Source organism: Myotis myotis, unplaced genomic scaffold (genome assembly GCF_014108235.1).
Source record: "Myotis myotis isolate mMyoMyo1 unplaced genomic scaffold, mMyoMyo1.p scaffold_m19_p_2, whole genome shotgun sequence".
In the NCBI taxonomy this organism is placed as follows: domain Eukaryota; kingdom Metazoa; phylum Chordata; class Mammalia; order Chiroptera; family Vespertilionidae; genus Myotis; species Myotis myotis.
This window is the reverse complement of record NW_023416324.1, coordinates 23,955,660-24,097,160: the sequence shown is the minus strand read 5'-3', so window position 1 is coordinate 24,097,160 and position 141,501 is coordinate 23,955,660. Positions and strand designations below refer to the sequence as shown.

The following is a 141,501-nucleotide window of genomic DNA, read 5'->3' as shown; positions in this document are numbered from 1 at the left end:
AGACATTGTTACTCTTGGTCCCTGTTCACGAAGGTTGGTCATTAGAGGGAGAAAGATGGCTGGGTGGGAAGTTACAGAAGGGAATGTCCTTCTGTTGAGTCAGTTTCCAGGTTATCATAGTCAGGAAAGGCATAGTTAGAAGATTCTAGAAAACGATCCTCCTCCTTTTAATTCCCACCTTCCCCCATGGAGGACTTGCCTGCTTCTGTGATGCTAAAACCAAGCTCCTCTTTTCTCTTTTAGCCTCTAGACCAGTGGTTCTCAACCTTCCTAATGCCGCGTCCCTTTAATACAGTTCCTCATGTTGTGGTGACCCCCAATTTCATTGTTACAAATTGAACATGATTAAAGCATAGTGATTAATCACAACAACAATATGTAAATATATATGTGTTTTCCGATGGTCTTAGGCGACCCCTGTGAAAGGGTCGTTCGACCCCCAAGGGGGTCGCGACCCACAGGTTGAGAACCGCTGCTCTAGGGGCACAAATCTATCCTCCCCAACAGGCCAGAGAGGGGAATTCTGACACCCAGAGTCTCCAAAGCCCAAAAAGGAGCTAGTGGAGACCACACCTTTCCATTCTGCCACATGCGGTGTAAACCACAGCCCGGTGGGCACCACAGGACTCATCAGCCTTCAAGGCGGAGTGACAAGCATCTCCCACCACTTGCCTGGCTAAGACAGGGTAACAGGGATGAGGGCTGATAGCTCTTCAGCTTGGTTGCTCTCAGGACAAAGCCAGGTGGGAATGGGAGAATGGGAATAAGCCTGGCTGGGATCACCCCCCTCCCCATGGCTCACTTCATGATCAAGGCCCACCTGTCAGCTCAACTCGAAGCCAGGCTGCCCCCAGGCAAGATGAGTTTGACCCTCAGCCCCTTTCTGAGTGTTGTCAGTAAGCATAAGGGTGGGACAGAGTTAGAATTCTTGTCCAGGGCCTCTATTTTCTCATAATGAGGTACAGTGAGGGAGGAGGACTGAGGTCTTAAGGAGACATCCTTGCTTCCTCTTTCTCTCACCCCTCACATCCGATCCATTTGCAAGCCTGATGGCTCTCCTCCAAAACAAATCTTGACTCCACCACATCTCTTCCCATCCTAGCCACACGGCTGCAATGGCCTCCTAACCATGCCCCTGCCTTCACCCTTGACCCCATGCGACCCATTGTCAACAGAGCAACCAGAGTGGGCTTTCTAGCTTGTAAATCAGGTCTCATTTGCTTAAAACTCTCCCAAAGGCTTCTCACCACCCTTAGAATAAAAATCTATTCTCTACCATGGCCTATAAGGCCCAGTATGCTGTGACCTTCACCTACCTCTTGAAATGCATGTCCTACTGGTCTTCCCCAAACTCACCACACTCCCGCTGGCCATGGGCTTGTTTGTCTGTGGGGTGTTTTTGTTTGTTTGTTTGTTTGTTTGTTTTGGTTCCTTGAACCCAGCCAAGCTTATTCCCACCCTAGGGTCTCCCCCTGCTTGGAACACTCACACATCTTTGTTGGCTGCTCTTTCTTTCATCCAGGTCTTCGCTCAAATATCACCTCCTCAGAGAGTCCTTCCTGATCCTCAGTCTAAAGGAGTTCACCTCTGGTGACTTTCATTTACATCACCCAATTTTGTTTTTGTTTTTTTTGTTTTTTCATAAGACTAACATTACCTGAAATTATTTTATTTAAGCATGTGCTTTCTTGTTTACCGAGGATTTCCCCCTACGAAGAATCTGAGTCCATGAGAGCGCCAGTGTCTGTCTTGTGTGATACTGCTTCCCCCAGCAGCACATAGTAATATGCAATAAATAGTTGCTGAATTCATTAACCAATTAATTATCCAGTGTTCACTGAGAGTGAAATAGAGAGAATATATGTGAGGTATTTAAGAACCAGAATCAACAGGGCCAGTTCTAAATAAGACATGAGACAGCAAAAGCCTCAGGCTCTAACAGCTTGGTGGGTGGCGAGGTAACTCATCAATATTGGTAATTTATGGGAGGAGTAGGTTTGGAGGGAACAACAATGAACTCAGCATTGGGAAGTTGATTTTGAAGCACCTGCGGGACATCTGGGTGATGTCCAGTTGTGCATATATTTTGGAGATTTAGGCAGCTGGTTGAGATTTGGGGGAATCCTGGGAGGTAGATGATAGGTAGTCAGAGCTGTGGCCTGAGCCTGAGTGCAATAAGAGGACCAAGGGTGCAGCTCCAGGCAACTTAAAATTTAACAGGGCAGACAAAGCAGAGGCAGAATAGAAGCCTGAGAAAGAACATCTGGAGAGGTAAGAGAAGAGCCAGGAAATGTTGCTAGGGAGAAACATTTCAAGGAGAAGGGAGTGGTCAACAATTTTAAAGGCAAGAGAGATACTGAAGACACAGGCTGGAAAGTACTGTCCTTGCAATTTGGGCATCCTTAGGAGCCTTCTTGGAACAGTTTCAGTGACAGGCTCTGGATGGGCGCCAGGACAGAATGGGTTGAGGGTAAATGAGTGGGAAGTACATGGAGACAATGATGGAGTAGAAACTCCTTCAATCAATCTGGCTTTGAATGGCAGCTCAAGGATATGCTAATAGCCAGGGAGGACAAGGGATCGAAGAATGATTTTTAATTGGAAAAGACTGGCATATATGCAGCCCAAACCTTTGATTGTATATGTGTCTGTAATGTGGTTTAAGTTCTTTCCCAATGGGCTGCTAATGACCATGGGAATCACTGACTGCAGTGTGTTCTAGGTACTCAGCAATGGCTGTGGCAGGAAAGAATAATGAAATTGTCTAAGAAAAGAAGCCCGTGAGCCAGGTACCAAGTTCTTCCACCAACATGGGAGAGTAAAAGGAAGAGATGACTATGGGAAAGAAGTAATAAGTGATGCAGTGGACAATATAACCTTCCAAGACTTGGGGGGGCGGGGGGGGTGATGAAGCTAAGCAGAACAATGTAATAAGAACAACAAAAAGACATGTCCCTGAAACATGTATCTGGATTCTACTTCCAGCTTTATCACCAACAACATGACCCCTCCTCAGTCCTGTTTCCCATCTGTACTTAAGGGACATTGACCTAGAGCTTCTCTGAGAACCCATCACCTCTGACACTATCCCTGGAGCCAAAATACCTGGATTGAAATCCCAGCTCTACTGTACTCTACCTGTGTGACCTTAGGTGAGTCACTTAACTTTTCTGTGTCCTGTTTTCCTCATTTTTAAAGCAAGGTTAATCATCCTACTTCCTCAAGTCATTGTGAGGATGAAATGAATATCTCTCTCTCACAGCCTTAGGATAGTGTCAGGGACCTAGAAGGGCACTATAGAGGCATTAGCTAGTATTATTATGGTAGCCACTCAGTTCAGGAGAGACCCCTAAGTGAGTGCATAAAGCATTCTGGTCTCATTGAGAAGGGTAGGAGAGAGAAGACTCTAGAACAGGATGGGAAAACTTCTGTAAAGAACTAGATAGCCCTAGCCAGTTTGGCTCAGTGGATAGAGCATTGGCCTGCGGACTGAAGGGTCCCAGGTTCGATTCCAGTCAAGGGCACATTCCTCGGGTTGCAGGCTTGATCCCCAGTAGGGAGCATGCAGGAGGTAGCCGATGAATGATTCTCTCTCATCATTGATGTTTCTATCTCTCTTTCCCTCTCCCTTTCTCTCTGAAATCAATAAAAATTTATTTCTTTTAAAAAAAGAAATAGATAATAGCCCTAACCAGTTTTGCTCAGTGGATAGAGCATCAGCCTGCGGACTCAAGGATCCCAGGTTTGATTTCGGTCAAGGGCATGTACCTTGGTTGAGGGCACATCCCCAGTAGGGGGTATGCAAGAGGCAGCTGATCGATGTTTCTCTCTCATAGATGTTTCTAACTCTCTATCCCTCTCCCTTCCTCTCTGTAAAAAATCAATAAAATATATTTTTTTAAATAAATAAAAATTAAAAAAGAAATAGATAATAAATATTTTAGGCTTTGTGGGCTTTCTGGCCTCTGTCACAACAACTCAACTCTGTCATTGTAGTAGAAAATAGCTGCAGATAGCATATAAACAAATGAGTGTGACAGTTTTCCAATAAAATTTTATTTACGAAAAAGGGAAGATTTTCAGACCCCTGTTCTCAAACCAGGAACCCTGGAAAGAGAGATGGTGGATAGAACTAAGAATTTTCATGCATTCAGACCTAGGCCAGAGGTCTGACCACTCCTGGCTGTAGACTCACCAAGAAAGTAAAGCTCCCAACTCACAGAACAAGCAAATAATAAACGAGTTTTGAAAATAATTAAAATTGAAAATTGATTGTCTGGGCCAGAGCAGATTTATGCAAAGGGGCCCTGCTCCACAGGGAGTGGAAGAAGGGTTTCTAAGCTCTGTGTTGAACAAGCTAAGCATTTTTTCAGATTATTCCCAGCATAATATGCCAAAGGGAATAGGCTCCATTTATTATTTCCTTAAAAAAATCAATGAGCTGAAACATTCCCTCTAGACCTATAATATTTATTTCAATGTTCTGTCAATAAATATAACAAGGTTAGCTTTCTATCAGTTTAGTTGGAAGAATCATTTGAGGGAAGTTCTATTTGTTAAGCTCGATTACAGAAAGCAATCAATAGGGGAAAATTCCCTGGTCACTATAGGCAAGAAATATAGAGCTCAGAGGAGCCATCCCAGGAAGGAGATTGATGCCACTACCCCATAATCCCTCCCTCCTCCTCCCAGAAGTAGGAGATGTGGGTGCAACTTTGAGTTATGGAGTGTCAGGCTGCCCTAGTCCCCATCTGGTGCTGATAGGCAAACTGAGGCCCAGAGAGAGAAAATGAATTATTCAGAATCATGGGTCACAGAATCTAAACTAAAATCTAGATAGTGTGATCTCAGATTTCTCCCAGGTCCTGCATTATTTGGTTGACTCAGGTTGGACAGTGGGATACAGAGACTCAGGGAGAAAATTATTTTCTCTTTCATTTGAATTCAGTTCCATTGCATAGAGCTTTCCAAATGATGAATAAGGTTAGGTAGATATATCAGCAATCCATTGTATTGTGGAAATGGTACCTTTGAGTCAGATCTGAACTGTAAGTATACTCACAGGTGGCTTAGCCTCCCATGTCACCTGCCTTTGTAGAACAAACAGCTTCTTCTCATTGATGAGACATGGCTTTGGGAAATGTCCACAAAGCACTCGACTCACTGAAGTCAAGGTTATGAAGACCTGGAGGTGGGAGGTGAAGACCCACACACACCTTAGGACTCGGCCTTTCCGAATGAGGTGGTGATTGGGGAATGAGATGAGGTGAAGAAGGCAACTTCCTCCTGGATCAGGACCTACTGTAATTTTGATTGTAGGGTGACAAGTACAGATTTTTGAGTTGAATAACTTGAGTTCAAATGTTCACTCCACCATTTCCTGGCTTTGTGACCTTGGGCAAGTTACTTAACCTCCAAGGTTGAGCAATGACCTATGAACAGGAGGTCACATGCCCTGGTCAGGGCACATGCTCGGGTGGTGGGCTCGGGCTCGATCCCCAGTAGGGGGCATGCAGGAGGCAGCCGATCCATGATTTTCTCTTATAATGGATGTTTCTATCTCTCTCTCCCTCCCCCTTCCTCTCTGAAATTAATAAAAATATATTAAAAAGAAGGAGTAGAGGTAAGAGGACTATTTGTAAAGCATGCAACTGTGCCAACTCTATCCCACAAATTACCACACTGGAGACTTCAGAAGGCATCTCCTGTTTGGTCAGAGTCAAGGCCAAGAAATAGTATCATGTCTGAGAAAGAGCTTCATATCTGAAGTCTAGAGGATGGACTCTGGGCCTGACTCAGCCACTCACTGGCCCTTAGTCTTGTCAGCTCTCTGTATCTTGATTTTTGCATCTGAATGTAATTCCTATTTCCCAAGCCATATAAGCCAGAGGTCAGAACTAGAGCAAATAATAGCCCAAAAGACACAGAAATGGATGCACCATCACTGATGGCAATGCCACCACCACTAGAATTGTCACTAAGCCACTATTGGCACCATTCAGTCATTCATGTAGCCCAGATATCTTACATGTGCTGGGAACACAAGCACAGCAAGGACATCATGGCCCCCGCTCTTCTAGAACTTACATTCTACTGGAAGAAACAAACTTTCATCTGATAATCAAATAAATTAGTGTATAGTTACAAACTGACATAAATATTCTGAAGGGAGGCAAACCATATTATGAGAACAAATAAAGAATAAGTTGGCTTAAATGCTTCTCCGAGGACGTAACACTTGCACTGACATCTGAAGCATGAGTAGGAGTTAACCAGGCAAAAAAAGAGAGGGTGGAGGAAGAACATTCCAAACAGATGGTATAACAGGTGCCAAGGCTCTGTGATGGGGGAGAGGGACGTGAAAGTGTTGGTGGAATAAAAGGCAGGCATGGAGGGATCACAGAGGCCAAGAGGAGACTGCCATGAAATGAGGCTGGGGAGGCAGGCAGGGGCCAGGCCCTGTGGGCCTTCAGTCACCATTAAAGATTTTGGTCTTCCTGGTAAGACCAATAGGCGGCCAGTGAAGAGGGAAATAACATGACCAGATGGGTGTTTGGAAAAGGTTGGCTGTGATGGAGACAATGGATTGGAAGCAGCAAGAGTAGAAGGAAAAAGACAAATGAGGAGCCCTTCACAGTAATCCATGCAAGAGAAATGAAGGCTTAAGACCATGGGTATAAAATCAACAGGACTTGGGTGATGGGCGGATATGCCACTTGCATATTATGGCTTGGTTGGGGCTCTGCTCCATGTCTTCTCACTAAATGGATGGAGCAGACACAATTCCAACATTGCCAGTGACCAAGGCAGAGAGAAAGAGAACTCCAGAGAGGGCTTCACACAGCAATTCAATGCCCAGACATGGCACAAGTCACTTCCACTCACAACTCATTGGCCAGAACCAATCACCAGGTTTCACCCAACCACAACAGGGCCAAGAAGTACAATCCTTCCATGTGTTCAGCAGGTGCATAGCCAGAAATATTTGACAAACAACACTAATGACTTCCACATGCTCTAAATGTAGAATGACGAGAGAGGGGAGAGAGGAACTTTAATTATTAAGTCCGTGTTTGGATCCCAGGCCCTATACAAGCATGTGGCTGAATAAAATGTGCCCCACTCATGCCCTAGGGGGCAGAGTCTATGCCCAGAAATAGCTTCCCAGACAGTATTTGGATCAGCTATCTTGGAAATTAAAGAGGCAGCTGACAGCCTGAGGCTTGGCTCTACTACCTCTCTACCCCCGTCCCTAGGTTCTAGGGGGACCAAACACAGCATGAGGATTATTGGAGTTGGAACCCACTCTCACAAAAAAATCTTTGACAACTCTTGGAAATACCTGGGTTAGGGGCAATGGATATACCACTGAATTCTTATCCTCAATGAACTCCTGGCATAATGACTGTTATATGCTGTAGTAGACATTTTCCAAATATGGTCATCAACCACTCTCTCTCATCCCTAGACACAAACAATGCTCTTCCCATCAACAGGTGGAGTCTAGTTGCCCTCCCCTTGAATCTGGCAAGCCTTGTGACTTGCTTTAACCCATAGAATGCAACAGAAGTGAGGTTCTAAACTTTCTAAGTCCAAGTCCTAAAAGAAATGGCCATTTGTAGTTCTTTCCCCTTGAAGCCCAGCCACTATACTGTCAGGAAGTCAAAACTAGACTATTGAATGATTAGAGGCCACACAGAGGGAGGCCCTGGCAGCCACGCAAGTGAGCTAAGCTATACCAGACGGAGCAGAACTGCCCAACTGAGTGAGGCCAGTCAACCCATAAAATCATGCAAGAAAACGCCATAATTATCTGAAGCCACTAAGCTGGGGGCGGTGATGGGGGGATTGTTACACAGCAAAACGTAAGTGAAAAACACACAATATCAGGTAGATATGCACAGTTCTGAGGGAGCCCAGAGAAAGAGGATTTAAGAACACTTTAAGAGGTGTTTTCAGTTGGGTTCTCTGGAAGCAGACTTTGAAACAGTTGCATGAGGTTTATTGGGAGTGTTGAGAGGAGGTGCGTGGAGAGCTATACCTATGAAGAAGTGAGAAGGCTAGGATTGGACCAGCAATGTGGCTGCAACTGAGGCCTCAGCCCATCAAGCAGCTCTGGAGGGAGAAGGAAATTAAGAGTTATCTCAGACTGAGGCAAGGGATCTGGACCTTTCTCCCCTCTTCAACTAGCATCATAGGTGGGCTGGCCCCAGAGTGGGCATCACCTTAGGCAAGGTGGCTCTCTGCAGCTGAGGACAGTCGCCATGGAGGAGTGCAGCTGTGAGCCCTCGGAGCCAATATTCTCAGTAGCTGAGGATAGAGATGCCGGCCCTGAAGAGGCAGCTGGGAGAACACAGTGTCCTCCACCAAAGGTGATTGGTGGCGCCTGAATGAGGACAGGGAAGAGCCTGGTAAAGGGAGGAAGGCGAGGGAGTTTTTGAGCAAAAGAAACAGCAAAAGCAAGCTCAGATGTGGGGAAATGCATGGCAGATACAAAAAGAATGCATAGCAAAGGGGGTAAGGGAGAGGGCCACGCCAAGCACAAAAATATGGACTTTATCCAGCGGCACTAAGGAGCAACTCAGCAGGCAGGGACGTAAGGAGATAATTTCAGAAAGATTCCCTTAAGGGCAACATGGAAGGTGAGGCAGCAGAGTAGAGATTAGAAGCAGAGAGACCATCAGTGATGCAGGAGAAAGATAGAGTTAAGCTCCTGGCTCCTGCTTGTGTACACTGACTAAGTTCTGAAGCAACTTAACAGGCAGGTTATGGTGAGTTGCGACAAGGGGAGGGGGAGTAGATCCTGGAGTCAGGGGGTGGGCGCATCACATGATGCTTGGCACCTTGCAAGTTAGAAGCCTCTGCATCGTCTTCAAGCACGAGGAAGGCCAAGGACACTGTGCCCAGTGTGACCTGGGATTTCAGACATTCAAGTGCATCAACCCAGAAGTCCCTGTCCCAAATGTTAGGCCTCCACTCCTTCCCAATCAAGGCCCTGAATGATCGAGCATACCCAACTTGTTCTGCTGAGAATTCCATTTTCTCTGGAAATCTGCTACCCTTATAATTAATTTCTGGGCCAAACTTCAGTTTTTTCCTGCCCTCCGGCTTCAGAAGAAAGTCTCTTTATCTGATGTCAAGGAGGTCCTCTGACTTTCACACTTAACCTTAAGTTGGTGATTAATCACCCTCTTAGCCTTTTGTTGTCTTTTTCCAACTTGACTGCTTCCCCTGAGCCTCTCAATGTCTGTTCCCTTCCATCAGTGTCCCATCCCAAGCTGACCGCTGGTAAAAGTTTAATTCACCGCTAGAACATGTCGAGGGCTATTAGTACTTCTACCCACCACCAGTGATGGGGGTCTTATTACCAACTGGCCAGTAGGTGATGCAACTCCAAAATCCCATTTGAGAGCCTGTTTCCTAGGAACCGCTCCTAGCACCAACTGTAGTAGTTGGTCAGGTTTCCCAGAAACAGATTACAAATGGAGATTTGCATGCAGAGGACTTATTGGAGATTGATCTCAGTAATACCACCTGTGAAAGATGGGGGGCAACAGGACAGGGCAAAGGGTGAAATTGAACTCTGAAGCATGTGCAATAGAGGACTCAGCTGGTCCAATCTCTAGAGCAGGTATGGCCCTTTAGAGTTGTCCCTAAATGAGGCTAGAATAATCAGTCAGTCATTGAATTAGAACTGCCTCCAGGGAGGGCCATAACCTTGGGAGAGGCCTTTCCCTTCTCCCCAAGAGAATTCTCTTGGGGAGAGACTAAGCTGAATGCTGTTGGCTACCCATGCTCCCATTGGCTGGGAGAATGAGTACCTCAGTCCTGAGGGAGGTGCCTGGGGCCCATATCACAGCATCCTCTATACCCAGAGAATGATCTTAGCCAACACAAGATGGAGAGTGGTGATCAGTATCAGTCGTTGCTGAGGTCAAGTAGGCATCCACTGGATTTGACCACAAGGAGCTCACTGGAGATGGTAAAGCAAGTTCATTCAGGGGAGCAATGAGGGAGAATTCCATGCACGAAGGAAAAATTAAACAAAAGATAAAGAAGAGATGACTCTTTTGACCCCTCCAGAGCCCACTAATGGCTGATGTGGATGAAAAAAAGGGGGTTTATGGAAAGTAACCTTACAGGGTGAACTGATCATAAATTCTTAACAGGACAGGCCATGGTGGGTAGTCATGCCAGGTCTATCTTTGCCTTAAGCAAGCCCTGCCCATTGTTTCATCTAGGTTAACACACCTTTGAAATAAGCCATAACCACCCTCAGTAGAGCAAATAATCTTAACTATCCTGTACTTCAACCCCTGCCTTGCTTTCTCCCATCTCCATCTAATCTTCCTTACTTTCCTACCTTAATTTCAAATGCATAAAAGAAGATGCAAGACTGTTATTCTGCAGAGCATTTGAGATCTTGCATATGTCATCAGTTTGGCTCAAAGAAACTCTTATAAAAACTCTCTACAGCACCCTGGCCGGTGTGGTTGGGTTGGTTGGAGCGTCAGCCAGTGCTGTGAAAGATCTCGGGTTCAATTCCCGGTCAGGGTGCATACCCAGGTGTGGGTTCAATCCCCAGTTGGGGCTGGTACAAGAACCAACCAATCAATGTCTCTCTCTCTCTCTCTCTCTCTCTCTCTCTCTCTCTCTCTTTCTCTCTCTCTCTCTCTCTCTCTCTCTCTCTCTCTCTCTCTCTCTCTCTCTCTCTCTCTCTCTTCCTCCCCCTCCTTCCTCTCTAGAATCAATGAAAAATATATCCTCAGGTGAGGATTAAAAAAAATTCTCTGCAGGTTTGGATGTTTATTATGCTGACCCTGGCTTCCTATGTGGGGCCTAATACTTAAAAACAAGTTATCCTTTAGGACTATGTACAGCTTTGAGTACCGTTTGCATTATCTCCATACAAACATACACAGACACACATACACCTTCGGGTATTAGTTGAGATTTCCATAGCTTGTGATCAGATCTCTATCATCAACCAAAACCAGAGCCCTGCAAATCAGCCTTGTAGGAACAGAGCCCTCCTCCATCTATAGACCTGTAGTTACCCCAATTTGGTCTGGCTTTGTCTTTAAGACTGATCAGAATTCTGGCATCAACTCAAAACAAGGAGGGCCCAAGACATTAACAACATCATTAACAGCAGATAACACTTATTGATTACCAGTGTTAGGGAGGAAAATTTTTTTGCCTCTACCCTTCTAAGTTCTTCTGGCTGGTCTAAGAATTAAATTGACATGAGACAGATTTATAGAAGAAAATCAAATTTAAGTATGTATGTATGTATGGGGAATTCACATAATCATGAGAGAATCCAGAAACAGTCGGGCAAAGTGAGGCTTGCATGCCATTTTGTGCTAAGGAGAAGGGGGTGTCAAAGGGAAGGAAAACAATTCACGGGAAGGTGAAAAGAACAAATGTTGGCTGGGCCATGCAGAAACAATGGGGCATGGAGAAGAGTTTGAGCAAATAGACTGCTGGGTTCCTCCCTGTCTACCACACCTAGTACATATTACTAGGAAGTTATCTATGGTGACAGCTCCCTTCCTGCAGAAGGTCCCCTGTCTGTAGTCTGTTAGGCAAATAGGGGGAAGGTCAAGTCCTTCCTGATTCTTTTGTTTCTTAAAAATAATCAGCCTAAAATAATCCTCATGCCTTCTCTCCCATCATGATGTTTCTCTCTCTCCCTCTCCCTTCCTCTCTGAAATCAATAAAAATATATTTTAAAATAATAAGAAGAATCCTCACGCCAAAGAAACACATCTTGGGGTGGCAAATGTTGCTCCCCTACACCAGCTTTGTTCCAGGCACCTGTTAAGACTTTACAAGAATTAACTCATTTCATCCTCTCCAAACGCCATGAGGAAGGTACTTCTATTATTCCATTTTACAGGTGAAGAAGCAAAGCTCCAAGAAGGAGCTTTTGCCCACTGGGATTCTGGTTCTAATAAGGCTGATGACATAGACAAACAGGACATTGATCATGGGCGGACTCATTTACTCACTCAGCAAATATTTACGAGTCAAAACTGTTCTAGGCACTAAGGAAACACCAGGGGGCTCATTTTCTAGCAGGAAAAATAGACATAATAACTATAATACAGTTACATTAATTCATGTATGTATGTATGTTAAAAGGTGTAGAGGATGCTGTGGTATGGCGCCCAGATTCCCCAGTTCTGAACTGGGAGTGCTGTGGCCCATGGCATTCGCTTAGTCACTCTCCTCCAGTACTGCCCTCAGAGAAGACACCTGTTTCACCAAGGTTACGCCCCTCCGTTAGGGCACCCCATCACCAATATCTGGTAAAGAAGGGGTTATAAAGGCCCTAGTTCTCTAGCCTCCTCTGGGTTTCTGGCAGAGTTCCTGAAACTGGTAGAATTTCCTCCTAAGTGGTGAGAACAATAAAGATGTCTTTTGTTATGTCAATGAGATGACTTTTGGAAAGCCCCTAGGTAACCTAAGGATGGGGGCTGGTTGCCAGGGAAACCAACCACGTGATTAGAGGGTTAGAACTTTCAGCCCAACCCCCATCTCCATGGAGGGAAGAGGGGCTAGAGATTGAGTTCAATCACCAATGGCCAGTGGTTGAACCAGTTGATGCCTATAATGAAGCCTCCATAAAAACCCAGAAAGGATGAATTCTGAGAGCTTCTGGGTTGGTGAGCACATGGAGGTGCTGGGAGTGTGCCCCTCAAAAGGCCGTGGGAGCCCGTGTGCTTTCCCCATACCTTGCCCTGTATGTCTGCTCCATCTGGCCGTTCCTGAGTTACATTCTTCTACAATAAACTGGTCATCTAGTAAGTAAACTAGTTTCCTGAGTTCTGTGAGCCACTCTCACAAATTAATTGAACCCAAGGAAGGGGTTGTGGGAACCTATGATTTATAGCTAATTGGTCAGAAACACAGGTGACAACTGGAAGTAGCAAGTGGCATCTGAACTGGGGGCAGTCTGGTGGGTTTGAGCCCTTAACCTGTGAAGTCTGATGCTATCTCCGGGTGGTGTCAGGATTGAGTTGAATTGTAAGACATCCAGCTGGTATCAGAGAATCGCTGGTGGTATAGAATTGGTATCAGAACTGGAGGTGGTTGTTGTTTTTCCTGAGCAATGCAAGGGAGGGCTTGCCAAGAGCAGAAATACTACAGATAAGGGAAATTTTCGGGGAGATCAGGAGCTCCATTTTGGACGCGTTGAGTTTGAGATTTACAGAAAAACAACCCCAGAACTGAGTAGCAGGCTGAGCTCTGACACAGTACAATCCAATTGGGTGTGACAGGTAGGGTTAAAGGGCACAGTGGAAGTGGGGGGGAGTCCGATGGCACAGGGATCTGACTCTATAATCCTGTCATCTGACATTACCAGATCTACTCCAAGCTTCTATGGCAGCCTAATTCAGTGAATGGCAGACAGACATATAGACAGAGAAAGCTCCATGTGGCAATGAATAAAAGTCCAACTGTACATGTGTAGGACTGAGTTGAGGTAAGAGCAGGGGGTCTATGCAAACAGAGTTTGTCCCTGGGTGTGAAAGTCTTGATTGTGAATATACATGAGTGCTTGTGTGTGTGTGTGCGTGCGCGCGCGTGCCTGCTTCTGTAAATGTGCACATGTGTGTATGTGTGCATGCTTCTTGGAGTGTGTGTGTGCATGCTTCTACGAGTGTGTGCATGCAAAAATGCTTCTTGGAGTGTGTGTATGCGTATGCATGCTTGTGTGAGTGTGCATTTGTGTGTGTGCGTGCCCATGCTCCTATGAGTGTATGTGGGTGTGGCAGTGCAGGTCCAGGGGCTGGGCACACTCTGAAGTGTGCAAGTGTGCATGTGAGTGTCACAGTGGTCCTAGCAGCTGGTAGTACACTAATGTGAGGAAATGATATCAACTCAGGGCCTGCCACGCTATACTTGTGAAATGTGTCAAATAAACAAATAGCTGTGTTCCGTCAGTGTCTGGAACACAGCATGTGAGTCACTGGACAGTGGGGTAGAAGCTCCCTTACCCCCCCCCCCCCCAGAGCCACCCAGGTTCCTCAAAGCCCTGCACAGGCCATTCCGGAGCATGGAGGTCCCTGCAGCTTCCCCATTCCATGCCCTTCTGCTCCCCTGCTGCCTTTGGCGGGGCTGGGAAAACTGCCGACACAGCTCAGGGGAGAGAAGGTGGTTAACTCTCCATTGCCATTAAACATAATCAGGAAGAAATCCTCCGTGTGGAGCCTGCTGCTCTGGCTGCTAAGTGATTCCCCAGAACAACAGATAAAAGCCTGGCACTAAAGTGCAGCCAGAAACGACGTGTAATTGGGATGAAAGAATTCTTAAATCTGCATGCTGCTTTTAACATGGGAGGCTTAAATTACAATTAATAGTTCCCTAGAAGAAGGCAGGAGGGGAAATAGAGAAATTCCAAGGCCTTGAGCTCAGAGCCCTGTGCCCCATCCTCAGTTCTTCAGTGATCAGGGGAGTGCTGGGGGTGGGCAGGGGATATGAAGAAGGGAGGAGAAAGCTGGGAGGAGGAGAACATTTTCAGGCTCTCAGGCTTCCTGATGGGCTGTATCCTTTAAAAGTTCCAGACCCACCAGTCCCCAGATAAGCTCATCTGAACTTCTGGACCTTGGCCCAGCCCCACTCACAACATTCCTAGGATGTAGCCAACATCAAAAATCATCGTCCCCATTCTGCAGATGGAGAAACTAAGGAGACACTAATCCACCTGCATCTCCAAAACTAGGAGGGGCCTAAGAGCTCACCCCTCCTATGATTCACTGGGGTGCAGAGGCCCCGAGATGAGAAGGTGTTCGCTCACCATCACGCAGGACAACAGCGTAGAGTTAGCACTAGAACCCAGGCCTTCTGACTCCAGTGGCCGTTCCTTCCTTAGCCACACACACCCTCCCTTCCCCTACCTACTCCGGGGAGGGGTGGGAACGGAGCCCTGACTGCTTACCTGGGGAAGGTTGGCAGTCCTCCTGGAACCTGGGCCTGGGCCTGCCCCCTCCATCTTTGCTTGGCCAGGTCTAGGCTGCCCCCCTCCAACCAGCACACACACTTGCCAACGCTCCCTCTGCCAGAGACTTCCTGCTTTCTGCTCCGGTGCCACGCCCTGGGCTTTTCCGAGGGGGTCTGGCAGACAGGTGTGCAGCTGGGCAGCAGCTCGGCACAAAGCGGAATCGTGACGCTGTCTACCTGTCCTCCAAGAATGAGGGTTTGAGCCCTCAGACAACATGAACAGATAGTCAGAGGGACCTTGAGAACTCCCCGGGCATTCCCAGGGCTGGCTTCGTGGCTGGCCTCGTGGCTGGCCCTGCCACTAGCCCCGGAGCACAGGCTCCTGTGTTGGCCAGGATTCTGAAGCTCCCTCGCATGAGCTCATGGGTGGCTGGGTGCCCAAGCCTGCATTCATGGCTTTGGAATGTGTTCTCTGGGCCGGCCGGCTGCAGTGCCCCCATCTCGCCACTGCAAGAGCGGCTGCCTGCTCTCGGCCCTTCAAAGCCAGGCAAATTCCACAGAGGGCTCTTTTTCTAAGCCTGCCAAATCGTGCAAGCTATGCATGCACATGCGTGTATGTGTGCGTGTGTGTGTGTGTGTGTGTGTGTGCAAGCCCCCTGCACACAAGCATCTGTGTGCGTGGGTTAGTCATGTGCATCAGTCTCTATGCATGAGTGAACATAACGTGCATATTTGTGTGCATATGTGTATATTCTGTGTGCGTTCTGTGCATGAGTCGTTTTAAAAGAATGCAGCAGGATCCACTGGGGGCCTGCGTGGCTGAGCCTTATTTATAGCTCTCCTCTGTCTGGTTCGTTTCCTCTAACTTCCCTGCAGAATGATATGAATGAAAATGACACTATTGACTATCTTGGTAACCATAAAAGACCTTATAGAAATAAGATTTTTATAGTTTGTGGACTGGGAGAATCAAAAGACTAAGAGTTATGGACTCAGAGAATACAAGAGAATCGAGCTGAGGCGGTAGGAGAGGTCCCCGCGGTGGATCGTCTGTGGGTTTTTTTAAAACAAACTCATATAAATAAAGTGATTGTCTTGAAAGAGTTATGAGAGCCCTGAAGCCGGTGGGCCATAGCTCCGTGGCCTCTGCAAAGGCGGGAGGGTGGGCATGCCGTCCGCCTGAGAGGAAGCCCTCGCTCCTTCCGAGTTCTGCTCCTGGCCTCCCAAGAGAGGCAAGGAGGCTGCAGCAGGACCCATGCTGCCCCTTTTCTCCCGGAGACCTACGGCATTTGGGAGAATGCCGTAGCGCTGGCCCCCCGCTAGCTCGTGTGGGTCTGTGGAGCCTGCCTAAGAACTGAGCCTGCAGATTCCAGGGCGGCAGTCCCTCCAAGCTTGAATGGAAAGACTCCCCCCGATAAAATCTGAGCATCAAACCCTGCACAGCAACTTCCCAGCCCACACCATCACCAGCAACAAACCCCTGCATAGAGGCTCCTGCAGCTCCTAAGCTGAGTCTGAGCAGATCTTTTTTAGCAAAATCCAAACCCAGTTCCACAAATCTTCCCGTGTCCACTTTGCATTTGTACCTTCATAGATAAAAGGGCTCCACCCTGCCCTCTAGGAGCTCTCCATCTGGGAGGATGCAGAGGGAAAGTGTGGGCAGGAAGGCATACCCACACAGTACACGGGTATGCAGGTGAGCGGTGTGGAACTTGGTAATGAAACTTCTGATTTTATTCACCCCAACAAAATAGGTGCTGGGCCCTGGGCACACAGAGCTAAATGAGACTGGGCCCCAGCCCTAGAGGAGAATCTCATGGCAGGGGGAAGGGAAGGGGACAGGGACAGTGATTTGGACAATCACAGTACAAATGTTAAGGGCTGAACTGTACCAGCTGCCCAGGGATCACCTCTGTCTGGGATCAGGGAAGGCTCCTTAAAAGAGGGGATATTTCTGCTGAGCCTTGGAAAGACAGGGAGGAGTTGACTGGAAAGATGAGGAAGAAAGGGCAGGCATGCCTAGCAGGTGGAATGACAAATGCAAAGGTTTGGAGGTGAGAAAAGACAAAGTGTCTTTGCGAAACTGCTCTGGTGTGCAGGATTGCTGGCTAAGGGGTTGGCTGGGGCGGGGGGGAGGGGGGGGTTGAAAGGACTATTGGTGCAGGTGGTGATTATTTGCCATGACTCATTTTCTGTGGACAACGAGGCAGCACAGAAGCACTTTAGGGAGGAGAAGTTATGGTCAGATTCAGGTTTTCGAAAGGTCGCAGTGGACATAGAGGTCATGGAGGAGGGGTGACCCAGAGTGGCAGTCACCTTAGAGAGAGTCATGTCAGAGGAAGACGTCAAGGGAAGATAGGAAAGGCTCCCCCTCAGCTTTGTATCTGAAAGACTGTTCCCTACCAGCCAATGGATCTCAGACACAGAGCAGGATGGCACACTTAATAGCAGAGCAGCCAGCAGCCCGGCTCCCCTGGTGCCTCTCCTTCCTCATTCCAGCCGCTCCCACCCCCCTACTTGTTCTCAGCCCTCCGGAGCAACGCCAGGCCTCTCCCACTGTGAAAGGGGCAATTCCAAAAACCAGACAAAAACCACTCCATCCGGTTGGGCAGGTCATTGGAAATAATCTAGCCAGGCCTGAAGGGCCATCCAGCCTCTGGTTTCCTCCCCCACCCCCACCCCACCCCCAGGGACCTGGGGACGTAGGGTGAAGGCCAAGGCGTGCAGGTGGCAGGTATCAGCGCCCTGACGCCTTGTCTGCAGGCATCGATTTCTCTCCTTCCTGACCTTTAGGGGGAGAGGCGCCCTGAATTCAAAGCCAATCATTGCAGCACTGGTGGTGGAGACTCTGAGAGACCCAGCCCCCCTCCTGCAGCCCCTCCAGGACGGATGCTTCTGGGCAGGCAGCCCGACCACCGACTCCACCGACCACCGACCACCGCTGTCAGCCAGCCTGAGCGCATCTGAATCCAGGCGAGCCAAGCAGGGCTGGATTCCTACCGACTGGCGCTTCGAGGCGAGTTTATGGTTCTTGATTACACCCAGCAGGGAGGCCTTCTTAGTGATGAGAGAGAATATTCAACAACCTGTCTTTGCAATGTGCTGCTCTCTTGGAGAGAGGGAGAGCGAGCAGGAGGGCGTGGGGGAGGGGTTGAGAGAGAGAGAGAGAGTGATTGATGATTTATGAGAGAGGAGAAGGGTTGCTTTTCATCCAGGGCTCCCCAAAACTGCCTCAGCGCCTCCTCTTTCTCATCATTTGGTTTTGCCTTGGTGTCATTTTGAGGGACAGTGACGCCGTCCCTGTGAACCTCCACCAGGCAGTGGAAAGCTGAGCAGGACGTGGGCCCGGAGCCCTCACCGAGCCCTGGCCGAAGCTGGCAGGGAGGGGACGCCAGCGCTGCCTCTTCCCAAGCCCCCTTCTCTCCGCCACAGCCCTTTTCCTGTTCTTTCTGATACTCACACTGCCTCTGCTGTGCTTGGCGTGCAGACGCGGGGTCTGGCTCCTAGTTGGTGCTAATAAATGAAAAACAGGGGCCTGGGTATGTTAACTGTTCCCCCTCCCTCGGCAGAGAGCGCGGGTGCCTCCCCCAGCCCCCGTCCAGGAACTTGAACAAAGTCAGCACTGACTATGTGTTTTGAATAGATGAGTGAGTGAATAATAGATTCCACACCCTACAGGGCTCCCTGCTCTGGCTGAGCTGCCCTTCGCTCTGCATGCCCGCCTCTGGGGCTCATGCTGGTCTTAAATGATACATCCTATGCCCGCCCCCCGCCCCCCGCCCCCCCCCCCCCCCGCCCAGAAAATGGGAGGCTGGGAAGAGAGTGGGCTTTATTTGGAGATTACATTTTTAGTTGCTTCTCAATAATTCATAGGAACTAGAGTTTTAAATCACTGGATCTGAAAGCACCTCCCAGTGGATGGCCAAGGGCGGGGGGGGGGGGGGTCCCCTCAGTCTCAGGAAGAACCCCAAGCTCTTCCTTCCCAAGGTTTCAGAAAACAGTCCGGGGCTGATCATGTCTTCCTTTCTCCTCTCCCTCAGGTCTTCTCTCCACTGCCCTCAACTCCCTGAGGGTTCTCTTAAGACCCTGCTGGTTCCCCTTCTAACCCAGTCGCCTTGCCTGAGGGATGGAGGCAACTCAGGTGGAAAAGGCACCGCTGACTTTACAGAAACAGCAAGATTTCAGCCTCCACTGTGTGTGTGTGTGTGTGTGTGTGTGTGTGTGTGTGTGTGTGTGTCTGGGAATTGGGGGGTGGGGTGGGGGTGGGGCAGGGCCCAGCTGGGGAGGGGTGGGTGAGTGACGGGCCTGCCACCACCGGCCGGAGAGGGGAGCCTCTCACCCAGGACCAGCCCCTGGAGGGAACTTTGCAAGACCCTCAAAGCCTGCAAATTCGGTGTGTGCAGGGAAGTTAGGCTTTGGGCCTCTGGCCACCCCGAGGCGGGTGGGGTCGCGCCTGCCCTGCCCTCCTTCCCGGGGACTGACCCCTGCAGCTGCAGCCAGCTCCCCTGGCCTCTGGCTCTGTAAACCGCGGTCCCCACCAAAGCGGAGGCGGGCTGCGCCGCCAGGACGATGCCCGCAGCTCTGAAACTTTACACTGAAAGTTAATCCACTGAAGCGTAGCCCAGAATAAGCGCGCTGCCTAATGTGCCGGGAAGTGCCGGTCGCAAGGCCAGACTGCGAGCGGATGTCTGTGCTTCTCCGCCCGGAGCCCGCATTTAGCGCCAGCGAGGGAGTCGGGGCTGGAGCGCTGCTTCACGCCGGCTCGAGCCGGCAGTTTATGGATCTTGATTGCACCCAGCAGGGAATCCTTTTTAGTGATGAGAGAAAAAATATTCAACAACCTGTCTTTGCATTGGGTGTGTTGGACACACTTCCCTGCTTCGGAATCAGACATATGCACGTTGTGGGAGTGAAACTGCTGTCAGCAGGCCAGAAACGCGCTCTCCTCTCCTCTCCTCTCCTCTCCTCGGCCCGTCCCCGGAGGGGGCGGGGAGCCCAGAGGGGTTGTGGACACCCCAGCTCCCCCCGGGAGGAAAGGCAGCCCCCCCACACCCCCAGGGAGGCTCCCACCTCTGCCGCCCGCCTCCTCGCAGCCCGGCCTCCGCCTCCCTCCTGGGCCCCGCGGTGCGCGCGCCTGGGCGGTCCTCGGGGAGCCGGCGCCCGCGTGGGGCCCGCTGACAGCGAGCCCAGTAGAATATTGTATTAGTTGGTTGTGAGCTGTGTTCTCGTCAGGGTATCTGAGTTTCACAGAACAGACGGGGTGAGAGTTTTTGTGCTATATCCAGATTGGCTTAAAATAATGTCGGTTTTGTAGCTTATTAAACCACAGAAACTACACCAAAGTCATCTCGGCTGCTGCCAGCAAACTCTCAGAGCTGGGGTTGGGGTTGGGGTTGGGGTTGGGGTAGGATCTGAGCTCAGCCAGGGGCTTGGGCCCCTTGGGGAGTCAGAGAACAGGGGTTGACAGGGGAGCAGAGGGAGGCAGCCATCTCCCCTTGCCTTCTTTGGGAGCCAGGCTGAGGGATCTGCAGCAACGCTGGGCCCCTGCCCTGACCCCCATACCCACTCTGGGCATCTGTGGGAGCTCAGGGAGGGGGCTTGCAGGCACAGCAGCTGCCTGAGGAGCGGAGGAGGTGGACTGAGGCTGAAGCAGGCACTGCCTACAGCAAGGAAACAGCAGGTCCTCTCCTGGGCAGGGGTGATGGGCAGCTGAGGGGCAGCCCCTGTCTGGGGTTTCAGTCTTGCTCCAGGACTGCAGGAGAAAGGCAGGGTGGGGAAATGGGCAGGGGCCTGGCAGACAAAGGGCACTGGGCAGTAAAGGCTCACGGGCACCCCTCCCTGGCGTAAAGGCTTCCCCCTTCTTGTCGGGCAGACTTCCTTGCTCCCAGTCCCCAAAGAATGGCTATGTCCCTACCTGTGGGGAGAGTAGGGACCAGGGAAAGGGCTCCTCTGAGACTTGAGCAAGGAGAAATGCCAAAACATTGTTCTATATGTCATCCTGGCAGATCTGAAAAATCTAACTAGAGCTGCTGTGTAGTCGTTTATCTAATATAACCTTCACAACAGCCTCCGAGGCATGTGCTTTAAAGGTCCCTAATTGTCAGATGAGGAAACCAAGGCTCAGAGAGGTAGGGTGATTTGCCCAAGAACACACAGCTACAGGGTTGGAATTTGAACCCCCAAATGACCACAGAGTGAGAGTTGTAACCATTGAACCTCAGGGCCCTCGGTATCGGAGACTTAAGAACGTAGCTCTATTTTCTTCCACTCCCTGTGTGAATGCTTTAGAGATGGGAGCATCTGAAGGAAATAAAAAATACAGGGAGAAATCAATGCCCCTCCCCATTTCCTGAGGTGCCAGGCCTCAGACCTCCTGCCTCCTCAGCCTCTGATGTCCATCGGGAGACAATCCAGGGCTAATCCAAACCTCTCCAGGGCCTGGCAATACCCTGCCACCCTTCCGGGCACCAGGCTGGGCCAGGGGGCCGCAGGCTCCCCTCCCTCCTGAGGGACCCCCGGCTGTGGCAGGAGCTGCTCTCCTCCCCCGGCCTCCACCCACCCAGGTGCCGGGAAGCCAGGAGTCAGTCATTCTCCACAACTGCTTCCTCCTCACACCGCACCCCAGGTCCAATCTACTGCCAAGTACTGAGGCTTCCACCTCCTACATCCCATCCCCTCATCTCCTACCCCAGCCAAGGGCTTATCACCTGCCCGCCCTCCCTGGGCAGTAAAGGCTCAGGGGTGCGTTTGCAGTATTTCATCCCTCTGCTCACCAGCCTCCCTGCCTCCAGTCTCTCTCCAGTTCACGCTGCGGCCAGATTGGGCCTTCCAGGGGGACCACGCCACTCTCCTGTGTGAGACCTTCTCGGGGAACCCACCACCCATGCTGTAGGACGGAGGTCTCCCCCACATCCCCACACTCGTCTATGCCCATATTTGTATATGAGGATGCACACACACGCGCGCACACACACACACACACACACACACGCCTACTAGCACCCTCACGCTCACACCAGCCTCCCACCCTCAAAACTCTTGTCTCCCCCTGAGGTCCTCTGCAGCCATGGAGTCCGGGCCCTGAGCTCAACCTCTTTGCCCCTTTGCCACATCAGAATCCAAGTCAGGAGCTCCCAAGAGTCCTCCTCAGGTTCCTCCCACAGCCCAGAGGACTAGGCACACCGGACTCCCCCCCTCACCGCCCCCACTGGAACCTGGCCCTCATGCTGCCGGTGCGGGGGTGCCGGTGCCCAGGGAAAAGAGGAGTGAGGCTAGTGGGGATGGTCTCTGGCAGGATGAGGTGTTTTCCCCCAAAGGATCTCAGCTCAGCAGTGATGCCTGCCTGTCCAGCTCCTGCTCCAGCAGACCCCGGCCAGCCCTCCACGCCAGACCCAGGGCAGGGGGCCCCTCCAGAAGGAGAAACGTCTGTTTCCTGGGTCTTTGTTGTGGTCTGCTCTGCAAAGTGCCGAGGGCACCTCCAGGTCTTCATTCCTGAGCGGCAGGCAGAACTTCCCACAGCCTCTCGGGGACCTCTCCTAACACCCAGCTCAGGCTGACACTTGTATATATGCATCCACACCTCTATTTGGGGTTGGGCGGCGGGTGGGGGGAGATTTGGACTGAGGGAGAACTGAGATCAAATCCATAACCTCCCTACTGTGAGATTTCCGGGACATCGCTCCGCTTCTCTGAGCCTCTTCCCTCCTGAAGACAAGAATCTGTACTTGGGCTGTTATGGAGAGTGGCAAGGAAAATGAATAAGAATGTGCTAGAAAAATCCCGAAGCATCCATGCAAGTTGTTCAGCACCTTGGGGCTGTGCTAGCCACTCTCCGTGTGCCATCCCAGACCCATTTCCTGCCTGCTCTGTGCCCCAGGAGCCCCACCATCATGAAGGGGATCACCCAGGCTCCCGCACCCGCCGGCTTCCAGTCCCACCCAGCCCCTGTGCAGCACCAGCAGGCGGTGCGGGCAGGGGAGGAGAGGACTATGTCCCCGCTTCTTTCTAACTCACTGCTTCTGACACTGCGCCCAGTGGCCCCTCTGTCCCTCCTTCTCTTGCCCTTCAGCTAAAAGTCGCCATTGCTTCCTTCTTCCCACACTGGCGTCCAGATGCTTCCCCACCCTCTGCCTGCCTCTCCCTCTCAAGTCGAATCCCCCTCCGTGAACCCTTCTTGGGGTGTCACCTTCCCAAGCTGACCCCAGTGCAGATCAGAACTGACCCTCCAGCATCTCCCAGGCTCACCGGGCTGCCCTGGGTCTTGAAGACACCTGGGTGCCCAGCTCCGCCACCCCCATCTGCTGCATCCCTGTGGCTTCAGGTCACTGAGGACTCACAGGGTGACGTTGGAGAAAACAGGGACTGGAATGATTCCACGAGGGCTGTTCCCTGGCACCTGCAGCAGGAGAAGCCTCATCTCCGCCTCGCTCCCTGCAGGCAGCACACGGGGGCGCGTGGGGAAGACCTGACCGGCCGCCGCCCAGGGCCGCCCCTGGGAGACTCAGCCAGGAGTGGCCTTTGTCCCCACACCTGGAGCTCAGCACCGCCTTTGCCTGCGCTGTGGAAGCTCCGCTTTCATTAAGGATCTAAGGAGAAAATTCTCTCTTGTTATTTTCTGAATAAATTAAGGAAGTAACTTTGATGCAATATCATTTTCATCTAATCAGGAACATTCTGAAATTACCATATTGTTTTCCATGAGAAGCCCCGTCAGCCCCCAGATCAGATAACCAGGCTGGTGGCTGCCAAGGCCCCTCTGTCCCGGGGCAGGCGCGTGCTGCGGAGAGAAAGGGATACAGAGGGACTTGCCGCTCAGACCACCCCACCATCCCTTGTTGAGTTCTTGAAAGTACTCGTGGCTCTCAGCCCTGGCTAGGGCTGGGGCGGGGTCCCCCGGCCGAGGCAAAGGGGGACCTAGGAAGACTCGCAGAGGGGGTTGGATCTGATCAGAAGCAGCCCAGGAGCTTTTGGCAGTTCTGCTGGGAAGGAGGAGAGATCAGGCTCTTTATCTTGAGCCCCCACTCCCACCCCAGGCACCCTCACAAGGAAGGGGGCTCATTGGATGCCAGCTGGCACCAGGGGTCGGGGGAGAAGCGAGGCCCGGGATCCAGCATCTGAGAAAAGGCTGAAGACCGCCCACACGAGGTGGGGCCAGAGGCTGCTGGGAATTGACGAAATTTTCCAGCAAAGCTGATTCTCTGTCTCTGACGAAGCTCCCTGAAGGCTTGAGCAGAGGCAGGGGGCCGTGGAGGGGAGACGGGAGGGTTTCTGTGCTGGACCACCCTGCACTGAGCCTCACTGCCACTGTCCAGGGCCTCCTCCTCCCCGAGGGCGCTCCCCAACCCATCTCATGGGGAGGAGAGCTGAGGCCAGTGAGAGTCCAGGGCATGAGCTGAGACCCCTTTCCTGAGGACCGTTCCAGGGCTGTGCAGTCCTGGGCTGAGAGAGACCCAAGTCCACCCTGAAGAAGAGAGGGTGGTGTGGCTGTTCTTGAAGGGCCTGTGACTGATCAGAATCTCTTTCTGTTGGTCAGTTTGTCTCAATTACTTTTCTCAGTTTCTGTACCTTAGTTTCTCTCTCTCTCTCTCTCTCTCTCTCTCTCTCTCTCTTCCCTTCCCTCCCTCCCTCTCTCATTTCCTCTATTCTCTTCCCTACCCTTCCTCTCACTTCTCCTCCCCTCTTTTTTCCTCCCCCCTCCATTCTCTCTCTCTCTCTCTCTCTCTCTCTCTCTCTCTCTCTCTCTCTCCCCCTCTCTTTCCTGTGTCTACTTCCCACCATGCTTCAGGTCTCCAAGAAGCCAACCGCCTTACCAGAACCCAGTGGGGACAACCTTCCCCCACCCCTGGGTTCCACCTGGCTCTGCATCTCCCGAGAGCCACAGCTGGACAGTGAGGGATGGGAGACGCCAGGGAGGAATCTGAGCCTCTCCACACACTCCTGGAGCCGCCCCCAAACCAAGAGGACATGGCCAGGCGATGTCAGGTGCCATCCACCTAAAGCGAGTGTGAAGGAGGAAAACAAGGGAGTGGACGAGAACAGGAGGAGGAGGGCGGCTGGCACCCGACAGATAAAAGTGTGTGAGGGCGGATGGGAGAGGGAGCAGGTGGGGAGGGGTCCAGGGAGGGTGGAATTCCAGGACAGAGTGGGAGCCAGCCTGAGGGTCTTGCTCAGCCACAGAGGTCCTTTGAAAGTAGTGCGTTATTCTCCTTGTCTCTGGGCCCCGAAGCTGAGCAGAGGGCCAGGCCCATGGAACGCCCAGGAAACGTTTGCTGACCTGAATAAAACACTCAGAGAACATGCCCTGCGATGCAGCCATGTCCTGGGTAGGCACAGGGAGGAAAGGGGGCTCTGGGGCAGCTTGGATTCACAAGGCGGGGAAAGGCAGCCACCAGGAGGCTCTCCGGAGAGCGGGTCTGTGGCCCTGTCCCTGGAGCAAATGCTGTCTGCCCGGCTGGGTTTGGTCCTCTTGAGCCCACAGACGCAGAGCATGGCCAGAAAAGGCCAGCAGCCCACAGATGGACCTGTTCATTCATTACACAAAGGTGTCCCACGTGGCTGTTTGTGCAACGCTCCTGGGTGAGGTCCCTGGCCTCCCTGTGAGTGATGCGCATGGAGGTGGTGGGCACAAGCGACAGAAGATCAGGAGCGGGTGCGGCTGTAGATCAAGTGGGACGACGAGCATGTGTGGGAAGGACTCGAACGTGTTTGCAGGCTTCAGTGGGAACCACGGAGGGACAGGGCAGAACTGGAACAGGGGGAGGGTCCAAGGGCAGCCCCCCGCCAGCAGGCTCAGGGCCAGTGGCCACTACTGCTGCTGAGCTCACTTCCTGCTCTAGCCACTCAAGGGTGGGGGGCGGGGGAAACTTTCCCCTAGAGACCTGGCCCTGGGATTTCCAGGATGCTCACAGCTCCCGGGGGGCCACCCGCTGAGCCCACAGTCAACCACTGGACAGCCTCTTTCTTACCGCAAATGGCTCCATCTGAAGTTACCAAGAGGTGTTTTGATATATTTGGTTCCGTGACTACTTCCCAGAGTCTCTTCTAGGCTTTTCTGGCTTTGATTTCCAAATCAGCTCTTGCTAACACGTGGCCTGACACACGGTAGGTGCCTCTGCTGGACCTACCTCTTCCGGATCTCCACCTCCCACCGAGCTGACAGGTGTCCACGCGCCCTTGGTCACTCGGCAGTCACAACTTTCCTTCATTTTGGACCACAATTGAGTCTAGCACTCAGTTTCTTCCTGAACCGTGCTCCCCAGCCCCAGCCCTCCCTCCCTCCCTGCTGCTCCTCCAAATACCCCAGCCCCCAAGGGCCAGAGAAGAGCTGGGATCCCCTTAAAGACCCCAGCATTCACCCCCAGGCAGCCTACAGGCTGCTCCCAGAAGAAGCACCAGGTCCTGGCTTGAGCCCTGGCTGGGACCCAGCCCAGCGCGTAGGGACGCCCCTGCCATGGCTGGCTGAAGCTTGTTGTCTGAGGCGGCCTGGGATGCCTGGGAGTGGGCAGGGAGGGTGGCCTGGCAGGGCTCAGAGAGCAGGCACACCCTGGGTGAGGTCATGCCTGCCTCACACCTCTGGTATTCCGGCTGATCTCTATCTCCTCCCCCAGCCCTCGGGTTACTCCTCAGAGATGCAGGTAAAAGAGGTGCTGATATTGCAGATCAGGCCGGAGGCAAGACAGGGCTGCGGCCGAGCCTGGCCTGCCTGTCTGAGGCTCCCGCCGCCACCTCTGCCCTACCTCCTGCCACCCACCAGGTGGACAGACAGACAGAGGAGGCTGGCTACCCCATGAGAGAGACGTCTGCTCCCCAGTATAGCACCTTCATCAGGCTGGGTGTCCTGGGAAGTTCCTCCTCCCACTCCTCCCCCAGGGAACCAGGCCAGGAGGAGGGAGCCTGGGGGGTGGGAGGGGGAGCAAGTTCCCAACGGGCTTTCCCCTTGGGAACTCACTTAGTCACCTCCCACCCCACCCTCTGGGCCTCCTCACCTCCACGGTAACCAAACCTTAGTAATTCCAGGAGTCATTATCAGTAGTGACCATACGAGTTATCACGCAAACTTTTGAGAATGAAAGGATGAGATTGTTCCGGGCAAACGAGTATACGGGTGCCCTGATTCTTGAGCCCCCGCTGCACCCCCAAGAAGGTACGTGAGCATTTTGACGAGAAAGCCTGATCCTTCCCTAGCCTGGGGTTCCCCAAAACCAGAACAGCGTTCATCCCTGGATCCTTCTTTGTAACAGAATGGGGGAGTGGGGGGGGCAGGCTCCCTAGGGACCAGAAAGGGGGGACAAATGCCAGCTGCTTTCGGGGGGGCTGACTGATGCTTCTTGGTCCCTCTACTACCCTCATCCCTAAACTGGTCTCTGAGTGAAGGAAATGGAGGCCGGAGGAGGATGGCAGGCCACACGGGTGGGGGGCTGAGACATCCTCTCCCCTCCCATCCCATCTTCATGCCCCAACGCACCCCCTGCCCTCCCCGTCTGCCCCCTTCATACACCAGAGCTAAGCCAGTGGTTCTCAACGTGTGGTCCCCGGATCAGCATCGGTATCACCTGGGAACCTGTTAGAAAAGCACATGCTTAGGCCCCACCCAGACCTACTCAGTCAGAAACTCAGATCTGGAGCAGCCAGAAGCACTGCTTTCCTCCTCTATCTTTACCAGGTGTGCGACCCCCTGGGAACCCTCTGAAAGCACAGATCACGGAAGGGGGTTAGATTATGGTTCAGGAGGTCTGGGAGGGGCCTGATCATCTGCAGTTCCTAACAGCTCCCAGGTGAGGCCGATGCTGCTGGTCCACACACTACACTGGGACCAGCAGGGCCCGGACACCCCGGTTCTCCACTCTAGCTGCACGTAGAATCACCTGGGGGCCTTTAAAAAACACCAGGGCCTGGGCCGTGCTTGCAGAGATTCTGATGTCACTGATCTGAGGTGAGACTGGGGCATGGGTGGTTTTTAATATCTCCCTGGCGAGTCTAACACACCAAGTGCTCAGCTCACAGTAGTGAGAAGTGCTTGATACACATGCACCCCATGTCCCCACTCACCCTCTGGGCTCCCCTCTCCCGTCAGTCTTCCTATTCCCTCCCACAGCTCCTTGCCCACATCTGCAGACATTTGGCACACATGAGCGCAAGCACACGGACACCCAGAGACATGCAAAGACAGAGCCTCAGACGCACACAGAGGTGGGCAGGCAGGCGTAGGCTGCAGGCATGAGTGTGCACACCCAGGCGAACCAGACGTGGACGACCCATTTGTTGCAACACCCACAGGTGTATATAGCTAGATGGACACACACACAAACACACCACACCTGCAGGAGCACACAGCAGCCACCAAGGACTCAGACTCCTCCTCCATCTGTCTCCACGTGTGACTCTTTGTCCTGTTGCTCTGGGCGAAGGGACCCAGCTCTGTCCCTGACAATACGGAAAACAGGAAGCCTGCGCTTAGGCTCCCCTCCTCTCACGCAGCACAGGCCTCCCCGGGAGCCATCATTATACCCACCAGGCCCGCTCAGCCTCGGGATCTCAGAGCGGGGATCTCGGAAGAGTCCTGCCCGCCCCAGCGCCCAGGCTGGCCATGAAGGGGCACGGCCTTCACGTGCCCCTTTTCCGGGGTCTGTGGCTGTCTTCTGCCCCTCAGCTCCTCACAGTGCTGCCGTGTTGGGGCCTCCTTTGAGTTTAAAATCCTGCGCCCCACCCTACACCCCACCCCGAGAGCTGGGCCCTCCCCAGACAGGCCTGATTGATGACTCAGGGGGACCGCGGCTGCTGCAGGCCTGTTTTATGATGTCATTAGGCGGCTTCGGCAGCGGGAAGGAATCCCTCCTGACATCATAAAGGACTTGATATTTCGCTAATGTTATCTTGGCGGCGTGTCGCCCTGACATTTTCTCTTTGCTGCGCTCCCCCCAGGACCAGGAGTTGTCTAACGACAGCCTGGAAAAAAATGCAAAATAGACACATGCACCCTCGGGGGACAGCAGGGGAAAACTAATAGACCAGCCCGGCTCCCCGCCCACGGAGGTGGTGTAGGTGGGAAGCATGATGTGTTTGTCAAAGGGGACCCCGGCTGTCTCCTCCTGCAGCCTCTCCCCGCTTGGGCCGCCTCTGCCCGACAGTGGGAAGAGGTCGGGCCCTGAGATTCCAGAACCAGCTCTGCCACCCAGAGGTTCTGTGGCTTGGGCCAAGCCCTTGCCCTCTGGGCCTCAGTTTCCCCATCCACACCACAGGGGGTTGGGCCCAGAAAATTTCAAAAACTGTCTTGGACTCTGTTGAGGGCTTGAAGTTGTGAGGTTGGGGGGGGGGGGGAACAATGGTGCCAGAGAGATAAGAGAGAGGGGACCCCATCCTAGGCTGGGACAGCTGGGGAAGCTGGGTTTACAACCCCCCACCCCCAGGAATGGTTTTGTGGGACAGACTCAGAATAGCAAGAGGTTTCCCCATCCCAAAGCCCAATGTCTTCCAAAGACCAAGACCAATTGCTGATTCTGAGGCAAATTCCTTGCACAGGCCAGGAAAGCAGAGAGCTGCAGAGCGGGACCATTCTCTCATTCCCAGGGTGGCTTGGGAGCTGGGGAAGGAGATAGATCCAACAGTCACCGGTACCTCCTACACCTCCAGAAGGACCTTGGGTTCAATCAATCCCAATCCTCTCCCCCAGCAGCAATCACCCATACCACCTCCCCCAGAATCCCGCAAAGATGGGCCTCCAGCTCATTGCCTCCAGGGATAGGGTGCTCGCCCCTCCCCCCAGGCAGCCCAGCCATCCCCTTCCCTGTGGCTCTCACACAAAGGTCCAAACTCCTCCTCCTGGGCATGGTGGGACATGGCCGCTCCCTCCACCCCAGGATCCTGCAAAGACATGCCAAACGCCTTCCCCTGACCCCGACCCTCCACATGTGCCGGAGAAGCCAGTGGTAACCTTTGATTGCCCGAGTTGGTAGACAGCCACTCCTAAGCTTTGGTATCTCCACAATGATGAGCAGTTCATTGATTCAACAAATTTTTATTGAGTGCCCATGATTTGTTAGGCACTATTCCAGATGGTGGAGACAAAGACAAAAATTCCTGCTCTCAAAGAGCTTACATTCTCTTGGGTAGTGACAAGCAACATAGAAAATAAAGAAGTAAAAATGCGATAGGGTCTACTAGAGGGTGATAGGTGCCACAGATAAAGATAAATCAGGAAGAGCAGGGAGCTCCTTGCAGAGAAGGTGACATTTGAGTAAAGACCTGAAGGGAATGCGAGAGGGAGCCATAAAGATATCTGGGAGAAGGGCCTTCCAGTAAAGGACAGAGCACGTGCAAAGGTCCTGAGGCAGAAATGCGGCTGACATGTTTGGGGGGGGAACAACAGGAGGGTAGTGTGGTTAGAGGGAGTGAGATAGGGAAGAAGAGCAGAGACAGTGAGTGACAGGTGCCGAGGTTGATCTTGTGGGGCCTGGGGCCACTGTGATGACCTTGGCTTCTACTCCAGGTGAGATGGGAACCATTGGTGGTTTTGTACAGACAAGTGATGTGATGTAACTTGAATGTCAATAGAATACTGTGGCTGCCGTGTAGAGAACAGGCCACTGGGGAGTGGAGGGCAGATGGCACACATGAGCACAAGCACATGGATACCCAGTGGAGGTGGAGGGAAGTAGTTGGGTTCTGGGTATCTTCTGAGGCTGGAATGACACACGCCAGGCATTGCCCCTGGCCCTATGCACCGTTTTCTCTCATCCTTATAACAGCCTATGAAGTAGGTCGTTTATCCCTGCTGTACAGAAAAGAAAACGGAGTTCAGGAAGGTCACGCAGCCAGGAAGTGAGAGATTCATCCCAGGCTTACCCGAGCCTGAAGCCCAAGTTCTTCGCACTCCGCCTCCGTGCCTGCCTGTCAGGGTTCCAACAGGGAAAGCATCCAGCCGCAGACCCCAAGAGAGGGGGACAAAGCCAGCACACTGACCAGCTCATTTGGAATTGTCCATAAAATGTCATCTTAGTGCGCTTTCTCTTTTTATTAAAGCTCAAATGATACATATTGGTGCTAAGTGTTTTTACTTTCATTTCTACAGTTTCCAATTTTTAATCATTCTTTTTGTTTTACATTCCATCCGAAATCATCAGTGAATGGAGAAAACAATAAGGAGAAGGAAGAATCATTGAATATATGAGCAAGAGCACCTTGTTTCTTCCCATCAGCACTCCTGTCCCAACCCTGCTGTGGGCCAGGCCCTGGCCAGGGAGGCTGGGCAGGCAGGGGGGACTCTGACCCAGCCCTGCAGGGTGGAATAGAAGAGACCTTACAACCAGCGAGCAGAACCCTATCCAGGATGGGGCTGCCTGGGAGCGACCTGGGTAACTGAGCAGAGAGGTCCGGCCAGGGAAGGCTGGCATCTGAGCACAGACAGGAGGAAGGGGAGCCCCAAGTCAAATACCAGAAAAGGTCCAGTAACAGAAGAAGAGACGTCGACAGGCAAACAGTTGAGCTGGGGCAGAGGTGCTCTGTGCCTGAGCCAGCAGGTCTTGCTGCAGGGGGTGGCTGTGCTGGGCCAGCCCTGGAGGAAGGCTTAGAGGGGACTCCTCAGAAAGGAAGGGCAGGAAGTCAGGGGTTCTGGCTCTGCACCGCTTCTGGAGCAAATAATAACACACACACACACAAAAAAAAAAAAAAAAATGCCGTTCAGCCCTAACCGGTTTGGCTCAGTGGATAGAGCATCGGCCTGTGGACTGAAAGGTCCCAGGTACAGTTCCGATTAAGGGCATGTACCTTGGTTGTGGGAACATCCCCAGTAGGAGGTGTGCAGGAGGCAGCTGATGGATGTTTCTCTCTTATCGATGTTTCTAACTCTCTATCTCTCTCCCTTCTCTGTGAAAAATCAATAAAATATATTTTTTAAAAATGCAGTTCAGTGGAGGGAAGGTGGGGGGGGGGGAGGATTCAACAAAGACCTTGTGTGCATATATGCATAGCCCACAGACAATAGGGTGGTGAAGGCATGGGGCGGGGGACAGGGGCGGCTGGAGAGGATCAATGGGGAGGGAAAGGGGGACATATGTAATACTTTCAATGATAAAGAATTACTTTTAAAAATAATAATAAAATAAAAATGCAGTTCAGGCCATAGCCAGTTTTCTCAGTGGTTAGAGTGTTGGCCTGTGGACCAAAGGATCACGGGTTTGATTCCGGCCAAGGGCACATACCTCGGTTGCAGGCTCCATCCCCCACCCTGGTCTGAGAGCATACAGAAGGCAACCAATTGATGTGTCTCTATCACATCGATGTGTTCTCTGTCTCTCCCCTCCCTTCCACTCTCTCTAACAATCAATGGGAAAAATGTCCTCCAGTGAGCATTAACAACAACAAATATAATAAAATAAAATGCAGTGTGGGATGCAACGACCTTAATTCAAAGAGCTCAGGAGTCTGTGTGTCTCTGTGGCTGAGTCCACATGGGGGGTGAGGGGTGGGCGTGGGGGACCCTCTCTAGAGGCTGAAGTGAAATTCTGAGGCTCATCTGTCACCTCCACAGCGGCCCAGGGCCAAGTCACTTCAAGCAAGCTGCGAGAAGGGGAGGAAAGAATGGAGAGAGAAAAAGGATGAAGGAAGAAAAGAAGAGGGGAAGAAGACGAGATAAGGGAAAAGAGAAGGGAGAGGTAAGTAAGTCCTAAAGGTGGGCAGGTCCTTCTCCGCAAACACATGCCCTGGTCTGGTCAGGGGCAGCAGCCTGGGAACCCAAGAGAAAGCTTCCCTCCAACATTGCAAAGGGGCAGGAGAATCCAGACGGCTGCAGCCACACAGGAAAGACAAGTGAGCACCTGGCGCTGCTGCAGCCACATGGAAGGTTCCATCCTGCTCACCTGATACAGCTGTACCTGTGTCCTGAGGTGATACCACCATCCTCACAGGTAGACGTGCACACCCAGAAAAGCACCCACATAGGGGCACAGCCGTTAACTGACGCATGTACAGGGGCAGACTTACAAATGTGTATGACACAGAGAGGCCCTGGAAGGAACACACATGCTGTACAGTGATGAGTGACACTTGTGTGGATGCCAACAGAAAGACGAGGACCCACATCCACAGGTACAGATGGTAAGACACGCACCAACATGGACAGGCCTGTGCAGACATTGAGAGGTGTGTACAAATGGACATCACAGAAACGGACAGAAATATACAGACACACATACACGATACTGACAGATGGGTGCCTGTAAGAAGTTCACTCACATGTAGATGTGCAGGCACACATACGCAGGTGCACACTGACACACCTTGACACACAGATGTGGACAACTGCATGGATGCATCTATTCTTGTACTGATATGCGATGCACATACACACATTTATCAGGACACGTGGGCCCCGATGTGTGCGCATGCACACACACAAAGGCACGCTCAGGGACACCGGCCCGCATGCTCAGGCATTGCCAGCAGCCAGGATCGTGAACACGACGGGGCTCTGTTCTGACCTCAGGCTCCAGCTCTCAGCGTCCCTGAGCCGGCTGTCCTCAAGCCAAGTCCTCTCGTGCCCCACTCCTGCCAGCTGCCTGGCTCTGGCTCTGGCTCGCTCCCGGGATCAGTCCCTCCTCCATCCCTTCATCTGCCCACTGGCCTTCGCCCAGGCCCCAGGCTCCAGGATGGCAATTGCCCCATTCTCCCAGATGCCGACTCAGCCAAATTTTACACCCAGAAGTGGAGGCAGGCCAGCAGGGCTTGTTGCAGCCCGCTTGGGACATCATGGAGGGGGCGGCGGGAGGGAGCCAGGATCCTGTAGTGGCAGAAAGGAGAGCAGCCCCAGCTGCCGTGCAGGCCTGCCTGGCAAGCTGCAGGCTTCCTCTTCTCCAAGTCATCCACCCTCTGCAGGCCTCAGGCTCCTCACCTCGGAAATGAGACAATATCCTTGCCCCAGTGACATGTCAACTCAACATATACATCACCCAGATAACAGAAGCCCACTGCCCAGCCTTCCCTTGTTTTATCTTTATAATAACTCTAATATCTATCTTATTTCCCCTGTTTTAGACTGCATGGCTCCTAAAGAGTGAATCACTTACTCAAGGGAGCAGACAAGACTGGGACCCAGGTTCCTGCTCCATCTTCCACGCATGAGCTTCCTCGGCCCAATCACTTGCCCACAGCAGACATCACTAATCGACCACAGTCTCCTTTGGGGTGAAACCAGACTTGGCCTCAGAATCCTTCTCAACGTGGCACTCCAGGCAGACATCAATAATCGGCCAGAGGCAGCACACAGGATGAAACCATGCCATCCTGTCACTACGTCTGACTCCTCCAATTCAGAGGGTGGATGTGGCAATTCCATGAAATCAAGGGCAGAAAGCACTTCAGAAGAGCACCGTGACATGCCTATCCGGGGAGTTTTTGTACAGTTTCCAAAGGCTGTTCACACCCCAGTCCTCCCCAGTCCCCACTGCGCTGGGGAGAGGATGGGGGCGAAGACGGTCACTGTCACTGCTCCACTTCTCAGGAGAAGAGACTGAGGCTTGTGCAAGTGAGTCCTGGGCCGCCCAGCTGAGAGTCGGAGGTGGGCCTGGGATGCAACATTGGCCCCTGTTTCAGTGCTCCCCCAAAGTCCACAGCTCCAGCCCCATAGGCCAGGCCAGAGTGCGGGCATGGGGTGCCAGGGCCGGGAGCAGAGCAAGAGGGCCCAGTCTCCTCCCAGCAGAGAGGAATCGACCCTAGGACTAATTGGTTCAGAGTGCTTCTTTTGACCCTAATTAGCTATTTGTCATGTCTCCATTTGCATACCAGAAAAGATGCAAATTTGCATATTTGTAAATGAGGCCGGGCCTGGATGTGGGTTCTGGAAGAGCTTGGCAGTTGCTGGCAGGCAGGGAGGCAGCTGGCTCTTGCCACTGAAGCATGGGCCGTGGAACGAGGAGATTTGGAAGACAGCTCCTTGGCTCCGGGCTCAAGGGGCTCTCAAAGAGGGTCACACGAGACGGCCTGCCTGCCCTCTCCCCTGGGGCTGAATGGTGGGCACCGAGAATGGGTGAGCCCAAGGCTGATATTTTGTTTAGATGAGACTGGGAGGGGGGAATATAAAGTAATTTCAGGACGCTCTGTGCTGGGAAGCCTTCTGTTCCCGTCCTTGGATAGAATCTGTAACACTTGCAAAGTGGGGGACGCCCCCCTCCACCTCGCAAGAGAGGAAAAGGTTTGGGAGGGAAGGAAGGTCAGGAAAGAACTGCACCCTAACTCTCTCTCTCTCTCTCTCTCTCTCTCTTACTTTCTCTCTGTCCCCCTCCCCCCAGACTCTCAGAGGCACATATACACTTTACACACATCTACAACTCACACATACACGTTCACATACACACAGACACACGCACACAGCCTGCGCCCTCACCGCGCCCCCTCCCCCCGGAGCACCCTCACATGCAGCACCCCAGACCCAGAGATGCACGTGCAACTCTCATTGGAGAGGCACATTCGCACATACAGACATTCCCAGACTTCCCGCCACATACACATTCACGCCCTTACACATACAGACACACACTCAAACACTTGAACATAGATGTAGGCATACAGACTCACTTAAGCTGTGCGTAAATATTTACATACACACACACACACACACACATACACACACAAGCCATACATGAGCACATCCTTGCTAAGACCCAATTCCCAGGCAAATTCTGGGAACTCTAAGCCCTCTGCCGAGTTCCCGACACCTCTGCGGAAAGAGACAAAGAAGGCTAGGTAGCCCTCCTTCCTGGAAAGGGGGCGGTCTGTCCCCAGGAATTGGAGCCCAGGTAGGGATCGGTGTCTTCTCTAGGAGAGCAATGTCTAGGGCACGCCCCGGTGCCTTCTGGGCTCTGATCTAGGGCTTGGAGCAGGGTCTGGGTGGGCCTTGACAAACAGGAGGGCCCGGGAGGCAGGGGCAGGGAGTGGGGCCTGGCCCGTGCATGGAGCAGGAAAGCCTCAGAATTTCCATGTTGACCCCAAGGGCTGGTGTGGAACGGGTGGCACAGGCTGCTGCACCTTCGGGCAGCGGGCACCAAGATGCCAAGCTCAAAGGGAGTCCCAGGCCCAGGAGACTTCCCAAGGATGGGGACCCAGGTGCTGACTCTAAGACCTGGACATCCAGGGTCAAGAACCAAATGCCTCCACCACGGTTCCCACTGCCAGCGCCTCCTCCCCAATGCCTGCATCTCAAAAGGCAAGCTAAATAGCTCCGTATTTGTAAATTAAATATAGCTGCACTCCAGCTTTCCAAAGAGCTGGGAAGGAGAGAAGGAGAGAGAAAAGACAGAGAGGAAGAGAAGAAAAGCTGCCGCCCTCAGGAAAGTCTGGCTGGTACAGATTGCCTGAGTCATGAATATTCATCTGGCGAATGAGGAGAGCGGGAGTTTGCATAACAGCTCCACCCACCCAACTGAAAGAAATGTCACCGCCTTTGCCAATAAAGTGCCAAAGGAAGCCGGTGGAGGCTGCCAGCCAGACGGTGCCAAACTGCTGACTTCCACTCCCAGGCGTGGAGAAAGCACATTGTTTCCGGCCCAGGGAGCCGCCACTTGGGGCCGGGGGAATGGAGCTGGCTGCTGGGAGCGAACCAGGAGGAAAAGTTCCACTCACCGCCCCCGGGAAGCCTGTGGGTAGGACGCCTGGGCCACAACCCCTCCAAAGAAAGCTCAACCCGGCGATCGAAGGCACCCACTCTGGCCGACCACCAAGGGCCTGGGTCCCAAAGGCGAGAGCTCCGTGCTTGGGCCTCCCTTACAGAAATCTCAAGAGGGTCCTCAAGGGTCCTGGGTGGTTACCAGAGACCAAGAGGCAAGGGGACAAACTAAATGTCACTTGGGGCCTCGATGTCCACCGTAACCTTGGCTCCATCTTGCAGAAGGGAGCACCCCAGCCATAGGTGACTCTTTCCTGTCTGGGTCACACTCACTTCCAAGGCCCATCCTGCTGTCTCTCATTCCAAGAAGCCTCGATGCCCTTCCCCAAGGAAGTCTGCCTCTCCGTCCTCGGCACCCCCGTCCTGAAAGTTTACCGTGATGCCAGCCTTTTCCCTGCCCGTGGCTGCTTCCTCCCCCAGGCTGGGAGCTCTGAGGTCAAGGGCTGATCAGCCGGTCTAGGTGTCCCAGCCCAGCTCGAGACTCAGGAAGGCATCTTGAGCAATGTGTTGAACGGAGCTTCCATCCACTTCCATCTCCCTGCCTATACGGTACTGGCCCTGGGTCCTTTCTGCCACCCTGAATCCTGCTTGTCAAGTCCCTGGGAGGTGCCGAATCCTGACCCGGCGGCTCAGTCTAGACCCATTGGGATCGGGACCAGTGCTCTGAGGCTGCCCGCCACCACCACACCCCCATCCTCAGGCCCCACGCCCCATGAAGAAAGCCGAGTGGCTGCAGCTCCCCGTGGCATCCCATCCTCACGGCGGCACCCACTCAGTGGTGTTACAAACCCGCCTGCCCGCCCGTCTGCCGCAGCTGGCTCCTTCCAGTAATTACCTAAATGAATGGAAGAAGCAGAGCTGGAGAGAGGAGGTTCTCTTCGTACAGAAAAGCAATTAGGGCCGTGGGCGTCTCCAGCTGCTGCTCCTGTTATGTAAAGTTTGGGATGTGTATTTGGGACTTAATGAGGATATTTATGTGTTCACATCTTACCTTCGCAGGCTGTTCATTTCAAGCATCCCAAGGATTCTTGGGCCAAGCATGCAGCCATATAAGCCAGGCGACAGGCTCCCAGGGAACAGTACCACCTCTGGGCGGCCAAAGAGCCCCTCTCCCAGGGCTCATGGAACCTCGGAAATCAAGGATGACACCCCCCTGGAGCCTGGCTCCCTTCTGCAGCAGCCCTGACGAGTCCACACTCTGCTCGGGGTCTCCAGGGATTGGAATTCCTTTCCTGTCTCTGTCGTGGTTAAAGTATCTGCAGTTATTGCAAAGTTCTTCCTTGAACTGGGCCAAAATTTGTCTCTTTGCAATATCTCCACATCAGGGTAAACACTGCCCTGGGGACCACATGGCTCATGTCCCTCCCTCTGCCTCCGGTCAGCCACTCGTCCTGCAGGAGCTAAATTGGTGTAAAAATAGAAAAAACTCCTGTGGCTGAATAAATCTGAAAAAGTTCTAGATCAAAGTTTCTTTGCTGCAGGACTCCTCCGGCCTGTCCTGTGCTCACGTGCACTGAGCTGTGGGTGCTACCTTTCATGGACGCATTTGCTCCCAGAAGCCTTTTCTGTGAACAACCGCAAGAAACGGATTCCAAAGAGCTGTTTTAGGGAACGCTGCCTCAGTGGGCTGAAAACAAGTGGCTACTAATCCTTGGCCTGAGCTGCTTCAAGCATTCCTCCTAGATGGGACGTGATACCTGGGCCTCTCCCCACCACGGTCATTTCCTGTAGGCGAGCTCAGCCCAGGGATCCGTGTTCCTCCACTGCCTCAGACAAGCTCTGGCCACCGGAGCGCAGAAGAGCCTCTGCCTCCTATACCCAGGACCCCATGCTTCCACTGGTGTTCTCGAAACACCATTGGAGACACGGCAGCTGAATCGCACTGAGTGTCTTTCCTAAAAGTCCTCCCAACGAGCCAGGACGGAACTACAACTCCTCAGTCTGCTCTCCAGCCCACGTGGGAACCTCAGGCCGACGCCCTCCAGGCCAGGTATTCCAGACAATGGGCTTCCTGCTCTGCCTTCCAAGGACAGACGGACAGTGAGCCACAGTGAGCCCCCACATGTCTGCCCACCAACTAGCAATTCACACACAATGGGGCTTTTTTCACAGCACCGCCCAAAGCATCAATTTGTCCTAGGTTCTCATCACCTCAGACTCACGGATGAACTTTCCAATCATCCTGGGCTCCAGGCCCAGAAGTCTGCCCAGACCGAGCCATCGTCCACATCTGCACGGGGAGGTCCTGATCCACCAGGCCTCCTTCCTCCTGCGCCTTTAACCGCCCCGTCCATGCCTTCCTTCTCATCATCCTGCAGGCATGTGGTCAAGCCCAGGCATGGCCAACAGGTTCATCTCCTTGGCCAAGTCCATCAGACAGCGAGCGGCTCCCTGGCCTGGCTGTTGGGAGGGAGACTTGAGGCTTCCTCTGGGCTTGGCAGAATGATTAGTGATGCCTGCCCATGTTGGGGAGCAGACAGGGTGGCTCATATGCCAGTTGTTGGCATCCCTGATCAAGACTCAGTCCCTTTCCCTGAAACCTGCTCCCCCAAAGCTGCAACCCTCCTTTCTCACATGACAAAGTGTCCCCTACTCCCCCTCCACACACACACACTCCCACCGCCACTGCTCTCTCTGAAGTCACCAACAAACTCCTATTTGTCAAGTCCGGTGCCCCCTCTTGGTCTCTGTGCCTTTGCTGCATTAGATATGGTTGACCTTTCTCTGGAAATCCGCCCCCGCCCCCACGGGATTCTGAGGCATCCATGCCCCTGGTCCCTCGCCTTCCTGACCACTCATCCTGTTCTTTCTCCCATCTCATAGCTGTGGCCGTGTTCCAGGGCCCGGTTCAGCCCTCTCCTGTGCTTGCTCATGCTCTCCCTCCCTCTGAGGTCTCTTGCCCTTGGGAGAGGAGCCCCCTCTGATTAGCCTCCTAAGCCACAGCCCTCCGGCCCGCCAGCCCCTGCCACCAGCCTGTGCTCTGAAACCCCAGCGCCTCCTCTCGCCTCCTGCTCCAGGTTTTCCAGCACGCACAAGGATCAAATCCTCAGCTTTCCTCTTGACTCCTTCTCCGTATCTATTAAACTACAGCGTGCTGATTCCTCTTAGTTAACATTTATCAAATTTCCAAAATGAAAAGAGTTTTATTGTTTGTTCTGATTGAAAAACATATCCTCATTATTTAAAAAAAAAAAAAGAAAAATTCAAACCAATACTTAAAAGTATGAAAAAGAAAGTAAAAGTCACCCAAAATCCTACCTCCCAGATAGTCCCACTCCTAGCATTTTGGTGAACAGCCTTCCAGACATATCTCCATGCATATATACACACAGGAATCTATGTATATAATTTTATAGGCGAGGGGTTGTATTATACATACTGTTCTCACTTGACACCTACTTTTCTCTCTCAACAATATGTCATAGACATTTTTCCGTGTCAATAAATAGAGCTCTACAAAATTATTTTAATCCCTTCATAGTATTTCATTGGATGCATGTATCATACTTTGTGTCTCTATTGATCGTTTAGAATGTTGTCAAGATTTTACTCTCCTAAACAATGTTGTGATAAATAGCCATGTGCATCTCTCCTTGCTCATTTTTGCAATTATCTCCTTAGAATAAAATCCTGCAAATAGATTGCTGCAATAAGGGTGCGCTGTTCCTAATCTTGTCAGCCTGCCCTTCAGAAAACTTACAATGGGCTTCCCATCAACAGTGCTCTAGCCCCTGCCTGCCCGCACCCTCGCCAACCCGGGGTTCTAACATTTGGCCAAATCGACAGAAGGCAATTGACACTCATTTTTATTGGCATTGCTTAGATTAGTGAGAGGAAATGAATATCTTTGCATGTGTTTTGGGCATTTATAATGATTTTCTTGGTGAATAGCCTCTGTTCATGTCCTTTACCCATTTTTAATGAGATAATTATCTTTTTCTGAATGAGTTATAAGAGGTCTTTGTACATTTGAGATCAGATTAAACATTTGTCTATCATATATGCTTTCTCTCTTTTTTTTTTTACTTTTGTTTTCATGGTCTTTCAGGTATTAAATTTTTAATTTTTATATATCCAAATTTAATATTCTTTTATGGTTTCTAGATATCATATTATGATTAAAAGGATCTTCCCCACCTTAAAAATGACCAAAAAACTCATTCCTGTTTATATCTCTGGGGTCTTCCTGGTTTGAAAAACCAGCTTGTGTTGTAATGGCTGGCCCATTATCCCAACATCACTTATAAAACACCTCATATATTCCCAACTCAAAAGAAACACCATTTTATCATATATAAAATCCCCTTAAATGTTTGGATCCATTTCTGGGACTCCTTTTTGTCCCAATGATCTCACATTCTTACACAGACTTTTAATGATTGTCCCTTTGTAAACATTTTAATATCTGATAGAGTAAATATTCTTTCTTTTTTTTTTTTTCCAGAACTTTCCTGGTTGCTCTCATTTTTTATTCTTCAGATTAGTTTTATAGTAATTTTGTCAAATTCAAAAAAAAAGGATCCTGTTGGTGTTTTGATTGCATTGCCTTCATTTTGTACATCCATTTAAGGAGAATTGACATCCTGATAGTATTACATCTTTCCACCCAGGAACGAGGTATGTGTCAGATTTATTCAAGTCTCTCATATCCCTCAGGAAAACTTTCTGTTTTTCTTCATGTAAACTCTAAATGTTTCTTATAAAGTTTATTTCCAGGTATTTTGTATTATTGTTCTATTCTTGCCACTGTGGATGGGGTCTTCTATTTTACCTTCTAGATAGTCATTTTATAAATTTAAAAAAGCTATTTGTTTTTGTTTATTGTTTTGTTACTAGTCATTTTACAAAACTTTTATTTTTTTAATTATTTGGGGGGGGGGGGAAACCAGCTTTTTCAGATGAATAATCATCTTATCTGAAAACTATGATTATTTGCTCTCCTCCCCCAGTATTTACACTTTTCATTTCATCTTCTTGTCTAACTGCAACATCTATCATTTTAGGGAAAGTTCTTTGAAATATTGATAACAACAGCTACTCCGGTCTAGTTTCTGACTCTAGTCTAATAAGAATACATCTAGGGTTTCACCAGCCTAATGCCTGTTGTCCATCCTTCCTACTCCTGTGACCACTATTCTAGTCTGGCCCATATTAATTTGTCATCTGTTTTATCACAAACATGAGAAATTAGAGTGCAGAGCCTCAAGTCAGATGATCTGTGTTCAAGTCCTGACTTCCATTTACTAACTACATAATCTAGTCAAGTTACTCAAGATCTTTGAAACACAGTTTTAAAAAATAAAAAGAGAGGTTGTTGTAAGAATTAAGTGAAAAAAATGCGAACATTATGTATGGTATCAGGAAATAATATTTTTTTAATTTCTGCCCCCAAATTCTCCTTCCAACCCAACCTATATCCCACTCATAGGTTGATCTTCCCAAAATACCACTGTTCACATGGCTCTATCACTCCCCCTGCTCACAATCTTTCATTATTCCCCATTACCAACAGAATCAAGTGCAAACTCTTAAACTTGTGTCATAGCCCTTTCGTCATTCAACTCCAAGCTTCCCTTTAGCCTTATTTCCCGTAGCCACCTGCTGCCCCGCCCATCACACCCCTCCCTGCCCTTCACTCCAGCCAAGACATTCTCCTCACTAGCGGCCTGCCTACGGCTCAGTAGGTCCCACTCCCAGGTTACTGTCACAGCGCCCTTCAGCGGCTCCTTTACCAGCTTTCAGTTGCAAGGAATACAAACATGAAATCCTAACTGGTTTAAAAAGTGGATACTAGTATATTAGCTCACTCGACTAAGTAGTCCAGATGCAATGGCTTCAGGCACAGTTTGAGCAGGACTGGGATGCCATTTTTTGTGATTTTCTAGCCTCTTCCCACCTCCCATGTTGACAGTAGTCTCACATGGTGTTCCTAGTCACAAAATGACTGCCAGGATTTAGGGCCTTGTGCTTCCTCATCTGAATACAGACAGAGAGATTGGATGTCTTTCCTCGGCCTCTAACAAAAGTTCTAGGCCTCTTGTCTGATCAGGCCAACTTAAACCAATCCCTATGACCAGGGGAATATGTCTACGGATTGGTTTACAACCAACCAACCAACATGCCAAGGTAGCAGCGGGTGGATTATTTTGACTGGCTCAGCCAATCAGGATTCATCTCCAGAGCCACACACACTCGCTGTTGGAGATGGATGGGGCACTGACAACAACCAATTGCACTACAATCTCTTCCGCTTCACTTTCCTGGGTGTTGGGCTTCCTTTAAGGCCCAAGTCAAACCCCAGACCTCTGATACGAGCCCCCTCTCGTTGAGCTCCAGAGGCCATACTCCCTGCTCAACACATGGCAACCACGGCCATATATAACTTACTCATATAAGAGTGTGTCTGTTCTGCCCATGAATAATCACAGAACTGATGAAAGTCTGCAAAAACCCTTTACACAAGCTGGCCCTTTTGACCTTCACAATAATCGTCTGACACTCAGAGAGGTTACGTGACTTGCCCTATGTCACACAGCCAGAGACAACATGATGACATTGCCCCAGAGGCCTCTTCAATATGTCCCCCCCCTCCACACACACACACACACACACGCACGCACGTGCGCGCCTTCCTCCTCCTCCACTCCCCAGCTCAGGCCTGACCTGAAGATACAGAAGCCCCTGGCACCACCTCCTTTTCCCGACTTCACCTCAATTTCTAGAGCTCTGAAACTTCCTCCAAAAAGTACAAAGTTTTCTTGCCAGACAGCAGTTTCTAAGATTTGTGTGACAAGGCCGGGTAAAATTCAAATGACTCTGGGTGATTTAATCTGCTTGGGGCTGGGGTGGTAAATCAGCTCAGCCCAGGCTGCCGCAGCCGCCCCAGAAAGCCACAAGCCGAGCGGGTGATAGGAGTCTATCTGCTGATCTGCAGGTGAGGGCCCTGCAAGCGTGAACTGCGGCCTGGGAGTTCCCCTCCACTGCTCTCGGAATACATTTGGAGGGTCCTATAGCCCACAGCCTCTCCCGGCCTACATGTTCCACCAGCCAGCATCTCTCCCAAGGATGCAGCCCTAATTCCTCCCTCCCCCAGCCCCCGTCGTCAGAGCTGTCTCCCCGGTCCACACAGGAGGTTGTAGGGGAGGAGGCCAGCATTGGTCAAGCTTTCACTGAAACTGAGGCCTTGGTGCCAGGTCCTTGTGCACCCACACACCCATTACCTCATTTCATCTTCACAACAACTTAATGAGGGAGGCTTGTCCATCCTCGGCTTACAGGTGACTTAATTGAGGCTCTGGGTGATTAAAAAACTTGCCCAGGGTTATTACATAGCTAGCAGGCGGCAGAGCCAAGATTCAAACCTAGATTCATGAGACTCCGAAATCCTCGTGCCTTTCCCTCCACCCCTCTGTGATGGCCGAGGGGAGACGGCAGCTTTCTCTGGAACCCCGTGGTCTGAGATAAGAGAGGGGACAGCCCCTGGTTAAAGGGGAGTTGTTATTCTGAACAAATGAAACAGTAGTTTTTCCCGCACAAGGGAAATGTCAAAGCAGAAGGTAGTCACGCTATGACGTACCCCCTGTGTGTGTGCCTACGTAGGACCAGGTGCTCAACACCCATCCACCTAACCATCACTGTGTAAGCAGTGGGATGCTGGTAAATATGTGCCAGCCAGGGATCTGGAAGAAAAGGCAAGCCCGGGTTTATAGCGTTTGCCAATTCCTGTGGTGTCAATGTTCCCACCAGGGTCCACTGCAGGCTACCAGTGCGATGTCACTGAACACAGAGTTGGGAAGGGACGCCCTCCATGAGCTCTCTAAGCCAATGGGAGAACAGCATAGGGAATAAGCCAATGATGCTGTGATAACTGTGTGTGGTGGGTACGAGGCTTACTAGTAACGGTGGAATCGCTTCATGAGTTATATAAATGTCTAGCCCCAGACCAGCGGTTCTCAACCTTCCTAATGCCGCGACCCTTTAATATAGTTCCTCAGGTTGTGGTGACCCCCAACCATAAAATTATTTTCGTTGCTACTTCATAACTGTAATTTTGCTACTGTAAAAATATGTAATTATATATGTGTTTTCCGATGGTCTTAGGCGACCCCTGTGAAAGGGTCGTTCGACCCCCAAAGGGGTCGCGACCCACAGGTTGAGAACCGCTGCCCTAGACTGTATACCTGAAATTAACATAATATTGAATATGAAAACAAAAAAGCTAGTAGGAACCAACTCTAGCACACCACTGCCTGTCAGAGAGGTTTTATTAAACCCACTTAACAAATGAGGCCGCACAGAGAGGCACTCCGGCTGAAATCCATCTCTTTACAACTGTCTGAAGTCCGCCTTCTCTCCACAGCTCCATGTTCCCTGAGCCAGAGGTGATGTGGGGAGCCACGCTCACCGGTTTCTGAAGGACGGTACCCTCCTGAGAGGTCCTGAGGGCAGAAGAAAGCCAGTGGGTAGAAATCCAGCAGACCCAGGTTCAGCTTAGGAAAACTGCCTAGATGGACAGCTCCAGGAAGGTGGTACCCAGCTATGCTTGGCACATAGTAAGTGCTCAATAAATGGCTCAATGAATGAATGAAAACAAGAAAGAAAAAGCCATTACATGCATATTCTATTGATACCTCAAACTCACCTAATCCATTACTGAGCTCATCATCTTTCCCCCAGAAAAGCCTATCCCTCCTCCTGTGTTTCCTGTCTCAGTGAATATTGCCAAGCGAGGAACTTGGGAGTCCTGACTCTCCCTCCCCCTGACCATCCCCACATCCAATCAATCGCCAAGCCCTATCTGTTCCTCTGGAGCAGAGGCTGTCCTCAACCTACCCACTCTGCTCCCTGCTCAGACGGTCACCCTCTCTCCAGAGCTTCCTCACCGGTCTTTCTGCTCTCGTCCTTGCCTGGACCCACCGCCAGCCCCTGTCTAATCCATCATCAAGGAAACTGCCAAAGCGATCTTTCAAAACTGCCCCTCGGAGTGTGTCCCACCCCTTCAATGGCCTCCCATGGCCCAGAGGACGGAACCGAAGCCTCTTGGTCCTCCAAGGTCTGGCCCCACCTCCCTCACCTGTCTGAGCGCTTGGCTCTTCCTCCACCCACGGAGTTATTTATTCAACATCATTCGTGCCTTTGCTCACACTATACCCTCCGCCGGAAATGCCCTTTCTTCTCTCTCCCACCTCCCTTCCCTCACCTGGAAAACAAATACTCACCCTTTAAGACATAAAGGAAGGTGGTTCAGACGATGATTCCTTTTCGCACTAACATTTCATGATTCTGACGCTAAGAAGGCTTTTTAGATCCTGCTGTCACCTTCTCTCTTCCTGGGACCCTACGTTGGGGATCCTTGGGTTCAACTCCATCATTTTATGGGCAGACAATCCAAGGCCCTGAGAGGAAAGGGGCTTGCCCACGATCTCACAGCAAGCCAGTGGCAGAGCCAGGGCAAGACCCAGACCCCTGCCTCCCAGCTCAGGGCTCTGCCTTTGCAACAGACTCCCCAACTGGATCCCCTCCTTGCACTTCAATACTTATATTCTCATTACAACCATCACTATCCCACCCTGACTTACCTCCTCACACCCAAGGCGGCTCTCACCTTTCCTGCCTGTGCTCACACTGCTGCAAGGCCAGGACCTGCCCCCTCCAGGAAGCCCATCCTGGTTATCCAACCAAACCCATCCACACCCCATACCCTCCCCCAGATCACCCACCCGTATTTGTCAGGACCCAGCGCCTGGGGCCTAGTTCACTCACAGTGGTCAGCATCTTGTGTTATCTCGCCAGGCAGGATGTCCGCTCCTCCATCTTCTTTCTTCTCATCCTCCTCCTCCTTGTACAGCCCCAGCTCCAAACACAACTGCTTAGGGTAACAAAGTATGGCGAAAAGAGGGTGACATCTGAGGTCAGATAGATGGAGGTTCAAATCCCAGCTCTGTAGTATCCCTGACTGGTTGCCCAAATCCATTTGAGCCTCAACTTCCTTTATCTAAAAGAATGAGCTCACCCCTACTCCACGCCCAGCACTTAGTAGGCTCTTGATAAGTGAGAGTTCCCTTCCCAGGTGAAACCCCAAGACACTTGGAGAAGACAGCTCCGAGGGCTGGGAGGTGAGCAGAGTCCTGAAATCTCACTCCCACCCTCACCGGGCTGGGAGCAGCCTGTGTGCAGAAACGTGGGGCGTAGCCAACCCCCCGTCCCCACCCCCAACAATCTGCTTTAACCTTCCTATCACAAATGCCTTGTTTATTTCAATATCATCCGTTTTACTTTTCCGTTCATGCAAAAAAAAAAAAATTTTTTTTTTTTTGTACAAAAACAGATTTAAGAGGAAAAGAAGTCTTTAATGAGTAAAACTGTCTGCAGCCCTGTTTCTTTCTCAGGAAAAAGTGGCTGTGATTCTGGCATGAGAGGGAAGCTCAACAGCTTCCCTTCGCTGCAGCTGCCAGGAGAAGTGCATTTCGGAGGAACAGAACCTCCACATTAAACAGTGCGCCTTGGAGCCAGGCGCTTCCTGTGCCGAATTCCGCTTGGCAGGTGACACCCCAGCTCAAGCGGGGATCCAGCCCCGCTGCGAGCAGAGCAGCCGCAAGGCTCTCTGTTCCTGCCCGCCTCCAGCCTGGGAGAGGCCGCCCTGCCAGGCCCTGGCCAACCACTGACCACCGTGATAAAGCCTCTGAGACAGGGAGGAGACAGCTGGGAAGGGGGTGGCTGCGCCTGGCCAGTGGCCAAGAGGACGAGGACCTCTCCCGGTGTCAGAGCATCAGGGACCAGCACTTTCTCTCCCCCAAATGAGGGCAGCGTGACATAAAGATCAGGCCCAGGACTCGCTGCTCAAATACAAGTTCAGAAAATCTGCAACTTCATTCTCTGCTTCAAAGGTGTCATTTCAGAGGGCCGCTCTGGATGGGACCTAAGGGTCAAACTCTAGAAGGGATCTGTTCCTCTAAGAACCCCCCGCCCACCTCCACCCCCCAAAAAAAGAGGAAGAACTGAAGAAAAAACAGAAAAGCACACCTGACCTTCAAATATGAACAATAGTGACTGCCCCAAGTCAGGATGGTGGTCCCCTCCCTTATCCCAAACCTCATACCTCTATTAATGTAGCTTGCTGACTCATCATGAGCCTAATGGCCCATGACTTCTAAATCTCTTTCTTATGAGCAGCTGCTCCTCTCTACAATCTTCCCTGTAGTTGAGATGGGCCCCAGCATTTATCCCTGTGACATATCCTTGTCACGAGAGCCCATTGAGATCCTTCGGGGTCCTGATTCTGCTATCTGACCTTTTCTCTGTTCTGCCACCTCCTCCTGTTAGAGGCCTGCACCCCTTATGTCTTCTTCTGGATCCTTGGCATACATTGGTCAGAACAGGGTAGAAAGCAGAGCCCCATAGACCTTTACAGACTGACCTGGTTCCACTCATATGCACATTTCGTGGCTGTTGTTCGGCCAGATGGGAAGTCCCTCTGTGCCCTCACAGCTACTATCGTGTCCTCAAAAGCCATGAGAGGCCCTGTCCTGTGTCTTAGGAGGCAGCGTGACCTGACAGAAAGGATTGAATAGATCCAGGCCTGAATCCCAGCTCCACTGGTCTTGGCCAAGTCACTTAACTTCCCGGAGAGTCCGTGGCTCACCTGCAAAACGGAGACTGTCATAGCTCGTGCACAAGGGTGTGACGATTAAGGCAATGTATTGAAGCATCTGGCACACAGTAGGTGCTCGACATATAGACTCTGCTCCATCCACTCAAGCTCATACTCTTCACCCACCAGTCACTGAGCTGTTGAGATGGAACTGAGCTGTTTTGGGTGAACCGATGAGGGCTCCAGGGGTCCCTGCCTTCGTCTCTGAGTGTCACCGATTTCACCTCCATACCAGGCCCTCACACTAATTTGGGGCCTTTATGATGTGAATTCCTGTCAAGGCAATCTTCCCTTCCTGGATCCGTTCAGTCTTTTAAATAAAATAATAACAAGAATGATAACAGCTCGATCCTTTCAATCCCACCATGAAATAAAAACTACCTCCATTTTGCCTATGAGGAAACTGGGGTTCCGAAAAGTTAAATAACCTTTCCAAGGTCACACAGCCGGCAGATGTGAAAGCTAAGCAGAGCTCTGTCTGACCCTGAACAGCAGACGCTCAACATTAGGCAATATTTCCTAAATGTTGGCCTAACGGGGGGACTTAGTCTCTGGCCCTGCTGCACTTGTCTTTTGGACCTCAGTCCGAGTTCACTTGGTTGAGTGCCTTTTGGGTCCTGATACTGTCATCATGGGGTGGCCGCCCCTCACCCCCATCTCCCGGCGGCTCTGTGCCCACCACCTCCACATAAAGCGGGCTGAGGCGCAGGCCCATTGCTCCAGGCCAGGATCAGTGGGTTGATCTCCGCATGCGCATCAACCTAAGCTCTTGACACCTGGGGCCTTGCCTCCCCCGCAGCCCAAGCACAAGGCAGCCTGGACCCTCTTCCCCTGCCCTTCATCAGGACCCAGTCACCTGCTGCAGAACCCTGAGGCCTCTGGACTGCCCGCTGCCTCCTAGACCCCGAATGGCCAGGATCCCCACCTGTCGAGGGGCACCCCAAGGCCCCTTCTCCCAATCATGTGTCCAGACTATCTAGAATCTAGATTCTAGATGCTGAGTCCAGCCACCAGCACGGCTGTCCTCCATCACTGAGCACCAGTCCTCACCCTCCCCTCAAGCCTGGGGTCCAGGTCTGCCCCTGGGGAAAGGAGGGAGTGGTCCCAGGAAGCTGCCAGGGCCGGGGCTCAGGCCCGTGGCCACCACGGAGGCAGCCAGTCAAGGAGAGGACCCTGAGGGATTCCAACGGAAGCCATCCATGGATCAGTTTGCAAACCTTAACAACATCCAGGCAGGGTGCCCAGCGCCTGAGGCCCATCAGAAAACTGCCCCTGGGGCCTCAGAGGACAGAGCTTGGGAGCAGCTCACTCTCCTCCCAAACACAGTCACCCCCACAGCTGAAACACAGCCTGGACGGTCACACCACCAGGAGCACTCGCTCCACAAGCCCATTCATAAAAAGGACACTCACAAGTCCACTCCTGCCCTCGCCCCAGAGACAGAAAGCCTCCCCCCATTCAGTCACTATGGATCAGCCCCTGCTCCGTGCCAGGCATGCTTCGAGGCACGTGGGGTACATCCGTGGCCAAAACAGACAAAGGTCCGATCCCTAGGGAGGTCTTTCACTCCAACTGGAAGGCCAACAGCACAAAGCAAACTTAAAGGACTAAGTCATTTAGTGCGCAGGCGGGTGGTGAGGACAAACGGAAAAGGAGAACTAGGAATGGGGTGCTGGGAGGGGGCGGTAGCAGCTTTAAGTAGGGTGGCTGGGGCTTCATCAGGAAAGTGACGCTCAGAGTGCTCAGCAGCCACCTGGGCATGGCCAGCGGCTCTGGGACGGGGCAGCCCGTTTTCCCATCAATGTTCATTCCCCCGTTACGTTAGATCCGCCCTGTCACAAACCCTGCTGAGGCTTAACAACAGAAGACCTGCTGAGGCTACCAAATACCGCGCGCCTGGGACCCCCCTGGCAGGAAGGCTGATCAATGTCACCACATCAGGGGAGTGATCATGGGATCCCAGCGCCTCTCCCAGCAATTACGATTTTTCCTTCTTCCTCCAAGTGCTGTCTAAACCAGTGATGGCGAGCCTTTTGAGCTCGGCGTGTCAGCATTTTGAAAAACCCTAACTTAACTCTGGTGCCGTGTCACATATAGAAATGTTTTGATATTTGCAACCATAGTCAAACAAAGATTTATATTTTTGATATTTATTTTATATATTTAAATGCCATTTAACAAAGAAAAATCCACCAAAAAAAATGAGTTCGCGTGTCACCTCTGACATGCTTGTCATAGGCTCGCCATCACTGGTAAACCTTCTGTCTTCTCTGCCTCCCTTCCTGACACCCTAAAATCTGTGCTCCCACCCTCAGGGCTCCATCAAGACGGTGCCAGGAAAGATAAGCAACACTCTGTAAAGGTACCTCTCCTCTCACCTGGCTTTTCCTGCACTTTGGTGATACCAGCTCCTCCGGGTCCACATACGGTAATTGTATGATTAACCGCATTTCCAGGGAAAAAGGAAGTGACGCTGAAGGGAACTCTTGAAGAAGGTGATTAAGTTATTTGCTCCTTCATTCAATAAATATTTATTGAACATCCCCAGTGCCACTGTGTGCCAGAGATTGTCCTTACAGTGGTGGTACAGACATGAGCAACACAGCTGAAATTCCTGCCCTCCTAGCGTTCACATTCTGGCAAGGGAAAGAGAAACCATAAACAAAATAGATACAGCAGTCCCCCCTTACCTGAGGTTTCGTTTTCCACGGTTTCAGCTATCCGTGGTCAACCATGGTCTGAAAATATTAAATGGAAAATTCCAGAAACAAGCAACTAATGGGTTTTAAATGCATGTCTCTTTGAGGCCCCCGCTCCCCTTTGTCCAGCAGAGTCACACTGTATATACTCGCTGCCGGTAGCCACAGTTATCAGACGGCTGTCCTGTCGTTGTATCACAGTGCTTGTGTGCAAGTAACCCTTATTTTACTTACTAGTGGCCCCACAGCGAGGAGTAGTGATGCTGGCAGTTCAGATGGGCCAAAGAGAAGCCATAATGTGAATGTGCACACAGGGAGACGCATAGTATATGTAGGCTGCAGTATGATCTGCAGTTTCAGGCACCCACTGGGGGCCTTGGAATGCATGCCCCCGGGTCAGGGGGTCCACTCTAAGTAAATACATGGTGTGTTCAATGGTGATCAATGTTAATGGAGATTAAAGCAGAGAAGGAGTAAGAAGGGAGGAGGGTTTTAAGCAAGGATGGCCTCCTGTCCTCGCCCCAAATTTTTCCACTGCACAAAACACACCCCAGAATATTTCCAAGACACCGTCACACACTCACACTAGACTCCACACAGACATAGGCACGTAGACCTCCTCTCTGCTATGAAAAGGGCACTCACACAAACACACACGTACACAGACACACACAACACGCCTAGGCATGCACATGCTCACGAGCATACTCCACGCACACACACACACACACACACACACACACACACACACACACACCAGCCCTCTCACTCAAACCTAACAGAAACACACCCTCCAGATCACACAAAGAGGCTAGGGCATCGGAACCAGCAGGACCCTCGCAGCCAGAAGGCACCATACACCCTCTCCCCTGTCCACAGGCCATCAACCTCAGCACCCAACAAAGGCACCCCCACTTGTGAACACCTACCGCTAAGCACACAGTCTTATGCACAGGGACTCACACGCAGACACACACATGCACACATTCCCTCATTCCCCTCTTCCAGACAACAAGGTGGGGTGAGACTTGAAGGGCCTCTTGCAATTTCGGCACCGCTTGTCCCCGTCACCCTCTTGCACCCACCCCGCAGGTTCCAGCTGTTCCAGCCACCACCACGCGCTCCCCCTGCCCCAGCCACCACCACACACTCCCCCTGCCCCAGCCTGTGGTCCGGAGCTCTCTGGATGGCATGTGTGTGCACACAAAAGGACCCTACGTGAATGGATACACATGTGATTTGCAAATGGGGTGGACACGTTTGTGTGCAAGTATTCACGCATGGGGACTTCACAATGTGTGAGCGCCTTTATGTGTGTGTGCAGGTGTGCGTCTGTGCACACGTGTGTGCATGTTCCCAGGGAGACAGAGAAATTTATCATCTAAATCTGGCTTCTCCGGGGGATGAAAGCAAAGCAAAGTTCAGGTTTAAATCACACCGGCACGGGCAGGAGGGCTCCCTGGCTTTACATGATTATCTGCGGTGTGCAGCGGAACGGGCTGGCAGGCAGGAGGCAGCCAGCAACCCGTCAGCGGGGAGTCATTTGTTGTCTCCAGGCCCCTGGGACCTGCTATGACTGCTCCAGGAGCGGGAGACCTGGGAGTGCAGCAGCGACAATCACATACCCGTCCCAGGTGCTGGGGGAGGGGCGGGCGCAGGCTGGCACCGGCTCGGGCTTCCTTGTGCTGTAGAAAAGCAGAGGGAGCAAAGGCAGGAACCCACAGGCCAGAAGGAAGCCCAGGCCTTTCTTGGCCTGGATGGAGAGAGAGGGTCCAGCCAAGAGGCAGCCCTGGCCCCAGGGCAGACGCCATCCTGCCACCCTCATCGCTGGCCAGGAAAACATCCTCTGGGCTCCAGGAGGTCAGAGCCGCGGGCACCCTGAGTTCTCCTGGCTCTTGTCTCTCCGTGACAGTCACCTCTGCCCTCCTCTCCATCTCACCCCCTTTCTTTTGTTTCTGTGTGTTTGCTCTTTGTCTCTCCCTCTCTCTCTGTCTGGGATTCTATTATGTGTATGTCGGACTGTCTGGCCTTCTCTTTCCATCTGTCCCTCTATCAACCCAAATCTCAAGACTCCCTTTGCTGACCGCTGTCACCTGTAACCTTGCTCGTAACACATCACACACCGCCCAGACATGTGATCACCTTTGAGCTTCTCGTCATTTGGGGGAGGCTAGAGAACTAGGGAGTAGAAATCCCATTTTACAGATGCGGAAATTGAGCCCCCAGAAGGCTTGCCCAAGTCCACATAGCTGGCGTGGAATTAAAAATCCAGGCATGTTTCCACTGCATGACCAGCCTCCCATAGCTCCACATCACCAGGAAGCAGGGGCAGTTCTCCCCAGGACCCCAAACCTTAAAAGGAAGAGAAGTTAAGAACCCAGTGCCACAAAGCAGCTCACCCAACCCAACCACTAAAACTGCCTTCCACTCACAACAGGTCCTAGGAAACGTAAAGGCTGAGATAGGAGGAATGACCACTCTGTGTCCCCCAAGGATGCCCCATCCCAGCCCCGCTCTCCCCGAATCTGAAGTGTCTCTAGGTTCCACATTCCCCAGGCCCACCGGGGATGAATGAGCTTCCTGCTTCCTGAATAGGTGCCTCTTGAGGCCTCAGTCTCCCCATCTGTACAATGGGGATGAGGAGGTTGTAATGCTCACACTGCTGAGCTAGGCCCCTGCTCCAACAAATACAGCAGTTCCTCTCCCTGAAAGGACCCTGATCCCTGAAAGACCTCTGGCTTCAGCCACCAAGAGCCCGTGGACACCTCTAGTAATCGTTGTGATTTCGTGGGCCCAAACCGCCTTTGCCCACCGGGGCAGCTTGGGCAGCAAACATGAAGCCGCGGGCCCAGAGACAGAGCCCCATCCTCAGCAAAGTCCAACAGCCTCCTAAAGCCTCTACCGCTGCCTCCGGCCCCCACCCGAGAGGCGTCAGCACCAACGACCCGCCAGGGCCTGCCCATTTTCCTTTCTTTTCATTGCCGGCTCCGGGCGCAGTTATAGAACCAGGTCTCCACAGAGTAATTTACTGGCAGAATCTCTCCCAGAATCCAGCTTGAAACCAAGCTGTAAAAACAGCTTCGAGTGTAAATAATTCATGCAGACAATATGACTTTTTTATGTAAATTCGGTGCATTAACCCTCTATTATAATGATGGACGACAGATAGGGGCGACGTTGCCTTGGTAAGAGCTAATGGATGGCCGCCATAAATTCACTGCACATTTTATTGTGTTGCTGGAAATTGTGCCTTCAGGCAATGCTGTTTACTTTTATGTAAAACTCTAGGTTCCCTAAATATTACAAATATTTTACATCCAGCTCCTCAGCATTTGGGCTCGGCCCACAAATCAAGCTTTCTCCATGTGAGTTGTAATTAAAGGTTTGTTGTTTTTTATTTTTTTTCCTGGGACAATTATCTCCTACTATAAAGAGAAATATTTTTCCCCTTTAGATGTTCCGTCATTGACTTATTAACAAATCCTTTGAAGGAGGAGGCTGCAAGCGACTCGCTGTGCACTTGGCACGAGTGGGTCGCAGGGACGGAGCGCTGTGGGTACAAGAGCTCGGTGGCTGGCTTTTATGTCTGGCCGCCGCTCCAGTGTATTTACACATATGATCTTCTGGGTCTTCCTCCCCCCTCGCCCTTTCTATAATTCATGACCACTTTAGCAGGGTAATTCCTCCAGCCACCTTTGCAAGAGACTGGCCCCTTGCAAGCCCCCTGCCCGGGCTCCTCATGGGACGTCGAGGCTGGGCCTGATGCCCAGGAGGGTCAGCAGTGGAGTCTTCACAGCTGGCTGCCCATACGCAGCCCCGCACCGCTCCCCGGGCCCCTCGCACGGGGATTTCCCGCATTGATTCTCCTACAGTCCAAAGTGCTGGAGGTGCCCTTGGCTCTGCCCCTGCCCAAGCAGAGCGCATGAGGATGGCACTGAGTCTTGCACCAGGTCCGGGGAGAGGAAGGCAGAGAACCTCGGAAGCTTCTTCAAGAAGGGAGGCAACAGCTGGAGCAGCAGCCCTCTCTCAAAATAACCCTCGCACTTGTTTATTATTGTCATTAATATTAATGGCCATGCTGTTAATATTCAGATAGCTGCATTACTATCATCCAGGAGCACCTGGGATCTCTAAGCGCCCCTAATGGCACGTGGGTTCTGCCTCCGGGGCCTCTGCAGGTCACTCCCCACGGGCATGGCACCCATCCTACCCAGGTTTCAAAACACCCTCCTCTCTGATTGGCACCTGCCACGGGGAACCCAGAGCCACACGGAACGTGGAGCTGCCTCGAAGTTCCAGGGCCTCTGCTGGGACAAAGGGACTACAGGCCAAGGACCTGGACATGTCCAAGGGGCACAGGAAGGTGTCTGACAAAGGTGACTTAAGAAAGAAAGATAGTTCATTTCCCCTCAACAGCTCAATTTCCTGCAAAGTCAAAAAGAGACACGTTGGTTAAAAACAAAAATGAGATATTACTTTTCTTGACTAGATTGGCGAAGATAATTGTAATAATAATGGCAAACACAGCGGCCAGCTCGCTTCCTGTGCGCAAGTGTTATGCTGAACCCTAATCTCCATGGCATCCCCTCATGTACCCTTGACAGGATCGTAAATTCGTAAAACCTTCGTGAAGAGCAACTTACAAAGTGAGACTACATGCAAACTCTGCTCACCCCATGACCCAACCATTTCATTTTCAGGAATTTCCTGTATGTTAATTATTGAAACAACTCTCCTTCTAATTGAACTCCTCTTTTGGCTCCCCTCTGTACCCACCCATCCCTTCCCCCTCCACCCCTAACCTTGCCTCTTGTACACTCATCTGTCAACCTGCATGTCATCTCCTTCCCACCTCCCCTGCCTAAGTGACCCGCTCTTATTCTCGCACAGCCCGTACACTTCCTTCGTCCCACGGGCACTTCTCCTTTGCACTCCGTAACACCTGTTCATTGGGTAGTTATTTGTGTAAATCCTTGAGACACAAGCCCATGGCAAAAAGTTACTGTCTGGCCTGCTGGCAGGGGCTGGGTGTCCTGTCTTGCCACTACATCATAAACTCTGTAAAAGCAGGCACCAACCGCGTTGTTTTATTCATCATTTCTATCCCCAACCTGGCACTAGACTGGTATGTAGCACACACTCCATAAACATTTATAGCATGAATGAATGAATGAATGCAATGCACAGAGATATATATACATTGACGTTGACTGCAGGGATGTTAATAAGAGCAAAACAATTGGGGAAACATGTATAGCCATCAGCCGGGGCCTGGGTAAGTGGAGTGCGGTTTAGCCATACATATAACACAGGCATTAAAATTACGAGATGGATCTATATGTATTGACATGAAGGACGTCCGTGACATATTGCTGAGTGGGGAAGAAAACAGGTGACAGAACAGCATGTGCTGTCTGATCTCGCTCGGGGTAGAATTGCATACATGGAATCTATTTGTGTGTATTTATGCACCGAGCAAAGTCTGGAAGGACATTCACCAAAATGCTGCGTGGTTATCTCTGGATGGTGAAATCTGAGGTGATTTTTACATTTTTCTTTGAACTTTTCCATCTTGTCTGAAATGTTGGCAATGCGCGTATGTATCCTTTTTTACAAAATGATGAAGCTGCTTTCAAAAGAAAAAAATATATAGATACATTGGGAAAGGAGGGGATGTGTTGCGAGGGGTTCAACCTGAGGCCAGGTGAATGGACAGAAGCTGAGCCCGGGGGCTGCAGGGCTCCTCTCTGCAGGGGCTGGGCACACACACACACACCCCGTAGGCTACAGGGAAGGGCATTTAGGGCTGAGCCACTGTCCCGTCCTTTCTGCAGGCACCTCATGCCTGTCCAGCGTGGAGCTTCTAAATAGGGTTTCCGCCTCTGATCCTTCTGACATGCTTTACCGCCTCGGAGCTGTTTTGCAAAACTCATAGCAGTTTCCACAGGCTCCGGGCTTCCTGGGACCGATTCCATTTTGAACAATAGCAGAGTGTCTGCCTGCGGGCGCGGTCAGCCCACCCCAGAGCAGCCTCCCAGCCGCCGTGAGCTGGGACTGCGGGGCTTGAGTGTCGAGGCCACGGCATGAAAATACATGAGCTCGCCCGTGTCCTCGAACTCACCCTCCTGCCACCCAGAGGGAAGGATGGAGGTGGCTGCCCCCCTTCCTGGCCCTCCCATCCCCTGAGGGGACTCTCCCCCAAAGAGGTAAGTGACACAAGGTCCTTCCCAACACCCCCCCTTTCTTCCTGGATCACCCCCGCTGGTTCTCTTTACCCAAGCACCACCTAAAGCCCTAGAAGCTAGTTGACTTGGCCAAGTCAAGGTCACAGAGCAAGATATGGCAGGGCTCAGGGTTGAAACCAGGGTCCCCGTGCCTACTCTGTGCCTACCCTAATGTAAACGGGCTTGGCACCCCACTCCTTAAGATACATCCCAGGGGTATGGCAGCATGGTCATGACCCCACACTAAGCCACAAGAGGCCCCACTGCTGGTCTCTATTCTTAGCCCTGCCTCCCTCAGAATCTAGTCTCAGTACCCACGGTGATCTCTATAACACACAAAGCTCACCAGCCATTCCACTGCTTAAAAGCCTTCTGTGGCTCCACATTGCTTATGGGGGAAAACAAATCTATGCTCCTCAGCCTGACACTCAAGATCTTTTATGATACAGCCTCTGCCCCGCCTCCCTGCAGAAGGTAGCGTGGTGTTTCTGCTCTGACCCTGACCCTCTTCTCCTTAAAGGCCTTCACTGGCTCCCCACCATCCTCAATAGACATGCACAGGATCTGCTCCCCCGCCCTTCCTGCAACTGTAGCCTGGTCTCCAGCCACCGTGAATGGGCCAGGCGGTGTCACGGCTCCATGTCTGTATCCCCCCCGCTGGCTCGCTCTTCTCGGCTCCTTCATCTGGGTAACTGCGTTGCTCATCCTCCAAGATTCCGCTCAACCATCACCTCCTCAGAGAAACTGTCCCTAACTCCTCCAAAGCCCTGTCAACCACTCAGAGCAAAACAACGGTCCTTGAGCCCCCTGTGCTCGCCCTACTAACCTTGGTCACTGCCTGTCCGCGGGTTCAGCTCTCCCGCTGCACAGGGAGCTCTTCAACTTCAGGGCGTCCTGTGCCCAGTGAATATTTATTATCATTATTATAGGAATGCTGGGTTTCATCAGTCCCATGGGGAAACTGAGGTACAGAAGGTAGAGAGACTGTCCAAGGTTGCAGAGCTAGAAAAGGATGAGGCAGGTTTGAGCCCAGATGTCACTGTTTCCAGTGGGCTGTTCTTTCCACTGCATTACAGTTTCCTTTCAGAACCACTCTAGCAAGCATATCATACAACACACACACACACACTTCCACATCTACAGGAATGAACAGGAGTGTATCCAAACATACAGACACACACCTCATCCCACTGACACACTGATGCACATACACAATTAGCAGACCCCACAGTGCACCTAATGACTCACACAGAGACACATGTGAGCATCCACTGATGTACACATATGAACATGAACTTAGATATTTGTGCACATGTGCATGCATAACCTACACGGATGCACACCAGCACACACAAACATGTACCCAGGCACACATACATCAATGCATACAGACGTGCACAGACACATACATACATGCCCACAAGCCAGTCACAAATACACAGAGACATGCACATATGCACGCAGACATGTACACACACACATGTTCAGAGATGCACACATATAAAACCACACTCCTATGCAGTCATATCCAGACTAACACAAAGATACACACAGACACAGGCACACACTCATATGAACACAGGCAGCACATGTGCACGCACACACAAGGACACATATGCATACCCACAGACCCTCACAAGAGGAAGCATATACACTGGCTGGGTACACAGATACACACATGCAGACACATTCCCTGAGACACGTTCGTGCATGGGGCAGGTCAAACGGAGCTTCTGCTAGGGGCGGGAGCCTGTCTGAGGTACCTCGGGGCGCTCACATTTTTGCAGCTCAGGAAGGCAGCTGACATACCAGCCCGGCTGTGATGGTATTTTGCATAAATGCTAATGTATTAATTACCATGTACAGTACACAGAGCTGCCATTTAAAAGAAAAAGTTAAGACTTTTTAATTCAAAAGCCCCATGTGGGGTGGGGGTGGGGGGCCTGCCCTGCGTGGCGGTGGAAGCAGGCAGGGCACCCAGGCCCACGCCCACTGTCCCTGCACTTGGCTCCCCACCTGCAGGCTTCCAGCCCATCAGCCTGGGTCAGCCAGCAAGGCCTCTGCCTCAGGGGTCTTGGTGCTCTCTGGAGGCCCTGGCACATCGGGGGCCCTTGGTCAGGAAGATGGTTGGGGGCGTGTGGAGAGCAGGTAATGCCTACGCTGACGAGGTGGTCCCCGAGGTGGCGGGGGGAACCAGGGCAGAAGTGGGAGCCGGAGATGGACAGCCATCGGCATTCTTTTCTCCATTCAGTCCATTCTCTGCACGGCAACTGAAGTAACCTTTTCAACCCGTGCACCGGATTATGCCATGCCCTGACTTTAATCCTTTCAAAGGCTTCCCATCGCTCTTAGAGTAAAGTTCACACTCCTTAAAAGGGCCTGCAAAGCCCCAGAGCTGGCCTTTCTCCTCCCTCTCGATGTCTCTGCTCCCCACTCCTCCTTTCTCACTAGGCACCTAAGCCGGCCAGTGGTCCCTCGGCTTCTCTAGGCTGGCGTCTACCCATCAGCCAGGCCTCAGCTCACCTGGCGCTATCTTAGGGGGACCTCCCCGACCACCCCTGGCCACCCATCTAAAGGAGCCCCTCCCCCATCATTCTGACATCACTGGGCTTTGTCTTCGTGCACACCTGCTGCAACCCTCTCTGTTGATGTGTTTTACTTGGTACCCTATCCACAGCCCCCACTGTAAAGTGGGCTTTGGGGGGACTCTGCAGACCTTGCTTCATCACCATATTGCAGCCCCTGCACAGGGTCTGGCACTTAGTAGATGTTCAGTTAAGCGTTTGTTCAATGAGAGAAAGGCCGGGAATGAATGAGCGATGCCCTTTCTGGCCAGCTCATTCCCGGTGCTAACCTCAGGCAGTAGTGCTCTCCACCTGCCAGGCCGGGCGGGCCAGCTTGTCTACCTCCCATGGGGGCTCACAGCCCAGAGCAGGAGCTAGTAGCCCCATGCAGCAGGCATGTCCAGCATCACCTGACATCTTAGAGACCAGTGTCCAGGCCTACCCAGTCCTCCCCGTCACTGTCTTTACGGCCCTGCGAGGGAGGCATCATTTCCCCAATTTCAGAAAAAATTGAGGTTCTGAGATGTAAGTGATTCTCCCAACATCACAGCTTTTCAGAGGAAGAGTCAGGATTTTAATCGTGTTTGATGCCAATTGGATGCCAAACACGATACCACGGACCCTCTCTCCCCTGAGCCCTCAGGGATGCTCCTGGCAGCTGGAGCACAAAAGTGATGGCTGGCCCAACACATGTCCCACAGGCCACCCCTCTCGGAGGCAGGAGAGGCAAGGTGGTCCTGCCAGGCAGGTGAAGAGGGTGCCTAGGGCCAAACTGACTCACCCCCCAAACACAGGGTGAAATCCCCAGCTCTACTCTCACCCTCACACCCACTCAGTTGCCAGGTACCGCTATTCGCCCAAACCCATGTCCACTGCCCTGCCCTACCAGAGGCCACACTGCCATCATCTCTCTATGTGGAGCCTCTACCCAGCAGCCAAAGTGATCTTCCCTAAGCTCACAGCCTATTTCCCTCCCCAGTGACATCCCCACTCCCCACCCCAACTCCCTGCTACTGCCCTTAAGTGCTTTGTAAATATGCCTCATTGTTAAGAATGCACACTGCCCTGGCTGGTGTGGCTCAGTTGGTTGAGTGCCTTCCCATACATGAAAGGATCATGGGTTTGATTCCCTATCAGGGCACATACCTGGATTGTGGGTTCAGTCCCCAGTCAGGGCATGTGCAAGAGGCAACCACTCAATGCTTCCCTCTCACATTGGTGTTTCCCTCTCTCTCTCTCTCTCTCTCTCTCTCTCTCTCTCTCTCTCCCTTCCTCTCACTCTGAAATCAGTAAGTATATCTTTGGGTGAGTATTGAGGGAGAAGGAGGAGGAGGAGGAGGAGGAGGAGGAGGAGGAGGAGGAGGAGGAGGAGGAGGAGGAGGAGGAGGAGAAGGAGAAGGAGAGGAGAAGGAGAAGGAGAAGGAGAAGGAGAAGGAGAAGGAGAAGGAGAAGGAGAAGGAGAAGGAGAAGGAGAAGGAGAAGGAGAAGGAGAAGGAGAAGGAGAAGGAGAAGGAGAAGGAGAAGGAGAAGGAGAAGGAGAAGGAGAAGGAGAAGGAGAAGGAGAAGGAGAAGGAGAAGGAGAAGGAGAAGGAGAAGGAGAAGGAGAAGGAGAAGGAGAAGGAGAAGGAGAAGGAGAAGGAGAAGGAGAAGGAGAAGGAGAAGGAGAAGGAGAAGGAGAAGGAGAAGGAGAAGGAGAAGGCATACTACCGGAGTTCAAATTCTGGCTCTTCCACTTACTAGCTGTGTGGCCTTGGGCAAGTTACTTAACCTCTCAGTGCCTCAATTGCCTAGTCTGTAAAATGGGAATAATAACAGTATCTTCCTCATAGGGTTTTTATAAGGATAAAATGAGTTCAAATATGTAAAGCACCCAAAAGACAGTACCTGACATCTGAAAAACACTATGTAAGAGTTTGTTGCCATTCACAATTGTTTCTCATGATTATTTCGTTGGTGACTTTCTCCTCCATGAAGCTACAAGCTCCATGAGGATGGGGTGAGACTGCTCAGCGAGGGCTGCTCAGGGGCTTCTGTGCCCACAACTCAAGTCCCTCTCTGCCCACAGCCTTTGCTCTGCTTCCCCGTCTGGCTGGGTGTTGCCCTGGAGGGAGAAGAGGGGCATGCCCTCAGCAGGAAATGCTGTCAGCGTCAGAGTTCCAGTCCTGATGAAAATGACAGGCGGCAGCCAGACAGGACTGTGCCCCGTGGAGGGTTGGGTAAGGGCTGTACCCTCCAGAGCCCCAAGTCCCCTAGGAGGAAGCTAAAGCTTCCTTTGTCCAGAAGGTCAGGAGCAGCTGGCCAGCTGTGGGGGAGTTCCGCTGCCCAGCTCCAGCCAGCAGCCCAGATGTGCGTGTTTGCACAGCCGAGTCCGGGCTCTGAAGCAGCCTTGTTGAGCATCATGAAAGGGGGTTTGTGACGAGACAGGCGGCCTCCGCACCCCGGCTGTTTGCCTCCAAGACAGCAACCAGGAATGCAGCCCGCAGGAAGCCCTTCCTCCCAGGCCTGCCAAGTGCCCTTCTCCTGCCTGAGAAGTCAGGGCCACTGGCACGAGCAGGTTGAACTTGCCAACTGCAGACTAGAGTCTGGGTCTGCTCCTTCCTCAGTTTCCTGTTCTGTAAGATGGGGACAGGCCCGTTTCTCCCTCTTCTCAGGGAAGGCAATGTGGATTATGGGAAGCTCACAGTCTAAGGGCAGAATACAACATGGCTAAGAGCTCTGGAGTCAGAGAGACCAGAAAAGAATTTCCACCTCTGAGAACCTCCGTTCATGGGGTTGTCCTGGGATGAAATGACACCATGAGAAGGAAGGACCAAGCCGGTGCTGACACACAATAGGTGCTCATAGCTCTGTGTCCTCTCCTTCTCGGGTCACCAGGCTCCAAAATGGAAAGCCTGAGGTTGCCTGCGTTGAGAGCAGGGGGTCCCCTCCCACTGTCCCAGAAGAAGAGCTGCTGCCAGAGGCCCTCGCACAGGCGTGGTGCCAGGCAGCTGGGCAGCACTACGCCAGGCATGACTCCACTTCCATGCAGAAGAGCCTCTGCCTCCCACCAGAGTCCCTGGGCGGGGTTGGTACCGGGCACAGGGGGTCTTAGATCTCCAGAAACAGTGCATCCTCGGGCCTCGTCCAGCCCCAGGCAGGGCAGTCCCTGGGCTCACCTGGTTTGCCAGGTACAGCTGTCCTTGGACATCATTGGTCACTGGGCAATGCTAGTCTCTGAACACAGCTGCTCCCCAAAACGGTCTCTGAGCACAGTCCGGCTACATACAGTCAGCCTCTGAGCATAGACGTTCTCTGGCATAATCAGTCCCTGGGGTGCGTGCCCCTGGGGCCAGTGAGCCCTTGGGTGGTCAGAGGAAGCAAAGTCAGTCCCGGGGCACAGATGAGCCGCAGTCCAGACACAGTGAGTCCTTCAAGGGTTTCTGAGGACAGCTGTTCCTGGGCACCGTCAGCCCTGGCACACAGGGGCTCCCTGGGCACAGTCACTCCATCGGCACAGTCATTCCCGGGACAGCTGGCTCCTGGGCACACTTGGTCCCTAGGCATGGTCAGCAGTCAGTGGGCACAGCTGTTTCCAGGCTCAGTTGGTCCCCTGAGCACCTGAGGTCAGTCTTTGACCTCAGGACAGCGTGGACCCCCAACATAGTTCATTTAGAGCAGCGGTTCTCAACCTGTGGGTCGCGACCCCTTTGGCTGTCGAATGACCCTTTCACAGGGGTCGCCTAAGACCATCCTGCATATCAGACATTTACATTACAATTCATAACAGTAGCAACATTACAGTTATGAAGTAGCAATGAAAATAACTTTATGGTTGGGTCACAACATGAGGAACTATATTTAAAGGGCCAAAAGGTTGATTTAGAGCCTCCCCCCCATTGATTAACATGCATAACCCATCACCCCCTCCTCTGTGGCCCCCCTCCCTCTTCACATGACCTGGAGAACTGGAACCCACAGAAAGGACAGGAAGTATTCTCTGGGGTCCCGAGAGCCCTGGCCTGGCCTGCTTCATGACAAGTGGGGGTGGCAGGGCAGGGCTGTGGGACAGGTGCTCCGGAGCAGAGCCTGCCCTCGTGCAGGCGAGGGCTGGTGCAAAGCACGGCAGAGCAGCCCTGGCAGGAGGCAAAGACCCTCCTTCTCTCTACCCTGCTCCCTCTCTGTGCACAGAATGGATCCCATGGCTGCAGGAGGAGCGGGGCTGGCCTGCTGTATGTCTCCGCGTGACCGTGGCCGTGGCCGTGGGGAAGTGTGTTAGCCAAGTTCCTCCTAGTTCCAAGGAGGTGCTGTCCCTGTTCTCTAACCAACATGCTCACAGCCTGAGGCACAGCACCCACAGGGAAGGGGAGGTGCCTGTCTCAGGGACCGTGAGCTCCAGGAGACAGCTGGTGCTAGACTTCTGCCTCTTCCTGGGTCTGCCCAGTCCCGAGGCTCCATCACCACCCAGCCCAGCTGGGAGCAGAGCAGCAAGCCCAGGGCAGGGGTCCGGCTGCGTGGAGGTCCGGTCCCCAGGCCTGTTTGGTTCTCATTTCCTGAAGGGGCATGATTCCTGTGGGATGATGATGCGATGTGGCATCCCATTAGCCAGCAGCACCTGCCCTTTCTGCCCGCCTTCCTCCCCAGCCCCACGCACATCCATGTTTAATTGAATTGCCAGTGTAGTGGTGCAAGTCACATCTGTTTCAGGGTTTAAGAATGAAGTGAGTATCAGGCTCCAGTCACCCATTACGGGGTGAGCCTGTAATCCATCCACACGTGAGCCCTGCCATCCCAGACAAGCCCCTACACTCAAGGACATTCGGATCCCCTGGGTTTGTACTTTCAAAAAGAAATAGAAGGAAACGTCTAGGACAGGAAAGGGTGGGGAGAGCATGTGGGACAGGGATTCCATGGAGACGGAGTGGGAAGAGAAACTGAAGAGTTGGCCAAGCCAGGGCCCAGCAGCCAAGAGGCCTTCCAGCTGCAGGCGCCCAAGGGTCCAAGAGCCAGCCCCTGGAATGTTAATAATTAACTTACACTTTCTTGCTCACTAATGTCCCAAGCAAAGCCATCCAATCAGGGAGTCCAAGAGAAGACTGTCCACAGGGAGTCAAAACTCTAAGGCTGGAGAGAACCAAGATGGCGGCATAGGTTAACGCCGGAGTTTGCTGGTTTGAACAACTACTTCAAAAGTGAAACCAAAAAACAGAAGAGACAGCACCCAGAACCACAGGAACGCCGGCTGAGTGGAAGTCCTACAACTAGGAGGAAAGAGAAACGCATACGGACACTCAGAGGAGGCACAGTGCTGAAGTCAAATTCTGAGGTGCGGAGTGTGTGGAGCGGGCTGGCGGCGCGGTTGGCGTTTTCAATCGGGAGGGAGTCGCAGACTCTGAGCTCCAGAACCGGGCGAGTCTTTTAGGGACCCAGACTCAAACGGGAGCAGCGGGGCTGTCTGGCTTCGGTCAGAGCGAGTGCAGCTTTCTCTCTGAGCTTTGCAGCGGGTGCTGGGACTCAGAGAGGCAGAGCCCCTGGGGACAGGACTGAGAGCCGCCATAACTGCTCTCTCCGGCCCACCCTGTTGATCCTGTGCAACCCGCCCCGCCCAAGCCCTGCACACAGGCATTTGCCGGATAGCTAGGCAAAGGCTAAGGCTAGATTAGCACCTCCCTAGAGGACAGAAATTCTCTCACTGCTGACACAGCTGATTCTCATAGCCACTTGGCCTGGAGGTCAAACCCTCCCTGGAATTAGCTACAACAATCAAGATTTAACTATAAGACTGCGAACAAAGACCACTAGGGGGTGCACCAAGGAAGCATAACAAAATGCGGAGACAAAGAAACAGGACAAAATTGTCAATGGAAGATATAGAGTTCAGAACCACACTTTTAAGGTCTCTCAAGAACTGTTTAGAAGCCGCCGATAAACTTAATGAGATCTACAAGAAAACTAATGAGACCCTCGATCTTATATTGGGGAACCAACTAGAAATTAAGCATACACGGACTGAAATAACGAATATTATACAGACTCCCGACAGCAGACCAGAGGAGCGCAAGAATCAAGTCAATGATTTGAAATGCGAGGAAGCAAAAAACACCCAACCGGAAAAGCAAAATGAAAAAAGAATCCAAAAATGCGAGGATAGTGTAAGGAGCCTCTGGGACAGCTTCAAGCGTACCAACATCAGAATTATAGGGGTGCCAGAAGATGAGAGAGAGCAAGATATTGAAAACCTATTTGAAGAAATAATGACAGAAAACTTCCCCCACCTGGTGAAAGAAATGGACTTACAGGTCCAAGAAGCGCGGAGAACCCCAAACAAAAGGAATCCAAAGAGGACCACACCAAGACACATCATAATTAAAATGCCAAGAGCAAAAGATAAAGAGAGAATCTTAAAAACAGCAAGAGAAAGAAACTCAGTTACCTACAAGGGAATACCCATACGACTGTCAGCTGATTTCTCAACAGAAACCTTGCAGGCCAGAAGGGAGTGGCAAGAAATATTCAAAGTGATGAATACCAAGAACCTACAACCAAGATTACTTTATCCAGCAAAGCTATCATTCAGAATTGAAGGTCAGATAAAGAGCTTCACAGATAAGGAAAAGCTAAAGGAGTTCATCACCACCAAACCAGGATTATATGAAATGCTGAAAGGTATCCTTTAAGAAGAGGAAGAGGAAGAAAAAGGTAAAGATACAAATTATGAACAACAAATATGCATCTATCAACAAGTGAATCTAAGAATCAAGTGAATAAATAATCTGATGAACAGAATGAACTGTTGATTATAATAGAATCATGGACATAGAAAGGGAATGGACTGACTATTCCTGGGGGGGAAAGGGGTGTGGGAGATGCGGGAAGAGACTGGACAAAAATTGTGCACCTATGGATGAGGACAGTGGGTGGGGAGTGAGGGCGGAGGGTGGGGCGGGAACTGGGAGGAGGGGAGTTATGGGAGGAAAAAAAAGAGGAACAAATGTAATAATCTGAACAATAAAGATTTAATTAAAAAAAAAAAAGCTAAGCACTTAAAATAATCCTGACATTAAAAAAAAAAAAAACTCTAAGGCTGGATGGGACGTCATGCTGCAGAGACCAACGGGTTTAAACTAGGTCAATCCAGTTCAGGCCGATTCCAGATGTCTGCCACTAGATCTAACTGATTCAAGCCAGCTCAAATCAAGCCAGGCCTGTCGGGGCCCGCTCACATGTGTGGAGCTGGCCAAGACTGGATGAAGCTGAATCAAACTGGTTGTGACCTGCTCAAACCACCTGGAGCCATTGGAGGGCCAGCGACTCAATGCCTACCTCCTTTGCTTGGCCTTTGCCTAATATATCCTTATGGATTCCTTCCTTTAAAACTTCCTGAGTCCTTCTGTTTTCAGTATGTATTTTGTAAACGGTTTTTGATCCAAGCATCACATTATAGTGGCAGGATATACAATACCTGCATCTTCCCAGATACTGAGGTGATTACATGGCTAAGTGCAAGGGCGGTCAGCAGCCTGGGCTCGGGTCCCCACACTGCAGTTTCCTCGCTGTGAGATCTTGAGTAAAAGTTAATCTCATATGTAAAAAATCCAGTTCATGATGGAACTTGCCTCATGGGGGACAATTTTGCAGATTGAGATTACATACATATTAGCACAGTGCCTGGCATGTGCTAACCACTCGGTTCATGGAAGTTATTCTACATTATTATTCCTTGACTCTGACCTCAGATGACCAGGACTCAGGCTCCTGCACGGCCACTTCCCCAGTGTGTGAACTTGGAGAATTCATTTAATGTCTCTTCAACCTCAATTTCCCCAGCAGAAAATGAGGGTACTTACGCCTGTCCCAAGGGTCATTTTGAGGGTTAAATAAAATGAACCAAGCACTTAGCACCATGCCTGCGGCATAGTAAACATGGTATTCCATATATGTTAGCTATTAGTATATTAATGACTAGTACATAATGCTAATTCTGTGGTAAGTGGTCTATGTATGTTAACTCAATTAATCCCCAGAACAACCCTAAGAGGGAGTTGCTATTATTATCCCCATTTTTAGGAAGGGAAACTGAGGATCAGAACATACCTCAGTGCCTGGTGATTCTGAACTATTTTAGGGAGCAAGGGAAACTGTGCGTTTGTCAAGGTGAAGGGCAGTGAAAGATCGAGCAGAGGACAGGTCTTGGGGGGCAGGTGGTGGTTAAAAGGACAGGCTTTGAAGTCAAGCAAACCTGGACTCAGTCCCCAGCTCACATACTTTCTAAGCCTCAGTTTCCTTCTCTCTCAAATGAGAATAACAATACTTATCTCATGGAATTGTGAGGATTAAATTAGGTAGCAGTGAAAGCTTGGACCTATAACTCAAAAAATATAAGCTCCCTCTCTCCTCTTCTTCCCCCAGGGCATTAGCCAACATGATGTGCATTGGCAGTGACATTTGTCCGGGTGACCCATGTGTATGGCACACTGACCACACCTTCAGTCTGCAGGCTGACGCTCTATCCACTGAGCCAAGCCAGCTAGCCGACTGCACCTTTAGATGACATCTGCCCACGCGTGTGGTCCGTCTCTACTGCGGCCTCTGTCCAGAGGCTGCCCACCCTCCCTGCACATCGAACACCTGCCGGCAGGGAGACGTGGTTCTTCACCATCTCATCACCTGGCCCAGGTTTCTGCTGGAACCAAGCACAGTTGTACCAGAGGAACCAACCCGATAGATACGACAAGCTGCACCTCAGGCCAGAACATATCTGTCAAGTGAAAGTCCAGTGAGGAAAGAAAGGGAGGCTTGGGGGGGTGAGCATCCTCAGAGGGGTGCTGCCAAAGGGCTCGGCCAGGGTGTCTGGCCCTGAACCCACCAGGATCTCCTTGATCCTGCATCTGTGAAATCTCCACCTGTTGCCACCTTGGGCTAAGCCCCTTCCAGGATGAGCCTCCTCTCTGCTTCCCAAATGGATGGATGGGGCGGCAGCTTCTCCTGATCCCACTGATGATGAAGGTGATGATGAAGGGGATGATGACATCTGGCACTATCTACAGCAAACACTGTGTGCTAGGCATCTTTTATAAAATATACTAGAGGCCTGGTGCATAAAATTTGTGCACGGGTAGGGTCCCTAGGCCTGGCCGGCGATCAGGACCGATCAGGGCCTTCCTTCCCCTGGCTGCCGGCTGCCAGCTGGGGCCTTCCTTCATTCCACACCACCTCTGGTGGTCAGCGTACATCATAGCAAGCAGTTGCTCTAACTCCTGGTTGGTTGAACTCCTGAGGAGACAATTTGCATATTAGCCTTTTATTATATAGGATTAGTACATTCCCAAATTCTGAAGGACTAGGACTACTACCTCTATTTGATAGAAACTCATAGAGGATGAATAACTAGCTAGGGGCACACAGCTGGTCAGCGAGGGAAATAGAGATTTGAGCCCACACTGCCTCATTCCAAAGAGGATATGTTCTGCATTCATCTTGATGGGCTCAGAATTCCTTGTCTTACCCTCTTCCTTCTGCAAAGATTAATGCCCTGTGTGTGACTGACCAGCCCTGGGAGAGATACAAAGAACAAAACACGCTCATAACCTGGAGGAGCTCAAAGTGGACAGATACGAATCACTGCAAAGTCTAGTTGAAGAGGGACGGTTTCGCCTGAGGTGTTACATGGGTGATGAGAGAGACTTACAGCCCAGTGTGAGCGAGAAGGATGGTGGACCTGTTAGTCAGGTCTAGCTAGGCTGTGCTCCAGTAACAGCAACCACGACAGCACAAATGTCAGTGGCTTAACATGTGAAAGTTTATTGATGGGAGCAGGGTAGAGAGAAGTTTATTTCTGCACATACAAAGTCCACTGTGAGTCCAGCAACCCTTCAGGACAGCTTTCTTTCCAGTGGTGACTCAGATCCAAGGCTGCTTGTGTCTTAGAGCAATGCATAGCTTCCAGGTTACCATAGCAAGAAAAAGAGCTGGAATGTCACTCAGCAGCTCTTACATGTTTCATTCCAGAGTGTCACATATAACTCCAGCTCACAGACCCCTGGCCAGATCTAGCACATAGCCCCATATGGCCACAAGGAAGCTAGGAAGTATGAGGAAATGTGTCTGCCATCAAATGAAGCTATTCATCCCCGTCAGTTTACATCATTAAAAGTCTGATATCTAACCTGAAGAAGGGGATGTTGCTGTTCAGTTCTACCATTTGTGAGCCATGTCTGGAGTGCTCTAGGTGTTGCATTTCCAAATACTCCCAAACATATTGGGCCCCCAACAAAAGAGAAGACCAAGTTGAAGAAGGAACTTAAAACCTAGTCTTATAAGGAAGAGTTGGAAAGATGTTTGATCCAGAAGAGAAGCAGCTTCGACTATCTAATTTTAGATTCTTGAAAGGCTGTTATGGGACAAGAAGAATAAAGCTGCTCTGTGGGACTCCATGGGGCAGAGCCCAGACCGTGGACAATTACATAGGCACTTCCAAGGGTGAAAGTCAGAGTGAGCACTTTTTAGAAGACTGCCTCAGAACAGACTGGATTTCCTGTAGAAAGAATATGCACGCAGAATCCAGAAAGCCATTGGTTTAGACCAGTGGTTCTCAACCTTCCTAATGCCACGACCCTTTAATACAGTTCCTCATGTTGTGGTGACCCCCAATTTCATGGTTACAAATTGAACATGATTAAAGCATAGTGATTAATCACAAAAACAATATGTAATTATATATATGTTTTCCGATGGTCTTAGGTGACCCCTGTGAAAGGGTCGTTCGACCCCCAAAGGGGTCACAACCCACAGGTTGAGAACCGCTGGTTTAGATGTTGTGGAAGAATTCAGGTATCTGAAGGTGTTGAAATCGACATCTATTAGGAGTCCTTGCAGGTAGAGTTCAAATGGCAGGGGTAGGGAACACAACTCATTCAGACTCTAACCTTGGTATCATGAGGCATCAGGAAGGCCCTCAACCCTCAGGACCCCTAATAGTCAGGTTAGGCTAGGCTTTGCTACAGTAACAGCAGCAAAACCAAAACACTAAAGCGCCGCAGTTTAACAAGCACAGGTGTATTTCTCTGGGGCAGGGTGGACTGTTCAGACCTGTTTTCTCTGGCTCCAGCCTCCTTCCCGCACTGCTCCTGTGGTAAGAAACTCTGCCGTCTGGGTGCCTCCCACTCTCAGGGACACTTATGAAGGACACCCAACATGAAAACAAATGAAAAGGAAATCACCCCATCAGAGCTATAAGTAATAATCAATAATTCAAAGCCTTGATAAAGTCTTGCTGGAGAGCGCTTCAGAGAGAAGGCACGGGCTGAGTTTCATGGTTAATTCAATGTCAATTAGCTGATTGCTAACTTCCCTCCAGCGAAATCGCATGCAGTGCAGGGGAGAGAAATCAAACGGGCTCTCGCTTTAACAAGCCTGGTGTTTCAATCATTCATCTCTGGCCGCAGGCTCAGAACCAATGCCAACAGACGTTCCTTCACAGTTTTATCAACCATTTCTGCATGTCACTGTTTTCTCAGCTGCCCTTAATTGTCCCAGGACCATCTCTGGCAACCAGGGCTACTTGAAACCCCAAGTCGGAAGAGCAACTTTCTGCTTCCTGGAAGATGCGGGACCCACCACTCCTGAAACTCAGTTTCCCCATCATAATCTCTTCCTCTGTGACCAGTCGCTGTGACGATACGTGTAAAGGGGACAGCAGAAAACTTGGCACATGGTACATGTTCAATCAGGGTAGTTTTTCTCTGCCATTGCAAATCCTGAGATGGGCGTGTTGCTCACCTCCAAGGCTCCAAGCCCCTATCGATGCCACGGACGCCTTCAGCACCATGGCCAGAGTCTCTGCCCAGAGGTTGGAGATGGGAGGGCGAGAGCAGGATGAGAAGAGGCTGCCTGGCTCAGAGCTAGAGGGCCAGTGGGGAAATCAGTGTAAAGGGATCCTAGGGACCACGGAGGCGCCCTGCATCCCGCTGCACAGGAGGAAACAGGCCCAGAGAGGGCCTGGGACTTGCCCAGAATCACAAAGATGCCAGGTCTCTGGGCTCAGCATCTCCACATCTCAGGCTGACCTATAGATGCCAAGGTGAGGATTCTGTGTCCCCTTCTCCTTCCTGGGAACCCCTGGGGGGAGGGTCACAAGAAGAGAGTTATTGATGTACAGGGAAACCAGGAAGGGGCTGCTGGGGGGTGGGGGTGAGCGGAAAGGTGCTATCAGAGATGTGGGGTGACCTGGGGAGCTCAGTCCTAGTTCAACATTCCCGGAAAGTGCCCTTTGCCTACGCCTTCTCCCCACAGTTCCGAGCTGGAGCTTTAATCAGTCAGTCACATGACTAGCACCATGCACGGCCCTGGGAGGGGAGGGAGAGGCTCCTCACACGCCCAGCACCTCCTCCTGGCAGGCAGACCTGTGTCTGTCTCAGTGTGTAGCATACTGTGGTGGGTACTTTTAGGTGTTAACTTGACTGGGCTGGGGATGCCTGGAGAGCTGGTAAACATTATTTCTAGGTATGTCTCCGAGGGCATTTCCAGAGAGATTGGCACTTGAATTGGCAGACAGGGTAAAGAGGATCACCCTCACCAATGTGGTTGGCATCACCCAATCCACCGAGGGCCTGAATGAAAGGAAAAGGCAGAGGAGGGTGAATTTGCTCCCGGCTTGAGCCCAGGCATCCATCTACTCTTGCCTCAGACACCACTGTTCCTGCAGACTTGCACTGGGACTTTCACCACAGGGCCCCCTGGTTCTCAGACCTCCAGACTTGGACCGGGACTTACTTACACCACAGATCCACTGCTTGCAGACAGTAGATCATGGAACTTCTCAGCCTCCATAATCACATGAGCCAATCCCTCACAATAAACCTGTCTCTACGTATCTATATATAGCCCATTGTTTTGCTTCTCTGGAGAACCCTGACTAATACACATGCCCATACCTGGTAGACCATGCCCAGGTGTGAGTGACTACAGATATTTTGTCCCATGAAAGACTGGGAATATTCCTTCCATGACCCACAGGTCCTCTGGATCCCTCTCCTTTCCCTGGGGGCTGGGAGAGCCACTCTCTCATCTCCTCTGTCACAGGCCACAGCTGGGACTTGCCAGGTACGCCCCAGGCCAGGGCAGAAGATCTGGGAGCTGAGCCCACCAAGCCGACCTGTGGCCTCTCCCTATTAGAGATGTGTAGAGTGCTTGTTTTTAAAAGAAGAGGGAAGAACCACAACTTCTGCCCTCTGTTAGGCAGTGTAGCATAATCCTGAAAGCCTACAGAGCCAGGGGCCTGGGTTTGAATTCTGGCTCTACCATGGCCTGGCCGTGGGATACTGCAATAGCTGTGTCACCTCTCAGACCCATTTCTTCACTTAGAAGGTGAGGATGATGACAGTACCAAACTTACAAGTTGTTGAAGGGATTAAATGAGAGGATTCATGCACAGGGCTCAGCACGGTGCCCAGCACAGAATACGTGTTTCATGAAGAAGCCGTTTCATAAATCTTCCCCTAGTAAAGTTTCCTTAGGGAAAATTCCAAGCTCAAGGGTACGCTAGGAGTCTGTCCACAGCAGAGTAAGTGTGGAAGTGGCCCAGGTGGTATGGGGCTCCGTCCGAGGCCACTCCGGGCCAGCCTGGGGCCGGGCTGGGGCGCCTTGGGAGGTCAGAGTTCAAGCTCAGTCCGGGCCCAAACAAAGCTCTAGGTTGACTGAGAACGCAGCCTTGGGAAAGTCCTTCCCTATCAGTCTCAGTTTCCTCACCTTTAAAGTGGAGCACGGGCCCCGCCCAGCGTGCCTCCCAGAGGACTTGGGAGGGCGCCATCCAGTCGTGCGTGTGAAGACTTGTGTCCGCCTCGGAGATGAGCTTCCCTCCTCGGAGTTCCTTGTGTTGCCCTGGCCCTCAGGCCTGCGGGGCAGGCGGGAGGGTCTCCCCTTGTTTGCATATGCCCGTGGCCCGGGCCATTCCCCAGGGTCAGAGCACTCAGACAGGGGACAGGTGGGGAGAGGCAGACACCCAAGGCTCTGCTGCTCCTCCCAGGAGCTGAGAGCAGGAGGCTCGGAATTCGCTGCACACATGTTTGCTGACTTCTCTGCACTCTGCCAGCTTCGGGCATTCACTTCCCAGAAGTTTATTTGAGGAGACGCAGAGCAGCCGGATCCGGGTTCAGCAGACCTGCCCAGACAGACAGGCTGAGCCCTTTCTCACTGCCGCTCTCACACGCTCCACCTCTCGCCTCCTCGCTGTCTGCCTCCCCTTGGCCACCTGCTCCTCGGTCTCTTTTCTCCTTCTGCTTTTTATTCTCTACTTGATCCCCTGCTCCAGATTCAGTGCCTGCCCTTCTCAGCCCTGCTTGGTGCCCTGGGAGGCTGACCCCAGAGGACCCCACAGCCTGAGTGCCGGGTTGGGTTCAGCTGGCGGGAGGCCCTGGCGGAGATTACAGGGAGGGAGGCGGGGTGGGAGGTCAGGGATTCCTTCCCCACTCCCTCTCTCCTAGGCAACATTTTTAGCCGGGGCTGTGTTTCTCCATGACTCATCTTGCACCGGCATTCCGTCCTCCCCAACCAGCCCTCCCTGGGCTGCAATAACACCCTCTCCTCCCATCGCCCATCAGCCCTGGAGGTGGTGAGGGCTTCCGAAGATTGCCAGCCTCTCTGGCTGCTTGCTCACCTCCACCCATGTCTTGTAAGTAGCAGATCCATTTCAGTCCCTGCAGGTAAACCATTTGAGGGGAATTCTGTTTCCTGCCAAGACCCTAATCCCTAACTCCTCAGTCCCACCCACACTCTCTTTGACGTCCTCAACATCTCTCACCGTCTCTCCCTCACTGGTTCTTCCGAACTCAGGAGGGAAACACTGAGATTGCTTCTGTCATATCCCTTCATGGAGACCACCCAGGGTGCTGGGGGTAGGAGGAGGGGGCCCCTACTGTTCACACACACACACACACACACACACACACACACACACACACACCAGAATCAAGAGCCCTTGCATCTTCCTCGCAGGTTGCAGGTTGGGCAGAACTAGGGATAGCTTGGAACTCAGAGTCAGAAGAGCTGGGTTATAGCACCCCCTTTGCCACAAACCAGCTAAAGCAGTAAGCAACCTCCATTTCCTCCTGTACAACTGACAGAAATGCACATGTCTTCCCAGGCTGTTAGAGGGTCTGGTGGCCGGTGGATGTGGATGTGGTTTGTAAACTGTAACCAGGATATCGGTATGAGAAATGATTACTGAGTCCCCACAGGAGCCACAGAGCTCCTGCCTCTCTAGGCAGGTGGGGGAGGGGTGGCAGGCTTGCAGGACAGCCAACACCCGTGACCGTGGCTGCTCCCTGCCCCATGCCAGAGGAGGAGTGATGCTTTCCAAAGAACAGGCTAGTGCTATGGAGGGTGGGGTTGGAGCTGGGACTGGGCTGAAATCCAGGATGAGAGACTGTGCTTGAAATTCGTGCTGGGATTAGACTTAGGCTGGGGTTGGTGCTAAAGGTCTGGTATTTAGGCTCTGGTTGGAACTGCATCTGTGTTCAAGTTGAGGCTCAGACTGAAGCTGATGTTGAGATTGAAGTAGGGTCGGGGCTAAGATTGAGACTGAGCCTGTGATGGGTTGGAATTGAGGTTGAGGTTGGAGCTAAAGCATTTAGGGTTTAAGGTTGGGGCTGCATTCGAGATGGATTAAGGGATTAAGACTGCAATTGGAGTATAAATTAGGTCTGAGGCTGCAGGTTGGAGTGGAGGCTGAGGTCAGCACTGAGTTGAGACCTAAACATGAACCTCCAGAACCCTCCTGCCCTCCACAGGAAGCCCCAGAACCCTCCCTTCCCTCCATAGGAAGCTCCAGAACCCTCCTGCCCTCCACAGGAAGCCCCAGAACACCCCTGTCCTCTACAGGAAGCCCCAGAACCCTCCTGGCCTCCACAGGAAGCTCCAGAACCCTCCCTCCCTCCATAGGAAGCTCCAGAACCCTCCTGCCCTCCACAGGAAGCCCCAGAACCCTCCTGCCCTCCACAGGAAGCCCCAGAACCCTCCTGGCCTCCACGGGAAGCTCCAGAACCCCCCTGCCCTCCACAGGAATCTCCAGAACCCCCCTGCCCTCCACAGGAATCTCCAGAACCCTCCTGTCCTCCACAGGAAGCCCCAGAACCCTCCTGGCCTCCACAGGAAGCTCCAGAACCCTCCCTCCCTCCACAGGAAGCCCCAGAACCCTCCCTTCCCTCCATAGGAAGCTCCAGAACCCTCCTGCCCTCCACAGGAAGCCCCAGAACACCCCTGTCCTCCACAGGAAGCCCCAGAACCCTCCTGGCCTCCACAGGAAGCTCCAGAACCCTCCCTCCCTCCATAGGAAGCTCCAGAACCCTCCTGCCCTCCACAGGAAGCCCCAGAACCCTCCTGCCCTCCACAGGAAGCCCCAGAACCCTCCTGGCCTCCACAGGAAGCTCCAGAACCCTCCTGTCCTCCACAGGAATCTCCAGAACCCCCCTGCCCTCCACAGGAATCTCCAGAACCCTCCTGTCCTCCACAGGAAGCCCCAGAACCCTCCTGGCCTCCACAGGAAGCTCCAGAACCCTCCCTCCCTCCACAGGAAGCCCCAGAACCCTCCCTTCCCTCCATAGGAATCTCCAGAACCCTCCTGCCCTCCACAGGAAGCCCCAGAACACCCCTGTCCTCCACAGGAAGCCCCAGAACCCTCCTGGCCTCCACAGGAAGCTCCAGAACCCTCCCTCCCTCCATAGGAAGCCCCAGAACCCTCCTGGCCTCCACAGGAAGCTCCAGAACCCTCCCTCCCTCCATAGGAAGCCCCAGAACCCTCCTGGCCTCCATAGGAAGCTCCAGAACCCTCCTGCCCTCCACAGGAAGCCCCAGAACCCTCCTGCCCTCCACAGGAATCTCCAGAACCCTCCTGCCCTCCACAGGAAGCTCCAGAACCCTCCTGGCCTCCACAGGAAGCCCCAGAACCCTCCTGCCCTCCACCGGAAGCCCCAGAACCCTCCTGCCCTCCACCGGAAGCCCAGAACCCTCCTGTCCTCCACAGGAAGCCCAGAACCCTCCCAGCCAGCTCAGACCTCCACTGGCCTTTGGGAGTCTAACCGACCTGCACAGTGGAGGTGTGACATGCTGACATCTCCTCCAACGTGTCCCTCTGGGGTGACTACATTCCTTTATTGTTTCATTCATCCAGTCAATAAAAAAATCAATCAATTGCCTATTATGTGCTGAATGTTGTCCCATATGTTGGAAACGTACTGGTGAGCGAAGGAGATGTGGCCACTACTCGCATGGAGCTTCCATTTTAAAGGGGACAAAAGATAATAACCCAACAGTCACAGAGCTGGACACACTCCCCAGTGTGCAGAGGGCTGCGAAAGGCTCGGGAAGCCATGGGCGAGAGCGCACAGTCCCGGGAAGCTCTGGATGTGATAAAAGCTCCCAACAGAGTTCAAAGTTTATACAGGGGAAACGGAAGACAGAGGAATGGACTCCAGCTAGTAACCAAGGAAGGCTTCACAGAAGAGGTGGCATTGTGCCAGGCTCCCCACGGTCTCCTCCACCCATGAAGCTGGGAGGCAGTGGATGCAGTGGAATTGGAGTCAGATGAACTTCAGCTCAAAGCCAAACTATCCAGTTGCAACCCAGCTAAGCTGTGTGGCCCTGGGCAAGTAACTTTCCCTCTCTGAGCCTCAGTCCCCTTCAAGACAGAGAAAGTTCCTACTTTGTGGAGCGTGTGTGAAGATTCTAGATGTGTGTAAATTCCTGGCACCTGTGAGGTGCTCAGTGAATGTCAGCTCCAGTCCCTTTTCCAGGTCAAGGGGAATAGCAGGAGCTCCGTGCAAGCAGCCGGCACCCCAGAGGCGACCACTCGGGGTCCAGATCTTCGGGCTCGAGCCGTCACCCCAACAGGCCCAGGCATGATTTCTCCCTGGAGTTCACGCTCCCTAGAGTGCAGGCATGATTTACACAGTCATCGGGACAACTCCAAATTGGACTAAAACCTAGTGACTGGAAACGAGACGAGTAATGAAATTCTACGTAGGAAATTTACAGGGGAGATTTATTGGGTGGGTTTTATTTACGACGCTGAGCACTTAGGGCCCTGGGGTGGGGTGCGCATTGGACAAATAAATCCAGTCCACATCACCTGCACGGGCGCTGTCTCCACTCAGCCGCCCGGGACTCCTGCGAAGTGGAGACCCCTGCAGCATCCCGTACCCGCTGATCCCACACCCCACCACCACCCCTCGGCCCTCCTCCATCCTCACCACCTCCTCCCTGTGCTGCCCGCCTCTCCGGGGCCTGGGTCTCTCCCTACCTCTGGGAAGACAGCTGCTTCATTCCTGAGCAGGCTGTGCCTGAAGGCTGGACCTCAGGAACGCCGAGGGCAGCGGCTGGACAGCAGGGGTCCCAGGGGTGGCCAGTCCAGGGGTTGGCACCTAATGAACCGGACCAGGGAGTAAGTGAGATGCAGGGTGGCAGGTAGGCAGTCTGCAGAAACCGAGAGCAGAAGCACCCTGATGTCCACACCCTCTTGTGGTCAGGTCAGGGGAGCAACTGGTAGGAGCCTAAAGGAGAAACCGTGGCAATTCTACATGGCACCTGGGGCCAAGGACCCCAGCAAGAGCTGCCAGGGTGTTTTTAGCTACAGAAGTGGAGCCTTCTTCTGCTCCCTCCGCTCACAGCTGTCCCTCCCCTGGGCAGAGGGAAAAGCTGCCGACCCTCATAACCTTCTCCGTGCCTCCTCCCCCACCAGCCCTTTCTTTTGCTCCACCTGCTACTCTCGACTCTAATAACTTTTTTATCTATTTTCCCCTCCACTCACCCCACTCCGAGCACACTGGGCTCCTTGTCATTGCTCCAACATGCCCAGAAAGTTCCTGCCTCAGGGCCTTTGCACTGCTTAGAAGGCTCTTCCCCCAGTAAGCAGCACAGCTTACTCCCTCACTTCCTTAAATCCCACCTTTTCAGAGGCATCTGACAGGTTCCTTACCCAGCAAATTTCAACATCCCCCTGGGTACTTCCTAGCCCCCTTCCCTGCCTTATTTTTTTTCCCCTTAACGCAAATCACTAAATGCTTTCTTTATATTTTATTTATCTTGTGATTGTATGTCTCCCCCACTCGAACATAAGCTCCAAAAGGGCAAAGACTTTTGTCTGTTTTGCTTGCCGCTCTAACCCATAGCTCCTAGCACAGGCCCTGGCATAAGGGAAGCATTGATACAAACTTTGTGGGTGACTGGGCTGGTCCTAGTAACCACATTGCCCCTATGGAGCACTGTGCACATGAACAGGTGCGATGTGCCAGGCACTGGGCCGAAGGCTTCCGTGATCACCGCTGTGAGTGGCTCATTCAGCAAGTGCCTCTGTGCCTGCTCCTGGGCCAGGCACAGGGGGCACCAGATGACTCAGGCCCAGGCACTGCGCTCAGGGAGCTGGGGCAGGAGAAACCCAGACCTGGAAAAAGCAGTTTCATGTGTTCAATGCACAGCCCCTGGGAGATGACAGAGGAAGTCAGCCAGGAAGGCCTGGACGCTGGGACCCCCAGAAAGACTCCTGCAGGAGGCACCCCATGAGCAGCCTTCACAGCCAAGCAGAGGTCCACGGAGCCAGGTATAGGTCTCAGCTCTGCCATTTACCAGCTGTGTGACCTCAGATGTTCCTCAACCTCTCTGTGCCTCAGTTACCTCATCTCTAAAATGGAAATAATACAGTCTACTCATTGGATGGTGAAATGAACTTACAAAACTCTTCAAACAGACCAGAACATAATCAATAAGCATACAATGAATGTTAGTCATCATTATTATCGCTTTTATTGTTGCTAATGAAAATTGACAGGCAGAGGGGAAGAGGAAAGAATTCGGGGGGACAGCCTGGGCAGCACTTAAAGGCAGAATAAGTACAGGCATGTTCAAGGTCAGAGCGGAGCCTTTCGCCATGGTCTCAGGCTGTGCTAGCAAGTCTAGCAATGGGCTCTGTGGTAGGCGAACCCTGATTTGCAGCATTTGCCAATTTCTGTGAAGTCAGTACTCCCACCAAGGCCTATTTCCAACTCCCACAGTGACATCACTGAACAAGGAATTGGGAAGAGGTGCACAGTTGGCATTTGTAGGCCCACACAAGAGTCCATTGGCTCAAAGGGGATGGCCTCTATCCACCCCAAACCACGCCAATCCCTGGCAGAGCTACCTCCATCTGTACCCTGCCTCAAATTGGGCTCTAGAAGGGAAAAGATCAGGCATGGGGTAGGGGGCAGGGAGAGACCAGCTCAGAGGTGGCCTGAGGTCCATGTGTGGCCGGACCTCAGAGATCCCTGTTCCAGGGAATCTTGGGAGCCAACACACACACACACACACACACACACACACACACACACACACACACACCTGAATCCACAGCCCTGAGGTCGGGACCTTCAGGATATGGGCACATCTGCCTCTGGGGAGGCCAGGGGGATTTGAACCCTTGGTATCCTACATGGAGAAGGAAGGGAGGGGTGCTTCCCATAACCACACATTCCAGCCTCCCACACGAATTCCCTCCTGAGGGCCTGGTCCCCTCCTGTGGGCTCTGATGAGGGAAGCTCCAGAAACCAACTTCAGAGACTTGGGGCTGGGCCAGCCCCCGCAGAGCTGCTTTGCTGAGCGGGGAGGGGCCCTCCAAGCTCCAGGGTTTGCCACCTTGCTCCCTCCCTCCCACCTGCCCTCCCCAGCAGGTTATCAGCGTGAAAACAGGAAGGCTGGCAGTGCTATTAATAATACATGAAGCCAGCTCTGCCCCTGATCTGGCGGGCAGGCAGCGGCGGGGAGGCAGCTCCAGCCCCCAGGGAGGGAGAGAGCCGGGCTGCTGGGGGCCTGCCTGGCTGTGGGGTGGGCAGGGGTGGGGGGAGCCCCTCTGTTCCTTCTCCCAATTGCTTTGTGTACATCCAACACGCAAGGCCAGACCCTGGTGCTCCCTCTGTTTCTCTGACTGCCATTTCCCTCCTCAGGCATCGCCTGGTCCTGCGGAAGCCGTAGCCACTATAAAAATCTGGCCTGGGATACAGGAGACCCGGGGATTCGGGAGGACACAGAAGGCAGAGGAACAAACCAAACTTTGGTGTCCAACAGATCTGGGTCTGGATCCTGGCCCAGGACCACCTACTGTGTGACTTCGGATAAATCACTTTACCTCTCTGAACCTCTGATTCTTCATTTGCAAAAACAGAGACTACTAAGAGGATAGTGCAGTCGGTTGGGCATCATCCCATGAACGAAGAGATTGCTGGTTCCTTTCCCAGTCAGAGCACGTGTCTGGGTTGTGAGCTCCATCCTTGGTGGGGAGTATGGGGGGAGGGGGTACAGGAGGTAGCCTAATTGATGTTTCACTCTCACATCAATGTTTCTCTCTTCCTCCCTCTCCCTTCCTTCCTCTAAAAATCAATAAACTATTCTTTAAAAAAAGAAAAATGAGGGAGTGAGCATGTGAAGAGGTGGGACATCACTCCTGGCAGAGGGAACAGCAAGTGCAAAGGCCCTGAGGTAGAAATGACCTTAGCAAGTTTAAGGACTTGCAGGGTGGTCTGTGTGGCTGGAATAAGGGAACAACGGGGATGGTAGGGGGGAGATCCGCAAGAAAACAAGAGAGTGAATCATGCAGGGCCTTAAAAGCCATGGTAAGGACTTGTGAGATGGGAGCATTTAAAGGACATGAACAGAGGACAGACATGATCCAACCAGGATGTGAGAGGCTCCCTCTGGCTGCTGTGTGGACAATGGATTCTGGAGCAGCACTGCCCAAGGGAAATATGACATAAGCCACATACACACACACACACAAAAAATCATTTACAGTTTTCCAATGGCCACATCAAAAAAGGGAAAGAAATTGATGAAATTAATCTTAACGATATATTTTATTTCACCCAAAATATTATTATCTCAACATGTCATCCATATAAAAAAAATATTAGAGCCCGGTCAGTGTGGCTCAGTGGTTGAGCATCGGCGTATGAACCAGGAGGTCACAGTTCGATTCCTGATCAGGAAACATGCTCAGGTTGTAGGTTCGATCCCCAGTTGGGGGTGTGTAGGAAGCAGCCCATCAATGATTCTCTCTCATCATTGATGTTTATATGTTTCTCCTTTCCTCCCTCTGAAATCAATAAAAGCATATTAAAAATATTGCCAAAACCGGTTTGGCTCAGTGGATAGAGCGTCGGCCTGCGGACTGAAAGGTCCCAGGTTCGATTCCGGTCAAGGGCATGTACCTGGGTTGCGGGCACATCCCCAGTAGGGGATGTGCAGGAGGCAGCTGATCGATGTTTCTCTCTCATCGATGTTTCTAACTCTCTATCGCTCTCCCTTCCTCTCTGTAAAAAATCAATAAAATATATATTTAAAAATATCAAGAGATTTTTTTCACACCAAGTCTTCGAAATCCAGTGCATATTTTATACTCGCAGCTCACCACATTCTGGGCAGCCGTGTTTCGAGTGTCCACTGGCTGCGTGTGGCTACTGTATTGGGCAGCACAGCTCGAGAGGGGCAGGAGAGAGACTGGGAAGATCAGGGAAGAGGCAGTTGCCAGGTGCAGAAAAAAGAGGCTTAGAGTTAGAGGTGGGGGTGAGGATTAGGAAGAAAACAAGGATGTGGGGGGGAGCTGAGCTGGAGCCCACCCGGGGCCCAATGGTTGGAGTCCGTGTCATAGGTCAGATTCCCTGGAAATGCCCTGAGACTGTGAGATTTGCATGAAGGGGGCTTATTGGTGAGCACTTGCAGGAACAACAGGAAGAGAAGGAAGCAACCTTGGGCAAAGGGAGAAACCCACGTGCCAGGCAGCCACACCAAAGGCCTCCGCCCATCTCTCAGCCTCTCAAGGCGCTCTGGCGCTGGGACTGCCCTTCAGAAGAGAGTTGAAGCAAGGAGCCCTGGCCTTTGCACACTCCCGACCAACTGGCCGGCCATTGGGTGCAGGCCGCCCCCAGGGAGCAGGCACAACTCTGGGCACGGCACCCACCTTCCTTCCACCAAAGGCAATTCCCGGAGAAAGGGGACAAGAGAGAGGCCTCCTCACTCGGACAGCTTCTCCCTCCCAGGAAGAGCAGCAGTGGTGCCCTGGTGGCAGGAACACCGAGCCCAGGCCAGCCCTGGCCATCAGGAGCCTCTGAGCCCAGCTGGGGAAGTTTCAGTCCCTGGAGGAACTCAGGCTCAGCTGGGGGCTGGGTCTCTAAACCACTCTGCCCCCCACAGCATGGGACCCATCTCACAGCCAGTCCTCAGGTTCCAGTGCAGCTTTGCAGCTCCCCCTGCCCCCACTGCTCCCCCGGGAGGGGCACATCCCTGCCCCCATCCTGGGGGAGGATTCCAATCTCTGCTCAGCCGGCTATTGTGAGGCCTGAATGAGCCTAAGCAAGTGGAAAAGTTTTGTTCACTGTGGGGTGCCATCCCCGTGGGAGGGCCTGTTATTAAGCTCCAGACTTCCTGCCTGTGGAAGGGCTGCTCCCCGGGGCCCACCACTTTCTTCCCTTGGCCTGGACTTCCCTCCCTGCCCCTTCTCTTCTCAGCCCTTTGCATCTTCCTGCTCTCACCACATTCTCTCGCTCTCTCCTTCCCTCCCTCCATCTCTAGATCCCTCTGCCTCTCTGCCTGGATCCGGGTCTTTGTCTATGGCCCCTTCTCTGAGTTTCACCTCCAACCAGGGCAGCTCAGAGCCACCCCACAGACCTGCCCCGGCGGGGAGGAGAGCAGGAAGAGTGATCACAGCAGCAGCTCGGCTCAAAGCTTGCCCACCCACCCCTCTGAGCCCCCTCGAGCTCCTCCTCTTGCCAACACAACAGCCCCCTTGACCCTGGTCCCAGGCTGTTTGTTTACCACGGCAGCGTGGAGAGGCTTTGCAGCCACTCAACTTCACCCTCCGAACGCTTGGTGCTGGCAAGGGGCCAGCAGCCCCTGCAGCAGAGCTGGCGGGCTGCCAGGCAGCCCAGCGTCCTCCAGGCTGGGTCATAGCGAGGGTCACAGGCCCGGCCCAGCGGGGTGGCCAAGCCAGGCAGCTGCTGACAACCCCACAGCAAAGACGGAGCCTTGGCTCTATAGGGAGGGCCCCCCACTCCTCAGGGAGCTTCTCTAAGAAGCAGGTGGGGAGAGGAAATACACACACAGAAGCGTTACAAATGTATAAACACTGACCAGCTCTGCAACGCACACACACTCAGTAAGTATAACTGAACTGATGGTTCTGTTAGGCATTCAGTCAGCGGATGGGTGGATGGGTGATGGATGGATGGATGGACGGACGGACGGACGGACGGACGGACAGTAAGACAGATGGAGTCACAATTTCCAGGTTAGCATAGCCCATCAGTGCAAGATCTTTCTTCATCCCACCCAGAAAACACCCTTTGTTCACCAAAGACTGAAGAGCCCGACTCCTTCCTTGACCCCTGAAAATTAACAAGTTCTCTATTTCCGCTTCTCCATCCCTTTTCCTACAGGAGAGGGTGAAGGAAAGTCCAGGCCATGGGCATGGCTGGTGGTCAGAAACCAAGAAGCCCACCCTGGCTGAGGCCTGTGCACTGATGTTCTCAGGAAAGGTCAGAGGGAGCCAGGCAGGGTAAGTCCGCCCCTGCTGCCTCCAACGGAGTCAGCAACGCACAGGCAGTATCGCCAGACAACAGGTATGGAACCTTCTTTTCTCCCTGCCAGGAGCCTCTGCCCTGAGCTGTGACTGGGCTCTCTGAACAGAACCCAGGGGACTGAGCTGGAGAAGAGACAGAGGAGATATGGCTGGGAACCCCTGGGGAGAGGAAGCTATGAGGCAGGCCTGGCTGGATGGGATTAACCTGGGCACCCCCCCCCCTCTAGCTCCAGTCTACTGGGTGGCTTCCAGGAGGCTCAGGGCCTGATCCTGGGCAGGGCAGAGCCAGGACATGAAAGACCCTGGAGCTGTGATGCTCTCGGGGTCACCCCACCCCTCACCCACTGTGGGGATCCTGGTCTTTCTGGGTGGCAGGCACCGGGTGCCCCAAGGTGGCTGGGAAATGGGAAGAGTCTGGAAGAATCAAAGGGAGCCATCTAACCAGGCTTCTCTGAGTCCTCGTATTGTTGTGAAGATTAAATGAACTAACATATGGAAAGTGCTTGGGAACCTAGTGAGTACTAAAGGTTAGCCGTCAGCCCCTCGGATGGTGTCCAGCACAAAGTGGGCACTAAATACTTGTTGAATTGATGAATGAATGAATGAATGAATGAATGAATGAATGAATGAATGAATGAATCCTGCTCCTTCTTAGCCCCTCTACTTCAAGATACAAATCAATGTTATCTCTATTAAGATAATATTGACATTAAGTTTAATCCTACCCAAGGCCTTTGCACTTGCTGTTCCCTCTGCCAGGAGTGATTTCCCTCACATTTTCACATGGTTCACTCCCTTACTTGATTCAGGTCTCTGCCACTGGAAATGAGAAAGGGCCCTGACCACTGCCTGCTGACAGAGCACCCCCACACCCCGCAAGGCGTCTCTCCTTCCCTAGTCAAGGACCTTTACCAAGTATGAACACACACACACACACACACACACACACACACACACACACTTAACTAGACAGCCCAGGGCTAGGAACTTGAGCCAAAGGGCTCTGGCCGGGCAGGTGTCCCTCCATTCACTGATGGCCATCAGTATCCATGCACGACACGGGCTCAGCTCACCCACAGAGGAGGTCCTGCTCTGTCCCCAACTACCCCTCCTCTCAACCAGCCTTGGCAAGAACCACAGTACCAGTAGAGTCCACTGGACCAGGGTTTAAGAATCCTATCTCTAACACTTAAGGGGGGGGGGGGGGGCTTTTATTGAGCACTTACTGTGTGCCAGCCACTGTGCTCCTTACACACTTGCGCTCATTTAACCCTCACAACAACTAAGCCAGGTAGGTATTATCCTAGTTTATCCCTGGCCAAGGCAGAATAAACTGGCTAAGCGCTCGAGTTATGGAATGAGCTGCATTCAAGTCTGGATTCTTCCACTTACTTGCTGTGTGACCTTGGGCAAGTCGCTGCAGCTCTCTGAGGCTCTGCTTCCTTCTCTGTAATGAGAAGATAAGACAGCCCCTGCCTTTGATCCCTGTGAGGATCAAAGGAGATAATGGATGAAAGTGCCGCCTGGTACCAGGCATGCAGCCTTCAATCAAGGTCGGAGCCTGCCCTTCCCTCCTTATCTCACCAGCTCCCCTGCCAAGGTTTGCAGGCTGGGACTGGTCTCCCCGCGGTGCCAGGCACAGGGCTGGGCACAGCCAGCGCACACAGAATATTCTTGCCGATCGGCAGATTTTCCCAAGGCCTTAATTGCAGAGCGCACTCCCTCTCCCAGAGCACCCCAGCGGGGATCTTGGCTTGGGCCGCATGCGGGGCTGGAGGGAGGCCCCTTCCTGGCTCTGAGCTTCTATCTTGTTTGAGAGCCCTCACCGCCACCGAAGGCCCCTCTCAGCACCCCAGGTCCTGTCCTGATTTGCTGGGTCTGAGTTTCTCCCTAAAAAGCCTGACCAGCATCCTCGCTTCTCCAAGATCATGGCCACCTATAGGCCCACCAGTCACTCACCCAGTGCCTGGAGCTCTGACCCTGCCCCAGCCCCTCAGCTGGGCCATGCCATAGGCTTAAAGACATGCCCCACTCACACCAGCTGCCCAAATCACGCCTCCAGAATCCCAGGCTCCAGTCTGCCCACTACTCAACCCTCTGGCCACCACGCACCTGCCCACAGCTGTCACTTGCACCCCATCCAATAGTCCCCACACAGGCACACTCAGAACCTGCAGCTCGTCCACCCTAGCCATGCCCTCTGCTGGGCCCTGTAGGCTGGCAGAAAATCATCACGGCACTTTGACATTAATCAAAGACACGCATAAATAAATATGTGTAAATCACATGCAAACCAAGGTGGAAATTTACATCTTTCACTGCTGAGTTAGCATCTTCAGGCACCCACTAGAGTGGCTGCCTACAGCTCAGGAGGTTTGGGACAAGAGCCCTCCGCCCCCATTTAGGGGCCCACTGATTGATCCCAGATTCATCATTTGAGATTCTCGAACTTACAAGTTGGGAGTACCAATCAGCACTTATTGATTGCCTACTCCATGCCAGGCATCCTCTTAACTCTAGCTTCTACAGGCATTAAAGGAGCTACCATGCAAAGTGTTACCAGGCACATAGGAAGCACCCAATATATGTGGGCACCCAATATATTGATATTATCAGTATCATCTCTGAGCCTGTTTGTTCATTTGTAAAATGGGGATAATAGTGCCATCTAACTGGTGAGGATGCAAATGTGTAAACCCAGGTAGAAGCACAATTCCTGCACATGACAAACACTCAATAAATCTTAGCTATTATTATAAATAGCGTGTGTCCATGCCAACAAGTTCTGGAAAGATATAGCCAATAGGAGGTAGTTATGAGGCGTGAGGCGGAGAGATTCAGGGGGGACTTCCACTTTCTGTTTCATATATTTCTAAGGTAAAGAATTTTGACAAATGAACTGGTATTGCTTTTATCAGAAGCAAAAACAGTAAGATATTTCCATTTGGGGAATAAAAACCAGCATTCATGCCTCAGTTTCCTCCCATGGGTCTGTACCCTTCCCTACTCGGCCTCTCTCCCCGTGTGCCCTCCTGGGGGTCTGTGTTCCCCACACCAGGTAGGCCTGACCAGGGACAGCAATGTTCTCCGGACACACCATTCATATTAATAACAACTTCCGTGATTGTCCCTCTCTGGCAGGAAGAGCAAACCTAGGAACCTTGGAGCATTTCCACACAAGCTAAGCCAGGACTCGACTCTCCCACTTGCCCTCAGGAGTGGGGCTTGGACCCAGTCGAGGCTCTCTTTCTTAGATTTAGCACCACGGCCCACAGGGAGGCCATTATGTCTGGATTCAATGCTGCCCGTGACCTTCGGTGCCCTTCCCCGCTCCTGTCAGCAGCAAATATATCAAATCTTTGGATCCTATACATCTCCATCCTGGCCACGAACAAAGAACGCTGGGCAGGACTGGCTCCAAAAGGCCCTTGTCCAGGGTGCTCTGTGCCCATTGCCCAGCTCCTTTGGCTTCTGCCAACCCACCAGGTACAAATAAGAAGACAAGCCCTCTTCTCTGGAGCACACTTCTGCAACCAAAAGCCAGTCTCTCCCCTCGCCCATTAAAAACAAAAAGGCCCTGGCTGGTGTGGCTCAGTGGTTGAACATCATCCCATGCACGGAGAGGTCACTGGTTCAACTCCAGGTCAGGGCACATGCCCAGGGTTGTGGGTTCCATCCCGGGAGGAAGGGTGGGGAGGGGACGGGGAAGGGCGTGCAGGAGGCAGCCGATCAATGTTTCTCTCTCTCTCCCTTTTCCTCCCTCTCTCTCTCTCCAAACTCAATAAAAACATATTTTAAAGATAAATAAATAAAGAAGAAGAAGAAGAAGGAAATGAGATTGTGGGAATAGCAGCTCTGTGCTGCTGGGTTCCGAGAGCAGACAGAGCAGGAACACTGGGGGCTTGGGGCCCGATGATATGCACAATAGGGAGCGATGGAAGGCTTTCCAGGAAGCGAGTGACATGTCTGAGCTGTGTCTCAGGGGAGCACTCAGACTTGACTGAACAAAGGGGCTGGAGAAAGAGAGAACTGTCCTAGACCCGTCACTGGATTTTATGACCTATCTGCTTCCCTTCCACGTGCTTTTAACTCTGGTTTCCTGGAGCCGCTGGGGTGTAGGCTGCGGCTGTCCCTTGAGGTGCCCAAAGCAAGCAGACCAGTGAGCCTACAACTGGAGGTGAACTGAGGCACTACTATGATCCCTTCCCTGGTAGAAAGGAGAGCAGGGATACGAGTGTGGCACATGCTGTGTTCTCGGCCACAAACCAAAGTTGAGACTCAAGGGTGATTTGATCTGCAGTGACAAGTCCACCCCCAGGCTCAGACAGGTTCTGTCCCAGGCTCAGCAAACGTCCCCAAGTCAGACAGATGTCCAGGGCTCAAACAGACATTACCCCCAGGCCAGGAAGATGTTGCACCAGGCCCGGACAGATGCTGTGTCAGGTTCAGACACACGTCCTGGGTGCAGACAGAAGCTGTGCCAGGGCCAGATAATGTGCTGGGCTCAGCCAGGTGTCCCAGCTTCCAACAGATGTTGTCTCCAGCCCAGGCAGATGCTACCCTAGGCTCGACAGATGTCTGCCACCAGAGATGCATAAAGATGCTAAAAGGTCCCTGGGAAAATATAATTCCTAAATCTTCCTTTTCCACTTTCAACCTCCACCTGCCACCCCCCAAGAAAGCTGAGGAAAGCATGCATGGAGTCCAGCCAACTCTCTCCAGACTCTCCCAACGTGTAACAGCCAAGGAGCTATATCATCCTGTTCTTCCCCCTGACTCCAGGCTACCGCACGAAGGGGAGGAAGGCACATACTGTGGGGCAATGCATGAGGCACGTGAACAGGAGGAGCACAGAGCATCTGTGCTATCTGTGGGGTGGTTAATAGTGATGCCCAGGCTACCGGAACTGACTCTGCAGGAGATGAGGGGATTGGGGGCGGGGGGGTGGGGGAGCAGTTTAATGTAAGGACCAACCCCACTAAGTCCTACTCAAACCCTATACTCTGGGACTAGAGGGGAAGAAGTCCTGTGACCTCATCCCCACAGTCATATCTCTGGTCAACACCTGAAGAATGTCATTCCTGGGTCATCTGAAGGTGATTACTGCTCCAAAGCTGCATTAAGCCAGAGAGAAAAAGGAAGAAGGAGGTTGGCCCAGTGTGGACATGAAGTGGGAGACAGTCGCATTCATCAGCTTGGCCCTGGATGGAAGCATGACTGTCCTTCCTCAAGAGCTCTCGTGGGGGCTTTCTGGACAGGAAAGGAAAAAGAGCTCCCCCCTCTTGGCCACACAGCTCCCATCAGGAGCTACACAGCGATTGGGGTTCGGGAACTGTGGGGTACTGGATATTCCTGGCCCATGGAAGAGGTAGCCATTAGGGCTAAGATGGGGAAGTGAGAGGTGTTCCCATGAGAGCCCCATCCACCTTAAGGGACCTGGCTGCATTACCTCTTCTGGAGGGGAGCCTGGAGGCATGGCTCATGAATATGTAAATTAACCTTGAGACATGCTCACTACTGGGACCTAATGAGACTTCCCTCCATTTCTACCTACTTCCCCTCAAGAACTACCTGGAGGCTGAGGACGGTAAGGTGTGGTCTTTAAAACCACTCCCCAAAGGAAACGCTGTCCAACAGTTACAAACACTAATGCACACACATTAATACACACCAAGCACAAGCACCCTGACACAAGCACACAAATACGTATGGGCATCTATAAAGTACAAACACAGGAACCCGTGTCAGCATGCTAACATAGTCATCACATACACACACCACGCCCCCAATACACTACTGCAAACATTGTACCACACACAAAAGCAAGAGAACTCTCCTCTCACCCTCCCACCCCACCCAGGCTGCCCCCCCAAATCGGTATACAAAGCCAGCCCAGGAAGCCACCTTCGTTTTCTAATGATAGAGACGAGGACTTAAAATTTAAGTCTTAAATTATCACTCACTGCTCCCACCCCACCCTGTGGTGGTGAATTCTGCAGCCATCGAGATACAAAGTGTCAAAAAAAAAAAAAAAAAAAAAACCTCAAACCCAGCCCCAGCCTTTCAGAGTGATTAATCCCACTAATGATTTACCGATTTGCAGAGAGCGTGTTCTGCATAACCGGATTGTGGGCACTAACACCAGCTCAGAGATTGCCATTCGGCTAAAAATGAAAGTAAATTTCAAGAGCAACTGGCCACCTCGCGTCTGAATATTCTACTGATGCGCTGGGAGGACCCCCACCTCCACCCACAGGCCAAGGGGGCTGAGGCAGGGAGGGAAAAGCAAGGAAAGGTTCATCCCTAAGAGATATTTCACCTTCCATCTCGCCTTCCCTTCACCAAGGCTGAGAGCTAGGGAAGCTTAGGTTAAACAAGGGAGAAGGCTTGTTTCTCCCCTCCATCCCCTCCCCTCCTCTCTTAGGGGCTCTTTCAGGCACAGGAAGGACAGGAGACGTACAGACACTTGGAGGGTCTGAGGTTGGAGGGGGAGTAGGTGAGGGCTTGGGAGCTCAGAACAGCAATCACGTGCCATGTGGGAGAACTTTCTGGATGGTGGTGAGTACAGTGAATCTGTTTAGCTGACCCCAAGCTGCACCAAGGCAGCCGATGGACAAGCCGACCCTGGCACCGGCCCCGGTGGGAATCTGTGACAGCCGGGATCCTGCCAGGCTTTTCTAATCGAGAACACGTTCCAGGCCAGCACTACAGGGTATGGGCGTGGTCACTCCCAACATCACTTAGCAAGAACTGGTTGGGGGAGGAGGCGGGTTCTGATATTGCTCACATAGCCTCTTACTCACCCCAGGCAGCTGGGGAGGAAAACCAAGCCACACTTCCCCTTTCCAAGTTCCCACCTGGGCAGTCATCTCACCCCGCCTTCACAAGAAACCAACAGAGACCATCTGCCCAGCTGACAGATGAGGAGGTTGGGGTTCGCAGCAATTAGGAGGCTGAGGCTGGCCAGTGTCATCCAGCAGGCCTGATCTGAGCCAAGATGGCACCCAGATCTCTTGACACTCTGAGAATGTGGGATCTAGGGCATGAGGGGAGACTGGCAGAAGGGGAAGGTAGTGAGCTGTGAGTGCTGCCATCCTGTCCTTGCCCCCAGCCCCGTCCACCCCCAGCCTAGTCCCACACCGGGACAAAGACTCAAAGCCCTGAGTACTAGAGGGCATTCCTAAGATACCAGCTCCTTCAGCAACCCTCCCCCTGGGCCCCAATCTCCCTCTCCAGCTCTTCTCAGCACTCCTGGCTTCAAGGAATCCAGGCGGAGTGTCCTGAAGCCTGTCTCCCCCCAGAACTAAAAAGGCCTTGGGTCTGCAACTGCATCTACTCTCAGTGATTCCTGGACTCCAAGTCCTCACTGACCAACTGACAAGACACTGCACAGGGGCTCACAGTCCAGAGAGGGAAGGCAGCCAGACCCAGCTGCCCCCTCTTCCTCCCTCCCAAATCTTGCTGGGTGTGCCATTGTGCAGGCTCCCCTGTCTGGGGGGTTGGGGGGGAAGGAGCCTGGAATATTACAGCGCGTATGTGGCCAAAAGGGTGCTCATGGGGAGTGTCGCTGAGATCTAGAGGCTGTGTCTGAATGTAGATGGCAGAGATTCGTGTCTGTAACTCAGGGCTCTGCAGAGAAAGGAGATGGGGCTGGAGCTTGTGTAGTTGCCAGTCAGCCTGGCAGAGCCTTCCCCTGCAGCCCCTCTGGCTCAGAGACCCCCCACAGTGAGGGCCCCATCTGCTGGAGGCTCGGTGACCTGTGTCAAATAAGCAGGCGCTCGGTCACACTCCAGAGCCTGGCAGAGGCCAAGCCACTCTGGGAAAGCCCTGCAGCTTCTGGCCTGGGGGTGGGCTGGGCAGGGGCCTGGGAGCCTCTGAGCCGGGCGGCGGCCTGGCTGGGCGCCGTCCTCCACAGACAAGGGGAGTGACGGAATATGAAGAGAAAGGGCTTTCCTGCTTCCTTGAGACTAGCACTGCTGCCAAGCCACATGGACCAAACTCTGGGCTAGGCATGCCCCTTCCTCCTCTTCTGATCCCTGGGCAGATGTGTTCGTTCCTACAGGGTGTAGGTACATGTGTGTGTCTATGTCATGGGCGGGGTGGGCCCCTTTGTATCTGTGCAGTGGGGCGAGGTGAATGGACGAGGCTGGCTCTGTGCTCACATGTATGAACACGAGGCTGTGCCTATTTGTGTGAATTCGCATGCCGGTTGAGAGCCTCCATGCTTGTGACCCCAAAGGCCTGTAAGTCTCAAGTATTTCTGTGTCGCGGAAGGAATGCCTACTTGAGCCCATTTCAGCCTCTGCGTAGATTCTGCGTAGGTTCCCGTGGACACACATGCCTGTATGTTCATTGTGTGTTGGTTTGTGTGAATATGAATATCTATGACTATCCGACCTAGTGGTGCAAGTCCATGTGTCCCTATTATAAATCTATGCTTGTCCCTGGGCTAAAATGCATGTGTGTATCTGGGTGTGCGTATGTGTGTGTACATATATCTGTTCACATGTCTAAGCCATTCTGTGTCTGTGCGATCTGCTGGGTGTCCAACTCTTGTGTTCCAAGTTCTCCCCAGGGTCCGTGAGCGTAGGCTCCAGGAGAGAGCGGCTGTCCTGCAGCACGTGTCTCTGCCAATGACCATGCCACAGTCACCAGCATCCCACATAGGATCTCTGGGAGCAAGACCAAGAGGATGTGTTCGCCAGAATTTCTAGAGAATAAACTCTCAAATAAAAGAAAATTCTGTCTCAAGACCAAACCCTTATCATTGTCGAGGGTCTAAAACTTCCAAAGCAGAGAAAGGGATAGCATCCTTTCCTAGTTGGCACTGCTGCTCACCCAAGGGCAGCATCGAGCATTAAGAGGGCATCTAAATGACATGCTTGCTTCATCTTTGGAGCTTCAGAACAATCCTGAGAAGCAGGGATGACTGTTCCTGTTTTAAGATGAAGAAACTGAAGCTCCTACAAGCAAACCACTTAGCACAACGTCACAGGGCTGCTGATGGGAGTAAAGGGATTGGAACTGAGATTTGCTGACTGACAAGCTAGTAAACTAGGAGCCTGACTTTGTTACAGATGCCCCTCAATTCAGCACAGACATGGAAACTCAGCTTAGAAGCACCAGCTGGCCTTTCTTTCTACCGGAGAGCTACCCAAGATAGGGCAGTGGGCTCTCTCTTGCCAAAGCCACCACCTCCACTGGCACCCTCCCCCATCCCACTGGGGAGAGTAATGAGGAGAGGGACCATCACGGGTTCTGTGCTCTCGGACAAGCCTCGGTTCTTTCTGCTACGCACTGGCGATGACAGCCTCAGTGCACTCTCTCAGGGCTGAGAGGTGTAGGTACCATGATGAATGAAAAGCACTTGGTAAAGTACTGAGCCATCGCTCAAGTCTCAGTGACAATTCCAAAAACTTGACATCACAACACCTGTCCACTGTCCAGACATTTCCCCTCCTCCAACAAAAACTGAGACCAGCCCTAGCTCGTTCGGCTCAGTGGATAGAGTGCTGTCCTGTGGACTGAAGGGTTCCGGGTTCGATTCTGGTCAAGGGTACATACCCGGTTACATGCTTGATCCCCAGTAGGGGGTGTGCAGGAGGCAGCCAATCGATAATTCTCTCTCATCATTGATGTTTCTACCTCTCTCCCCCTCTCCCTTCCTCTCTGAAACCAAATATATATATATATAAAACTGAGACCATCAGAGCTGAAAGGGCCTGAGAGGTCAACTAGTCCAAACCTCCATAAACCCACTCTACAAATGAGGAAACTGAGATTTAGTTAGAGCAGGGGAGGAACTTGCCCATTCACTGGGCACTAACAATAGAAACAAGCAGAGTAAAAGCCCTTTCTGAGACCCTGCCACCCCCATTGTCTCGGGCCACCCTCTGACTTACCTTAGCAAGACAGGTGGGCTGCCTGTGGTCCCACTGTTGCCAATTTACAGATAGGAAAGCCAAAAGCTAGAGAGACTGGACCAAAGTTATTCTTGCCCAGGAAGATGGTGGCAGCCCAAGCATCAATGTCGTGCAGGTCTGATTAGGCTGGCATGAGACGAGCCTTCGCTACAGGGGTCCCAGCTGTGGTCCACCCCCTGGCGAGGGGCCAGGAAGGTGAGTGGACCAGGAGGTCTGCTGCTTCATGATCGTATAAAGGAAAGGTGATTGGAGGTGACCACTTCCTGAGCCAGAGTCCAAGAAAAGTCAGCATCCCTAGCTGGATTCAGACACGGCTCGTGAAGTGAGGGCGGTACCTAGGAGCCTGCTCAGGACAGGGGCCACTGGCCAGACAAGGACCTTGCCCTGTCCCACTCCATCCCTGGGGGACCAACCAGAGGCAGGACCTATGGTGTTCAGAGCACAGCCTGTGCCCAGGATGACCCTTGTCACTGTGGATGTGGCAGCTGCCACTAGATCCCCGTCACCCTTCTTCACACTCTGGGGCTTTATCCCACAGTCCTGACTTGCCCTGTGGGGGCCTAACTGGTTCTCCAGCGGCGTCCTGTGATCTGGGACCCCCAGAGCCCTGGAATCTATGAACCCACTGGAGGCAAGACCAGGGAGAGAAAAAATGAAGACTATGCCAGCCAGACCTCAGTGTGGGCCAGAGGCCCCAGCTCACTCCACTCGGCCCATAACTCAATGTGGGGTTTAGAGTCACCGACCAGCTGATGCTGAGGTCCGAGTCCACTTAGGATCCTTCAGAGAGTCCTCAAGGGGGAGGGATGAGGAGGTACCTGCATTGCATGTCTCACCCTTCCAATAAGGCCTTCTCTATCTCAATTCCCTTCTTGGTAGCCTCAAGCAAGTCGGGCTAGAGCCAGCCCAGGGCTTCATCGCAGGCTGGACAGCTCCCGACTGAATGCTGGATTTCTGAAGCGCCCGGCGCCTTTTCCCAAGTCCATGCCACTCCTCACCCACAGCTAGTTTCCCAGGACGTGACCCCGATATGACCCTGGCCAATGAGCCAGTCGGGCAGGGAGGAAAAGGAGCGAGAAGGCGGTATGGGGCAGATGTCGGTGAGCCCTGCGTATCCACCACCCCTGACTGCGGCGTTTTCCCCAAAGCCACAGTCTAATACCTCTCGCTCCGAAACCCGGAAACCCCGCGCGGCCTGATTACATCGCGGCCACCGGCTGTTCCACCGCGAGCCACCCGCACGGTACTCACCTGGGCCGCGGTGCCGGTGCGGTGCCGGGAGAAGGGGAGCCCGCGTGAGGCGTGAAGCTGGGGCGGGTCCGAATCTGCCCGCGCTGGACGCGCTCTCGGGCCGGCCCAGTGGCGGCGCTGAGTCTAAAAGGAGAAGAGGGGACAGGAGACGCGCCGGGGAGACGCGCAGGGGACAGCTCTATGCCCGCTGTAAACCGCGGGGGCAGGGCGGGCACGATGAACAGCCGTGCCGGAACCGAATCCGGTACCCACGCCGCCTCCCGCGCGCAGCCGCCGAGACCGCGGGAACCCTAGCCGGCTGACAACCGCTCCACGGAGGGAAGAGCGCGAGGGTGAGCCGCTTCTCGGAGCCCGAGCGCCTCCCGTAGCCCGCAGTCCTCGCCGCCGCCTCTGGCCTCCCGGGCGGGAGACGGGCGGGAATTCAGCTCGCGTGGAGAGTGCGACCCGCCGGGCTCCGAGCCTCCAGCGCAGAGGAAAAGAGGGGCCCACGCAGCCGGGACCAGAGGGGGCGCGGTCCCACGGCCACCCCCGCGCCACTCCCCCACGTGGCAGCCGCGCCCCCGGGGCGTGAGTGTGTACGCGGACGGTGGGGGGCTGTGAATGAAGCCCCAGCGGCCAATCAGCACGGTCGGCGCGCGGGACCCCGGGAGTGAGGCCCAATGGCGAGCTCTGGGCGGCCGGGCCGAGCGGCGGGCGGGCGCGGGGGGCGGGGGCCGGGACCGGGGGGCGGGAGGCAGCTCCGCGGGCAGCCAATGGGCGGCGGGTGGGGTGGGGCTCCGGAGCGCTGAGCGGGTCGAGGCTTTAAGCCGGCGGAGCGCGGCAGCAGGGCCCGCAGACGGAGCGAAGCGGCGGCGGCGGCGCGGCGCAGGGCGCGGGGCGGCATGGCCACCACCGCGCAGTACCTGCCGCGGGGCCCCGGCGGCGGAGCTGGGGGCACCGGACCGCTTATGCACCCGGACGCCGCGGCGGCAGCGGCGGCGGCCGCCGAGCGGCTGCACGCGGGGGTCGCGTACCGCGAAGTGCAGAAGCTGATGCACCACGAGTGGCTGGGCGCGGGCGCGGGCCACCCCGTGGGCCTAGCGCACCCCCAGTGGCTACCGACGGGAGGAGGCGGCGGCGGCGACTGGGCTGGCGGTCCGCACCTGGAACACGGCAAGGCAGGCGGCGGCGGCACTGGTCGAGCCGACGACGGTGGCGGCGGCGGTTTCCACGCACGCCTGGTGCACCAGGGGGCGGCCCACGCGGGCGCGGCATGGGCTCAGGGCGGCACGGCGCACCACTTGGGCCCGGCTATGTCGCCGTCGCCAGGGGCCGGCGGGGGCCACCAGCCTCAGCCGCTCGGGCTGTACGCTCAAGCGGCCTACCCGGGGGGCGGCGGCAGCGGCCTGGCCGGGATGCTGGCGGCGGGCGGCGGTGGCGCGGGACCGGGCCTGCACCACGCGCTGCATGAGGACGGCCACGAGGCGCAGCTGGAGCCGTCGCCTCCACCGCACCTGGGTGCCCACGGACACGCACACGGACATGCACACGCCGGAGGCCTGCACGCGGCGGCGGCGGCGCACCTGCACCCGGGCGCGGGAGGCGGCGGCTCGTCGGTGGGCGAGCACTCGGACGAGGACGCGCCCAGCTCCGACGACCTGGAGCAGTTCGCCAAGCAGTTCAAGCAGCGGCGCATCAAGCTGGGCTTCACGCAGGCCGACGTGGGGCTGGCGCTGGGCACGCTGTACGGTAACGTGTTCTCACAGACCACCATCTGCCGCTTCGAGGCCCTGCAGCTGAGCTTCAAGAACATGTGCAAGCTCAAGCCGCTGCTCAACAAGTGGCTGGAGGAGACCGACTCGTCCAGCGGCAGCCCCACCAACCTGGACAAGATCGCGGCGCAGGGCCGCAAGCGCAAGAAGCGCACGTCCATCGAGGTGGGGGTCAAAGGCGCGCTCGAGAGCCACTTTCTCAAGTGTCCCAAGCCCTCGGCGCATGAGATCACGGGCCTGGCCGACAGCCTGCAGCTGGAAAAGGAGGTGGTGCGCGTCTGGTTCTGCAACCGGCGGCAGAAGGAGAAGCGCATGACCCCCGCGGCCGGAGCCGGCCACCCGCCCATGGACGACGTTTACGCACCCGGCGAGCTGGGACCGGGCGGGAGCGGGGCGTCGCCTCCCTCCGCGCCCCCGCCGGCCCCGCCGGCCGCGCTGCACCACCACCACCATCACACACTGCCCGGCTCGGTGCAGTGACCCGCGCGGGCCGGGGCCCGGCTGGCGCGCGGCGAGGCGCCGCGCGGCCTGCACTCTTTTTGTTCGGTTGCTTTGGATTTTACAAAAAGCCCAGAAACTTTAGAACAAAACCAAACACCCGACGACCTTCTCCGGCGAGCGGCGAAGAGGACGGATAGGCTACGTCGCCCGAACCCCGGAGAGAAAAGGGAAGATCCGGACCGCGCCAACTCACCCGGGGCATCCTGCCCGCCGCCTGCTCCCTGTCCCCATTCCCTCGACGACCCCCATCCCTGCCCCCCGGGCTGTTCGGGGCCGGATCCCGGCAGCGGCCTCCCCACAGCGACAGGTAACGCGGTACGGGGTTAGGAATTCCCCGGGAGAGAGGGCGAAGAGAGAAGCGTTCCCCATCCCCTCTCCCCGGCGCGGATACCCGAGCCTGCGGATCGGGAGTGGGGGACTGTCACTTTATTCGCTCGATGCCTCTTCTCTCCCAAGAGGATGCGCCCCATTCCCCTGATCCTTCCTCCGGGCTCGGTTTTTTACGGTTTTTATTTATTCATGGAGCCTCTCGGCTCCTAGGGTCCTTCTAACTCCGCCCGCGCCCTTAATTTAAATCGCTGTATACTGTATTTATCGGGGCCCCGGAGGGGAGGCCGCGAGAGCCGCGTCTGTGTATAAAAGCAGGAAATAGCCAAAGCTTTAATCTAGCCTAATTTATTTTTCCCTCATACCGTCCCAGCCCTACCCCAAAAGAGCAAAACAAAACAAAAAAATAACACAAAAACTAACAAAAAAAAAATTTCGAGTGCTCATTTTCGTTTCGTTTTATCCGAGCTCCAACTCGGTTCCGGCCACGCTGTAGGGGTCTGCGCTCCCACCCACACCCCCCGATGGCGAGGGGCTCCTGCCCCGCTGCAGACCGACCACCGCACGGCAGGGCCCCCGCTCCCCGCGGGGCCCTGCCCTCCTGGCCACAAACAAATGAAACTTGGAAAAGTTGGAGGTATTTTTTAACCAGCTGTAGAAATAAGCCGTTCCCTGAGAGCCTTCCGCCTGAGTCCCTGCAGCTTCCGTCTGCTCCCTTCGCAGCCCCCTGGGAGATTGGAGGCTGGGAGAGAAATTCCCCTAGTTTGGGGTGAGGTGGGAACCATGTAAATATGTGAGATATGTACACACTGGCGGGGAGAAGAAACATTTTGTGCTTGATTTTTATTTTTGGTTTTCCGGGTTGCCCTCCGTCCCCATCCTACAGGATTTTGTACACCGACTAATCCGAAAAAGATATTTTAATATGATTTCCAGATTTCTGACCCGTCTCTATTTATTTTCTGGATGTGTCTGGAGCTTCCCCCTCCTCCATTTCTTGTTTCGTTTGTTACAGTTTGAATTTAAATTTTTATTTTTTTTATTTTTTGGAACAATGTTTCGGTGCATTCTCTTTGTATCTTTATTGCAAAAAAAATAATAATAAGTAGACTGGGAAGTTCCCTTTATATTTATGTTATAGTAAATATTTTATTACTCACATAAACATGTACCCCAGGGCTGTGTCCTGTCCTCTTTACTACCAGGGCTGGGTGGGTTTGTGGGTAAAGTGTGGGGCTCCCCTGGCTCACCTCCCCTAAAGTCTTGGCCTTGCTATTGTAGAGAAAGGTAACCACAACCACCCTTCTTCCAGGCCAGCCTGCTACCTGGGCCACAGTTGGGCCCCTGCCTCAGGTGAGTGAGTTTAGGAAGATGAAGCTGCCTCGAGTCCCCTCCCATAAACAGACTATCCTGAGACCGGACCTGGGCCAGGACAGTGAACCGCGGGCACCACACTGAATGGGGGTCAGCGTTCCTCGGGCACAACTCCACTGCTCTTCTTATCCAAGGAAGAAACCCACCTGGACCTGGACCCTTAGCCTGGCGTCTTTGTATCCCCGACCCCAACCCTGATCTTGGTTTCATTTTGCACTCCAAGTGTGGGGCCGGGGCCAATTTCACCATTCCGGGTCCTGGGGCAGCTGGAAGCTGGCTCAGGTCCCACCAGCCCGTCCCAGCTGGCTCTCCAACCTCAAGCATAATGGTACCTAAACCTACTTGGACCCACTGGCAGTTCCTGCAGGGGTCCTTCGTGAGCTGAGTGGGCCTAGGGAGGGAACCCTACCTGTTTGCTTCGACAAAGGCTTCTCAGCAAACAAACCACCTGCCTCAACTTTTCCTGCAGAAGAGTGGGGGCGTAAACAACTGTACCACCAAAAGCTCTGCCATCTCCACTCTAGGGACGGATACCCAAGGACCGCTCCCGACCCCCTACCCCCATCCAGGCAGGGATGCATATGCCTATGGGAGGACTCCACAGTGTGCAGTCAGGACCTGGGTGGAGGGCACAGACATCCTCAAACATCCCCTTCTCAATCCTTCAGCAGCAGCACGCCCCCTCCCCAGAGTCAGGGTGGTGGAGGCAGATCAGTGTTCCAGGCCCGAAGCTCAAAACTACCTGTGTCCCAGCCAAGCCCTTCTTTTAAAACAACTCCTTTTAAAAATACGAATAAAACAGCCCTGTCTTTTCCCTTCTCAAGAGAAACTACACGAGGTTTCTTTTACTATGCATGGAGACAAAGCTTGAAGCCACAATTGCTTGACTGGGGAGAAAGTTGTGTCCCCCGTGAGGGTGTATGTGTGGCCCCTCTCCCACCAGGGACGAGCTGCCAACTCCCAAGCCTGTGAGAGCCGGCTGCATCTAGGGTGTCCAGAGAGGTGCTCCCTGGCCCCAGAGTTGGGGGTCCCTGCCAGGCCGGGGTCTCAGGGTGATTGTGCCATACAGAGAATTCTGGTGACTTTCTGGGCTCTGCTTCTCAATTTTAGGAGCATTGTCTCTGCAAGTATAAAGTTCTCAAATGCCAAACCTCTCCCTCTGCTCCTTATTTTTCTCCCACTTTCACTCCAGCCTAGTGAGCAATTAGCCCTGTAATTGGCACCCGTGTCCCAGCCGGTCCCCATACTGGCAAGCCAGTGAGCCTCCCCATGCTTCTTAAAGAGGTAGCCAGGAATTTCTGGGCCAGTGAGGTGACAGCATGGCCCAGAGCATCAGGCCACCCTAGCTTGGCCTCTCATTTCCTGCTCCACGAAGTACGGAACTTCGAAGCAGTCACACTCCCTCCTTACATCTCCATTCCTGGATTTGTCCCACCCTCAGGGCCCTGAAATGGAAGCCCATGGAGCTCGCTCAGCACGCCGCCCTGAGCCTCAGCAGGTTTGGAGGTTGGAAAGAGTGACTGGGAAGACAGGGGTCTTTCACTGGCCTCTGCCTGCAGCTGACACCAATTGATTGATTGATTCCCCAATTATCTGCTTAATCCTGTACAAGAGGGTGGATTTATTATTTAAGCAAGTCAACTCAAAAACAGCAAAACAATGTGGCCTCCCAAGAACCAGCAGCAGCTGACGAGTAGAACAAAAAGATGAAAAAAAAAAGTAGAAAAGGGGACGGAAGAAAATCTTCCACTTTGTGAGGTTTTTGCTTAATGAGACACCAGCCTAGGGCAGCTACCCAGGAACCAACCCCTGGTCACTGAAGGCCCCCCATGGCTCCTTCCCTGTCTCCGGCCTGGGATGAGGGTAGGAACCATAGCACATTTGACCATTAAGGAAAAGCCATAGGGAGAGAAATATTTTTACCCTGGAGTCTTACTCCCTGAATAGAGTTTAGGAAAGACACAGTCCCCTGTGAGCTTGACCGAGCCGCTACTCCATCCCATGCATGTGTGGATCTACCTGCTCATTCCTGAGAGCCTCAGCCTTCCTTTCGTTCTAGAGGGGGAGAAGTCCCTAGCAGCAACCTTCGAGGAAGCCCACGCTTTCCCGAGCTGCTTCGGAATTTTCTGATCCCATCTTCCTTCCTCATTTGAACAACATTACGTCCTATGATCATGTGGCCACATGTTCTGTTAGAGCTTCACTCTCCTCATGTGAACTTCTGTGTGCTGGTGTATGAATTTGTGTGTGTGTGCCACTGTGGCTGCAAATTCATAGCCACTCCCAGAGGTAGGAGGGGGAAAAGAAAGTCTATGCTACACTGCTAATGCTTTGAGCTGGAAGAACATTTGCAGGTTGGGGGTTGATCAACAACAGGAAGAAGGAAGGTAACCTTCGTGGTCACCTGTGGTCATCCAGGCAAACCCAGAAGGAGCCCTACACTGTACCTCGGGGACACCCACCTCCTGCACCACAAAGGTGCACACACACACACACGCACACACTGGCACTGGCACTTGCACTGGCTTATATGCTGCCTGGCTTAGGTCTGGTATAATCATCCCTTGACCCCAGGTCTCGAGTGCATGTCCACTGGACTAGCTGACCCCAACCACAGCTACGCACTTAGAGCTGTTTGGAACCGAGTCTCCTCTGGAGAGGCTCTGGGCCTGCATGTGGGAGTGTCAAGCCCCCAGTGATGCACCCAGGCCCTGGCTCTCCCAAGCAGAGCTTGAGCTCCAGAAAGGAGACACACCTGAGCAGGGGAAGGAGAGAGAGGGGTTTTGCTATCTGGGCCCAATTGCTCCTCCTAAACTTAACAAGAGGATTCACCCAGACCCCCGGCTTAGTGACTGAAGCCAGAGTGGCCGTCAATCTTATCCTTGCCTGACATATTTGAAAACCCTGGAATCAGTGTTTGGCCAGCCGATCAGGGCTCTTCTTGCTGCCTTGGGAGGCCTCCGTGTGGGAGGACTGCCCTCTATTGGTCCCTGAACTGGGACATGGCAACAGTCACCAGGGCCATCTCACAGCTGAGTGTCCCCCCAAAAAGTCAGCTTCAAGTTGCCTCCGCTATGGGAGTGCCAGATAGAGCAGAGGCAACTATCACCTCCAAGGATGCAGCCCTGCTTCACGTACACACTCAGGCTGGCCGGAGACCTTCCTTCTCCATCTACCACCCCCCCCCCCCATCCCACGGCCACGCTCGGAAATTTGCCATCACAGCTACCTCCTCTGTCCGTCTCCCCTCACACCCATCCCCATCACTTCTGTCGGCCAGCTCAAACCCCAACGCACACGCTCCCAGCTCGCTCGCTCACTCACACACTAACACACTCATGGTCACACCCATACCACTGTTTGGCTGTCCAGCACCAGTTCTGTAGTCTTCGGCGCATAGCTCTCCAGAGTTGCCAGATGCCTAGCGCCTGTAACAGTTCATTAAACACACACACAGTCATGCTTTGCAGCATTTGACGAGGTCCCCATACTCTCAGGATATCCACGCACTTACCCCACAAACTGCTTTCCAAACACATCCATGCCCATCATTGTTCTCAGCTCCTCCCAGCTCTCTCCTGCTCCCTTCAGATAATTAAAGTTAGGCTGTGTGTTTGTATGTATATGTGATCTTATTTTTTAAACACACACCCCCACACGTACATATGCGTGTATATATACAAACACACACAGCAATTAGATCTCTCCGTTCCTACCATCATTCCTCTTGTGCAGTAAAACCTCAGCTACTCACATGTCCCCACATCACCACGCGATGAACCCAGCATCACCTAGTCACGGGCTCCTGATGTCACAACACACATCACACACACACACACACACACACACACACACACACACACACACTGGCACTTTCACACGGTGACACCCATCCCAAGCTCCCTGGTGTTTTTTCAGAGGCACGACCCACCTTCAGGGCATCTGACAGGGCTCCCCTCACATGAGCCGAGTACCAGGAGGGCTGTGCCTCAAGGACCCCCACGCACGTACGCCCAGTGGACGTGTCTCTGGCTGAGCCTGGCCAGGGTGGGTCTTGGTATTATTAGGCTGCAGAAACAGCACGGAGGCATATGGTCTCATACACAAGAAATAATGTTCATGTTAAATCAGACCTCATGCATAATGCATGGTGCCTGATCTCACATTATTTTGGGTGTTCGTCAAAATCAGTGTTCTTTCTTGTGAGGGCTTCTGAAAAGAAGGGGGCAGGCGTTTGCTAATTGCACCTGCAGCCTGGACCCAGGGAGCCTTCCTCTACCCCACTTCACCCACCAGCGGGTCTCATCCCTCGGTCCCTCTGTCTTTCCACATGCAAGGAGGGGCTGCCTCAGGTTTGTAGCAGGCGTGGGGCCCCGTGTTATTTTTATTTCTTTTCTCTCGGCTCTCTGTCCCCAGAGGGTTCTGGGGAATAGCAGTGGCTCCGTCATTCTCACACCCGATTCATTTGCCGTTTTATGAACTCCCCGTTGATTCATCGCCTCCCTAAGTCAATGATTCACTCCTGATGGCTGTGCAGAAATCCTTCTTCAAAGGCTCCAGAGTATTCAGCTCTGAACAGGAGCAGACCTGGACCCTGCGCTGCTCCTGTTCCCCTTGCTTAGGGTGGGAAACTGTCACCATCCTGGGCCTTTCCCTGGGGCTGGCTGCCTGGGGAGGGGGGAGGGAGTGCTCCCTCTATGCAAAAGCTGCTGGAGTTGACCCCAGCAGCTCATAGACAGACCTGACCTTCCAACAAGGCCCCGTCCAGCCACTTGGGTCAACTGCCTTCTCCCACTGTCATCAATTTCGCCGGGGAAGCTCTTTATGTCTCAGGGGGAGGCAGAGAGAAGAGTGAAATGCAGGGGCTGTGAGATCAGACAGCCCTGGGTACAAATCCTGGCTCCCCCTCCTATCAGCTGTACAAACTTCAGGCCGGATACTCACCCTTTCTGTGCCTCAGTTTCCTAATACTGTGACCATGGCAGTTCCTACATCATAGAGCTATTTTGAGAGTTAAGTGGGAGGATGTACATAGAGGGCTTAGCATAAGTAGGTGATGAATGAATGAAAGCTGTTTGATTGTGGGGTCTGGGCACGGCATTGTACAAAATAAGCGAGCAGGGAAGAAAACCAAAATGTAATGAACTTTTACCACAGACCCGACTCTAACAAGTCATTTGGACATAATGCCTATCCAGCACTTATTTTATTTTTTCAGGAGAAAGGGTGCACTATTTTTATTAATATTGAGAGTGCACAGAAAAGTAGTGAAACCCAACAAAACAGCTAGATTTTTTTTAATATTTTTATTGATTTTTTTTTAGAGAGAGAGAAAGATTGATGCAAGAGCAAAGCATCCATGGGCTGCTTCCTGCATGTCCCCCACTGGAGCCACAGCCAGATATGTGCCCTGACTGGGGATTGAACCAGTAACCTTGAGGTTCACAGCATGACGCTCAACTTACTGAGCCACACCGACCAAGGCTTATTTTATACTTTATTTTCGTGATCTCACATTCGTCATTCCTATTCTGCAAATAAGGAAACTGGTACCCAGAGAGTTTCAGTGACCTGTGCAGAGCAGCAAAACTGGATAATGACAGAACCGGGGATAAAACCCGTTTGCCCTGACACCCGGACAGTGTTCTTTTTACGCTCCCTGCTGAGGTGAGCAGCACTGTCCGGTGCTTGGGGTACGTGCACAAAGCAGAGGTTTCAGAGCTCAGGACTGGGCCGGGGAGAGAAGCTGCGGACCAAGGGTGCTGGAGCTAATTGGCTAGGATCTGCTCCCCTCTCCACCAGGCTGCCATCAGGTAAATCCCATGAGGTTCAAGGAAGCTGGATGACTTGCCTGGGGTCACCAAGAAGGTCAGGAGCCCCCCTGCTGCATCCATTCAGAGTGCTGCATACGGAGTGACCCAGAGAGTCGCTAAGAATGCCTTTCTTGGCATCTGCCCAGGTTTTCATCCTGGCTGCACCACCTGCTCCTTAACACTTGCCATGCCTCAGTTTCCGCATCTGTCAAAACAAAAGAATGATCGTACCTGGCTAATAGGACTGCTGTGGAGATGAGATGAGAGATGATATAAACACTCAGAAGAAAGTCTGGAAGATTGTAAGTGCACTTTAAATGTTAGCTATAAAATTAATTTTATACATACACTATATATCATTGCTGGGCTGAAGCAGTGCAGAAAAAGAATACTGGGTGCTTTCCCACACACACACCCCGCCCCACCCCAGGATTCTCTCTCCTCCTCCTCAAAGAAGAGTTCAAGCTACCCATCCCCAGTTCACAGATGAGAAAATAGAGGCCCAAGGATGTTGAGGGACTCTCCCAAAATGACCCAGAAAATTAGTGACAGGTGCAGTCTCTCAACCTCTTCCCCATGCCTGCCTCTTTGTGGTAACCCCAGTTCCCCAATAATGTACTTCTCCCAAGGCTCTGTGAAACAGCACCCAGAGGGTCAGGGAAGGCCTCACAGACGGAGGTACCATTGAGCTGGGTCACGAAGAATGAGTAAAGGTTTGCCTCTGGGGCTCTGGGCTCAGGACCTGATTCCAAGGAGGCAAAGCCAGTCGGCCCAGCGCCCTCAGACCCCACTCATTCCTCCTTTGGGCCCTGCTCAGGACCTTCCAGCAGTGGGCTTCCACCCCTCCTTTGATCCCAGCACAGAAGATTCAACTCAAGATCAAGGCCCTAGGCCCCGTGGAGCCACCTAATATGAGACTAAGTTTGACTATAGATTCCTTCAGGTACCAACTCCTGGTTCTACTGCATCCCTGACCTGGGGCTGACCACCAAACCACGCCACAGGGCAGCCCCGCCTCAAAGGTGGGGGTCAGCTACCCAGGTCCAGGCCTCACTCCACTGTTCATCCTTAGTACAACCCAAGTTGGGTCATCGTCATCCCGGGACCTCAATATGTGAAATGGCCATTCCCTCATTTAAACATCCATCTATCCATCCTACATCCATCCATTTATCCATTCATCAGCCCACCCATCTATACAACCATTCATTCATCCATCTGCCCACCCATCCACTCGTCCATTCATTCATGCAACCCTCAACTACCCCTTTAATCATCCACCCATCTACCCAACCACCTCCCATCTAGCCCCTCATCTAACCATCCCGTTTAACAATCAGTCCCTATGTTGAGCAGCAGGAACACAGACATAAAAAAATATAGATATATTAGTCCTCCATCCTTAAAACTCTCTCAGATTAACTTCTTCCCCTCCCTACCTCTCAGTCATTTAGAGTAGGCATGTGAGGGCCCAAGTGGCATCATTGTTTGGGAGAAAACAATGAAGGCTATTGTTGCATCTATGGCTCTTGTGTGGCATGGCAACCTCCATGCCCTGTGCGTTTCTTCAGGGCCTTCCGCAAGAGGTAGTCAGTATGGCCTCTGCCTGGCTCTGGGCTTCCCTTCACTCTAATTTCTCACTCCAGAGATGCCAGGTGCTGACCTGAACTAGAGGGATTTCAAAGGGATAGGGGGAGAGGAAAGCGCTTCTGAGCATAACTTCTGCCAAGACTGAAAATCACCACTGAGACTCAGTTTTTCTACCAGAAATGGCACAGCCTCTCAGCACTAGGGAGAGATGAGGAATGTTCTGGTCCCAGGCCTGTCACTACCCAGCTGTGTAACCGTGAGCACATCCCTGCCATTCTCTGGACCTCAATTTCCCAGCCAGTGCAGTGTGAGGGGTGGTCTCTGGGTCCTCCCAGCTCTGAGATGGTCCCTCTTGATTCTCAAATCCTTTCCAGCCTGGGTGGGCCTTCCCCTCTGACAATGGAGCCTCTCTGACCGGCCCACACACAAGGAGGGGTAGGAGATGACGTGGTTGGTGTCCAGGGCCCTGAGTCCTCTGGCTATTCAACCCTCCCTCCCTGACACAAACAACCCTCAGTCACCTCCCCCTCCCACCCCCCCAGAATCTGGGCACAGCTGGGGCTTGCTTTGCCCTGGCCACCTCATGAATCACCCCTCTATGGTCCCCCCGGGGGAGTGGTCCAGGGAGCATCCTACGCCCCCTGCGGGATGAGGGCCAGAATCACGGCACTCAAGCAGGCAGTGTGTACAGGAACAATGGGGGCCTGTGGCTGACAGCCGGAATGCAGCCATTGTCCTGCCCTGGCCCCCAACCCCAAGGCCTCAGGTCCTCAGGCCGGGCAGGCTGGCGTGGGTCGGTGCGTCAGGCGCTCGTGTGCCAGGGCCGGGACACATGGCCTGCTGCTTCCCTTCTCTGGACAGGCTAGCTGGTGGGCCAATGGGCCAGGCCCCACCTCCACACACAGCCTCACAAAGGATCCCATGCACAGGGTGAGGAGAAGCAAGACGGGACCCACGGAAGCCCAGCCGGCCTCCAACCCACCCTCCCCAGGGTACCTAGAGCAGCCTCAGAGAAGGGGCCTTGAAGCTCTGAGATCCAAGCTATACATCACAGTGGGGAGGGGGACCACATTAGAATAATGCAGGATTAGAATGGGGTTGCTATAGCGACGTATTAGGGCAATACATCTAGGGAGTCCCAGCCCCTTGGTGATGTATGACTCTGCTCAGCTGAGGGGAGCAGGGGGAGGGGACCTGTCCCGCTGCTTCCAGGGAGAGCAGACACCAAACACTCTCTTTATTGGACTCCAAAAATAGGCTTCTCAGGATCCTGTCAAGACTGAGAGAGATACCCTGCCAGCCAAGCTCAGACAACCCCACTTTAGTCCATCCATGCTCAACTCTGCTGCAACTTCACACTCAGCTCCAGCCCCCCGTGCTCCCTGCCACGCTCAGCCCCTCTCCATCTCAGCCCCTCCAGGCTCTGTCCTTTCTGCCTCAATGCCAAGGACCATCCCCTACTCCCTCCCAGCATCCAATGGGATTAATAGGACTATATCTGGGGAGGAAGGGGGGTTGTCTAGAAATACTCCTCCATCAAACCACTCAAAGCTGTTAATTTGAGAGACGCCTAGAGACGAAACCTGAGGGCACACAGCAGTCTGTTCCCTTCTCACCCACAGGCCTCCCCACGCCAGAACCCCCCTCCAAGCCCAGGTCTGGGAATTTAACTTCCCTCCACATACCCCCAGGATCACCAAGAGGGTGTATAGGTGACTAGCCCCAGCAAAAAAAAAAAAAGAAAAAGAAAAAAAGAAAAAGAAATTGTATGGGGCTCCCAAGAAAGAACTCAGTAAAAGTCTTCAAGTAGCCTAACCAGTTTGGCTCAGTGGATAGAGCGTCGGCCTGCAGACTGAAGGGTCCCAGGTTCGATTCCGGTCAAAGGCATGTAGCTGGGTTGCAGGCACATCCCCAGTAGGGAGTGTGCAGGAGGCAGCTGATGGATGTTTCTCTTTCATAGATGTTTCTAACTCTCTATCCCTCTCCCTTCCTCTCTGTAAAAAATCAATAAAATATATTTAAAAAAAAAAAAAAGTCTTCAAGTAGCCTAACCACTTTGGCTCAGTGGATAGAGCATCAGCCTGCAGACAGAATCCAGGTTCGATTCTGGTCAAGGGAATGTACCTTGGTTGCAGGCACATCCCCAGTGCGGGGGGTGCAGAAGGCAGCTGATCGATGTTTCTCTCTCATCGATGTTTTTAACTCTCTCTCCCTCTCCCGTCCTCTCTGTAAAAAAATCAATAAAATATATGTTAGGGAAAAAAAGTCTTCATGTAATGTGTGTAATATTATGCAACAAAGTCAGGCCATGGGCTCCCTTTCAAAGTGCTGTATCAAGTCATTTGTACCAGCTTGTCCCATTTCAGAGGCGCTGGGCCTCAACCCCCAGGGCACTTCAAGGAAAGATTCTCTTGAGATACCCCCCTTTGCTCTATCACCTTAGCAACTTGGTGAGGAATAGGAGGAAAGACCAATTACCCCTTTTAAGAATCATCGGTGTGCCTGTGAGTATATGCCTGTCTTCCTCTGTCTTAACTTGCCTTCTGTGTACCCATGTCTGTGTGTAACTCTCATCGTGTGTGTGTGTGTGTGTGTGCGCACGCGCACACACACACACACACACACACACAACTTGCTTCCTCACTGAATGGTAATTTTTAGTTAATCCAACTGATCACAATAATTACAAAACCCAAAAGAGTCTTTCTTTTTCCTTTTGAAAGTGACGCTCTGGTCGTTTGCCGGGGTAAGGGGGTCGCTCCAGTCAAAGCTGGAAGATGCTGACAATCAAAGTTACCTCCTCCCATCAGAGAGGTCAAGGCAGGGTAGGAGACATAGCTCTCTACATGTATGCACTCCTGCCCATGAGCACACACGTATATGCTGTGGCCCTGCCCTGGTGGTGTCCCCACAATGGGAGAAACCAGGTTCATCCTTGATTGGAAAGAACCGACAAAGGGAGTTTCTGCTCTCGCTATCCTTCACCCTCTGGGTGCCTCCTTTCTAACACACAGACGTACATGCACACACATCCACTCACAGCAGAGGGGAGAGGAGGACTAAGAGAAGGTAGGTGAAGGCAGAGTGTGTGTGCCCAGAGGGCAGTTCCTGGGGTGGGGGTGGCAGGGTGCCCAGGGCATTGAGTGGGCAGGAGAGCTTCATGGCTTCCTCTCTTCTCTAGCCAGCGACCAAAGGTCAGCCCAGGCGGCTCAGCCACGTGCGGTCCATCCACCCCCGTCAGGTCATGTGAGACCAGGACCAAAGCCTCATCAACACGCCATTGTCCTCCAGAGCCCAGCCTTGTCTTGGGAGGAGAACAAGTGCCCTCCAGCCCAAGACTAGTCAGTGCCCCTGTGGTCCCTGGGCCTAAGGGGACCCTTCTGAGAAATGGGAGAGAGCAGCTCCCACTGGCACTGAGGGTGCCCGGGGTGGGAGCAGGGGGAGGAAGGACCCACTTTCTCATGTTCCCTCTGAGGGGCACATACACCAGAACATGCCACCGCCACCGCCACCCGCCCATTCCCCAAATGCTCTGGAGAGGAAATTGAGCAAAGCAGAGAGGGACGAAGAGTAGCCCTGAAGGTCATCTTGCACGTCAGCACTGGGATGGGCCCCAGAGCCCCTTGCACCCTGGCTCCCAGCCTGGACCACAACACAGGCTCCATTGACTCTTGGGCACCCTCTTTCCCAAGATGCATGCAAAGCTATGGGCTCATGGCTTCTGCCCACGGGCCCCTGGCCCCATAGGACCCACCCAGGGAAGGAGGCCAGAGCTGGATGGATGGATGGCCATGGGTGGACACAGTTCCCAAGGAGCTGGTAGAGAAAGGAAGGAATGGATGCTGCACCTACAGCAGAATCTCCTGAATCTCCCACTGCCAATCTCTAGGCCCTGTCCTACCCGACCTGGAGTAGAGGCCAAGATCTTGGGGGCCCAGCTAGGACAGACTCTGCCAGTGCCACTTCTACCCATCCCTCATCCATATTTATTCCTGGCAAAAACACCCCCACCTGCGCCACTGAGACTAAACCTGGGGCAAAGCCAGCCCGGCCCACCCTCTGTCTCCCACAAGGGAAGTCAGGTGGGGAAGGGTGGTTGTGTCTGAGGGAGGAGGATTGGAGGAAAGCCGGGCTCCAGCAAGGGGAGGGCTGCCCCAGCAGGATGACAGAGAGATGATTAAACCCACAGAGAAGATTGATAAGGGAGCTAAACAGCTGCAGCTCTGCAAGGTGGGCTGGGGACAAATCTCATCTTGTCCTGGCAGCACTCAGAGCACTGGGGGGCTGGGCCAGCAAGACTGAGCTCACGGCCTACACAAGCTCTGAGCAGGAACAGGGGTCTGCTCCCACCTTCTTCCCCCAAGGCCTCTGAGGGTGCCTTCCAGAGCCCAGCCCTCATTCCTGCCAACTCAGAGCTCCCTCCCCGCCTCACACCCCTCGGCACCTGGGCAGCCTGCCCTTCTCACCAGTGCCCCCTTCACCCACAGCATCTCTGCCACAGCTCTCACTCTCGTTATTATTAGATGTGATTTACAGCGGAAATGCTTAGTCAGACAAACCAAGACTCTCCAGACAGAGGGAGTGGGAGAGGAGAGTCCATGGGAGGTGCCCCCCTGCCGCCCTCCCCCCGGGGGCAGGGTCGTCAGAGTGAGAGACGGGCTCCAGGATGAACAGGAGGTTCATCTCTCCTATTTCTCTGGTCGGCTCCAGGCCCAGGAGCCTCACAAGAGTCTCTTGGACATCCTGACCCGTTTTCTGACCTCCCCCTGGCCTGTCAGCTTTATCCTGTCAGTCTCTTATCTTGCCTGGCAAGGGCACAGCCCAGGGACCTGAAGTCCTAAACTCAAGGTGGTTCTGCGGGGCGGTTTCCTCACACCAGGGCTGTGGTTCAGAAGGCAGCGCCTGACCCCCAGAGAGGGAGAGAGGCAGGAAAAGTGCATTGCTGGGGCCCCGGCCCCACTCTACAGGCAGAGGACCCGGGCGCTGTGCGTTCCTTCGCGTGGACGTCCAAAGGCACAAGAATCTGGGGAGCGCACACCCGCTCCTGCTTCCACCTTGCTCAGAAGAGCTCGGGGGCAGGTCCGTGTCTGCTCCCTGGGTCTCTGACTCCCTGGCAGGGAGGAACTGGGCATTGTTGCCAAAAATAAACGTTCCCTCTCCCGCTCCCTGGCTCCCGGCTCCCGCTCATTAGGATGCGTGGCGTTTGGCTGCGGTCCCACACCTTGCAGCTCATTATAAATATGCAGTCGCTGCTGGCGCTACCCCAATCATCTCTGCAATCAGAGCTTTTAATTAGGTTAATTAAATTGTATCAAATCTCGCAGGGACGCAGTTCACTGATGCTGATGAGGCAGCCAAAACAGACCCCAGCTCCTCCGCTAATGAAGGCCGCTGCTGCCTGCGCAGCCAGGGAGCCCGAGCGCATAATAAACGGAGCCTCCTCTGGGAGGAGCTGCTGCCCAGGCCTGAGCTCCGGGACCTGGCAGGGGGTCTGCATCAGCTCACCTGGCTCCAGCTTGGGCAGAGCTCCCACCCACCCGGGGACTACCCCCTTCCCTGGAGAACAGACTGGGGCAGCTTCAGGAGCCAGGGCAGGTGGGCAGTGTCAGGGCCATGAGCACCTGCCACCCCCACACAGCAGACGTAGGTGTGCCCCCAAGATCCACTGACTCCCTCTGGGGTTCCTTTCTTACTTTCCCCCCAGAATGGCCCAATAAGGCCAGAACACACACACACACAGACACGGCCCTGTCGCTGCCCCTCTGAACTGTCTTATTAACCAGGGAGGCCAGGCAGAGACCAGAAAGCTCATTCAGCCACTGGCGGCCTAGTCCCCATCTGCCATGGAGGCCATCTGCCCTGTGGGGAGTGGAGGTGGTTTTTAATGCTACCAGCCAGTAACAGGAGGGGGTGGCACCCCCATCTCCATGTGCCAGATGGACCCTGCATCTTCCCACCTCCCTACCACTCCACCTAAAGAGCCCTAAGGGGCTCTAGCCCCCCGACCTCCTGGGATCAAATTGGCTCCTTCCCTGGCCCCTGCCCATCCTGAACAGACTGTCCTAGGCCCAGGCAATCCACTGCTGGCCGCTGGAGACCACAGGCTGCAGAGCGAGGGGGCCTGCAAAGGTGCTGCCCTGCCTTTAAGCAGGAAGGCAAGTGCTGCCACCTCCAAAGGGGCTGTCCCCGACATGCTACTCAGCCTGGCTCCAACCCCCTCCTCTTAACCCTCCAGCACGGGTCTGCCGGGTCTGCCGGGTCTGCCGGGCCTGCCGCAGAGCGCTGGGGAGATAGGATGGGGAAATTTTCAGTGCTCTCGGGACAGACTGTTTCTGCTGTAGAAGCTGTTTTTTTGGTTTGGAAAGGTGTTTTTTTTCCACCCAGTAATGTGAAAACATGAAACCTGAAACCAACCCCCCACATTTGCCACCTCAGAGCCTTTGGGGTAACTAGGAGAAAGCCGTAAATGAGTCAGGCTGATTCAGAGCAGGGGGTGCTGCTCAGGTGCCTCGGGGCACCACAATTTCATTAACACTTATGATCCGAGCATGGCCGGCAGGTGACAGACGACAGGAGGAAAGGGAAAGGCTTCCCCCCACCCTCTTTTTCACCCCAAACACAGTCCCCAGATCTGCTCCTCTTGTCTAGAAACAGCTAGGCCCTTGGCTCTGTGCTGGACCAGCCCTAATGCCACCCCCAAAGCAGGGGCCCAGGGCCGTTCTACTGCCCTCGCTCCACGCAGTCTGCTTCCCTCCCACAAGAGGGGAGATGGCCACTGCCCTTCCTCAAGCCCTCCAGTGCAGCAGGAGAGAATGGACAGGGAGAACTAGGCACAAACCAGGGTTAGGGACATGCAGGGAATGAGATGGACCCAGGAATAAGGAGCAGATGGCTTACAGGGAGTGTGAAGCCGGGCGACACCCTTCCTTTGACCAGAGCATTTAGGTCCATGACGGGGCTGCCCCCTCGGCCTCCTAAGAGGTGGGCTTGAGACGGAAGCTCTGCCTGCCTGGAGTTTCACAACTTCTCTCTGATCCATGCCGGCACTTTCTGCTGAGACAGACCCAAGTTGCTGGGTGGGAGCCCTGCCAGCCGGGAGGCCCCGTGACCTGGCTGGTGAGGGAGTGCACCCTCTGACCCCAGGAGGCAGCTGCACAAGCCCAAGAAACCTGCCGGCTCAGCCCCAAGACCCAAGACGGGATCTCGAGTCTGCCCCCAATCCCTCCACTCACCTGGGGCTTTGGGCCAGGACTCCCACCCACGCTTTGGCCCGCCCTCCCCCGACAGCCTGGCACAAGGCTCTGTGAACTGACGCCCTGAGAAAGCTTGAGGAAGGGAGGCCAGCACCATACACCCACTTGCCTCACTCTTTCAAGTCCCAACAGGCCCTGGCCTGGCCAGCCCCCACAGGTCGGCAGCGCGTCTGTGTCTGCTGGCTGCCTTCCCTGCTGGAGGGCGTGCGGCTCATTGCTCTCTGCCCCGCCGCCAGCTCTAAACAAACACGCAACGCTGCGTGCGGAGACCCTACCAGGTCTTGGGGGAACCACCCTCTGGACAACCTGGGAGTCCAAGACATTTCCTCCGTGGACCTCGTTAGAAAAGGAAGGGGAAAGCTTTCCCCTGCCCAGCCCCCATCTTGGAGCCACACTAACCCCCCGCTGGGGGAGATGGGAGGGAGAAAACCTTTTTTAATAAGAGCTCTCCTCGTGGCATTAAATCCAATAAACATATTCACACCGAGCACCTATGGAGTCCAGGGTACTGCCCCCTGAAGCAGTGTGCTGAGTTGGCTGGGCGCCAGCACCCTGAGAACGAACCTGAGAAGGGGCAGCAGCTCCACCTACTGGACCCTTTCCACCCTGTCACCAGGAATCCGTTCTCCAGCAGAAAGATTTTACTCAATAAAGCCAGGGCTTGACACTCTCCTGCTTTGGTCAGAAGGGCCCTCAGCTGTGGCAACGGACCAAGTGTCTGCTGGGAGCCTGGGGGAGAAGGGAGGTTCCATGTGGTCCAGGTAGTTGCTGCGTTGGAGACTAGGGTTGCACAAGAGACCTGAACCACACAAGTTCTGACTCACAGAAATGCTCCCCACCTCTGCAGGCTGCCCACATTCCCCTTGGCACACACAGCCAGAGCAGCAGGCCAAGAGCCCAAACCACCCTCGGGCCTGGAGGGGTGGGTCCTAAGGAACCAAGCAATGGGCCAGAAGCCTGAGGTCTCACTGAACACCAAAGCCATCAGAACGCCAGGTGTGTCTTGGGTTAGTCACAAGGGACGGCCAATCTCTTCCTTTAGAATCCTGGAGCCTGAGACAGCCCTCCGTGTGACAGCAACTCCAGACACCTCGCTCTATCCCATACGATTCTGAATACTTCCAGCCTGGAACGTATGCTACTCCAAGAGGATGGCTTCCAGCTCCTCCTGGCCTGTGCACATGCCTCTCCGAGCATCACTGGGTACCTAGGTATCATGTAGGGCAGTGGTTCTCAACCTTCCTAATGCCGCGACCCTTTAATACAGTTCCTCATGTTGTGGTGACCCCCAACCATAAAATTATTTTCGTTGATACTTCGTAACTGTAATTTTGCTACTGTTATGAATCATAATGCAAATATCTGATATGCAGGATGTATTTTCATTGTTACAAATTGAACATAATGAAAGCATAGTGATTAATAACAAAAACAATATGTAATTACGTGTTTTCCGATGGTCTTAGGTGACCCCTGTGAAAGGTTCGTTCAACCCCCAAAGGAGTCGCGACCCACAGGTTGAGAACCGCTAAATGTAGGAACTAGTGTGAGTGTAACCTCCGTATGTGAAACCCCAGTGGTGAGTTCGTGTACCAGCGGGTAAGTCGTGCACGTACCTGTTCACGAGGCCTGAGCAGTCTGCGCCTTGTGCCATCTGTTAACGCGAGAGCCTGTGAGGTGCATGTACCTTGGTGTGGGCGTGCGCTTCAGGAGGCATGTCCAGTAAACGCCCTGCCACTCTTCACCTTCCTGACCAGCAGAGGCAGGAACAGACTGCTAATTGGTCTGCTCACGCCTCTGTCCAGCACCTAGGCGGCGAGCTCCTTCCCAGCCAGGACTCGTCTCTGTGTCTTACGTCTATCAACATTTACTTAGCTCCCCACCAGAAGGGAGTTCACCCAAGACTGGGAAGCACTTCCTAAAGGCAAAAGCTGCGAGCTTCTACTGCCCTGGCCCTTCCTCCTATCGTCCAGGGCCCCCAGATCTCAACCCCACTGGGGACACCATGCAGCTTTCCTGTCAGGCTTTGTACAGGAACCCGGCAGTTACGAGAACCTAACTTTTAACGATTTTTTGTTCCAATCCTTAAAATCCATGCATAGCTGTTCCCCCTCCAGGGGACGGGTTGTAAGCAAGCCTCCCAGAATCCTGCTCTTCCCACATTTCCTCTGAGTGTGTTCAGTTCTGCCCGAAGGGCTTTGGCCCACCAACCCTATATGGGCAGGTTAGGGACAGGTGGGACTCTGGGAAGAGAAGGAAGCTACCACACACCACCTAGGGTCCAATTCTCCAAGAGGAAGAAGGGCTGTTCCAAGCCATTTACAGCCTCGGACTCACAAGTTGGCCGGGAGCACAGAGGGCAGGAACAGAGAGCTGGGTCTGTGCTGATCTGAGCTTCAATAGAGAAGAGGTGGCCCAGTGGGTTCCTAGTTCCAAGGGTTTCTATCTACAGCTTAAAGTGTAAGAAAAAACTCCTCCCTGGCTAACTAATGAAGCCATACACCCAACAAATGCAGAATGAAGAGTAAAAATCAGTCTATCCTCTGGATAAAACATTATGTAAACATGAAAAATAAGATTTAATTTTTTCTATGAGCATATATTGCATTGCTGTTTTAAAATTTAGTGATGTTCAAATGGATAAGAGCAAAGTGAAAAATAAGTTATTTAAGTGAAAAAACTAAAATATAATTACAAAAATATCTAGCGCATACCTCTACAAAATGGAGGCGATAAGCCAGAATGCTCATACTGTTCACCTCCACCACTGTCCGAGCTCCCAGCACTGTAAGTATGCAACAGCTATTTATTGTTCTAGAATAAGTATTGGCATTAAAATGAACTCATTTATTTCCCAAACTTGCTGTAATGAGATATGAAGCTTTCATAATTTAAAAAAAAGTAAGTATATAAAAATAAGACTAATTTCACAACCCAAAACCATAAGAGGGGAAAGGAGCATTGATGTTGTTTATATCAAATGTCAGATCTGCAATAAATTATAATTACAAACAGGAACACCATCGCATTTATAGGAATGGAATTTGAAGTTACTGGGGGGAAAGGACATAGAATTCTTTTCCATTTGGAATGACAAGGCTTATCTATAACACTTCAACGTTTCCGGCGACTCTGAAATTTGTAAATAGCAGGGGAGTTCACCGTTTCTTTCTTCACCTTCACCTTCCGAGTTTTATCCTATAAAAAAGTAAAAGGTTACCAGTACATAGCAGGAGAGGCTTTTGTAAAACAGGGAAGTTAGTAACTACCTATTAGGAAACCCTTCATTCTGCCCTTGTCAAAGTGCAGGAGAGACGAGCCCCACCCCAAGGCAACCCCAGGAGGCACGAATCAACTTCCCCGCTGGGCACCTACTGCGTAGATTCTTGGGAAAACTGAGAAGGTACTCAAATCATTTTTTTGGGGGGTAGGGCTTATTCTCTCACAAACCCCAGTTGAGAAAGGCACAACGCAATGATCTGCAAAGCTGAAGAATTTGACATTTAGAGGAATCATAATATGAAAGGGGCATCTTATATTCCTCAGCTCTGTTATTTATCTACACAATGTTGCCTATTTTTAAACACCAATGAGAGACACGCACTGTTTTGTTAACCTGTTTAAATGTTAAAGATAGCTGCTCATAAGCTATAAAGTTCATATGCTACCCGATCCTACCCTTTGCTGTTCCAGAGCACTGACTAATAAGCCTCTTATTACCTTCTTCATCAAGGCACATTTCAACACTGTCAGAGCAGCAGACACTGGCTCAAACCGCTGCCCCTGAGGAGCAGACATTTTCACCGGGGTTGATTTACACACAGCTGAAATCCAGCCTCAGTTAAGACCTTCACAAGGGGAAAAAAAAAGAAGGCCTAAGGCTCGCTCCTCACCAGAAGATCTTTGCGCGTTTGAATTTTCTGTGCAATGACGAACAATTTCCTCTCGCGTTCAATCCGCTGTGTCAGGCAGTTATACTGCTTTTGCCTTTCTTTAGCGATCCGCTGCAGAGGAAACACACACATGTTCAATAAAACACTTCACAGGACAAAAAATAAGTAAGAAACTGTTTCTTAATCCACTTAAGCCCCAATGCATAAATGGTTTTACCAACTCCCTTCTTACACCAGAATAGATGACACTGTATGTTACTAACAAGTAAGGATACTATAAAGCTGTCCATTTTAGGAACATCACATCTTGAGCTGAACTTCCAGAGCCTTGGAGACTGGCCCGGGACACGTGGTTCACCTGGAGCAGAGTCAGGACTGTCCCGAGCCTCACGGTCCTCAGGAATCTTTCCACTACTACCCTCAGCTGCTTCAACCTTCATGTGAGTGTCCGGTTACCTAAGGTGATGCAGAATGAGCCAGTACTGGAAACCCTCACACAGGGAGTGGGGGAAAGAGAAGGGCACCAGGCAGTGTACGGGTGCCGGAGAACCGCAGCTGAGAGCAGGCATTTGTCAGCGGTAGCTGACCTGAGAATTCCCACTGCTGATGATGCCTCCAGCACCAGTGTTCCTTCCATTTGGGGGCATTGTAAACCTCTAAGAAACTGAGGAAAGCTTTGGGTTGTTTCTTGAAATAAATGTACTTATGTGTGTACAGATTTGTAGGGCTCTTCTCTCATGGAACCCAGTTGAGAAAGGTAGAACCTTTTATTTTTCTTAAAATTTTTTTAAATGTTTTTACTGATTTCAGAGAGAGAGAAGGAAGAGAGAGAAACACCGATGTGAGAAAGAAACACTGATCAGCTGCCTCCTGCACGACGCCCAGTGGGGATCAAGCCCACAACCCAGGAAAGTGCCCTGACTGCGGATGGAACCAGCAACCTCCTGGTGCATAGGATGACGCTCAACCAGCTGAGCCACAGCAGTCAGGATAAGAAAGGCAGAGCTAAAGTATCTCAATGTACATACACGTAGATACCTATTTGCTCAAAATGTCAGTGGGAAGAGGGTGTTCAGATTCCTAAAGCCCATTTGTGGACTGCCCACCCCTTCCAACTTACAGACTGAGCATTCCTTTGCAATCCACCCACAGCAGTCTCTTAATAAAAATAATTTTCCTTTAAACACAACTATCAAAAGAAACATTACTAGACAAAAATGGCGAGATCCAAACTTTCCCAATTTCTCAAAAGTTATGTTAGTGAACTCTTTCTACACAGGAATTGGGAACTCTCATCTCCGTAGGGACTACCACAATACTTGAAAAGCATCAGTGACACAGCTAATTGAAAATACAACTAATTGGCAAACAGGGTTATCACGAGAACACTAGTCAGCCGGCTCCTCAGCTGGAAGTGTTATCTGCATAGAGGGGAATATTGCTGGGCCTCAGCCTTAAACAATTGCCTGATTCTAGCATAGTCTCACAGCAGTGGCTTCAGACAGCTTTTGTTTTCACTTTATTGCACAGGCTGTCAAATTTATGGGATTACCGAATATAGTCAAACTAATTAGGGGTATTTATATTACTAAGGCAAGTTTAGCTGCCTCTGAGCTAGAGAAACTGCTGTGAAATTAAACATTGGAAGCAAAGCTGATGCGGAATAAATGATTCAAATCAAAACAGAACAGCTGTCTGACTGAAACACATTGACAGCATTTTTTTTTTTTTTTAATGAATCAGTCAGAAGTGAGAGTTCAACTCCAGAAGGCTTTGAGAAAAGCATGTCTTCTGCACAAACCCAGTTATGGTGATGGAAAACACCACAAGGAAGAGTCAATACAAAATTTTGGTACAAATGCATAATATGAAAGACTTTTTGATACATGTATTCACTGCTAAAGGTTCGATATCAAAGGTATAGCAGACCCCTTAATCTTCAGTGCCCTCTCCTTTCTCTGTATTTTAAAACTGTTGGCACCTGTTATAAGCCTTAAACGCACAAAGCCCAGGGTTAGAGCTAGAATTCAAATGAAGGTCAAAAGGCCAACACCTATGCTCCTGACCACTAGGCTACCCATCTTCCAATCTGAGAAACCCAGGAACTCTTCTCCACTCCCATCCCCATCATCAAAACCTCCTTCTACTTTTCTAAGGGAACTTGATGTGTTTTCCACAAATAATTATTTTAAATTTGGTGACCAAAAAAAAAAGGAATCTAGATCCTCCCACCCCTAAATTCAGACCCAAAGAAAAATGGAGTAAATTACCTTAAGTCGAGTCTGATGAGTAACTCCTTTCACTTTCTCCTTCTGCAAGGTCTCGATGGTGGGTCTATTAAAGACTCTGTCCACTAATTCCGGGGCAGTTCGCAGGTGAGTTGCAATATCAAACCGCTCAACTAAAAGTCAAGACAATCCTTCAAGCACTGTCTCTAACACCAAACAACACAGAAAAAATATGCGAGACCGTCCCAGGAACCTTCAAACATTCCATACCTTCCTTTTTAGTGTCAAAAAAGAACACATGCTTATTCTGTTGCTTTCCCTGGAAGTCCAGCAGGTGGAGCTCTGATTTCAGCCTTTCGATTTTCTAGAATACAGAATAGGGTCTCATTTTACATTGGGGCTCTCACAGGGTATCAGAAATGAATTTGCCAAAGTTTAAACCATTTCACATCATTATCACCAACCAGCAGAGAAACTGCTTCATTCTTTTAAAGGAGAGGACTGGTAAAATTTATCAAGCTCCAACCACATGGCAGGCTTGGCATAATCCAAAACGCATTTAATCCTTACAACAACCTATGAGACAGAAATGAGGAAAGAGCTTCACAGCGGTAAATCTGTCCATAATCTTGGGCTAGTAAGTGGTAGAGCCAGAATTCAAACTAAGTCTGTCTCATTCCCCACATGAAACCCTTTCCACTCTACCATGCTTCTAAGTCACTTTCACAATTAATTAAGCATACAATGCCAGAAGAAATCAACATATCATTTTGGTCGAGGGATTTATATTTTTCTTAACCAACGAAAACACATCAGAACAAAGAGTTTTCGGTTGTTACCTTCGCTTCCGCAACCCTTTTCATTTCTATATATTTGACATCCTGAGTTCTCATCAGTTTCAGCTGTTCTGGAGTTACTTCTTCCTTAGTCTGCGGGATAACATGAACTCCATCCTGAAATCCAAATTCCAAAGACACATTCCCTATTAGATTAAAATCATTTCTAAGCTGTTGACGTAGTTCATGGTTGGAACAAAAAGACAACCCAAAGCTTTATGCAACAGCAATTCCATGCACTAGGCCCTCAAGGCGCACGGTCAATTTAGCACATCCAGTCTTCCACTCTTATAATGGCTCCAGGCATAAGACTGCTCAGAGCCAGGGGCAGAAATGCTTGCTGCTCATGAAGGGGCAGTTTTGCTTTGGATACTGGCCAACGCAGCACCTGGACCAACCAGGCCAGTGATGGCAAACCTATGACACACGTGTCAGAGGTGACACGCGAACTCGTTTTTTTGGTTGATTTTTCTTTGTTAAATGGCATTTAAATATATAAAATAAATATCAAAAATATAAGTCTTTGTTTTACTATGGTTGCAAATATCAAAAAACTTCTATATGTGACACGGCACCAAAGTTAAGTTAGGGTTTTTCAAAATGCTGACACGCCGAGCTCAAAAGGTTCGCCATCACTGCCCTAGTTGGTAGAAAGAGGCTAAGTAAAGGCCAAGATTCTTTCTCTCCACCTCCTCCCCCATCCTTATTTCCTTATTGAGTTGGAGCTCAAAACACTAACTGATCCATTAGACACCCACCTGGAGTTTAACTCGAGTCATTTTATAGTAGAATTCATCTGGATTTTTTTCAAGAGCTTTCTTTCGAAGAGCTCTGAGGTATTCTTGCTTTTTCCGGTAGTCACTAAAAAGCAGGTTAAACAAGGTTCATACCAAGAAAGAAAAACACAACAATAACACAACAAGCAAACTTTACAAGGAGCTAAAGTTCGCACAAAATGAAACTCAAAAAGCCAAAGCAAAAAAAAAGCAATGACTACATTGGATTCACACTCCACTGTCACTGATGTTGAGCTTCTCTCTCTGCAGGTCTTCTCCTGGTCAAATCTTACGTGAAATTAACTGTCCTATCTCACATATGTTTTAGTGCCATTTGTATCATTACAAGGAGAGACCAAACAACGCACAAATTAAAGCTGGGTTCTGATTCAAGCTTTGGGCACCAAGTGACCAAATAAGATTCAGAAACTACACAATACTTTATAGCCAAGTAACCAGAATCATGGATTCTGGAGCCAGACACCCTGGGTTCAAACTCTGATTCTACCACTTCTGGCTGAGTAATCTTGGATAAGTTAGTTAACCACTCAGTATCCCCATTTAATCTGTAAATGATATGATAACAGTAGTATCCCAGAAGGCTGTTGGGAGGAATAAGTGAGTGGAAAAGTTGTAACTCCCCTGGAACACTGCCTGCCCAGTAGCAGCCCTCAGTTATTATTATTAGCCTTAAAAACTCGGAGACCCAGAGCAGCCCATCGCCCACCATCTGTACCAGGAGTATAAAAAGGACTTCAACTAACAAATCATCATAAAGTATTCTGCAAATAAAGTGCTGGCGAAGAAGAAGAATGGGGATAATTGTTTTGTAAAATGTTTTCAGAGTTCATTATCACCCACGCTCAGTCCCATGAATCCATCTTTCACATCTCTTCATTCCACACCACACACATGGTGATGTAAGAGACTCAGCAACTGGAATTTTAGATTTTATCTTGCACTTCAAGAAAAGGGAGTGAAAAAAGACTCAGCTTTTGGCTCAAACACCAAGGCAGGGGCAAATCAAAGCCACTATGAGAAAATGATCTGTAGCAACACAATAAAAAAAAAAAAAAAACTCACAATGCAACTACAGTTAAATAAATAATGCTCTGCTAAACAAAGACAGAAGTTTAGGGTCACAGACAAGTATGTGACAGGCTGCCAGAGCTTTGGCCATTTTATCAATGGCAGGAAATTATCCCGTTGGACACTCAGGCAATTCAACTGCAGCGCAGAGAGATTGGAAGCTTTCTTGGCAGCATCTCTACTGAAAAGACTGAACTCACTTTGCACGAATTTTGTAATCTTTCTTTTTCTCCAGCAAGCCCAGATGTTTTCGAAAGCCAGGCTAGAAAACAAAAGAAGAAAAAGTGTTACGTTTCCTCACAACATGATGGGAACACGCATCTCTGGGGCGCTCAGTCAATCCATGTCCTTGGAGCCAATGTGCTCCCCTATCCCTCCCCTCCCCCAACTGGTCTCTGCCTGAGGATGAGAGGAGCTGTGCAGGTGCCAGAGAGGCCATCAGCACTGCCGTAGTAGTTGTCCTGGCCTATTAAGGACAGAGAAAGGCAACAATGACTCGGCACTAAGCAAGCAGTTGCCAGTTGTACTAAAATTACTACAGACTTAATCCAAGGGTTTATAAAATACTACGAAGGGAAAATATAGTAAGAGGCAACTGTGGTAAGAGAGCTAAATTTAGAGACTGGAGAATTGGATTCAAATCCAAGCTTTGCCTCTTACCAATTTGTGACCTTGGACTTAACTTCTCTGAGCTGCTGTTTCCCAACTAGAAAATGAAAATAATAGTACCTATTTCTCGTGGTTATCGTAAGGATTCCATAAACCTCTGTGAGTGGTAGTGTCTGGACTTGGCTTGGCACATAACAGGTGCCCAGCATATGTTTACTGTTATTATTATACCTTTGGTACAAAGTATGAAAGAAAACCACGTATGACAGAACATACTTTCTATGACACAGAACTTGGACAGCACAGAAGGTACAAGGATTATATCTTGCTATTATCTTTCCACAAGCCACCATTTGTTGAGCATTTAATATATATCAGGGTCTGAGCTAGATGCTTTTGCATAAAGTATCCTAACAGGCCACATTTATTAAGTACTTACTCTGTTACAGAGCAATCTGCTTTGCTCATCAATTATGATCACATTTAATCCCCACAACTATCATGGAAAGTAGGTAAAGTAAAGAAACGGCTATCCCAATATCCCAAAGGGGAATAAAGTTTAGAGAATGATTTGCCAAGAACACAGAACTAGTAAGTGGCAAAGCTGGAATTAGAATCCATTCTATCTGGGGCCACAGTCTGTACTCTTCCCCTCCCCATTAGAATGCATCCTTTTCTGCTCTGAACAATCTTAACTTCTTTTTTTAGAGAATTTTTATGAGTTTATTTGAGCCAAACTGATGACATATACAGGGGAGCAAGACATCAAATGCTCCCTAATCTCAGCTTTTGAGGAACTGCATACACTTCTCCACTGTTTAAACTTGTATAATAATTTTTAACAGTCATCTTTCTCATCTATCATCTCTGAAGTGATGCAATAAAGAATTCAATATTTAAAAATAATACCCGCCGAAACCGGTTTGGCTCAGTGGATGGAGCGTTGGCCTGCGGACTGAAGGGTCCCGGGTTCGATTCCGGTCAAGGGCATGTGCCTTGGTTGCGGGCACATCCCCGGTGGGGGATGTGCGGGAGGCGGCTGATCGGTGTTTCTCTCTCATCGATGTTTCTGGCTCTCTGTCTCTCTCCCTTCCTCTCTGTAAAAAATCAATAAAATATATATTAAAAAAAAAAAAAAAAAATAATACCCAAAACCTCTCCTGATAATTTTTATTTTAATTACAGCAGATAAAGAAGACTGACAGAGAATAGAAAAAGAAAACTCAAGGGTCAAATGGGCAACATCATGAGGCAGAAATCTTGAAAGCTCCATGTCACTTGAATGTATATCGGCATTATAGAAAAAATCCTGGCACTGCATCTGAAATAGTTCACATAGCTACACCACCCCCTCCATACAGAATATCTTCAATAGCTCCCCACTACCTCAATGAAGAATCAATAGGATAAAGTCCAAACTTGACCCAAATAGGAAGTGCTCTTGTCAATGTGTTTGCCAACCTTTACAGAGGGCCTTCTCCACACCTCTCCCACGAAGACCCCCTGTTCCTATTCAGACATGGCCATGTCTTATTCACTACCTGCCCTGAAAGCCCTCTGTCTCCTCTGCTAATCTAAACCAACTACTTACAACTATGACTCTAGACCAGCCGTGGGCAAACTACAGCCCACGGGCCGAATCCAGCCAGTTTGAAATGAATAAAACTAAAAAAAAAAAAAGACCGTACCCTTTTATGTAATGATGTTTACTTTGAATTTATATTAGTTCACACAAACACTCCATCCATGCTTTTGTTCCGGCCCTCCGGTCCAGTTTAAGAACCCATTGTGGCCCTCGAGTCAAAAAGTTTGCCCACCCCTGCTCTAGACACACATTCAATCTCTTTAAGCATCAGATGCCTCATTTGTAAAATGAGGACCACGTCCCCCGCATAGGGATGCTGTGGGATTATATGAGATAATCCTTGTACAGCATGTTGAGCTGTACCTAACGTACAGTCAGTGCTAAAAAAGTGACAGCTACTATCACTGCCTTTCAAGTCCAACAAGTTTCATCATGATGCTTTCTCTCATCATCTCTACTCTTCCCACTCAAATTCCTCATTTGGCATTTTTTATGTGCCACCTCTTATAAAATTGCCTCTTTATTCATCTTTTAGTAGCCTCTGGATTCAAAACACTTGGTCTGATTCTTGGCTTTGCCACTTGCCAACTATAGATACATGTCTTTGGGCAAATTACTTACCCTATCTGAACCTTAGTATCCTCACCTGCAAATGTGAAAACACAATAGTACACTTCCACCCACTGTTGGGAGTTATGTAAATGAGATCATGAGAGGACAGCATTTTGCACTTTGTCTGGCTCAGGCACACAGTAAGCACTTCTAGCTATGATTACTTTTAGCTGGATCCACACACAGGTCCAAACAAGGTCGCAAATTACACTATTGTTCCCAGCACACCACGAGCACACACCAAGTAAACAATAAATGCCTGATAAATGCGATTAAGCAGGAACACTGAACTGTGGTTAAGAGACCTTAGTTCACCGGGCCGGCGTGGCTCAGTGGTTGAGCATCGACCTATGAACCAGGAGGTCATGGTTGGATTCCCAGTCAGGGCACAAGCCTAGGTTGTGGGCTTAATCCCCATGTGTGGGGCATGCAGGAGGCAGCCAATCAATGATTCTATCTCATCATTGATGTTTCTATCTCTCTCTCCCTCTCTCTTCTCTGAAATCAATAAAAATATTTTTTTAAAAAAGGCCTTAGTTCCATTCCATCAGCTGGCCACACAACTTTAGGCACATCCATCTCCCTATTTCTCATCTGTAAAATGAAGCCTTTCTGAATCGGTATTATGGGATTCCCACAATTTGTCTTGCAGGTGTAGAAATGGAATAAATTAATTCTGCATACATTAAGCGAATGTCTACTCAACCTCCCCCAACACACACCCTCCAGAGAAGTCCTACAAATGTTTATTCGGCCTGAATTTGGTGTTTGTCACTGGGGCACGTCACTTCATCTCTCTGAGCCTCAGTTTCCTCATCTGTAAAATGGGGGTGAAAAACACCAACATTACAGGGTGAGACATAAACAAAAAGCCCACGATGATGACACTATACTCATAACATCGGTTCTCTTCGGCCACCGCCCCTACACGCAGCGAGCGGAGCCGAGCACCTTTGGATGGGGGTGCCAGTTCCAGCCGGGGCACTTACTGGCTGGGTGAGCTTCGACTTCAAGTTCCGCAGGGGTCAAGCCCTTTACACACAGCACCCCATTTAGTTATCTCACTTAAAACTTGCAAGATAGTTTTGGTTATCCCCGTGCTCTCCCCAAAAAAGAACGACAGGTCCTTCTTCGCAGAGCCAAGAGGCTCCACCCCAGCCACGCCGGCGTCATCACCATACATCTGCATTGATTTACTCGCAGTGTCAGAGTACAGACCCGGGCCCGCAAGCAAAGAGGGGGTTGGGGCGAGAGAAGCACATGGGGCCAGAGCCGGCGCTCGTGGATCCGGTGAGGTCTTACCTGGCTTCGCTCTCGGTGTTCCCGCTGTCGGGACTTAGCTGCCTTCCGAAAAGCCGCCGACATAGCTGCTCACGCCTGGGAAAGCTCAGTAGACAACGCTGGTGCCGCACCACCTCAGTCTCCGGGTCCACTGAACCTACAGGAAACGGGCCTAGCCGCGGAGGCTTAGGACCGCCCACCTCCTCTCCACAGCCTATGCGGCGCCAGCTTTTCCGGAAGTACGTCCTCTAGCAAAGGCGTCCACCACAGGCGGCTTCTGGGAAATGTAGTCTAGTGTCCTGACTTGACAAGGGCCAGTTCTTATTCGCCAGAGCTTGTCCACGTGTACTTCGCCTTCGCGCTCGGCTCCGCGTTGGCACCTGGGAACACGTGTCTGGCACTGCCCTCGGCTGAGCGGGCCTTGGAGTTTGCGCATGCGCAGTGACCTGTGGCTGTGCTCCACTTGCCGTATTTACCCGGTGCATTTAAAGCCAGGAGCTGTGTGAATTTTACAGTGTACTGGAAAAGAGCACTCAATAGAGAGACAACGGACTCTAAAATCATGTCTGACTCTGCTACTTATTGGCTGTGTGACTTTTGACAAGTCACTTGACTTTAATGAGCATCATTTTTCTCATCCATAAAACAATAATACTAGCATGCACTGCGTGCCTCATAGGGCCATCAAGGAGCTCACAGTTGAATGGAGGAGTCATACCATAGCAATAGTTTTAAAGTTCTGAGCCTTATCCCCTCAAGAGAATGGCTGGTTGGCAGAATGAGTGTCAGGGGCAGTACAATGTAAATGATTAGGTCCATGAACCATGGAGGTGTGTTCTGATTCTAACTGCTGCCAATCAAGACAAAGTTAGCGTCATTCAACCTTGGTCTCCCCATCTGTAAAAGTAAGGTAATGCTACTATACCCACAGAATGGTTGTGAGCATTAAATGAAATAATATGTTTAAAATGCTGTGTTCAGCCCAGTTTGACTCAGTGGATAGAGCATAGGCCTGCAGACTGAAGGGTCCCGGGTTTGGGTTTGATTCTGGTCAAGGGCACATGCCCGGGTTGTGGGCTCCATCCCCAGTAGGGGATGTGCAGGAGGCAGCCAATCAATGATTCTCTCCCATCATTGATGTTTCTATCTCTCTTTCCCTCTCCCCTCTTCTCTGAAATCAATTTTTTAAAGTTTTTTAAAGAATTTTTTTAAAATGCTGTGTTCACAATCAATTAGAGCTATTATTGTTTTTATTATTACTAAACCTAACTGTAAGGACAGAGAGTGTTGGGCACAGCAGAGCCCTCGTGAGGGATTTGATTTCTTTTCCATCACGTAAAGCTAGCCTTCAGTGAGTTCTGAAATTGCACCCATTTCACACGACAGGGCTCACTCTTCCAGCTGAAGAGCTCTGGGGATATGCTCTCCTCTGTCCTTGGAGGCGTAAGTCCAATAGACCAGTGGGCATAAAACCTGAAAGTAGCTGAGATCTGCAGGGTAAAAAGTTTTTTTCTGCATCTGAGTCTGAGCCTTGCCCAACTAGGGCTACATGCATTCACAAATTTCTATCTCATTTGTTATTTAACCACTGAAGGACAAGGCCCTTCATGATCCCACAGATGTCCACCTCTCCAGCCTCATCTTTTTTTAAATATATTTTTATTGATTTCAGAGAGGGAGAGAGAGAAACATCATTGATGAGAGACAATCATTGATTGGCTGCCTCTTGCACGCCCCCTACTGGGGATCAAGCCCACAACCCAGGCATATGTCCTTGACCGGAATCAACCCCGGGACCTTTCGGTCCCCAGGCCGACACTCTATTCACTGAGCCAAACCAGCTAGGGCTCCAGCCTCAACTTGATTAAGAAGCCCAGCCATCAGGCAGAGTGACCAGGTGGCAGCCCCAGTCCCTCCTGCCACTCGCTCTGAAGAAGACATTGAGAGATGGGTAGACCCAGGAGAAGGCAGCTCTGCACACTGAAAGGGGGAAGGAACCCTAGGCAGCCCAAAGGGTAAGAGTGAGCAATACACCCAAAGAAGGAAAGAAGTTTTCTCACTGGGGGAAGGAGGGCTTGTGGTTACAAGCATCAGAGAATGATTCAGCACCCAGAGGAAACCACGAGAGGCCTGTCAGTCATCACCCAAGGCCTCCTTTTAAAAGCCCTTCCAAGGTGAGAGAACAGCTGTGAGACCCTGAGGAAGCCCCCTTCCACCACAAGATAAGGACGAGTGTGTGGGGACCTCCTGAGTGGCTGGGTGGCTAGTTGTTCAACACTCAGGCTCTGCTTCCAGTCCCAGCTCAGACACACCTGTTCCCTGAAGAGGGGGGTGGGGGGAGAGACTGACGAGAAACAGGAACAGGGAGTCCATGTGGTTGATCCCTAGAGCCCTCTGGGGCACGTCCTCCTGGTCATCGGAAATAGAGCAGGCAGGGAAATGTGAGCCCACTGGGGAGCTGGAAATGGAGAAGGGAACCAGAGGGGCATTTATAGTTTAGGCATCAGGAACAACAACGATAAACAGCCCCATGCCCTACACCAGTTTCCCTTCCCCAGGTTGGGCCAAGTCAGAAATCTCCTAACTTTTTCTGGCCTCCAGACTCCAAGTCCAGCAGCAGAACCTTAACACTTGATCATGAAACATTGAATATTGAATACCTACTGTGTGCTCTCATCCAATCCTCACAAGAATGCTGTGAGACAGGAAGGCAGCCACTCTTAACAGATAAGGAGACTTAAAGAGATTAAATGACTACAGAGGCTGTAGAGCTTACCAGTTAGGCTCTTGAACGGAACCAACGTTTTGTCACCCAGAAGCTGCCTTTTTGGGATATTTAAGCTGTTTATTAAGAAACAAAAGACTCAGAAATCTAAATAAGCCAATTCCACCCCACCCCACCCCCATCCCATGCTTTTCCCCTGTGTCCAAAAAGGTCTTGTATACACATTGTTGCCTCACTGTCTTTGGGATTTTCATGCCTATGTGGATACCCCTTGTCCATGTATTAAAAACTTTTATTTTCACTCTAACCATTTTTGCTCAGTGGATAGAGTATTGGCCTGTGGACTGAAGGGTCCCAAGTTCAATTCCGGTCAAGGGCACATGCCTGGGTTGCAGGCTCAATCCCCAGTAGGGGGCGTGGAGGAGGCAGCCAATTAATGATTCTCTATCATCATCATTGATGTTTCTGTCTCTCCCTCTCCCTTCCTCTCTGAAATTAAATATATATCTTTTTTTAAAAAAGTTTTATTTTCTGAGACAGCACGGAGGGACCTGGAGAGTATCATGCTAAGTGAAATAAGTCAGTCAGAGAAAGACAAGTATCACATGACCTCATTCATATGTGGAATCTAAGTAACAAACTGAACTGATGAACGGAGTGGATCCAGAAGCATGGAACAGAGTGCGGAATCTCTGAGGGAAGACGGGAGAGGGTGGGTGGGTGGGTGGGAAGTAATCAACCAAGAACCTTGTATGCTTATATGCATGGCCCAGACAAGGGGGGAAGGGGCAGAGGGCCTGGGGTGGGGGGTGGGGGCGGGCTAGAGGGGGTCAATGGGGGAAAACAGGGGAGTTATGTAATACTTTCTACAATAAAGAATTATTTAAAAAAATAAAAACACAGCCCTAACTGGTTTAGCTCAGTGGATGGAGTGTTAGCCTGCGGACTGAAGGGTCCCACGTTCGATTCCGGTCAAGGGCATGTACCTTGGTTGCAGGCACATCCCCAGTAGAGGGTGTGCAGGAGGCAGCTGATGGATGTTTCTCTCCCATCAATGTTTCTAACTCTCTATCCCTGTCCCTTCCTTTCTGTAAAAAATCAATAAAGTATATTTTAAAAATAAAATAAAAATATAAACGCAAAAAGGAAAAAAAAAAAAACACTTTTATTTTCTCCTGTTAATCTTCTCTGTTAATTTGATGATTAGCCCAGTAAGAAGAACTTAGAAGGTGGGAGAAAAAGTATTAATAGTTTTAGCCCCACACTCTTTTCTTGGCATAAGGAGTTTTAACATCTGACTGGATTTGAATCCAATCTGCCATTAGCTGTGTCGCCCTTGGCAGGTTACTTACTCTCTCTGTGCCTCCATTTCCTCATCCTCAAAGCAGGGACAAAAGTAGACATTTCAAATGTTGTTGGAAAATCAAGTGCATTCATATATATAAACTGCCCAGACAGGGCTCGTGCAAAGTGAAAACTCCGAAAAGATGGGCTCTTTAAGGATGTTCAAGCCATGAGTAAGAACCAGAGACCCCAACTCTACCTTTGATCCAGCACCGTCCTTACTCACAACCTCTTCCTTTCAGAAGGCTGCTCACCAGTCCCCTTCCCCAGAGCAAACTATGTTTTGCCTTCTACTCCAAATGGCAAGACAAACCCCAAAGAAAGGGCCCACACACGGTCTGGATGCTCACTCCCTGGGTTCCAGGTAACAGGTGCCTATGGGCCAAACTAAAGGGGGGATGGGGGGGATCCAAACTGAAGCATGTCTGTCCTTCATGCATTCATCAAACATTGATTACCCAAACATTGCAGCAGGTACTGGGAATGGGGTGATGATCAGGAAGGACCCATTTCCTGCCCTCGTGGCACCTAACAGTTTAGGCATCGAGAACACCAATAATGAACAAGCCATTGTGAATTTTGAAAGGAAACCTGGCTTCGGGGATGACTTGGGACCCAGGAAGGCAGGCAAGTGATTCCCAGGAGCCCCAGCCTGGGAGGGAATGGGTCTCTGGGCCCGGCTTGGGGATGGAAGAGCCGGCGGTGCACCCCGAATCTCCACTCTAGGTGCGGAGGTTTCCAGGATTGGTTGTGTTGTCTCTTGTTTTGCAAACAGCGCAGCAGAGCCTCCTCCTCCCTTCCCCACCCTTGCAGATCGAGGCTATTTATTCCTAGTGACAAGCCTGAGGCTCCCAGGAGGGTTGGCCTCAGAGACCTGGTGGGGCCTTGTGTCCCTGGCAGGCGCCAGTCCTCCCTCCAGGGCACAGAGAGGCAGCCAGAGGGTTGGAAACTGTCGAGGTGAGGAAGGAGGGGTTCCCTCCACCACCCGGGGAGTGGCCCTGACCATGCACACTCCTCCCCGAGAAGCCTAAACATCAGGGGGCCAAGGATTAGGGTCTCCCCTGGGCTTCAAAGGTCAAACTATCCCTGGCGCTGTGGAAACCTAGGCAGGCCTTTCCAGTCCCGGGGTGCAGTGGAGGTGAGGAGGTGGCTACTCCTGTTTTCGTCGCTCAGAGCTGTGGAATAAAGCCCTTTGAAAGCCGGGTCCCTAAGGGGGTGGGGGTGGGGGTGGGGGAAGGATCCTCTCTTCACCTGGGTCACTCACAGGGCTATGACCCTGGGTCAAAAACCACCCTCTCCTCCAGGCTGGATTCAGGCCTTTCACAAACCCGGGCGGAGTGTGACCCCTGGGGCTAAACTGGTGTGGGGGAGAAGGACACGAAGAGGTATGAGGCTCTTGGTCCCCAAATGGACTTCCGTCGGCTGGGTCCGGTACCCCTTGCCCGAGGTTGAATACGGCAGCCTCCCGCTTGCAGCTGGGGGGTGGGGGGGGGAAGGTGGGGGGGTAGGGGGAAGGGGCAAGCCGGGAGAGACTGCAAAAGCTGCGGGGAGTAGACGGGGCGGGGTCCTGGCCGCCCGGGAAGGTTGGGGGAGCCAGGTTAGGCTGGGCCCGCGGAGGGGGGCTGGAGCGCGCTTCCAGGCTACACGCGAGGCGGGGCGGGGTCTGCCCCCCCACCCCACCCCTCGGCGATCGCGGGCCGGAGGCGGGGTCCGCACCGGCGGGCAGGGGCGGGGGGGGGGCGGGGTCCGGGCGGGGCGGGCCCGGCGCTCACTTCCTCGGGGAGGGGTTGGGGCCGCGCTCCCACTCGCCCACACGGTCCGGGAGCCGCCGGCAGCTCGCTCGGCCCCCGCGCGGCCCGGCCCGCAGGTAGGAGCGCGGAGGGACGCGGGCCCGCCTTCCCGCACATCCCCCCTCGCCGCGAGCGCGCCCCGCCGCCGCCGCCCGCCTCGAGGTGAGCTCCCCGCCGCGCCCGGCTCCGATCCCAGCTCCCGCCCCAGCCCTGCAGCCGCGGACCGAGCGGCGGCGACCCGCCCCTGCCCCCGCCTGGGTCCGGCCGCGGGCGCCGCGGGCGCCGAGCCCCGGAGGGCGACCTCCAGGCCACTGTGCTCCGGGCCGCCGGCGGGGCGGGGTGCCGCGGGCCCGGGAGGGGGCGGGGAGGGGGCCAAGTTTGAAATGGAAAAGCCAGAGTCTCGAAATAGAGACCGGAGGGTCCTAGAAACTGAGGTTCCCAAAAGCCCAGTGGAGTGGGAGACCGAGACCGGGACCGGGACCGGGACCGGGACCGGGACCGGGACGCGGGAGGCAGGCTCAGACTGGAGGCTGCAGTTACTCGAAACAGGACAGTGAGAGACAGCCCCAGGCATAGGCACCAACCCAGGTTTGGTGGAGCTTTTTAGGAAAAAGCGTACAGTGGCCCTGGTGACCGCGGCATAAGGCCCTTCCCAGTGTTGGGGGCAGAAATAAGGCAGCCCGGACCCCTTGGCTGTCCGGTTACAGCAGGGCCCGGGGGTCCTGGGCGAGTGAGGGGCCCAGGAGCCTCAGCTTCCTTCGCCTGGCAGTGAATCCGCCTCTGGGAGGCCTGTAGAGACCTTCAGAGACGACAGAGACACTCGGGCATGCAGAGATGCTGAGAGCTGGAGAGCTGGGATGGGGTGGGGACCAAGACATTCTTCCCAGTGGAGACACTGAGAGAGCAGACGTGGGTGTTCAGAGGTAGAAATTCACAGAGGCGAGCTGCTGGGAGATGGCCAGAGATACAGAGACACCCACTACATAGGACAGCTGTGAAGTGTGCAGACACACAGGCACGGGCTGGGGGACAGCTACACGCAGGAGACTGAGATTTAATGGAGGCGCACTGGCCGCCTCCCGGACAGAGCAAGAGAGACTCAGGCCCGCAAGGTTGGGAAGCAAGAATGAGGGGAAACATAAACTCGGGGCCAACTTAGTCCCCATGAGGAGAGGGCCTGAGACAGTAAGATTAAGATCAAGAAAGAGCCCCAGGCATATACAAAGACAGTTTCAACTTATTTTTAAACTCGGATCTTGGACGGGCTGCTTCAGCCCTGGGGGACGCGGGGTGAATGAACTGTTCCTCTCTTGTCCCCAGAGCAGCTGCTGGATCCTGCTTCCCACCACCCACCCCTCCCTTTCCCCTAAACTGCTCTGACTCCCAGGCCCCAGGACAGGGAGGGGAGGGTGGAGGGTTGGGGTAGGTGCCTGCTAGCAGGGGTGGAGGTAGGGGTGGGGAGAGTTCAGTTTCACCCTTTTAGTCTCCTGTCAACTCCAGGGAGCTAGAGGAGGGGTCTGTTCTGATCCTGGCTCACAGCTGTGGGGCCTGGCCAGGGATATGGACAGTGGGGGCTGGAGGAGGGCAAAAGGGTTGAGCGGTTGGCATGGGTAATTGGAAAGGCTCCTGGGTGTCTTCCAGTGGCAGGGCTGGCAGCTGGAGAGAAGAGCCGGGCTCCTGTGCTGCTGATGTCACCCAGCATCTCATGTCCCCCTGCCCTTAAGTGTCTTCCCCCCATTCCACCACCACTGCAGCATGTCTAGGGAAAGAGAAACAGCAGAGGGCTCCTGGGCTCTCTGAGACCCGAATGACCTTGAGTATGCCCCTGCCCTGGCCCTGGCCTCTGTGCTCAGCTGTAAATTGGGGATGACCACACTACCCTCCTGCCTGCCTTTTGTGAGATCTGATGAGACGGTGGGTGGGTGGGTGGGTGGGAATGCACTTTGTGAGAGGAGAGCAGCATCCAGGGGTGTGCACCGGTGTGCCCGTGTGAGGGGGTCTCAGAGTTATGCTTGCTGGAGTCAGGCCGACCCCATAGCCTGGGCTTCTTTGGTGCCCCAAGTGGACATAGGGATTCCCTCTTTGTTCTCTCCCTGGGCCTACACTAGGAATGTCCAGGTCAAATCCCAGGCCAGCTCCCTGATCCAGGCCTGGCTGAGAAACTATTGTCTGACCCCCATATGAGGGAGGGGTTAATCATAAAAACACGAATATCCTCCATTTACTGAAAGCTAACTAACTCAAGGTGCTTTCCAAGTATCATCCCATTTTATTTTTTTTAAGTCTTTTTTTTTTAATATATCTTTATTGATTTCAGAGAGGAAGGGAGAGGGAGAGAGAGAGATAGAAACATCAATGATGAGGGAGAATCATTGATCGGCTGCCTCCTGCACGCCCCACACTGGGTATTGAGCCCGAAACCCAGGCATGTGCCCTTGACCGGAATCGAACCCGGGACCCTTCAGCCCCCAGGCCAACGCTCTATCCACTGAGCCAAACCAGCTAGGGCATCTCATCCCATTTTATCCCGACAAAAAACCCAGGAGGTAGGAGGTAGTATTAGATGGGAAAACAGGCTTAGAGAGCTCGAGTGACTTGCCCAAGATCGCCCAGCTTTATATTTCACAGCTCAGGCCTCTACACACCAAACGCCACAGCCATTTATCCAGCTATTCTGAGCTCTGAGAGGTGCCAGATGTGTGTGTAGGTCAGGTGGGGAGGAGTGTGTGCTGGTGGGGGTAGGGGCTGAGCGCCATCTGGCCAACTGCGCAGTCTCCCCTGCACAGCCCTCCCCACCATGAAGGAACACAAGACTGGCTCCCTCAGTCCCCTAGTCCTGCCAGGGAACGGGCGGGGGGAGGGAAATGGGCAGAGACAGGTGGGTCTTGATAGTGCCCTTCACTCTGTCCTCACTAGAGCCCAGCTGGACAGACTAGGGGATTCTGGGAAGGAAACAGAAGTCATGCCCATACCCTATTTGGGGTGTCCCTGTCTCAGAGTGGTAACTGCCTCTCAGGGGGTGGGCCCAAGGCTAGCATGGGCCTGGGAAGGTGGCAGCTGCTTAGGGCCAAGCCAGGAAGGAAGGAAAAGGCCCCAGGCACTCCTGGACAGAGGCATGGCCACACTCCACCTGTGTGCCCCCTGCGGCCCGTGGCTGACAGCCCAGGCAATCCTCAGATGCCGGGCCAGAGGAAACCCAGGCCTGAGTGGTGGGGAGGGAGGTGACAGGGGGTGGGGGGTGTTATCCTCCACCCTACAGCATAGTCCCTACCCCAGAAGTCCCTGCTCTGAAGACCCCAGCTTCTGGTGGCCTCATGCCCTGGCCGGGGTATGAAGTGAGTGTCCTCGCACTGTACAGAAGGACAGCTATGAGCTCACGAGCCATCCCTTCAGAAGAGCCAGATCCTACAGGCTTGGGACGTCTGTTGGCGCCTGGAGTCTGAACTCCAAGGCAGAGCAACGCTTGTTGGCGAGAATTTCCCACTGTGGGTGGCTGAGAGAAGGAGGGCTTTCCCTTCAACTTAAGCCAGGGTAGGCTCTGGGGACTGCCAGTTCCTGAGGTCTAATGCGGAGGGAGTAGGTTGGTGGGTTCCTTTGTACTCCCCAGGCTCATCTGTGCTGTGAGAACATGCCCTTCCTATGGGTCCTGGGGGTTCCTCTCCACCCACCCCGGGATCCCTGTCCTCAGAGAGCAGGCTTCATGATGGAGGTGGGAAGCTCTGAATCTGGGGCTAGAGACTGGTGTCAGGGGCAACAGAAGGGACCAGGAACCCCATTTCCCCACCACCACCCCCACTCCCCATGCTCCTGTTCCAGAGGCAGCTGTGTGGATGACCTCATCCCACAAACATGCTTTGTTCCTGAGAAAATGGAAAGTGTCTGAGGTTTGGTGGGGGGAGTGGGTGTCTGCAGCAACAGCTCTCAGGGCTCCCCCTTGCCTGACTCCCCATCCGAGAGGGGGTCTGATTGGGGAGAAAATGTCTTCAGTGGTTCCCTCTCTCACCCTTCATTCCCCCGCCCCAAAACCTGAGAAATCAGAAAAGCTGGGGAGAGGCTGTCTCTCCCAGAGGCGGGAGGAGGGAAATCATGACCCAGGGGATGGAAAGATTCCTGGGTTTTGCCAGATGCTGCCAAGCATGATGCCCCCCAGCAGGAGATGGCAGGGAGGCACGCTGCATAATCTGCCTCCAGTTCCCCTCTCTCTCCCCAGGCATCTCATTTCCCTTTTCTCTTCCCCTGTTGCTGGTAAAACCTGACATCTGGCCATCTGGGCTGCCACAGCTGCTGCAGATGTTGCAGGCCACGGCTGCCCAGGCTGGTGTGACCAGAGACCCAGCAGGGGGTGAAAGCAGAGAGTCCAGCTGGGGAAGTTTGCCTGGGTCCAGCTTGCAGGATTTCCTTCCTGCTTAGACCTAGGCTGAGCCTCTGAAGTCCTTATTGCTGGGCTGACTCTCCTGGGAGGTGAGGCTCAATGACATCGCCTCCTCCACCTCCACCATTCATCCGCTCAGCATACCTCTCACATCCCACTGTTTCCTGAATGGGGACAGGCAGGAACAGCCCATTCCCATCCCTAAGCGCCCCACTCCAGACCTCTGGGCAGGGGCTCCTTTATCTGCATCCCAAGGCTCCCTTCCTAGGAGTCAGGAGGGGGTGGGAGTGCTGTTCATATGGGATAGGATGGGGTGGCTCTCTGCCCCTGCTCTTGCCCCCTTGGGGACAGTAGGGACAGTGGAGGCTCAACTCAGGCTGGGGCAGGAAATGAGTCACTGACCCAGGAAAAGCCCCCTCACCCCAGATCTGCCAGGGCCCAGATAAGAAAACAACTTCTGCTTCCTGATTTTTTCCTGACCCCCTTCCACCCCCACCGTTAAATACAGAAACAAACATGCAGGACTCCTGGGCTCCCAGAAGCACCCTTTCCCCATTACCACCTACTCTGACCTGGCATTTTCGTTCTTTTAAAAAATATATATTTTTTTGTTAAATTCAGAGAGGAAGAGAGAGAGAGAGAGAGAGAGAGAGAGAGAAACATCAATGATGAGAGAGAATCATTGATCGGCTGCCTCCTGCACGCCCCACACTGGAAATCGAGCCCACAATCCGGGCATGTGCCCTGACCAGGAATCGAACCGTGACCTCCTGGTTCATAGGTCGACACTCAACCCCTGAGCCACACTGGCTGGGCTGACCTGGCATTTTCTCTGCCTGGCCTCTTGCTCTTTATTTAATGCCAAGGCTCCTGCAAGGAGTTAAGCCACAGCCCTTCTTGGTGACCCTGTTGCACCTTGTGTCCCTAACAGGGCTCACTCACAGCCACCATGAGTGAGGCCTTCGACTGTGCAAAATGCAGTGAGTCCCTGTATGGCCGGAAATACATCCAGACAGACAACGGGCCCTACTGCGTACCCTGCTACGACAACACCTTCGCCAACACCTGTGCCGAGTGCCAGCAGCTGATCGGGCATGACTCGAGGGTAAGGACCAGACCAGGCAGGGCAGGGAGTGGGTGGAGGCTGGAGGGAGGGGGATAAAGGTGCCAGTGTCCCTGCCACACTTCCGGCAGGAGCTATTCTACGAAGACCGTCACTTCCACGAGGGCTGCTTCCGCTGCTGCCGCTGCCAGCGCTCCCTAGCCGATGAGCCCTTCACCTGCCAGGACAGTGAGCTGCTCTGCAATGACTGCTACTGCAGTGCCTTCTCCTCACAGTGCTCTGCCTGTGGGGAGACCGTCATGCCGGGTACGTCCCCGGGGGCTCACTGCGCGTGGGACCGGCATGCCTGGCATCTGTGTAGGGTTCATGCATGTGCAAGGGACTGGCACGCCTATCTGATACGTACATGGAGGTTTGTACTGTAAAGACCTGCACAGGCAGCATGTTCTTAGAAGCTTAGTGTATGCAGGATCTGTCGTGCTTATATGATCTTGGGAACTTAGCATGCATAGGGACTGGCATGCACAGGTATACACTTGAAAGCTTAGCATGTACAGGAACTGACAAGCCCAGTACATTCCTGAGGGTTTAATATGCGCTGGACCGGTGGGCCTGGTACACACCTGTGGGCTTACCACGTATGGACAAACTGACACACGGTGGGGCTTAACATGTCAAAAGAGCTGCATGTTTGGTGCATGTAGGAGCTAAAAGCATGCTGAGACTGTCATGCTTGGTACAATGGGTCTTGGTGTGTGCAGAGACAGATAAACAGGGCTTAACATGTGTGCTGAGTGCATGCCTAATATGCGTAAGGATTTAGAATCTGTGGAGAATGGCATGATTGGGATATGCAGGGGCTTAGCGTGTACTGAACCTACCGTGTTCAGAACATTAGAACTTGCTTGGCTAGTATAAGTGGGGTTTCTGTGGGTGCGCTAAAACCATTAAATCTGGTGTGTAAGGGCCTAGCACAGTGGTTCTCAACCTTCTGGCCCTTTAAATACAGCTCCTCGTGTTGTGACCCAACCATAAAGTTATTTTTGTTGCTACTTCATAACTGTAATGTTGCTACTGTTATGAATCGTAATGTAAATATCTGATATGCAGGATGGTCTTCGGCGACCCCTGTGAAAGGGTCGTTCGACCGCCAAAGGGGTCGCGACCCACAGATTGAGAACCGCTGGCCTAGCATCTACTGAGTCATCATGCCTGTGACATGAGACAGTCATATCTGTTCCATATGAGGACTTCACATATGCCAAACCGTCATGTCTAGTTTATGGGGGCCTAGCATGTGCATGGCCAACATGTCCAGTGTTTGGGGGAGGTTAGCATGTACAATATGTGTGGTGGGGGTCCTGCTGCATGTGCATGGACACCACCCTGCCTGAGCTATGGAAACAGTGGGGATTCTCCTGGGGAACAGGGCCAAAGCAGAGGGTGCCACTCAGGAGCTTGGCACACAGCTTCTGAGCGGGACCCCTGTTCCCCACAGGATCCCGGAAGCTGGAGTATGGAGGCCAGACGTGGCACGAGCACTGCTTCCTGTGCAGCGGCTGTGAGCAGCCACTGGGCTCCCGTTCCTTCGTGCCCGACAAGGGTGCTCACTACTGCGTGCCCTGCTATGAGAACAAGTTTGCTCCTCGCTGTGCCCGCTGCAGCAAGGTGGGGGCTGGGCCAGCAGGGTGGGGCCCTGGTCTCCACTGTATGATGGGTGGGGGTGAGCAAGGCTCTGTGATGGCGTGGGCATCCCCACTCCCCCCTGCTGACAGATGCTGCCCCCACAGACGCTGACACAGGGTGGCGTGACGTACCGTGACCAGCCTTGGCATCGAGAATGCCTGGTCTGCACTGGGTGCCAGACACCCCTGGCAGGGCAGCAGTTCACCTCCCGGGATGATGACCCCTACTGTGTGGCCTGTTTTGGAGAACTCTTTGCACCCAAGTGCAGCAGCTGCAAGCGCCCCATCACAGGTGGGAGAAGGGTCAAATCACTGAGCGGGCGGGGTGCAGGCGAGGGGATGGGGTCTGGGATTGGATGAGACCGAGGGCCAGGACCACCCTCTCGGTCAGCAGAGCTAACTTCCAGCCTCCCTCCAGGACTCGGTGGGGGCAAGTACGTGTCCTTTGAAGACCGCCACTGGCACCACAGCTGCTTCGCCTGCGCCCGCTGCTCCACCTCCCTGGTGGGCCAAGGCTTCGTGCCCGACGGAGACAAAGTGCTGTGCCAGGGCTGCAGCCAGGCAGGGCCCTGAGCCAGGGCTCCTGGGCCCAGGCCCTCCCAAACCAGGGCCCTGAGGACTAAGGCTCCTTTTCCAAACCACCTCTGGGACCCACCCTCTCCCCAGACTGGGGCTCCCCCTGGGCTCCAGGATTCAGCCTCCCCACTCCAACATCCACAAACTGGTACTCCCTGGCCCAGGGTCCCCAAACCTGGGCTCTTTCGGGCCCTCTACCATTCATATCTCCTCCCAAGCCTGAACTCTAGAACTCAGCCCTATCCCCTAGAGTTGTGGTTCCCAGACCAATTCCTCTCCCCAAATCCGGCCTCTAGATCCCACCCCTCCAAACCTGGACTCGGACCCAGGCCTTCAATCTAGGCTTCTCGGCAGACTTTAGGTCTCTGGGTGCCTGCGAAGTCCTGTACTCAGGCTTGGCCCTCCCCACCCCCATCCCACTCCTGTCCCAGGGGCTGGGGCTGTTGGGGCAGCAGATCAGGGTTCACTGGTGAGGAGGTCCTAGGGTACAGGGTTTTGCCCAGCCCGCAATCGTTGAGTGTTTTCTCATTTCAGCTCCATTTCGCCCAGAGATGGGCAGAGGGGTGGGACTGGTTCACCCCCTTAGAGATTCTGCAATAAAGCAGTGTGAGGTAGCACAGGCCCTGTGTGTTTGTCTGGGGATGGAGGGGAAAGAGGGTTGCTATGCAGACCAGGAGACTCGGGCTATTCCAGACCTCAGTGCAGGGCAGAGGGGGGAGCTGCGGGCCACGGGGTGGGAAATCTCCGGAGAAAGGGGATCCCCGCCGCCGCCGCTGCTACCGTCCCTCTAGGGCTTAGCCTGCTGGCTAAGGGCTTGTTCCTCCCCGGAGAAGGGAGGGGTTTACCGGAGCGCGGGGGTACAGGTGGGGCTCCCCGCCTAGTACAAATTGTCCCCCTCCCTTAGAAGTCCTTTCCAAGTCCCACAGAGCCCCCCGGCGCGGGTCCCCA

The 141,501-nt window shown here is 52.4% G+C and overlaps 3 protein-coding genes and 1 long non-coding RNA gene across 9 annotated transcripts; 2 read left to right on the top strand and 2 right to left on the bottom strand.

Moving 5' to 3' along the window:
• Positions 1–44,847: 44,847 nt before the first annotated feature.
• LOC118677241 lies at positions 44,848–96,145 on the bottom strand. 3 transcript variants are annotated; one of them, XR_004974353.1, is made up of 6 exons: positions 95,481–96,145; positions 78,007–78,127; positions 48,018–48,150; positions 46,364–46,466; positions 45,820–45,996; positions 44,848–45,039 (listed from the first exon to the last, which is right to left on the bottom strand). It is a non-coding gene; the product is annotated as an uncharacterized LOC118677241 (long non-coding RNA). The 3 variants fall into 3 exon arrangements; XR_004974355.1 differs by having other exon boundaries at positions 45,820–45,938; XR_004974354.1 differs by lacking the exons at positions 78,007–78,127; positions 95,481–96,145 and adding an exon at positions 48,243–49,083.
• Positions 96,146–96,298: 153 nt separating this feature from the next.
• POU3F1 (POU class 3 homeobox 1) lies at positions 96,299–100,517 on the top strand. 2 transcript variants are annotated; one of them, XR_004974316.1, is made up of 2 exons: positions 96,299–98,039; positions 99,372–100,517. XR_004974316.1 is itself a non-coding variant. In XM_036351835.1 (1 exon), the coding sequence occupies exon 1, from the start codon at positions 96,362–96,364 to the stop codon at positions 97,709–97,711; it is 1,350 nt and encodes a 449-aa protein (XP_036207728.1). In that variant the 5' UTR covers positions 96,299–96,361; the 3' UTR covers positions 97,712–99,239. The 2 variants fall into 2 exon arrangements, 1 of the variants encoding a protein (XP_036207728.1); XM_036351835.1 differs by lacking the exon at positions 99,372–100,517 and having other exon boundaries at positions 96,299–99,239.
• A 16,398-nt stretch (positions 100,518–116,915) lies between these two features.
• Positions 116,916–127,181, bottom strand: UTP11 (UTP11 small subunit processome component). The gene is made up of 8 exons (XM_036351804.1): positions 127,020–127,181; positions 123,112–123,173; positions 121,805–121,907; positions 121,050–121,163; positions 120,481–120,574; positions 120,253–120,383; positions 117,983–118,093; positions 116,916–117,287 (listed from the first exon to the last, which is right to left on the bottom strand). The coding sequence occupies exons 1-8, from the start codon at positions 127,080–127,082 to the stop codon at positions 117,204–117,206; spliced, it is 762 nt and encodes a 253-aa protein (XP_036207697.1). The 5' UTR covers positions 127,083–127,181; the 3' UTR covers positions 116,916–117,203.
• Positions 127,182–132,844: 5,663 nt separating this feature from the next.
• Positions 132,845–141,168, top strand: FHL3 (four and a half LIM domains 3). Of its 3 annotated transcripts, XM_036351518.1 has the most exons (7): positions 132,861–133,019; positions 137,139–137,318; positions 138,161–138,334; positions 138,424–138,598; positions 139,791–139,960; positions 140,083–140,269; positions 140,396–141,168. In XM_036351518.1, the coding sequence occupies exons 3-7, from the start codon at positions 138,179–138,181 to the stop codon at positions 140,548–140,550; spliced, it is 843 nt and encodes a 280-aa protein (XP_036207411.1). In that variant the 5' UTR covers positions 132,861–133,019; positions 137,139–137,318; positions 138,161–138,178; the 3' UTR covers positions 140,551–141,168. The 3 variants fall into 3 exon arrangements, with proteins under 3 accessions (XP_036207412.1, XP_036207411.1, XP_036207410.1); XM_036351519.1 differs by lacking the exon at positions 137,139–137,318 and having other exon boundaries at positions 132,845–132,934; XM_036351517.1 differs by lacking the exon at positions 137,139–137,318.
• Positions 141,169–141,501: the final 333 nt, after the last annotated feature.

Excerpts from the sequence above, each read along its gene's own strand:
- POU3F1 (XM_036351835.1), top strand. The coding sequence starts at position 96,362 with ATGGCCACCACCGCGCAGTACCTGCCGCGGGGCCCCGGCGGCGGAGCT.
- UTP11 (XM_036351804.1), bottom strand. The coding sequence starts at position 127,082 with ATGTCGGCGGCTTTTCGGAAGGCAGCTAAGTCCCGACAGCGGGAACAC. Across the intron at positions 121,164-121,804 it reads TGACTCGAGTTAAACTCCAG|GATGGAGTTCATGTTATCCC; the intron begins GTGGGTGTCTAA and ends TTTGGATTTCAG. Across the intron at positions 118,094-120,252 it reads CTCATCAGACTCGACTTAAG|CGGATCGCTAAAGAAAGGCA; the intron begins GTAATTTACTCC and ends TTTCCTCTGCAG.
- FHL3 (XM_036351519.1), top strand. The coding sequence starts at position 138,179 with ATGAGTGAGGCCTTCGACTGTGCAAAATGCAGTGAGTCCCTGTATGGC. Across the intron at positions 138,335-138,423 it reads TGATCGGGCATGACTCGAGG|GAGCTATTCTACGAAGACCG; the intron begins GTAAGGACCAGA and ends CACTTCCGGCAG. Across the intron at positions 138,599-139,790 it reads TGGGGAGACCGTCATGCCGG|GATCCCGGAAGCTGGAGTAT; the intron begins GTACGTCCCCGG and ends TGTTCCCCACAG.